The following is a 144,179-nucleotide window of genomic DNA, read 5'->3' as shown; positions in this document are numbered from 1 at the left end:
TGGACGGAGAAGCAAACTGGTAGCAGTAAATTGGGTTCGTCTTTTGGAAGTACAGGTTTGAACACCCCTAGTTAGTAGAATCGGTTAATCGGGGAGGGCTTTATGCAAATTGGGGGGCGGTAGTCCTGTCTCCTGATTGGACGGCCAAGCGCTGGTTGGATGAATGATTAAAAGTTCGGACGGGTATTCCTGAAACCCCATTCCAATCGTCAGCCATCAGCCATATAAGCGAAGCAAGATGCTCAAGGAACCGTAGGTGAGCTGAGCAGTAGTTATAGTAATAGTAGAGTTAGTTTTGTAAGGGTTGTAGGTAAGATAACGTATTTAGGTAAGATTCTGAGAGGTAATTGTTGCCTACCGCTCAGCCACAACACTAGCGTGATATCGCTAGTGCACATGTATTAATTAACCCGCACCTGGGGTAGGGTGGCGCGGTTAGTTATTACAACACTGGCGTAGTCGGCTATTGAGCCATATCGGGCGCGTCTAACTTGTGGTTTCCCCGACGCTCCGTAATATTATTCGTTAGCATCAAACGATTGTGTCAATGTGTGTTACCGTGTGCAGTGACTTTCATTCCAGGGATTTCGTGTTTTGCTTCGTCGTTTCGTGTGTTTCATAAAGCTGGGTAGCCCCGCACAGTTTATTCGTAATTTTCAGGTTGTTCGTGTTAGCGGCCTGGGATTGGCGCGAGTGTTGGGTTTTTTGGATTTCGTATCTACTCTCTACTGTCTTTCTCGTGTCCTGTCTTCTTTTCTCTTTCTTGCGAACTAGTGCCAATCTCTCTGTCGGCGTTTTTGCTTCGCATGAGTTGTGATTCCGTACTCGCAAGCTTTTTCAACGGAGGTCCAAGACCGTGATTGCGGCCTGTGTGCGTATTGTCACAGCGCTGTATGCACTTCAGTGCGGAGCGGACTGGCTCCTCTTGATTTAAGTTTCGGTACCGGTACCGGATATTGTAGTGTGTTGCATAAGCGGTGATCCGTAGTGCCACGGGAATAATTGATAGGGGAACGGAGTGAGATTAAGTGATAGGGCAAAAGTAGTGGTGAGTGATTAGCGTGTGAATAGAGAGTGTGTGCTTGTGTCTAACGTGTGGATATTAAACTGGTGTTTTACAATCAAGTGTCTTGTGTTTTCTTTCTGCGAGTGAGTGTTACGGTCGATTGCGTGTGTGACTGGGGGTTTGATGGATAGTGATTCGGAAGCAGAGGAATTTCAGATAGAAATTGTGGGAAGGCTTCTGTACGTGATCGAGATTTATAAGGCTGATCTAAATGCAACTCAGCAGTTAATCAATCTGTTACTGGATTTTTTATATCAGGACCAATAAGGGTCGGTATTGTGTGTGTATAATTGAAATTGAGTTTGTGTGTGCGAGTGATTGTGTTGATTGCCCCCCTACCGTCAAGAAGGAGAGAACAGGGAGATGGTGGTCCCAAGCTCGTTGGTGACAGAGGTGCTGCGACTCAATCATGATATCCCAGCGGCTGTTCACGCGGGTATTGATCGCACATTGGCGAAAATCAAATTTCGGTATTTCTGGTACCATCGAGGGAGGGACATCCGCCAGTACGTATGGCAGTGTCCTGCGTGCAATCGGAACAAGCGACCATCGCGAGACACCCGCTGCCCGATGACAAACTTCCATGCAGGGGTGCCAATGGAAAGAGTCCATTTGGACTTCCTAGGTCCCTTGCAGAAGACAAAGTCGGGCAATGAGCATGTGTTGATGATGGTTGATCAGTTTTCCAAGTGGGTGGAGTGTGTCCCATTGCCCTCCCAGACGGCAGAGGTCACGGCCCGTGCGGCGGTGAATGAATTCTTCTGCAGGTTCGGCTACCCCTTGGAAGTGTTCACGGACCAAAGAAGAAATTTTGTGAGCAGACTTTTCACCTGTGCGATGCTTCGTGGGCAAGACCCGGAATCGCTGGGATGAGCACCTGCCCCAAATTGCCGGAGCAATTAGGTCAACCGTGAACCGGAGTACCGGGTTCACCCCAAACATGCTCATGCAGGGGCGGGATGTAACCCTCCCGGCTGACTTGGTGTACCCGATCCCCCGCCAGCGGAAGACAGGGTCCCTCGAGGACTATTGCTCTGAGCTGCAGCGCCGGATTGGGGAAGTCCATGAGGTGGCAAAGTCAACACTTTGGTCGACCCAACGGGTGATGAAACGGGACCATGATTTGCGGGTCTTGTTTCGGGAATACCTAGTGGGAGACCGGGTTTACGTGTTGGACACCGCCACAGTCAAGGGCCAGTGTCTCAAGCTAAGTCCCTCGTGGAAAGGACCAGGTGTGATCACCGAGAGGTTGACACCCTAGCTTTACCGCGTGAAAGTGGGGAACAAAATGTTTGTGACCAACCATGACCGATTGAAGGAGTGCTGGGATAGGGACATCCCCAAGGGGAGCAAGAGCAGTGCTGAGGTCCTCACAGACACAGTATTTTGCTTTTGCCGCAGGCCTTATACTGGTGCGTTCACGGTCATGTGTGATGGGTGCCAAGAGTGGTACCACGGGCGTTGCGTCAATGTGTCACCGGAAGAAGGTGCGCACATTGACAAGTATTTCTGCCTGGTATGCCGAGCCCTCAAGAGCAACTAGAGAAACAGATTGATTGTCAATCCAGAGATGGACACAAGAATAATGGGTGATATAATGGATGATGATAGGAATATATATAATTGATTGGAGGCATGAGTGCTTCAAATTGAAGAGTGATTGGGAGGGGGATGAACTCTCCCCAGGGAAAATTAGTAAGGGGGATGTGATAAAGTGATGAGGTGATAATGAATCTTGTGTTTTGATCTCTCGGTTTCAGAATGGCTAGCGGATCAGGACGTTGGCCCAGTAGGGGTAGGGGGAGGACGCTAGGGATATTGGTGAGCTGTCCTTACTAGAGTGCCTCTGGGTCTGGCATCACCGGGGGGAGTTACTAGACCCGGTTTTGCTGGTGCAGGGACAAGGTGTGCCCAATTTCCATCATCAGGTGGGAGTGGATATGCTCATCAGGGCCCAGTACCAGCTGGCAGCGGGTCGCGGCGAATGGTGGTGGGTGCAAGTGTTGCAGCTGGCATGTCGGCCGGTGCGGAGCGATGATTGGATCTTGGGGAATATTCCCCACCGGATCCCTTCACGTAACGTTGCTGGCGGGCGTGTGGCAGCAGAAGCTCCGGCCATGACGCCTCAAGAGGCCCAGGCAGCCCTCCGCCCTCGTTTTGCGACGCCCCCTAGGGTGGCCCCAGGAACCGAGAGGGCGGGAAATTACCACTCACGGACGAAGGGTCAGGCGCGCAAGAAGGGGCGCAAGGCAGGCTCAACCCCGAGAGGGCGACAGCCTCCTGCAGCCTCAGCCCCTGACCCTGTTCATCCGAGGAGCACAGGGGGAAGATCCCATCCCCAGGCGGCCGAGCCATCTGTGCCACCGAGAGAGACTTCACCAGGGCAGAAGGATCGGACACTATGTCCTGTCCCAGGGTGTGGAAAAGAGGTCACGCAAAGGCGCAGGCATCTGCATAGACACCTTCCGGATTGTTTCTGCACCTTGGTATGTGGAAGTTGGAATGCCGATATTCTGCATCCGTTGCGACTAAATGCCCTTCGGTACCTGGCGGGGTGTGTTGGAAGCGGAGGCTTGGAGGCCCTCCTGGAGATGGTGGTGAGGGAGTGGGCAGGGCCCGCGGTGTTGGCCCCCGAGGGAGGGGCCGCCGAGATGAGGGAAACAGCCCGCCGCCATGGGTGGGAGGTTCCAGAGAGGTTTATGTTAAGACCTCCTAATTCTCGTGCAGCACTGATGCACTGGAGGGTGTTGTTGTTCCTGGCCACATGGGTAACCCCCCTTCAATGGGGTGAGTTCCGTCGGCTAGGGCAACACCCTGGGGAGCCACGTGGCCCCGTGGACCCCACTCCAGCTTAGGGTCAGTTGGCCCAGCATAGCGCTGTGGCCGCGGCCCTTGGGGAACCCGCCGTGGGCGACCCGGTGGCGGAGTATGAGGGGATGCCCCCATTGGTAGAGTGTATTGGTAGTGTGTTGTGTACGCGGTTGTTCATGAAGACAGTCGGAAATATGTTTACTGCTAGCCAGACCTAGGTTAGTTCACCTCGTAATGCTTATGAAAGAATAATTTTCCAGCCCTATTTTCATATCCCCCAATTATAAGATACTGAAATGAAAAGTTGCAATTTGAGAAAAATAATCGCCGGAAGTGTCGCAAAATACTTGACTTGCGCAATCTCATGATGCACCATACGTTAGTACAATCTGTAATATGAGCGGGCCGCGCTATTATGCGAGCCCGGAGTCTTCGGCGTACAGTAGCGGTGACTTGCGACTCAATTGCGTATTTGGGCCAGCAGCAGAAACCGCGGTGATGCCTAACGTATTTGCGCAATGTTTTGTTGTTGTTTTTTTTTCTCTCGCTCTTTTCTTGAACGTTGATACGATATTTATGACTTATGCAGTAGATCGAGATTCCTTCTCTGGAATTGATTTCAGACTTTCCTTAAAAAAAGAAAAACAAAAGAAAAAAACCCAATTGACCATTTAGAGGGGGGTGGCAGATGTCTTTATATTTTTTTAAAGATTTTAATTAGTCTATAGTGCACATTAGCATGAAGTGAAAGTGTTCCAGAATATTTGGGGGGGGGAATGAAATCCAGTTAAGAGCTCAACACTGGGTGACTTTATAATTTATTTCTTTATTATTCTTTTAGATTTTTTTTTTTGGTATTTTTGTATTTTTTGTCATTACATTGCAATATAACTTTTTCTTTCTTGAGTATTTTATTTCTCATGATAAATATATACAAAAAGCATAGGCAATAACAAAGCTTCATCAAATAATGACATAATAATAAAATGAGAATATGTACATGTATATCATTAACAAGATTATGAACAAAGTAACAAGTACAAGCTTTCAAAAGAACATGAGAGAAGAGGAATTAATAAGAAGCAAGGCTTGTAAGGTATTAGTTCCTCGTCGGTTTAAATACAACTTGTATATATAACTAAATTTAGCATAAATTGTGTACACATATGATTTATGATATCAATATTTTTTTTCTTTCCAAACAGATGGTACTCCTGTGCTAAGTTCCAAGAAGGGTGATCAAGATTCCCCATCTGTTCCCATTTCAGGGGTCAATAAAGATTCTTCCCTGCCAATTCCGAACAAATGATCATCAAGACTCTCCCTCAGTGGACAGCTTGCACGCTTGCAGTGATGAAAAGAATGTAAGCCACCAGCATGGACCACATGTAGAAGAAACTGTGCCAAGCTCAAGTGGTTGTAGTGATAAAGGGAACAAGGGCCGCCAACATGTAGCTCATGTAGAAGAGAATGTTATGCTTAGCACAATAGAACACTTCAGTTTTGAGAAGCAGAAGATTCACAGCTTTTATCACTGTAAAAAGTGTTCATCAATAAGCCAAGAGGAAGTGAACAGTCAGCGTTCTTTGAAATATAAGTTCAACCACAACTGGATATCAGACAAAGTAACATTTTGCTCTGAAACTGGCATTTATTGGCTTGTCTACAGTGAACAAGAACATGGAATGTACTGTGTATTATGCAGGAAACACAATTCCCAGAATGACAGAAACAAAGCAAAATCTTCAATAAAGATGCTGCAACTAGATTTCGCAGGGAAGCACTGCAGGACCATGCTGCCAGCAAGCAACACCGATCGGCTGTAACGTCTGAGTTGATTAGCAGGGTGTCCGTCTTTCACCATGAATATGTGGAACAGAAAGAGAATGTGGATACTGTACTTTTCAATGTATTTTCTTCCTGCTATTTTTTAGCTAAGGAAGAGATTGCCAACCGGAAGATAATTCCACTGATAAGCTTTCTTCAGGTAGTAGGACTGAATATGAAATCGTTCCACCACACTTCACAAAGATCGGTACGTGAATTGTTCATATGTCTAGGTGAGACAATTAAGGAGATGGTAGTAACCAGAGTTGCAGAGGCTGGAATGTATGGTGTTTTGGTTGATGATGCGACAGACATTGCTGCTATTGAACAGATGGTCACTTTTGTGAGCTATGTGAATCAGGAGACTGCATCAACACAAGTAGACTTCTTCTCTGTAACAAATGTCCTTGAAGATCCCGATAGTGAAGGTGCAAATGCTAAAGTCCTCTTCACAAAGCTAATGAAAGAGCTTGATAAATGTGACTTAGATGTGGCTGATTTCATGGGATTAGTCACGGATGGTGCCGCAGTTATGACTGGAGCAACTGGCGGATTGGCAGCACTAATCAAAAAGGAAAACAAGGAAATTATATCTGTACACTGCATTTGCCACAGACTATCACTGACTTGTACCAGATCCACTGATGAAACAAACTATCTGCCAGTTGTTGAGACAATCCTGCGCCAACTGTGGAAATTCTTCGAGAATTCACCGAAGAGAACAGCGCAGTTCATGAAGACCCAACTGGAGTATAAAGCTGCCGTTACACCGACTCTGAATGGTGAAGCCAAGAAACTTGTTGTGCGCAAAATCCGCAAGGCATGCAGAACAAGATGGTTATCGCTAGATCATTCAGTGCAGGGTGTTTTCCATGACTTTGCTCCTTTGCTGCTTTCTCAGTCATTTCGCTGAGAAGGATGCAGTAGCAACTGGACTCCTGAAGAAGATGAAAACAGCCAAATTCCTTGAGGCAATTCCCATCTTGAAGGAAGTTCTACCAATTCTATCAACATTGAGCAAGATCTTTCAGTATGGGACTGTGAACTATGCAAGATTAGGGCCTGAATTGTCAGCAGCGAAAGCTGCTTTGAGAGAGGTCCTTGATTCAGGACATGTGCTAGCAGACATGAGAAAGGACTTAGCAGAAGATGGTCGGCTGTCGACATGTGAACTTCACCCAACCAAACACCAGTACAATGAGGTTTCATCGATGCTCCAGAAGTATGTTTCTGCACTTGAAGAGAACCTCGACCACCGGTTTAAAGAAGCATTACCGGTCCTACAGAGCTTCTCCATCTTTGACCCCATGTCTTGCACTGAGGATTTGAGTTATAGTAGAGCTGAGATCAAAATCCTTGGAAAGCACTTCTTCCCAGATTGTACAGATTCTAGAAGAAAACTTGATGCCGAGTGGTGCAATTTCAAGTACGAGATGCTGCAATGGCAGAACAGAACTGAATTGAGAACAGCCAAGTCACCCATCGAATGGGTACTTGGTAGAATAATGAAAATGAAACAAACATACGTACATGTGTACCACAAACTGTTCTACATAGCGCAAGTATGTGCCACATTACCAGTATCAAATGCTTGGCCAGAGCGTGGTGTGAGTGCAATGAAAAGAATCAAGACACGGCTCAGGAGTCGACTTGGTAATGACATGCTCGAGGCCTTGATGCATATCAGCATAAATGGATCTGCCACTGATTCTCCTGAAGCTGCAGACATCAAGAAGGCAGTGAGAAGATGGAAGACCCAGGGCCCGAAAAGAAGAAGACTTCCTAATCCCAAGAAAAGATGTGCTTCCCCAACTCCTCTCATGGTCACTGTTGATGCCCAGGTACTCGGACATTTGTTTTGGATTATAATTCATTATTTAAGGCACTTCATTCTCATTTCTGAAATGATCTATTTTCAAGAAATTTACTTCAAAATTTCATTTGCAAGGAATCAATGTTCAGGGTCATAATTTATTTATGCAGTGTCATCCAAATTAATTTTGTACATTATAAGGCTGATATTCTAAATTTACTTTCAAATATCAAAATGTAAGAAGTCTTGAGTAGGAGAGTTAACATTTAATTACCTTTCATTAGTTTCCCTGGTCAAAATACTGAACAGAAAATACACATTTGAGAGAATAAGGCATTAAATTGTCTTTATTTTATTTTTGAATATACAAACTCCAGGTACAAACAGATGATCCAAATGACAGCATGGCTGATGACTGTGAAGCACTCGTAGTCGAAACCCAGGCAGACATTCACTTAGGAGAGGCAGAAAGTATCCAAGGAGGAAATTCCAGAGATCAGCTTGATATAGCTGAACAAGGTAACTCCACAGTCAGGGCACTTGATTTGCCAGGGAGTGATTCTTGTGGATCTGATTACGATTCAGATTCTGATGACTGCAATTTCTAGTCTGAATTATCTGTCAAATACACTCCACTCACAGTAAGATGGTAGCTTTACTTCATTGTGAAATTGCATTGATCATGTGTATCATGCACAATTATGGAATTGCCTTTTCCTGATGTTAATTCAGAAGACGAGAGCAAAAGAAATTTATTGAAGAGATATAGCAAAATGGAAAGCTTGTTAAACCATATCAGGGATTTAATGTTATTGTGTAATTGTCAGCTTAAAGAAAGCAACAAGTAGTGACAGAATGATGAAGTGTTAAGTTCAGAAATTTTATATTCCTGTAACAGATTCTTAATAATAATTTTTAAAAACTCAACATCACATGTCACACTGCATATGACAAATAAGAGGTTTACCACACACACTTCATCAGGAACTCCAGTGAAAGAAAACACTCTGTAAAAGCCATCTCAAGTTACTGAACTCTCATGATTTCATCATAATTCATTTAATTTATTGTGATTCTCAACTCATTCAAATTTTACTGTTTTGACATGTACATGTAAGATTACTGTTATGGACACATCCAAGTTACTGGATTTGTGAACTTATCAGACTTATAGTTGTTACTCTGACAAGTGAAGTATAAAAACAATAACAAATGCAAGAAACCAGAGTGAATGTAGTGCATGTACTTATAATTTGCATAAGATGGCAGCTCATTTTTAATTAGATGTCAAAGTCATTATCATTCCACCCTTGATGACTTTAACATAAAATAAAATGGGCTATCTATCTGTATATCATATTTTAACTCATTTTATTAATGATAAACAATCACAGTCAGCTTATAAACCTAAATGTAATTGTATAACCTGTATCTTTCCAAAGCTTACTAACCAAAAATATGAACATTTACCCCCCTAAAAAAATGAAATAAAATAAAAGGCTCAGAATATGCAGTCATTTAGTAAAATTTGCACTGCTAGAATCATTTCCAGCCCACCGAAAAACACAAAAACCCTGTAGCTTCAGGAGGGCTTAGCCCCCCTGAACCCCCTACAAGGGGCGCTGCCCCCTCACCCCGCTGGGGGCCTCACGGCCCCCAGACCCCCGCTGACTTTGGTGCTGCCTATTCCAGTTAATTATCCTGCTGTTCTTGGACTTAGGGACAACCCTGGCATTTCCTCAAGCTTAAGGGTCTGCGTCCGACCTTGGCGAGGAGGGTAGGCCGCCCTCCCAAGGTGCCTGTGAGTGTGGTCAGAGGGGTTCTAAATTACGGTGACCCCAACCACTACTCCAGCATAGTGTTCCCGGAGGACGCCCGGTGGAAGGTAGTAGTGGGCATTCATCCCAAGCACGCTGGCAGGACCTCCGACCGGCACATCTTTGAGCTGGAACAATTGCTTAAAGACGCCAGAGTCACGGGAGTCAGTGAGCTGGGGCTGGACTACTCCGTCCCCAATTCATGGAACGGATCCTGAGGATCGGGACCATCGCGAAAGTGCATGTCCTGCATGTGAGCGGCAGTCGGGGTGATCCCGAGGGGGACGCTGCTCATCAGCAGTGATCATGCAGAAGCATTGTCCACCGGATACCCGGATCCACTTGCATTGCTGCACCAGCTCCACGACTCAGGCACAAAGGTGGATGGCGGCATTTCCAGAATGTCACTTTGGGTACACCATGGCGATTGCCCGAATGGCATTCCCGTCCCAGCAGGCACTGCGGGATCTTCCCCTCTACCGGTTGCTGCTGGAGACAGATGCCCCTCACCTGAAGCCACTCTCGGCGACTCGATGTAATTCGCCACGTTATCTCGGCGAGGTAGCAAAGGCGGTTGCCGAGATCCGAGGGGAGTCAGTGGAGCGGATCTGCAACGCTGCCACAGAGAATGCCCGATGGCTCTACCAAATGTGAGCATTCTCTGGGACTGGCCTTTCTTGCTGTCCTTTCTGCCTTGCCCTTTGGTTTCCTTCTACATTTCTGTCCCTACATTTCCTTTCGCCGACCCACCTAGGGAGTCGCATTGTTAGTTGTTGTTTGTTAAGTCCCAGTGTTTTGGGCATTGTTTGAGGTGCCCCGATGGTTTTTGTTGAGTTAAAGTTTGGGTGGTCCTCAGGAGTTAATTAGGTAGAAAGTTGTATTGTGTTCATATGAGTACTCTTAAGGAGTACATGTGAGAATTATTACGTGGGGATTTAGGATTTTTGGGCTAAAGGTTTGGATAATTTGTGGGGAATTAATTAATAGTTGTTAGTGGTACATTGGCAGGGAAATTCCCCCTGAGCACGCGGAGTAGTCCAATTCGGGCTACCCGATCCTTCGGGAACCCCTGCAGGCTCCGGTGTACCAGGGATTGGGGTGTTCTTACAAGTTGAGAACCGTGGGCTGTCTCTATTGGACTAAGTTCTCTACCGGAACCGACGAGCGCCCTGGGATCTCTTGGGAGAATTCCAAAGGGACCGCGAGTTCCACCAGAGAACCCACGTTAAAGACGAGACCCCCGAGCTTCTCCTCTTTTATGGGACGGGGGGAGTGTAGCAGTAAATTGGGTTCATCTTTTGGAAGTAGGGTTGAACACCCCTAATTGGGGGGCTGTAGTCCTGTCTCCTGATTGGACAGCCAAGCGCTGGTTGGATGAATGATTACAAGTTCGGACAGGTATTCCTGAAACTCCATTCCAATCGTCAGCCATCAGCCATATAAGCGAAGCAAGATCCTCAAGGAACCGTAGGTGAGCTGAGCAGTAGTTATAGTAATAGTAGAGTTAGTTTTGAAAGGGTAAGTTGTAGGTAAGATAACGTATTTAGGTAAGATTCTGAGAGGTAGTTGTTGCCTACCGCTCAGCCACAACACTAGCGTGATATCGCTAGTGCACATGTATTAATTAACCCGCACCTGGGGTAGGGTGGCGCGGTCAGTGATTACAACGTGAATCAGTGGCAGACTTCGTGGTCTGTCTTAAAAGTCTGGCGTCTACCTGACCCGTTCATTTGGACCTTTCTTGTCAGAGGCATTACAGGACCGTTTTGTGTCGGGACTACATCCAAAAATGTCCCGCATTCAGAGACAACTCCTCTCCATATGTGAATTAACATTCGATGATGCCAGGGCAAAAAGCATCGCTGAGGAGATGGCTGGAGTAGCCAACAAACAGCACAAGGGAGGAGTGTCGTGCCAAAACAACCCCGGAATAAAGAAGTAGCAATACCACACTGGGAAATCGGCACCGGGAAAAACGTTCCAAAACAACAATTAAGTGCAAGTGCTGTGGAGATCATCTCAAGGAGGATTGCAAATCAAAGGACGCTACGTGCGTTTTTGTAAGAAAAGGGTCATATTAAACCAGTATCTAGATTGATGAAAATCTAACCAGCATTATGTAGACTCTGACAATGAAGACTCTCAGACTGTAGTGTCTAGTGTCAAGAATACCACAATGTACAATGTAGTAGGTGAGTACTATTTTGCTACATCGATGACATTTTGACCGCGACGGATACGCACAAGCAACACATGCAAATACTAACCAATTTGTGCCCATCTAAAACGTGTAGAACGGTACAATGTTTGCTTGAACTGCGAAATGTCATTTTCTAAAGCCGTTGATCAAATACCGCGGACATCTACTCACTGCCGATCGCTATCAAGCAACTTCAAGATAAAGTACAAGTAGAAGCAAAATAAAATGCACCGCGACCTGAAAATATATCTCAGTTGAAGTCATTTCTGGGCATGGTAAAACTACTACGGAAAATTTGTGCCTAACCTGCGCTCAAAGTGGAATCCACTCTATGCATCACTGTGCACATGCCGTCGAGTGGTAATGGTGTGCCAAATGTGAAGGGCATTCCATTAAAAAAAAAACCAAAGCATGCTTGCCAGCTAGGGACCAAGTTTTGATATATTATGATCCCTCTAAACCACTCATACTGGGTGTTGATGCTAGCCCCTATGGGTTAGGCGCAGTTCTGAGCCACAAACTAGATGATGGCACCGAAAAGCCAAAAAGCCAAAAGCCGTTTTAATGTATCCCGAACATTGTCTGCGGCTGAGAAAACTATGCGCAAATAGACAAAGAAGAATTGTGTTTGGTGTGAAGAAGTTTCGTCAGTACCTGTACGGAAGAGATTTCACACTAATCACAGATCATCAACCGCTAACACACATTTTCAGACCGAAAGTGGGGATTCCTCCCAACTCGATCTGCTCCTCGAATGCAAAGATGGGCACTATTATTGTCAAGCTACTAGTAAAAGATCAAATATCGGTCTTCAGGGTGCAATGCAAATGCTGATTTACTCAGTAGATAACCGTTTTCGTCGGTTACCCCTCACCCGGATGAGTATATATCTGTGTGTTCATCAAATGACAGTGGACCAGCTCCCTCATGTAAAAATTGGAACAGCTTGTCATAATCTTGTCTTGTTTATGACAAGCTGTTGGAGCATTTTTGGTTGGGTAGCAGGTAGAACATGACATCACAAATACGATCTTTTAATTGTAGGGGCTTACAAGATGGCTTCAAGAGGGGAAACAAATCTTTAATCATTTTTCTAAAGAAAATACTGATAATTTTTTTTATAAGAGACACACTCCGGTTAGGGAGGTGAGAAATATTTGTCATCTCAGTGGAGGGACCAGTCATGGTTTTGTAGTCATGCATCCAACAGCAGGGGAACAGGTAAAGTCATACCCCTCCGTGGAAAGTGTGGTCATTGGCATAGTACTGCATGGCCAAAAAATTTGACTACACCTTCAAAGTCTCCTATTGGGCCAGATGCATAAACGCTAGCAATTGCTTGTGCTAGCCTTTTACTCGAATCCATATGCATTAAAAAAAGCAATTGCTTGCGAGCAGAAGCTTTTGCTAGCAAACACAAGCAATTGCTTGCTGCCCGCAAGCAATTGCTTAGAGAACAAGGATTTACTTAAAAACGTATGCATATAACATACCTTTTGCTAGTTCTTGCTAGCAATTGCTTAAGATTTTCCAAGCTCTGTAAAATGAGCTTGAGCTTTTGCTTAACTGGGACTTTCCCTTTTAGGTATCATTTTCATATTCATTTAATAAAGACCACACTTGTGAAGGAGTGGTGTAAATCTACAATAAATTACTTCTAAGATGTGTGAGAAACTTTTACATTTCAACAACGGGAATGTCCAGTGGTTAGCACGCAAAATGTGATGAGAAACAGGTAGGATGTCTGACTTCGGCCGTGAGCAAGGAGAGCTCTCTCCACGTGCGATCTGGCAGATCCGCGCTACTCTAAGCAGTGATGGGATTCAGCCAGTAATAATGTGTGTGTGTATAGATGTGTGTGTGTGTTGGTCTGTGTGTGCATTTATAAGTGTCATTTCATAGCTCTGATGCTATGTCAGGAAATGTTTCTGCACACACAAGCCCTTTCAAATACGTGCTGCCACACTCGCCTTTGTTCTTATGTTCGCACAGGTGTGATGTCCCTTTTGTTGAAAACGCAAGCAATTGCTTGTGTGGGACAAGCAAACGGTATAAGCATAAGCAAATGGTTATTCATATGGATTTAAGCAATTGCTTCAGCTAGAGCTTTTGCTAGACGAGCTTGTGCTTTTGCTTGAAGCAATTGCTTACAAGCAATTGCTTGTTTTATGCATTCGGCCCATTATTACTCATTATGCATCATAGTCTCTTTCAAGACTTCCGAAATAAAATAGAAAATTTAAATGAGAACTTACCTGATGTTTGAAATCTAAATTGTAAGGCGAAGGAAGAGACTACAGTCCCTCCTCTCTAACCTTTCTTCATAATCTCAGGTAGTTCTCAATAGCAGTAGGATGACTGTATGATTTGGTAGTCACATTTTTCAGAGCTACTAATATTGCTGGGCGCCTATGCAGGCTCTCCTATTATTACTCATTATGCAGCATAGTCTCTTCCTTCACATTCCTCATAAAATACAATTTAAATTTCAAACAGATAAGTTTTCATTTGAATTTTCTAAAAAACTACATGTGGCCGATGTTCCTGAAGAGCTAAGAACACTGGCTGTTCTTGAAGCATGTCTTTTAGCAAAGAGATATCCTTTTATGAAAATTCTGGCACTTCCTAGAGGCATGCAGCCAGGAATCAAAGGAGGTGTTGTCAATGTTCCTGTTAGTGTAGAAAAAGTTTGTGAGAGTCCACCACGCACACCACAGCAGGTAGGAATTGTTCCACTAAAGCTGAAGAGGAAAGTATCCAATGAAAACTATGTTGCTTTCCAAAACATCCGCCCAGAAGGGATCAGAACAGGACTGAGAGTTCTGAAGCGCATCAAGAAGATGTGCACTTCACAACCTGTAAATGATAAGTTTGAAGATGACTGTCGCAGTGAAGACCCAGTGTATGAGAACATCTACTGGGTCCCAAACAGCTGAAGGGGAAATATCACATCAAGAACTTAATTCAATAGGAAAACAAACCCAAGAGTACGACAGCAATCAATCTTGCACAGAAAGTCCTGTGAATGATAACAAGCATGACGATACAGAGGAATGAACACAGGAGGCCTCAGACCAAATTGAGTGTCTGAGAGGAGTGAAACTTGATACATGTATCCAATCAACAGATCCAGCTCTAGTATCTGACAGCATTTACAGCATCACTCCATGTGAAGGGAGACGTCCTATCTCAATCATGCTTGATGAACAGTGTGAAGAACAGTCCTTGACATTGAGTACCTGTTCTACGCTCAGTACATTACCGAACATAAACAGGTAATGGACTGTTGCTCTTCGTAAAGTGAAGCCTACAACAGCATCAGGAAAACGTGTAACTGCAAGCATGCTAACAGATCCTCAGAAACTAAAATCCATCATCTTCCGAGACAAGGCATACAATATCTTGCAAACAGTTAGAGGCTCACCATCATACTGGCAGAGTGTGATGTACAAGTTGCTGGCAGCTGTGAAGCAACTAGGCCTCTTCACATGGTTTCTGACCCTGTCTGCCGCAGATTTAAGGTGGGAAGACACCTTACAAGTTATCGAACTACAGCAAGGCAAAAAAAAATGACTGAAGAACAAATATCAAGGATGACATGGAATGAAAAGTATACCCTCCTGGCATCAAATCCAGTGACTGCTGCTTGACACTTTGATCATAGATTGCAATGCCTGTTCAGAGATGTCATCTTATCTGAAGCTCAGCCTCTGGGAAAACTACATGTAGCGGATTGAATTCCAACAACGTGGCAGTCCACACGCCCACTATGTTCTCTGGGTTGATAATGCACCAAGTCACAATGATCCAGAGGAAGAGTTATGTACGTTTCCTGATGAGCATGTCACAAGTTCACTTCCAGATGAGGATGATGATGAGCAAATGCACAGCCTGGTTTCCACTCTGCAGAGACACACACATTCAGCTTCATGTAGAAAGGCAGGACAGACTTGTAGGTTTCACTATCCACGGCCAATTGCCCCCAATACTGTTGTGGCTGACACACCCTCTACAGACGATGCACAGAAGAAAAGGCAAATAGAATCAGCAAAACAAATCATGCAAAAGGAGAGAGACGCTCTTGATCAGTGTGAGCATGAAAGCACAATAGACAGTGTACTACATAAGGCTGGCATAACTTTGACTACAATGAGGCTCTATGGATGAATGGAAAGGAGAAATCCATAGTTTATCGATGAACACCAAAAGAAATCAACATCACCACATACAATCCGATGATCCTAAGAGCATGGCGAGCAAATATGGATCTCCAGTTTGTTTGTAATCCTTACGCCTGCATACACGACATAGTGTCTTATGTAAGGAAGGATGAGCGGGAAATACGTTTAGCATTGAAGGAGGTCAGCAAAAGAATGCACGTCGACATAAAGCAGCTGATGAAAGCAGTAGGATGCTATTTCCTTAATGCACATGAAGTGCCCAAGAAGTAGTGTCTTGTGTACTTGGGCTTCCTCTGCACAGATCTACACTGCAGACTGTATTCATTCCCACTGATTTGCCACAACACAGAGTTCTCTTCCTCAAACCTAAAGAAGTGCTTTAGTCTCTCGACATGGACAGTGCACATGTCCACAGCCAAACTCTGCCTGGCAGATACGCAAACAGACCACTCCATCTGAAGAATATGTCCCTCGCAGAATTTGCCAAGTGGTACGTTAATGACCACAGAGTGAAGGAAGATGACAATGGTACAGATTATTATCCACATCTCCTTGAAAACCTGACAGAGAATGATAGACCGAGTCTTATCAAACTGCTATTACGGAAAGGGTAAAATGAAGATGAGGAAGAAGCCATGTGTGATTAGATACCACAGGTACAATGAGGCTAAAGATGTAGAGAGAGCTGTCACCACATGCAGATGCTCTATCATCCTTGGAGAAATCAAAAGTTGACTTCAAGAATGGATACAACTCCTATGTAAGTCACTACCATGAAGCATGTGATGCTATGACTACGAGAAGGGAAGAGCTTGTATCACTTAGAGGTCATTGAACATGCCATTGTTGGACCATGAAAGGGTTGGACCCCAAGTACATGCATGGGATCTACTTGATACAGAGGCACAAATGGAGGATGCACAAGCCGATGCAGAGGGAGCAGTTCCACATCCTGATCATGTCATCTTGCAACCTATAGCTGACCACAGCCAAACCACAGATGGTGACACATCTTACCACAATCAAACAGACATGGCAGTAAGAACAGAGCACAGACTTCATATCCAACCATCTCATGAGTACAATGCTCAAGTGCGAACACTGAATACTGATCAGTGAAAGGTGTTTGAGCACATTCTCAACTGGTGCCAAAAACTGGTGAAGAGTCAATAAGCAGAATGCAAGCAAGACCCAATCCAAATCTTCATAACAGGAGGTGCTGGTACAGTGAAATCACACCTTATCTCTACAATCTACCAAATGGCAATAAGAACTTTGCAGAAGGAAGGTGATAACCCAGGTGACACAACCATTCTCCTTACTGCACCTACAGGAACAGCTGCCTCCAACATCAATGCCAGTACATTGCATGCTACATTTCTGCTCCCCCTTGGTCAGTGTCACTCCTACAAAAAGCTGAGTGATGAGAAGATGAACACACTACACAGCAGAATGAGAAACTTACCAATCTTCATCACTGAAGAAATCCCCATGGTTGGTTCCAATCTACTCTTCATCTTGGACCAAAGGTTGCGTGAAATCAAAGGTGTAGACACATTATTCGGAGGGGTAATGGTCTTGGCATTCGGTGACCTCAACCAACTAGCCCCTGTTGGGCAGAAGTTTGTCTTTGAAGAAGTAACAGACATCATAGCAAGATTTTCTGGTTCACTTCGGGAAGACAACTTCAAAATGGTAGAGTTAAAAGAAATAATGCGTCAGAAGAATGACAAGATCTTTGCAGAGCTGCTCAATAGAATTCGCACAGGTGATCACACAGACAGCGATGTCCAACTTGTGCAAGACTGTGTAAGAAGCACAAACGATGTCAACTACCCTAGAAACAGCTTGCATGTCTTTGCTACAAATGAAAAAGTGAACAACTACAATGAAATTAAACTTAACTTCAGGGCAATTTGAGAAAGTGTGTTGCAATTGACAAGAAGCCTTCAAAACTAAAGGAGTATACTCCTAAATCTGACTTTTGCTACACTGGTGGCTAGCCTGAAGTGATCAGTCTAAAAGTAGGTGCACAAGTGATGCTGACAAGAAATCTCAATGTTTCTCATGGATTAGTTAATGGTGCAATTGAAACAGTAGTGGACTTCATCGAGTCCAGAGTGCCCACAAGTCTTCCAAAAGCTGTACTTGTACACTTTGACAATGCATCAGTTGCTGAAGAGACGAGAAGAAATACTCCGTATGACCTATGTAAGCATCCGAGTGCAGTTCCAATCACAGCTTTTGAGCCAAAGTTTTCTGTTTTGGAGCGAAGAACGGGAATGGAAATAGTGCAGCAGCAGCAGTTCCCCCTTAAACTATGCTGGGCAACCACAATTCATAAAGTGCAAGAACTTACTGTGAATGATATTGTAGTGTCACTGGAAGGAAGATTTGGAGACAGCCAATGCTAAGCGTATGTCGCACTAAGTTGTGTGCCAAGCATAACTGGATTGCACTTGTTGAACATGAATGCAGGCAAGATAAAAGCAAGTGCCAGAGTGAAATCAGAGATGTCACAAATGGAAAAGGACATGCTCTTGGAAACACAATATGATGGCATTCTGCTTCATATCAGCGACAGCTCAACTCATCTCTTTGCAATTCACAACATTTGCTCAATCACAGCACACCAGAGAGACTTGCTCTTCCACTTGTAAAGAGATGCAGTGCAGTATGTTTGACAGAAACATGGCTTTCTTCTAGACACAAGTCAAGCAAAGCTATATCCCTGAGTTTCATCTAGAAAGAATTGACAGACTTGGAGGCACTGCTAAGAGGGGCACTGGAGGAGGATTATGCATGTATGTCAGAGCTTCACTCCCTTTCAAATGTGCCAATCTTTGCTTGGAACCTGCAGACATCGAAGTTCAGACCATCATCCTTCAAATCTCAGGAAATCAGCAACTCTGCTTAGTGAATGTGTACAGAAATCCATGCCATCACAAGAATGACTTCACTGATAACGATCATGCTTCGGGCATTAGTCCTCCACCTGCTGGGAAGGAAAATGTATTTGCCTGCGTTACGCAGTATAGCTGGCAAATATTGTTTAGACGGCATAAGTGTGAACACTTCATTGTTTTCAGGCATACATGACGGAATGCATTGTATCCGTCATGCGAGTGGAGGGAAATTTGAATATGAAAGGAGATAGATGCCTGTTTAGGGAGCGGTGAGAAGAAGAGGTATTCTAGCCTTGCACTCCATTGCTAGCACATTCAAATTTTGAGGCCTCTCACAATTTACCTGCGGTTTCTCAATATCATATGGATGCAGCCAGGATAGCCGACATGATTGACTCTAAAGTCAATCAGAGCCAAAACCGTCTTTTATCAGACCTCGATAATTTAATTTCAAACAGACTAAGCAATTTTCGGCAATCTTTGAACGAATCTCAGAAAGCTCTCAGTGATGCGCAAGTAGCCAAAATTGAAGAAATGCACACGGACAACTATAAATTTCAACGCAAGGGCAACGAGGAGCAATACAAAGTCAACATCAAAGTTCAGAGGAAGTTGAGGGAAGCAGAACAGATTCTGAAAGAAGAAATATTACATCTGTCGCCAACGCGAAAGCAAAAATCATGGAAGGTATTGACATTATAGACAAACGGCAAAAGCTAATCAAAATGGCCGATAGTTCACCCTTGGGGTGGAAGATGGTAGCAGAGTACGAGAAGAACTCTTTAGCCGACAATTCTGACGATGAAAAGCGGATGTTAAAAGCAGAGGCTAGAGCCGAGAGGAAAGTGAAAAAAGTAAAAAAGCAGTGGGAACCAAGGCAATTCCAACCATACGCCACGAACCGATCATCATGGAGGCCGATTCAGACTACATAGCGCCAAAGACCCAAGAATTTCACGCTTCAACCAGCCGCGGAGGAGTAGACGAACGCAAGACACCGGGGCTTTGTTTCGCCTGCGGTAAACCCGGTCACTGGAAGGCTGACTGTCAAGCAAGAGGCAACAGATCTGACCAGATAAGTGGATCAGATTTTATTCACGGAGATAAAGAGAATGATACAGAGTCTAAGTTAGAATCGATAGAAAGGGATCAATTTGATAGCACATTGGTCAAGTGATTTGAAGTCACGGCCCAAAAATAGTGGCAATAAGATTAATGTGTCCCCTGTTGGGAGATTGAGACAAAATGTGAATAAGTGGGCCGATTTCAGGGCCAGCAGGGAAATCTTGGATATTATTGAGAATGGCTACAAATTGCCTTTGCACACATTGCCCGATAGTAAAGAGCTTCGTAATAATAGATCCGCCTTAAATCATGGCATGTTTGTGGAAGAGGAGATTGGAAGGTTATTGGAGAAGGGTTGTGTGACAGAAGTTATTCTAAAATCAAGGCCCACTGTCGTGAATCCTTTGACAGTTTCTGAGAATAAGGACAAATGTAGGCTTGTCTTGGACTGCAGACACATTAATCCACATTTGTTCAAGCAAAAGTTTAAATATGAAGATACATCAGTGGCGAAGGATGTGTTTGAAGAAGGGGATCATGTGCTCACATTTGATCTTAAATCTGCATACCATCATGTAGAGATTTTTGAACCACAGAGACAGTATTTAGGATTTTCGTGGTGTTTTGAAGGTCAAACAAGGTATTTCGTGTTTAATGTGTTACCATTTGGAATTTCCACAGCGGGTTATATTTTTACAAAAATAACACGGGTTGCAGTTACCTACTGGAGAGCAAAAGGGAAAAAGATTGTCATGTGTCTAGACGACGGGATTGCGGGATGTAGTGATAAGACAGAGGCGATAAATATGAGCGGGTCAATTAAATCAGAATTGAACGAATTGGGTTTCCTTTTAGCGGATGAAAAGTGCGAGTGGGTACCTAGCAGTAACGCAACCTGGCCAGGATTGGATTGGAATCTTAGATTGGGAGTACATATGTAGTTCATGTAACGGACCGCAGGATACAAAAATTGAAAAAGTCAGTCGAAAGTATTTTGACCAAAGTGAACAGAGGTAACAGGCTTGTTTTGGTACGCGAACTAGCAAGTGTCGCTGGGCAAATCATTTCCACTCAACCAGCAGTCGGGTTGGTAGTTCAGTTGAAAACGAGATAAATATTTAAGTGCATTAATAGCAGGGCTTCGTGGAATGCCCCAGTGTTAGTTTCTGATGAGGCGGTATCAGAGTTTATGTTTTGGTATAAGAACATATAGAACGGGTGAATGGCATCCCTATGACATTCGTGAAACCATGTAATGCTATTTTGTTTACAGATGCGTCGGCCACTGGGTACGGCGCCTATGTATGTGAGGATTCCAATCTGGAATTGGTTGGTTTCTGGAAAGAACAAGAAAAAGAGTATAGCTCTTCGTGGAGAGAAATTGAAGCTCTGGGCAGAGCACTAAAACCGTTTGGTTCGTGCCTGGAAGGGCAGAGTATCCGTTGGTTTACGGATAATAGAAATGTCACGAGAATTGTCCAGAAAGGAAGTAGAAGTCTGCAATTACAGAGCATTGCCCTTGAAATTCATGAAACTTGTGAAAAGTTTGGTTTAACCATAATTCCGGTTTGGATTCCTAGAGAACAGAATACACGAGCTGATAACCTCAGTAAAATTGTAGACAGTGATGATTGGTATATAAGTCCAAATGTATTTGGTTACCTGGATCGCAGATGGGGGCCACATACAGTAGACAGATTTGCATGTGATTATAACTCACAGTGTAGAAGGATTAATTCCAGATGGGGATGTCCAAATTCAGAAGGGGTAGACGCATTTAAACAGGCCTGGAGTGACGATATTAATTGGTGGGTGAACCGGAGCAAGAAATCCTCTCCCAGCTAATACAGCATTGCTCTTCACAACGCCTTCGTCGAATGGCCCTGCATGAACCTGATAAATCTTTGAGTGACATTATCACCATGGGTCGCTTGCTTGAACAGTCTGAGGCTCAGGCAAAGGAAATGGAAAGGCCCAAACAGACTTCCGCTGTGCTCGCTGTGAAAACACCCGCGTATCGCAAGCCCTACAGGGGCCAAGGACCGTCAGCTGGCCATACCAGACGGAAATCTTCACAGACTTGTGGCCACTGCGGAGGTCACTATCCACATGAGGGCACATGCCCTGCAGCAGGCAAACTATTGCTGCAACTATTGCTCGAAACTCAATCACTTTGAAAAAGTTTGTCAATCTAATTATGTTAATCTATTCCATCACAGGCACTGCCATCCAATGGATCAAGTCATATCTTCAAGATCGCAGACAGAGGGTGATAATCAATGGGACCTGGTCACGTCCTAGTCCTATCAGCTGCGGAGTTCCGCAAGGATCCGTTGCCGGCCCCCTTCTTTTTCTCCTCTATACAGGTCCACTCACCAGAATCATCAATTGTCATCATGGATTCAACTACGCTATGTATGCTGACGACACTCAAATTTACATAACTATGTCACCTGGCGATAGGATTGCTGCTGTTAATTCACTGAGAGAATGTCTCAACGACATCAAAACCTGGTCCACTGCCAACAGACTCCGTCTGAACGAAGACAAGTCTGAACTCATCCATTTCTCTTCACAGTTTAGGAGCACAGTTCCTCTACCAGATCTAACTACTCGGGATGGGATTATTAAGGTCTCTGACTGTGTTAGAGACCTTGGCTTTACTTTGGACAAACACTTAACTCTTAAACACCATATCACAAACATTTGTAAGTCTGCATCATGGGGTATTTTCAAAATAGGGAAGATCAGGCGTCTGCTTGATCAATCATCAGCTGAGCGGCTCGTCCATGCCTTCGTCTCCTCCTATCTGGACTACTGCAACTCCCTCCTTGCCGGCCTCCCTCTTTCTCACATATCCCCTCTCCCACGTATCCAAAATTCAGCCGCTAGATTAGTCTCCCTTAGTAGGAGACATGACCATATATCTCCTGTTCTCCGCTCACTCCATTGGCTTCCAGTACATTCCCGTATTACTTTCAAGATCCTACTTCTGACGTACAAAATCACACGTAATCTTGCACCCATATATCTTCAAAACCTAGTCTCTCTCCGCTCCTCCTCTTCTGCCAGACCCCTCCGTTCATCTTCCTCTCTCCAATTACTTCATGGCCCACGTACAAAAACCCGTTATGGTGACCGAGCCTTCTCTTCCATTGCTCCCACTCTTTGGAATAAACTTCCTCTTTATATACAGAATGCCTCATCTGTCGAATCATTTAAAATTCTTCTTAAAACTCACCTGTTTAATCAGCTGTAATATTTTTTTTTTTTTTCTGGAGGCGCACACAGTTATCAATTATTGTACCATTGTATCACATGTATTTTTCTTTTCTTTTCTTTCTTCTTCTTTTGTTACTGTTAACGTTAATTTTGTTAATGTTATTGTGTTTTCTAGTCTATTTGTATGAGTAGCAAAGTGCGCTTAGAAACGTCAGTATGAAGCGACATATAAATGCAATTATTATTATTATTATTATTAAGGCTCGCGCAATGAAAGGAGCTAAAGCAGCTGTGGTAAAGGAAATGACCCATGACGATGATGCACCTCCTTCTGGTACCATCTCCAGTGTACTGCTGATTGCTATGCATGTTATTCTGGCTGCACTGTACAGCTAGCTACCACTTGTATAACAACATTGTATAAGTACCACACCGTTCATGGGGAACCCTGTGTATACAGAGACGAATAAATAAATGGCTGTAGAACAGAGATCAATGAATCTTAGATATCTTTGAGTCTACGTCGTTTATGAGAATACATCACTGAGGAATTAATATACTGTCAGTTCTATGGATACACGGTATCTACTTGAATGTAAAGCTGATGTACAGTGTAGTTACTAGCAAATCAAAGTACAAGAACATAATCATAACATCGTTCTTGTCTATTGCATGGTGTGCCAGCAAGGAAATTAGTGTGAAGAATGGATTGTAAAACATTACAGAATTATGCAACAAGCTGTTGACCCATAAGTTCATGTATAACTTCATTGTGCTATGGAAATATATATTTGTAGTTTGAAGCTGTCACCATTGGTATGATTCAGAGTGTGTGTATGAAGTGTACGCTTACGCTGCACATGTCCTGTATCAAGTGGACATGACTTTACAGCATATCAAATTACTTTTGAGGAAAGGATGAGACTACACATGTAAATTATCAAAGATACATGAAGCAGCATGCTGATCTTACACATATGTCCCAACAGTCTTTTTTTTTTCTTTTTTTCTTTTTAAAGAATCTCAATGTGAATGTGTCTACAATATGCTGGCTCATTTTATAATATAATTACTATTTGCTTGACCAAAGAGACCCCCAGAAAAAGTGGAAAGTCTGTAACCAAAAGTTCTTATCAACCTCAGGGATAAGTGATAGGCAAGTGAGAACAGTGTTTTCTAAGAAGATGCCCTGTGGAGTCACTGGAGGCCAAGAACGAGGAAGGAGAAAATCAGTAGCAAGAGATGCTCAGCTCTGAGCAATCATTACAAGACACATTAATTGCTTCCCTCAGACTGAAAGTCACTACCGCAGAGCTAAGAGCCATTGTAAGTACCTATCATCAGAACTGAACATTGCAACAATGGACAGGATGTATCTTGAAGAACACGCTAGAGAAGACACAGCTTCTGAATCTTTGTAGCGGAATGTTTTTTGGTGAAATGAAATTGAAATTTCACCATCCCAAGAAGGATTGCTGCAGTCTCTGCGAAACCTATCATCGTGGAACACAAGAAGAAACACAAGTCATACAACAGGACTTCACAAAGCATGTTGCAGAGAAAGAAAAAGTAAGGAAAACTCAAGGAAGCAGTAAAGCAGAGAGCTTTGACTGATCCTTCTTTTGTCTCTGTAGTCTTTGACTTACAAGTGATCTACCTGCCTTGGAGCAACCGTTCAGAAATCTTCTACAAACGCCGTTTCAGCAATTACAACTTCACCATCTATGAACTAGCGAGAAGGATGTGTGGCGTTTCTTTTAAGACGAAGGAATGTCAGATTTTTCAGATGGTTATATAGCACAGTGAGGAAATGTGCTTTGAGCTGAAGGGTATTTTTCTTTAAAATAGATCTTTGACTAAAGAGATAGTGAATACTGATGTGAGCACCTAAAAACTGGGAGAGAACAGGCAATCCCCCCCCCCCCCCCAATCTTATTGGTAATTTCCCCCTTGAGTTGTCCAAGACAACTTGGTAATCCCTCCTAGAAGTAGACTGACCCCAAGACAGCTGCCACCTACCAAAGTGACCGCTACATCACTTTGCCCCAGCTATTGAACCTTGCCACAGCAACCTTCTAATGGCCTTCACTCCAAAGGTTGATTGTTCCTGACTGGCACATCTTCTGGCCTCTTTTGTTGGAGTTGATTTTACAAAATAAAACGGGCCTTACACCCAACAGAGCTGTGAAACCTAAATAAACACTTTTTCAGGCTATCCTTGATTTGCATACCATTAGGACATTTGGCAGTATGGACAGGGTACAGCTTTTCAATTGCAACTGACAATTCTGTTGGCTTGGCTCAGGAATGAATTCTTGTTGAATAAGACACACAAGAGGGTGGGAACATGGCAACCTTGGAGAATTTGCAGGAGAAACTGGAGAGACTGACAGCAGAGCTTTGAAGCAGGAAGGTGTGCTTTCAACCCACAAGGAGTAAAAAAAAATCAGGCCATTTAACTCTTTATGTGCCACGTTTGCACGTCCGACTCAGTCGACGGCGTGCCAACTTCGCATATTCTGCTCAACAAACAAAGTCGCCGGAACCGATCGATAAATCGCTAATCCCCGGTACAATGAAAGCGTTTCTCGCACCTTTGTTCCTCTCACTTACGGCTTGCAGTCTATGTGGTGGTTAACTATCAAGCAGTGTTACTAACTAGATTTGCGTTTACATTCTAAGTTTCTGTCATGGTTTTATGTGCAAAATTCATGCCTTTACAGTAATGTAGCAACTGGTCATTTAAAAGAAATATTGAAAACGGATTTGTCATACAATGTATATCGAAGCAAAGTTTGGCATTCCTATAACACTTTGCTCATTATCATGTACAGCTTAATAGAAATTTGAAGAAGTTACACAAATTGGAAACACAGAATTCTTTCTCAAAGCATGACTACCTTCGTGTCTCAGAATAACGTGGCACACAGGGGGTTTCCACCATGGCACATAAAGAGTTAACGACTCAGACAGGACATCACTGATGGGACTTTGTTGAAGGCATATGTGCCGGTATAAAGCTGGGGAGACTTTAGAAGGAGGATACCATTCGCTACATCAATGCCTATCTAGAAGGGGTATAGCAAGGCAGGAGGTGGGACTTAGACCAAGCAAGGACAACAAAGATGCAGAGGCGAATCTTGATGTCCCAGAGGATGCATTTGGGAATCGGCTTTTGAGCGGCCAACTGCTTGGACAAATTTATGGCAGGCCCAGAGGAGCAACGAGTCCATCGCACAGTATGCCTGTACCCTTCTTCACCTTAGTGCCGATGTGGAAGAGAAAGAGGGTGCTCCTAGTGTACATAGAGCCACCAAGGAGCAATTTCAGGAAGAACTGTGTGACCCTGCCTTGAGGACGGCAGCTCAAGCATCTACTGAAAGAGAAACCCAGCTTGACATTTCACTAGGTCAGGAAATGGGCGGTGGAAAGTGAAGGACGGAGACCGAAGGTTAACCGAAAGGAAAAAACAGATATCCATATTGATATTCCGTGTTTTTACTGGCTGATCAGACGTTTCCTGTTTTGTTTGGAAGTTTGTTCCACAATAGTAAGCAAAAGGCACAAAGAACTTTTTTTCAAAGAATGACTGATGGACATACATGTATGGTTAACCCAGATAACCATACAGATATTTTCTGTGTTCACTTGGTATTCAAACATCCCCTACAAAGACATTTGTCAGATTTTGCATCAGCACAAAATTTTCATACAGTTTCCAGTGTAGATGTGTTTGTGAAGCATTTCCAGAAATTAAGTGTAGAAGAAAAAAAAAAAATTAAATTCTGGAAATCATGACAGGATCCCACACTGACTCTGGATATGAATCTGGTGTAGAAATTTCACCATTCATACTAAAACATACATCATAGTGATACCATTGCAATCCTCAATGAGCTTTTGCAGCAAGAAGCACAAGAGAAAGCTGATATACTACAAAAAAAGGAGTCCGTGAAATATCGGAGAGAATTAAAATAGGCAGAAGAACTTAAGGAAACTTAAAAGCAAATACAGTCTCTTTAAACACCAAATTTGGTGCAATTTGCTGCTTTAGCTAAAGAGCAGAACAAAACTTGTCAGCTACAAAAAGTGAAGTGAGTGATTTTCACTGCACTGTCACTGAGCTGAGGAGAATCAAGTAGCACAAGATGGAACAATTCTGCCTTTGCTGCCTTGACGTTCAGCTTGAAAGAGCCACATGCCCCGACACCTTTTGTCTGAACAAGTGTCTCGTTGGCAACCCCTTTCCACAAAGCTCGCATCATGAATATGGTCTGTCGGTCCACATCGCCTACTTTGTAGTTGGCTGCGATGTACTTCTTAATGGCCTGAAGAGATGATCCATTCCGCTCCTTCAGAGCACTGATAGTAGCATTGACCATCACCCGAGTCGGTAGATGCTCGGGCACTTTCATCTTGGTTGTCTCCTTTGCTGATTCCGCCATCACGATAACAATTGATGCGATACGTCAGTGAGTCAGAGTGTAGTAGAACAAAACTAATGACTCGCAACCTCTGCACTGTCTTTTTATCAGCTCATTGCATACCCCCGAGGAATCACCGGACATCTCGAGCATACTGAGATAGAGAAGAAACTTGACACCCAGAAAGTTGAACTTAAACAAAAACTCATTGAGTTGGAGAAGAAAAATGATATCATTTATAGTCATCTAGATAAAAGAATGGGAAACAAAGAGATATGATTATATGAAAATGGTACCAGTGACATTACAGTAGTGAGCTATGAACTTTTTCCAATTACACATCTGATTTTTCATATACTGATTAAGCTTTATAACCCAAAAGTGGCTCACAAAATGTGTTATGGCAATGTACATGTATGTACCTACAAGTAGTATTTAAAACACAGGGGTTTAAAATCACCAAAATGTCTTCTTTTTTTTAGCCATTTATGGTACTATATGTGTTTTATACTAGCTAATATTGGAATTATGGTACATGTACTGTATCTTATATCTTATAACTTATAACTTATAACTAATCCCTACTTTGGCAACAAATTGCTTTTTAAAGGACAAGTCCACCTTCATATACATAAGGATTGAGAGAATGCAGCAATAATAGTAGAACACATCAGTGAAAGTTTGAGGAAAATTGGACAATCCTTTCAAAAGTTACGAATATTGTAAGTATCTGCGCAGTCACTGCTGGAAGAGAAGACTACTACAGTGTATGATGTCACATGCGTACAACTAAATAAGGAAAATAAAAAGAGAATTTCACAAAACTTTACTTTTTGAATAAAGTGCACAGTTCTTCGACTTGCTACTGATGTATGTTAAGGGTAATATTATTCCCCATGCCTTCTGAAAGAGAGAAGTTGAGTGTTCCTTTGTTATGCGAGAAAAATGGAAATATGTTGAATTCTCTTTATTCTTTCTTTAAATCGTTGTACTCATGTGACATCACAAGCTATAGTAGTCTTTTTATCCAGCCGTGACTGAGCAGAAACTTCAAAAATTCATAACTTTTTAACGGATTGTCCGATTTTGCTCAAACTCTCACTGATGTGTTCTACTAATATTGCTGCATTCACTCAACCCACATGTCTATGAAGGTGAACTTGTCCTTTAAGGATTATATTTTGACTGAAACTGGCAATTTTTCTTTTATACTTTTGTTCTGATTTCATGTAAGTTTATTGAATTCAACCAGTTCTAGCTAGGTTTTATCCAACCTAAGATATATAATGACATCCAAAGTTGTCAATTTCATGATCATGATTATTTCTGCTATAAAATGTTCCCAGTGCTTGATGGCCTACAGTAAATATTGGCCACATGTACATACATCTTGCCACTTAGAGAAAAATAGATAAAATCTAAATTGCTCCCCCCCCCCCCCCCCCCCCCTAAAATCATAGCAGTGAAAACATGATTATGTTGAATAATGGCTGGTCACTGTGCCATGGTTGTGGGATTTTGATTTTCAGTGCAGCTAGTTACCAAGAACATTTTGCAATGATGTTGAGTTAGATTTGCTTGAAGCAAAATATAACTTCAAGAATCTTGAAATAGCTCCAATTTATGCAAATTGGATTGACTATGCAGAAAGAAAAATGCATTTCATAAATAATTAAACCAGTGAGAAAGACTTACAAGAAAAATCAATCAGACAATCTGGTATCATGTGACAAACTGTAAACGCTTTCCTCACCGTACAAACAACTTCTAATTTTATATACCTGTACAGTCCCTTATACATAACTTGCTCATTGTGGGAACTCATGGCTATCTGAATGGAAACAGTTGCATAGTGCACAGAATACACAACAACAACAACAACAACAAAAACATATTTCCAGATGACAACAGAAGGCAGGCAGCCGAGTGTATTGCAACAGACAACAATCAGATGCATGCGACAGAATTAGTAAAAGACGGCAGTAACAATACAAAATATTCCAGCTGTTTTCAGGTCTTTGACACAATGTATGACTGGACCTAAAGAAATAATTGTTTTACGATGTTCTCTACTACCTGCTTCTCTGATATTATGTAGAAATAAAGCTTGATGTAACTTTCTTTCACTGTTATTTTGATATCAAGTTAAGGTACCCAGTTTCCATGGGCTACAAGTACAAATTACAAATACAGTGTACAACTATATACATATTTTTTATCTTCACGTTTAAAGCTAAAATGTAGATCTCAGAAGGGCTTAATATTCATCTTCCATCATTTGGAAGTTGCTTGCAATATATAGAAAGGCTACACCCACAAACTTGTTTTGCTGATGCAATTGGCCAGGCAAATCAGCTGTTTTGGAGTATGGTGAGATCAATAGAGTGAAAATAATCAAAGGTTTTAACTGGATTTTATTCCTGAAGCTCCATTCCCCCATTCAGAAGTGGGTACAGCTGTAGGTAGAGCTTTACTAGAAGTATTAATGACGGAAACATGTCTTAGCAGTACTATTGAACAGCATACAACTGACAAGACAAGCATGTGATTCACTCTTGCGCCATGGACACTGCAAAGGACCGATATATTGTCCTCAATTATAAAATATCACATAGTAACCAAAATCTGTTACCTTTCCCATATGTAGGATCTACATAAAAATAATACCACAAGAATACCCTCTTGATCTGGTATGTTGTCTATCAATTTGGATTTTCAGGGCGTTGAATTGGGAGCCCTACATTGTCATTCCCATAGGTGCCTAGTTGGGCCACCACAACCTCAAAAAGGAACATCTCATGTTTCTCATCTCTAAAAAAAAAAAAAACATATCTAAATGAAATACCAAATAGCTGTTCTAGTTCTCAATCTGGAGAATATTTTTGATTACATGCCATTTGGTTCTTTGAGCCCCACCCCTGGGACCCTTCAAGGGGACCATCTGACCAATATGAGCAATTCTCTTTCTCTTTTGCCAAGTCTAATGGAAAGCTGTTACGCATTTTAAGGGAGATAAATACAGCGTATATCAGCTAAATCGTTAATTAAGGATGGGCCCCAGCTTAACTAATTAAAACCCCCAGGTGCCCAATGGGGCTGCCACAGCCACTGAAATGAACACCCTGCATTTACATGATTGCTCTTATTCAGGATCTGGAGATTTCTGAAAATTATTAAGATTTGAATTTTTTTGCACATGGAAACCACCAACACCACAGAAGATCTTTGTACGTATACCCGCAATAGTCAAAGATTCCTGCCATGTTCAGAAAGAGGCTGATGAAAATGTAAAAAGTTTGCAAATGATGCACAACAGATGATTTACAGCACATGAAAAAAGCAATGGCCAACAGCTCACTCAAGCCTCGAACCCTCGCCTCAAATCAGCGATAAAACAGTGTGCAGCTTTAGTGAATGTGTGCATCTACTGGAGCAAATCCACTCTCTTTTAGGAATTCTGGTTTCTCACAGACAATGCTTGATTCATCTGTGTAACTTCCGCGTTGAAAAGCTCAGATACACAAACGTAAGTGTACGCCTACCAGCCAAGTTCATGTAAATCAGCATACAATCCCCTGCAGATTTCAAGCATGCTACCATTGTACACTGACTGTTGCTCATGTACTCAAAATGTTGTTTACTCTGGATTGTTACATCAGTACATGTGAACTAGCAGTCGTCAAGAGGTGTTATCCATTGCAGCACCTCTGCAGATACTATTTGTCATGATTAGAAAGTTCACAGCATGCTAAATTGTGGAAATGTGGTACTTTCACGAAGAGCACACTGTTACTACATTTCTTCAGCAATAAATGTAACTGGCAAAATGCTTGTTTAAGAATGCAAAATACTCAAATTTAAGGTTTAAGTGTAATCTAGTGGTAGAAGGTGTTGTCTATCTTGTGACAAAATTTTAGACCAAAATTTGATATGATTTCAGAGAAAAAGTGGCTTCACCAGTTTGCAATTGGCATTTAATTGTGTGTAACACGAAACTTCTGAATAAAAATGCATTTTTCTGGAAAGTAACTTTTGCACTCTCTATGGTGGACTTGGCCTGTTCGATTTATCGCCGACAATTACGATCTCCTAATATATCAGTGTAGCACTTTCACATGATAAGGATCCTACATGTACCGTCTGTGATCTCACAGCGCATCTATCTCCGCTTCAAAATACATCTTGAATGGAATGGAAAGCATACTTTCTTCACTCAGCTTTTACCAGAGGTCACATCACAGGTCAAAGCTTTGAAGAGCAATCAGTCCTCTGACTACTCCAAAGAGTCATATATCCTCAAGTTTTGTAGTGGAATGCAAAAGCTCTGGTAACCGTCAGCCTCTGACTGCAATGTAGGGCTCAAGCCTTGTATGGGCATCTGTGACGAGTATTCTCCTGCCACATCCTTGCCCTTGTTTGGTTCTTTCCATTGCGAGGCACCTTCACATGTTGGACCACCAAGCAAGCAGGCCTAACCCAGGTTCACTGATAGATCCCTACAAAGAAACATAAAGATAATGCATTCCATATACACAATCAGGCCACGTTCAACAACCTTAACTGAATAATACATCACAATTGTTTCTTTTGTTTTTCCATAAAGGTGATTGTGGACAGCTCAATTGATTGATACACTGTGCAATACTGGGTGCATCCCAGCCATTCCAACCATTAGGAAGATTAGAAAGTGAATCCGATAGTTTTTGCATTATTCATATCTTTTTTTCTTTTTCTTTTTTTTTTTTGGGGGGGGGGGGTTGAGTGTGGGGTTTCTTTCTGTTTGTTCCCTACTAGGGCTTTATCCTTTTATGAGATGAATGACATTATAATCTATATGTATATGGGATTTCTTTTAAAGGAAAAAAATACAGACTTGGATGTCTTACAATATGTTCACCTGAGCACCAATCTTTGCCTTCATGGAATTCCACCTGAGCAAACGATTTCAAAACTCTTGGAGATTCAGGGATTGCTGCTGGCCCCTTGGGTATTAAAGGACAAGTCCACCTTCATATACATAAGGATTGAGAGAGTGCAGCAATATTAGTAGAACACATCAGTGAAAGTTTGAGGAAAATTGGACAATCCGTTCAAAAGTTACAAATATTTTAAGTGTCTGCGCAGTCACTGCTGGAAGAGAAGACTACTAAAGTGTATGATGTCACATGCGTACAACTATATAAGGAAAATAAAAAGAGAATTTCACAAAACTTTACTTTTTGAATAAAGGGCACATGTTTTTGACTAGCTACTGATGTATGTTAAGGGTAATATTATTCCCCATGCCTTCTGAAAGAGAGAAGTCGAGTGTTCTTTTGTTACGCGAGAAAAATGGAAATATGTTGAATTTTCTTTATTCTTTCTTTAAATCGTTGTACTCATGTGACATCACAAGCTATAGTAGTCTTTTCATCCAGCCGTGACTGAGCAGAAACTTCAAAAATTCATAACTTTTGAACGGATCGTCCGACTTTGCTCAAACTCTCACTGATGTGTTCTACTAATATTGCTGCATTCTCTCAACCCACATGTCTACGAAGGTGAACTTGTCCTTTAAACACTGCCCAAAGTCTAAACAAACTATAATTTCATTCCCATTGATGTTTCCTACCATGTGTGGTCATAGTTAATCCACTTGTTTCAAGAAGAAGACAAATACGGCAAAAAAAAAATGAAAATTTGCAAAATACGGGATGTTTGGGCCTATCTCAGGAGACTCGTGCAGCACCATCACCATTTGCACAAGAAATGATCCCCTTCTCCCGTCAGTGATTCCTTTCAAGTTAATTGGTCGAAATCCAGCCAACAGTTTTCAAGAAGAAACTGAAAATGTTCATGTACGACATGAAAAATGCACTTGACGGTAAACGATCACAACTTTAGCTCACCTGGGCTGAATTGCTCAAACGTACTGGATTTGTCCTCCTCATAGTGTCAAAAGTGAATGTATTCCTGACCAGTTTAATAAGATTTGCATGTATCATTATTTGAGGTGACAGCTTACAGGATGAGCTACTCCAACTTTTGAACACAGTCCCACTTCTTGAGCAGATTTGAACTTCTTTCACACTGCCATGACTGCACGTACTATGGCAGCAGGCAGGAAATAACCAATCAGCTGTGAACATCTACTTGGTCGCTATGGGAACTGCAAAACATTCTCACAGAGAAGGATTCAAGACCAGTGAACCTACACTGTTCACTGATTCATCGTTCAACCCCCATTCTCTCATAGACTTCAGACAATAACTTTCAAAAACAACAAATCCTCACCTCAGTCAATCAATTACGTAACATAGCGGTGACTTTGACAATGACCCTCCTCAAAAAACAAAACAAAACAAAAACAAAACAAAACTCCAAAGCAACAACAGAGGATTCATTCACATGACATACTAACCACAAGGCTGTATGGGGATTTTTTGGTGTCACTCTCCTCCACAACACCCCCCTCCAGCCCATCGTCGGGTCCAACGGGCGTGGTGTCGGTGAAGACCTCCTGGACGACACGGAAGCGAATCTGCTCGTTGACGTCCACGAACATGTCATGGGTTCCCTCCTCAGACTCATACTGCCAGACCCACAACTGCTCGGTGTCATCACTGAAATGATCCTTGTTAAGGAAACAACTTTGAGACAAGCATCTTGATGTGCAGCAATTACGATTAAAATGATAAATGCAGCAACCCTTCTGAGAGTCACATTTCTAATAGCAATAAAGATACAAAACAATGCATAAAATAATTATCTATGGGGTTATGGATAACGATTAAAACAAGAATAATTCCCATGATTATCATAAAATCAATATTTTTATTACTGTTATATTTGATATTATTGTCCTTCCTACAATTATAGTCATCATAATGATAAAATATGCATCATTCATAAAACCCTCATACCTCAAGTGAACAAATGAGTCTAACGTAATGCTCCAGTGAATTATTGGTAAATGTAACCTTTAAATTTGCACATGTAGGATGACATACAGGACTAACGTAAACAAATCTGGCTAATTATGAGATTTAAAGAATACTGATAAGAATGAAAAAAGAAATCAGTAGTTTTTACCAAACATCAGAAAATGATTACTCTGTCTCTGGCCGTTTTAGACCTCACAATGTCTGGGCACTTGTTCTAGATGTGGACAACTTTCAGGCCCTGCCTCTTGGTCCCCATATGGCTGTCTGTGCCATTTCATGAATTTTGTACATCCACCTCCCTGATAATGACTCCTGGACATTTTGGTCAAAATCTGATTTAAGTTACAAAGTCATATAAACTTTCTGTTCATTACTATTAGGACTAAGTTCCACATTTTGTTTTTTCTACCATGCTCCTCTTCTGAGTTTTTTCATTAATATCTATTTTAATACATCTTTAAAACATGGAGGGCACACAAAGTACAACAGATCCTTGTGGTATAACAACACTTCATAATAAAAAGAATACATACAAACATCTAGATCTTTACATATACATAAATTTACAAAGTTTTAATCAAACAAATTAATAGATTAAAAGATACTGATAAGTACACAAATGTACAAAACTAACGATATCAGCAACTAAGAGAGAAAACATAGAGGTACTGTACATGTGTATTATGCATGAAGGATACAACTTGCAAGGTTGCTGCAAGGCTTCCGGTGGAATCACAATATCATCAAAGAAGCCCAAGGACACTGCATGGAAAGAAAAAAAAAGACATGTATAACCACGGCAACCTTTTAAAAACATTACAGGTATATGTCAATACTTTCTTTTATTTGGATAAGGGTATGTAGATAGCCACTGCGCAAGTGCTTTTCTTATAAAACATTCATATACCATACTTACGGTACATGTAATCATGACCACTGATAGTTTTATAGCGCCTTTTCCACTGGATACAAATTCAGATTCGAAACTTCACTTCCATCACTTTATTTCTTTCAATGTCTTACACTAATTATGGACAAATTTATTGGCTTGACTTTAGTATCTATTGTATGACACATTATGCCCCGGTGAGGGTTAAGCTGCATCTACAGCAAATCCGGAACGGGTCAAGGAACGGGGTTTTTGCTATGGTGCGCCAAAAGGAACCACGTCAGGTTCTGTTTAAAGAAGACTCAGTAATTCGGTACAAAATCACCGAAAATGTTATTCTTTTGTCAAAATCAAGAGCAACAAAATAAACAGTAGAAGATTAATTTTGTAACAAAATTATAATGGGGAAATGATATTGTAACAGAACCAGACATGGTTCCTTTTGACGTACCTAGCGAAAACCCGGTCTGTTGCCCATATCGTACTTGATGTTTTAAGCAGGCCTTTACAGATGATACAAATGTACACAAGCACAGACTATAGGATTCTAGACATGAATGATAAACATAACGCCACTTTTTCCAGCAGAGCAGCATGGATACATCACTCTTCACTCGAGACTCAGAAATCTCTGAAATGAAATGAATTTTTGTGACTTAAAGTCCACATCTTCTTAATTTCGGAGACTGGATTCTCTACTTGAAACTTATCCCAATAGCAGCATCCCTTTGTTTGCTGTATCTTAAAAAATAAAAGAAAACTAGATATATCGCTACGGCAACTGATATGCCTCCGCCATAATGCATGGTTCTCCTAATAGGTCTATAGTACAATGTCTTGACAATGTGTGATGACAGTTTCACACAATTGGCAAAATATTAAAATGACAGGTTTGACACAAATGTGCTGAATGTTCACTTTCCTAGGTTCAATTGGATGAATGATTAAAATGTCAGAGTGCTGGTATTTGGGGAACTGATGATTTTTACTTGACTTTTGACCCTTTTATAAGTTTTTGCATTGAGTAATTTTCAAGGTATTGAGAAAAAGTATAATTTCAGTATCAAATGGGAAAACAGCATTATCTAAACCTGGCCTTTGACCTTTGACCTCACAGTTCCAAAGAGAATCACTGTTAGGTTGAACATGCATAAACATGTAAATTTCATGATGATACCTTGAGTTACTTTTGAGATATGGAGGAAAAAGTGCAATTCAGCACTTTCACTTGACCTTTGACCTTTTGAAGTTTGACCTTTTGGCAAGACACTTCCCACAGAATATATATTGGGTAATACATGTATACATGTACATCAAGTTAAAAAAAAAAAAAAAAAACCTTCAGGCATTGCATAAATATAAGGAAAGTAGTGATATTTTGAGGAGTTGACCTTGACCTTTGACCCCCTGACCTGAACCATGACCCCAACTTCCCTAGATAATCACTGTTTATTGGAACAAGCATATATACTAAGTTCCATGAAGATACCTTGAACCATTTGCAAGATATGGAGAAAAACATGAATTTTCAACCTTTTTTTACACAAAATAACCTGTGACCTTTGACCCCGTGACCCTTAAATCCAAACAAAGTATTATCCCCCCAGGATATACCCTCATACCAAGTTTGATGTAAAACCACCACACGGTTCTTGAGATATCGACAAAAACAAAACAGGACGGACGGACGGACGGACGACCCGAAAACATAATGCCTCCGGCCACTTCATTGGCGGAGGCATAAAAATTATATTCTGGAGTGTCTCCCTTTTACTATCTCTCTTTTGTTGAAGGTATATGCGGACTTTTTTTCTTCACTTACCATGGACTCCATCACGACTGCAGCTCCTAATCCGGCCCACGAGGATCTCATCCATGAATGGGCGGAAGACAACGAATCTGAAGTGGACCTTGGTGTGAGAGGCCCCATCTCCTGGGAAGATGTGCGAGTCGTCCAGCTTGATGATGTCATGGAGTGCAATACACAAGCCAACATTTGGCACCACCTTCAACGAAAGATAAAACATTTCATGTCTGGGATGTGCATGTTGAAGCCAATGGCAACAGGACATACAATGTATCAAAACTTGAAATTGTAAAGCAGAGCTGTCTTATTCTGCAGCGCTGATAGCACAAGTCATGCATCTTTCGACATCATAAATATGTCAAGTATGTCTTTAATTCAGATTTCAAGAGATTTCAATGTAATCAACACCTTATTTCTACTGATTATATATTCCAAAGTTTAGGAGTTGTCTAGACTCTGTGTTTGAAGGTTGTGTTTACTCCTCTGCTGGGATCTGCAATGGCAATGTAACATTTCGGCTCCACTGATTACAATACAAGCTGTTGCAGCAACTCATCTGTATAGCTGTGAATTACAATCAGAAGTAGGAAAATGTGGTTAATAATAAAATAGCATACAAGTACTCTTCTATAAATTTGCTGCCTTTAAATCCTCACTTCTTTTAATCAATTTTCTTTGTAAATCTTATTTCTTTATTTTATCTTTGACAAGAGCTATTTTACTTGAGGAAACTTCCCAGGGCTGTCAACATGGACAGATACAATGAATGGATGAGTAACTTTCAATACAGGAATTTTGCTAAGACAAAACAGAGAGCTTAAGCCCCAGACAAAAAAAAAAGGGGGGGCGGGGTTAAGGGCCCTTGACTTTTCCAGAAGGTACACAATTTTGAAAGCAAACAGATGGGACACAGATTTCAGCTCTCTGTAATACAACAAGTAAGACATTAAACTTTAAGTAACCTTGTTTGCCAGCTTTTTATTGAGCTCTTCGGTTATTGCATCCATTGGTTTGACATTAAACAGCCATGGTTCAATGCGAACTGTGTCAACCATTTCTGCCAGAACAAACATTGTGTGTGGTCTTGGGATGTCCTGCTATGTATCACCAATAACACTGCAGCTGGGTCCTCTTCAAGTGACCTGCAGAGGAAGAATACATTTATATTTTTCCATTTAACTGTCTTTTTAACCTAAATTAATTTAACTATTATATATAACAACAAAAGGTACAAAAAATGCAAAGCATACACTCAGTTAATAAATCATACTGTTAACAATTTGGAAGAAATAGTTTAATACAAAAAGTTTAATACAAAATGCACGATCTAATGAATAAAGAATGCATACTTTGTAATGGTGACAAAAAGTATACTACCAATATATATGCAGGGATATTATCGGCATAAAAGATCTATTTTCAAACACAGTTCACAGCATGAATTTAAGATAAAAGCAATACATTTTGATATCCTGCGAAATGTCTGCATCTATTGTAATGGATTTTTTCCTCTCAAGTCATTGTGAAAGTCTCAAGTCAATATTCTGAAAATGAGGTTTTCTCCTTGTTTTTGTTGATACTGTGTAAAACCGTGAATTAGCACACTTGTGAATCATATCCCCAGGCTATTTGAAAGCACTTATGTTTTTTTCTCTTTGGTATGATGCTGTCAAGAAAAGCCGAGTTTACTTCACATTCGGGAGAGGTGTGCAAGGAACAGATTGTGCTTAGATGCAAAGTGTCCTTCTACGTATTAACCTGTCGAATATGAGCTGATTTTTCTATAACATGCATTTCCCATTGACACCTGCCGGAGTATACTCGGGACTAGTCTTCAACGGGTCAAAGGAAATGGGTCCGTGTGTTAGGGTACGGGAATTAATTGTTTGGTTTGTCTCTACTGGCCTGATCAGGTGAACAAGTTGGTTGTCTGGTTCACCTTCTAATTTGCATGAGGTGGTGGTTGGGCACTACTACATAGTTTATCAATCCAGAATGATAACACAGGTTTCTCAGGAGTGGAGGTTTTTTTTTTTTTTTTTTTTTTTTTTTTTGTTGTTGTTGTTGTTTTGCTTTGTTTCTTTTTTTCAGTGTGTGTGTGTGACAAGGCAGGTGGCAGTAGTGCATTAGAATGGTTCAACCTCAGATGAGGTCCTCCTAGTATGGGGGCCAAGACACAACTGGCATACTGTAAAATAAGACAGACTATAAAATGGTGCTGAAAGAGGACTTCCTAAAATTATGGATAAAGAGCACTTTTAATTGGGTCTGGACAGAGGAAAGGAATGCATCTTGCTCCTTCCCAGGAGATGTCAATGCACTTCCTCCATGACAATGGGGAGGCAAACTCAACACCAAACACACAGGTACTTGGCCAACTGCGCTGCATGTTAGGACAGATGTGCATGTACCATTGTAATATGTACAACTGAGTGTAGGTGAGACAGGTTTTGCAGTTTGATGAAATTAAACAGAGGGTGTTGGATTTTTCTATGTGAAAGCTGATACGTGTTCTCAATTTTACTCCTAGCCTTACATAGAACACTGATGATAACCTGTTTAAACTAATGACTAATGAGTGATGGACACATCAATGGCTAACTCATTGAGCTAGTCCACAATCCACAACTGAGTGGTATGAATTAGATATGGAACGTAGGCCTACGTATAGTTTAAAAGTAGGCCCTAAGCCATTCATTTGGATTTGCTTGTAAAATAGGACACTTTTAGAGGCACTTAAATTTGTGCTTCTTTTTTCATCATACATAGGCCTAGCTAGATACCACTCCATCTCTGCTGTTGACTCAGGGCGATCCCAGAGTAGATCTACAATGGTGTAAAGGAGCGCTCCGGGGTTAATCAAAATGCCATCTATGCAATTTCAAGCGCACTAACCTGCTATCGTTAAATAGTATTAAGAATACATGACATGCAAGTACTAAACTTTAGTCTTTAGATTCCTACAGTATTACTAGACCTAGTAATAGTTGTATGACAAAGCTTTGTGGGACCGGACGCGTACATGGAGTCACTTTGAAGGGGATATCCAACGATTTAGCAGGTTAATTCTCACGCCGTTTTCAGATAACAAGTTTGTATGTTGTCTAGCCTAGTACTACTACTAGTATACTATGATACGATTACAAGGAGTCTAGTCTAGATGAGTAGATCTATATCAAGTCTTTAAGGTAAAGGGTGCATATTCTATGTAAAATAGGTAAGTTTTCATGCGCGAACTTAAGTGTCCGGAAACCCCCCCCCCCCCCCCATCATATTAGATTTAAATTTAGCTGTTTTTTAGTGTTGATTTGAGGAGAATTTTAGGAAGCTACGATATGTTGAATGTACTATTCATTGTACGCACTAGCTAGGTGGATAAAGGTAAGGCAGGTAAAGCATAACTATACACAGCCCAGTCGCTGTCGTCGGGCTAGGTAAAGCAAAGAATAACCCCTACATAGCACATGATCATGATTAATTCTCAGCGCACTTTTTTTTTTTTTTTTTTTTTTTTTTTTTTTTTTTTTTTTTTTTTTTTTTTTTTTTTTTTTTAACTCGATGACTTACACGAAGATTCACGTATGGGACTGGGTTACGAAGCTCCGGACCCGGAGGTCGGGTCTCATCGATTTTGGTTCGAAGCTCCGAAATACGATTCAAAGAACTTACTGAATGTCAGACAAATAAAAGGAACAGGGGAATACGGTGGGAAATAAGAGCACAGTCCAGTTTACACTTGCAACTTCCCCACGATTTTGTTTCCAGATCTAACGTCACTGTGCACCATTCGGATCCGCGACCACCATCACAGCATTTGCTGTACACACCAAACGTACGATACACCAACCAGTCTTCCACCTCTCCCTGCACCGACAAAATTATAGAGGCCATACATCCACAACGTAACGCACGTGTACGTGTGGGGATGAGGAGGATCGCAGCAGGCGGGGAGGAGGATCATGGCTCGCCAATCTGCCCAATAATTCCAATAAACTGATTTTATCGCCGATGGGTCTTATCCAAAAATAGTTTTCACTTGGGCTAAATTGTCATATTGACACTTGTATGTCATGCTATATATCATATGAAAGCTGAGAATCTGCAGTTTTCAGAAAAGTACAGGTCTAATATATTTGACATCAAACTTTTCAGTAAAATGCTAGTAAAACGGGAAAAGTGTTCTCTTTGCCTGACGGGACGGAATTTATTTTTCAAGTAATTTGCACAAAAACTACAAAAGTAGGGGAAATATCAAGTTTTAACATGGATTACCTTCCTAGGAATAATCCATATCTGGCATTCATTTTTCTCAGTATATAGTAAGATTTGGGGTCAAAAGTGTTTAAACCTTTTTTTTGGGGGGGGGGGGGTGGGGAACATGTTTTTCAGTACTTTGACACGAAATAATTTTCTATGGTAGACTCGAGTTTGGTGACTCACATGCCATAATGTAACAATGAATGAATGTCGCTCTGTATGCATGACACTTAAAAGAAATAATTTTCTATTCTTGAGAAAATTATGTTTCAATATAAATTCCGTCCTGTCGCGCGACGGGACGGATTTTTTATACCATAATGGTTTAGAAAAAGAGTGTTCCTAACTTGAACCAGAACAAAAAGACTATTTGGCACACTTATGAAAAGAATGACTGTTGTAAGTGTTCAAGAGGTATATGGATTCGTCTTCCCTTCAGTTCTTACATTTGTGTCTCTATATTTCCCACCCCTCCCCCCAGTCTGAGTGACTATTTGGTCTGACCAATTGAAGTTAGAGGGATGGTATAGTTTTGGTTGAGATGGGGCTTCAGGTTTTTATCCTTTTTGTTTTGAAAATGAGAAACCTCCTATGAAATATGAAAGAGTAAGTAATTCTGAGATGATTTCAAAGTTTATTTGATGAAAATCAGTTTTGAAATTGCCGAGATATCCGAAACAAATCAAATCAAAGCAATCCTAATGAAAGGTGGGACCCATCTCTTATTTTGATCGCTTCGTTTTACTTTGGTTTTGATATATTATCAGCCATATCAAAACCAATTTTCATAAAATAAACTGAATTCCTCTTAGACTCATAACACTTATGCTCTGTAACATTTCATTCGAGGTTTCTTAGTACCTCACAAAAAGTTAAAAGCTCAATCCTCATTTCAACCAATATACTTTACCATCATACTTTAGATTCGGTTTTCTGCCGATTTGTAGTTTGCATTTATTTTACATAGTCTTTCACTGTTTGGAGTAATGTAATAAGATCTGCACTTGCTTTCTCTTTCCTATTTGTCCTTGATGTAATTTACCAACTTATTGTAAGCAAAGCAATTTCTATTCAGACTTTAAACACTGTAATTGTTAATTACAAATATACAGTCTACTCAGGTAGACAAATACTGCATTACATAGCGGTCTCTTTTTCATGTGTTCTAACTGTATTCTTTTTTTCTATTGAAATTGGTATTTATCACAATGCAGATTCTTATACCATGTCTGAGAAATAGGGAAGAAAAAGTACCGTCAAAAAAAAATAATAAGAAAAGGGGGCAATAAAGCATTCTCGGAAAATTGTTTACATTTCAATATTGAAACATTAATTTTGAACATTCCCATATCGTAATGCACTTGGGGAATTGAAAATTCTAAATTCTTCATTTAAAAAAAGAGTGGTATTTTTTTCTTATGCCCTTCTTGCATACAAATTTAAAAGCACATATCTAAAAAAGAAATGTTTGTATTACTGCAACTCAATAACGAGGTGAAGTTTTGCAGCTGAAAAACTACAGCATGGATTTAAAAAAACTGTGATCCTAATATATGGTGTTCAAATTTTGGGTGAAAATTGAACAAAAAAAAGGTCCTCAATTTCCCAGATTATCACAAAAATACTTCCACGTATAAGCATTTTGCCACTATACTGTGTGGCGTTGTTGCAGCTGAAAATTTGTATAGACTTTATGGTACCGTTTATTCAAATCTTTCAGGCAGAATTCAAACCTTGGGCTAATGACATGCAATTTATGAGTGAGTCTCATTTTTACTCATAAAATCAATGTTCCTGGACAAATAATCAAGGATTACTATACCAAAAGTGCAATGATTCTTTTGTGATATTTTTTTTTAAAGTAAAATAGTGATAATTGTTGGTGAAATTTTTCATCATTGCTTGGTATTTTAAATCTTGGTATGCTAACCCTACATTAAAATGTTATAAAACTGTGTTTGCCAAAGATTTTACCACACTTTAATGAAAATTAGTCAATTGTTTAAAATTTCCCATTCGTTTTGTACGTCACTGTACATAGTGCATATCGTTTCGGCTTTTTTTTTTTTTTTGATAAAATTGCTTAAAAAATAAAATCTATATCAAGTCTATAATATGTTACCTCTTTTATTAAAGTAATATAGGGAATAGTAGCAAGCAAATATCACATGGTATGGTAAGTCTGCAATTGCTCATCAAATTTGATGCAATTTAATTTTGGATCTGCTTTACAAAAAACTTATTTTTTCATTCCGTCCCATCGCACCAACAGAATTTGTTGTTGCCGTGGAAACAAACAAATGGCTGCCTTTTTTGTAGTGCACTTTCATGCTTCCATGTAAGCTTAATACATTATGTAAGGGTATGTGGCTGCTTTCATGTTAACAATAATTTCTTCTTGTGAGAAAAAAAAAAATCCATCCCGTCGCGGTCCCTTGATTTTTGGATCAGACCCTTTATCAGTCGATAAACTCAGTTTTTTCGGGAGCAACTTTGCATATTGAATAAAAACTAAGTTTGTCACGATATACGTATAAATTGAGTTTATAGTTAAACTGAGTTTATCGATAAACTGAGTTTTCGCTCGATAAACAGAGTTTCTTGTTAATTCTTAAAGTTTGATAAACAGAATAATGGATTATTAGTTAAACTAATTTCGCTCGACAAGCAGAGTTTATCGAAAAACTAAGACTTGCGACTACAGAAGTATAAAATACCATGACCAGCTAGTAGTCGCGACGGTAAACATATACGTGAAAGATCCAGAAGATCTGGATGAGTCGTGGCAACGCAAAGCTCAAAGCGCCAACTACTGACAAGGTTTGAATATAGGCTTAACCCTGGTGGATAAACTAAGTTTTTCGAGACAAACTGTGTTTATCCATGGACCTAATTACATTGTAGGTCCATGGTTTATATAATCGAGTGAAAACCCTAGTTTATCCCCGAAAAAAGTCAGTTTATCGATCGATAAACCAAGTTGTTGTGTTTTTTTTTTTTTAGAGAAACACTGTTTATTGAGAGAAAATAGAAAGTTTTTCATTGCAGTTGATAAACTGCGTTTTCCTTTTGATAAACGATTAACTGTATACTTCGTAAGTTTATCGGCGATAAATTAAAGGGGGTGGCTAGTAACTGATCAGTGGGAATGGTGGAGGATGATTGTTCCAATTCTTGTGGGATTCATTTAAAAGTTCATTATATATCTATTGTTGTGTGAAAATTATTTGCTTCAGAACGGTCTCGATATTCAAGTAATGTGCAGTTTAATGCCCCGTCATTGTACAGGCATGCTAACCTGTCCATTACTTGAATATGAGACCATTCTGAAGCAAATTCTTTTTCACACAACAATGGATATAAATGTACTCTTAAATGAATCCCATAAGAATTGGAACCATCATCCCCCAGCATTCCCATTGATTCCCACTGAACTAGCCATCCCCATGGAATTGTTGGGCAAATAGCGTGCCATATGGGGAAGGGCAGGGAAGGGTAAGAGTGTCCAAAGAGGTTCTTAAAGGGAATGGATAGTAGGCTAGCTAGTAAGTGATCAGTGGGAATCAATGGAATGCTGGGGGATGATTGTTCCAATTCTTGTGGGATTCATCTATTGTTATGTGAAATTGCTTCAGAATGGTCTCATATTCATGTAATGTGCAGTTTAATGTTTCCAGGCTAGCATGTCTGTACAGTGACGGGGCATTAAACTGCTCATTACTTGAATATGAGACCGTTCTAATGCAAATAATTTTCACACAACAACACCATTATAATGTGCTCTTAAATGAATCCCACAAGAATTGGAACAATCATCATCCCCCAGCATTCCCACTGATTCCCACTCAGTTACTGCCATCCTCTTTGGTTGTGTCATTGGAATGGGAGGGGGTATGAACTGAAATGGTCTCCCACAGCCTCATTTCTCTCAGATACCTTCGACAACAAAGGCAGGGGCGATCCAGGGAAGGGGGGTGCGACTAATATTTCTGGTGTCACTTCCGAGTTTCATTTCATTGTTTTCTTTTTATTTCTTTTGTTTTTAACGAAGGGGCAAATAGAGGTACGTGGGTGAGGCCTATACATTTTCAATTTCCTTGTATGTAGATTTGATTGGGGTTCGCGTCAGGGCCCGGTTACTTTGTTATTGGTGTTAGTAGTGGTGGTGGTGATGATGGTGACGGTTTCAGGGGGATTGCCGCAACCTAATCAATGATTTGCACTTCTCCTTTTTATACAGTCGCATATCAAATTTTGGGGTTTTTTATTTTAATAAGAAAATCACAAAATTACTGTTTTGTTTTGCTTTGTTTGTTTGGCCATTTTTGCAATTTAAATGAATATTATACTAGTATATTGGTGGAGATGAGGATTGAGTTCTTAGGATGCTAAGAAATTTACTTATAATAAATAATTATCACAGAGTACACTATTCTAGGAGGAATTCAGAGTTTATTATTTGAATATTATTATTTTGAAATGGCTATACTCTGTCCAAAAACAAAGTAAAACAAAGCAATTCTATTAAAAGGGGGTCCACCTTTTTAGTGTGATCGCTCAATTTATTTTGGATATCTCAGACATTTCACAACAGATTTTCATCAAATAAACTTTAAGTTCCTCCTGGAACTACAAGTTTTATCATTATTTCATAAGAGGTTTCTAAATCATTCATAAAAAGAATATTAGAAACTGAAGCCAAGTCTCAACCAGTTGTCATCACTTTAAACAAGCAGTCAATGTTCTACATAAGAATTATCTCGTACAGTTACATCAATACTCTTTTCTCATTTTTCATTCAACATTTTTTGAATATTCGATCAATCCAAAGAGTGCATCAGATCGCTGAATATCGATGAAAAAATGCAAAAGCTCCTTTGTATGTTTCCCCAATATTAAATATAATTTTTGCCTCCTCTCCCGCCCCCCCCCCCCCCCCACAAAAAAAAAAGGGAGAAAAATCCGTATGCATGGCCCGGTGATATATCAACAAATAAAATATATTACACAAAGAATCCCTTCGTGTGTGTGTGTGTGTGTGTGTGTGTGTGTGTGTGTGTGAGAAAAGCGCACATTCCTTCTACTCAGATAATGTGATTACTGTAAGAGACGAGTCATGTTGTGCTCTTTATAAAACCTTGTACAGGCCTACGATGAAAATGGTTGTTGATGAACCGGGAAGTGGACGAGCAGGGAGGTGGGAAGAGACCGAGATATCTCTCTGGTCCACCTCCCTTCATGAACTATCATTTATGTACAGCACTGAAAATTCAAACAATCCCAAGAAAACCAAATACTTCCCGAGGGAGGAAGTTGAAATAGCATTGACCCTCGACTGAACCTCGAGCATTCCCCCCCCCCCCCCCGCAACCCCATCCACGTTTAGCATAAAGAAAGATATGGGGAGAGGGGCGGTATAGATGGAGGAGAGAGAGATCGGGGTGGGAGAGAGATATGAGAGATGTAGAGATCCGAGAGAGGGAGGAGTGGTATGGGATGGCCATGGGTGGGAGTCGGAGGTAGGGTGGGGATATCACCCCAGCCTTTTTCTATAATGATTTGTTATAAAGTAGGTAATTGATTAGTAAACGTGTACTTCAAGGTTATCAGACGGCAGGCAGTCGTTCATGGTAGTCAATAGTGTGATGTCTGTCAATCAGCCATCATTCAGTGAGTCATCTATAAAATCAATCCGTCAGTTTTTATGATTCAGGCAGTCATTCAGCCCGTCAGCCAGTCATCCCAAGGAGGTTCTCTCGTACCCCCTTGGTCATCCCCTCAGTCCATGGTAGTATACAGGTCCATATTCAGCAGGGAAGTGGATGTGAAGTACCTTCCTGATTTCAGTCATTCAGCGGTATGTTTACTAACTCATAGCTGAGGCGGAAATGTACTAGTACACAAGCCACGTGTGATGTGCCGTAAGTAGATCATCTGATGGACTTTGATACCATAGGGATCCACACGCAGAGCTGTAGTGCAATCAAAGACAATCGTCGAGTGCAGTACACTCTGACAAGCTCATCACATCACACACCCTGTCTGTTTTTACAACTGTATCCTGGAGAATGTCCGCAGAAAAGAAGAAAACTCCACATTATGCTGCCCTGATCTTGGCTAGGGGTGGTAGCAAGGGCATCAAGTTAAAGAACATCAAGACGCTGGCTGGTCAACCTCTCATCGCTTGGGGATTGAGGGCTGCTATTGATTCAGAAGGTATGCAGCGCCAGCGAGTGCATGGTATCGGTTGTTTGGCTCCTATATCAGCCGACAGCTGCAGCGATCGCGTGTGCATTCGGCTCATAGGCAGGCATTGCCACGCCTCTGCGAGCCTCCTTGGCCCGATGAAGCCGCTACCACCACACAGTGTGCTGCCTATTAATACTAATACATCATAATCCTATTTACTAGTATTGGTAATCATAGCGCGATCATGGACGTGGAGCCACTGGCTCGGAATGGTGCGATGAATTTAGATGTGGGATGCACTGAAGAAAACGATGCTTATGCAATGCGAAAGTCATACTGGAGGTCGTACTTGTTCTCGTTTTCTGCAGGCTAAAAAATGCTGCACGAACTGGTCACTGTCTTCTAATGCAATTATATTTTCATTTGCATCAACTTACATTTAGTACCTGCCATAATATCTGTATGTCTTTAATATGTAGTAATTACGTTGTTGTTGTGTTTTTCTCTCTTTCTGCACATGACTGCAAAGACATGATAGGAATATATAGACAGAGTTTTTATATAGATCTATTAATGAGATAATAGCAAAAACTTGAGGCCTTCATGGTTGCTGAAATAAATAACATGAGAAATTGGAGCATATTCTGAAGCAAAATTAAAGAAGAACACTGCAAGATGAGGTTCAGGGACAGTGTGCCTGGGTGTGAAAGAAGCAGTAGGCCTACATCATTATTTGAACAATTCAAAGAGTAAGGCACAGGGATGAATTTCTGATGATGGTATTATTGGTAATGATTTTGTTAACATGGTAATTATAAAATTGTGTTATTTAATGAGACATGCAATATTGCTGTCTTATATCTCTTTTTGCATGGTATGTCACTTCCTCATATCTTTGATAAAATATTATGTTAGTTTTTGTTTTTGGTGTTTTTTTTTTTGTTTGTTGTTTTTTGGTGTGTTTTTTTTTGGGGGGGGGGGGTTGATAGCTTATCAAGTATCAGTATCAAATACATTGAATGCTGTTATTACACGGAAATTGCTTGAGATCAGTAGCCTATTGATGAAAAACGTCTGATTTGGGATAAAGTCCTGAAAAAAACATAAAATAAAAATCCTTGCATTGTTTTTGTTATGCTAATGAGATTAATCAGGAAATAAATATAATGATTTTCAATCTGACAATGTAGGGTATCAAACCAGTTCCTGAGTGTGAGTGCCACCACTCTATAATTTTATGAAAATTGGCATCTGCTTAAACAAAAAAGCCAACAAAACATCTGAAGTATGAATAATTTCAGAGAAAACTGTATATAATATACATCTATAAGATATGTGTGTATGTATTTTTACTTATGTAAATAGTGAGGGAAAAAAAGACACTTGCAATACATGCCCTAACTGTGTAGGCTGTACTATCCATCAGTAAAGGGGAAATCCAGACCAAGTATAAGTTAGTCTGATAGAAAAAAAAAGTAAAATCTTACGAATTCAATGGTAAAAATTTGACTTAATTCAGATGAAAAATAGGAAGTTATGACATTTAAAGTTTTGCTGATTTCTGCAAAACAGTTCTTGTATCAGTGGATATTAATATGCAAATGAGTGAGCTAACCATGTCGTAACGGTATGTAACTTCAAAATTTTCCATTGATCTTGTACAAAAAAAAAAATGACAAAAATTTGATGTTTCTGTCTTTGAAGTCTGAAACGTGTTGCTATTCCTGGTTGAATAACTAGTGATCAGTTAGATATACCAGGATTTAAGCCTTAGGCATGATTGCATTTGAATGAAAAACTGGAAATTGCTAAATTTTTTGTACAAAATATGTGGCAAGTTGTGAAGGGATGACATGCTCACTTTTCCATGTGCATATTCATATTGACTGTTCAAGAACTGTTTCCTGAAAAATCAGAAAAATATCAAAATGTCATAACTTCCTTATTTTTCAACCGTTTTTGATCAAAATTTGACTGTTGAACTCACAATATTTTACTTTTTCTTATTAGATTATATTTTATTTAGACTTGATTTCCCCTTTAAAACCACAAGATGAGGTCCATACAGTCACATACTGTAAAAGTGGAAATTTTTGTGCATTTCGCGCAACCAGATGCTAGCGCAAAAATAAAAGCATGCAAATATTTTCACATGCCACATGTTCCAGTAGTTCATGTCCTGATTCCATGGAATTAAAAACACACGAAATCCATCCTACCTGGCCGAGCGTGAAAAATTACTCGCGGAAAAATATCCACTTTTACAGTAGGCTCTGGTAATGTGACACATTCTACAGGATACAACTACTATGTGTGAAAATGTATACTATATAAAATATTTGGGACATAAAGATCAAGAAAAGGTCAAGAGTCCAAGTCGATCTTTTAATTTTTCTGGATTTATCTGTCAAAAAGCACAAACAAACAAAAAAAAATCCTTTTAGCTCAGTGAAAATTAGCTAGTTGGTATAATACTACAGTGGCCAAGCTTTTAATTCAGTCATCCTCCATCAAGGGAACAGACTTATACCCTTGTACATTATGCATGAGGTGATTACAGATCAAACATATTCAATTGTTATGGGTGCAAGGCAGGGGGTGGGGGTGGGGATATTCTCAATGTATCCACATTCCTTATCTTTCTAGAATATTTACTCATCAAATATGCAGTTCATTATTTACCATGGTGTGATTATTTCTGCAATGGAAATCCATAGTATATTGACTGCCAAATAGAGCCCCAAAGAAATAGATTGAAAAACTTGTGAATGGATTTTGTGTTTGCTTTTGCTTTTTTTGGGGGGGGTGGTAGGAGGGAGTAAAAACACTCCAAATTTTCTGCTTCTTTTAGTATAAGGGCACAATAATTCAAAGTGGTTACTTTCATAATTTTAAATCATTTTAGGCTGAAAGTTCTAGAATCATATATATCGAACATTTTGAATGTTGTGTCCATAAGTTGTTTCCAATATCCAACATTTATCTTGCAAATTTTTAAAGTGAATTGCCTCCAATATACTTTTGAGAGTTCTGTATTCATATAAATCCATCATAATGACAGACACTTTTATTAATCCGTGCCATCAAAATTAGTACTAGTAGTATAGTACCCAACATTTTTTTTTTTAAATCAATCAATTCATATACCGAAACAGATTAAGTCATATACCATACATTTTTACCCTCATTCACTTTACCCAGTCTCATGTTGTCCTATATATTGCTGTCACACACATTTTTTTTTTTTGCTCTTTGTAGTCTCTTTACACCACATATGAAAATGTTTCCAACAGCATGCTGTACTTACTTCATAGAATTAAATAATACAAATGTTTATTCCTATTACTTCATCACAGATGTTTTCTTTGCTATTCAGGCAGTCATGTGTGATACAATGAAGATAGGGGAAATAGGGAATTCCTTGTGTATTGTAGATTATGTCAATAATCTATAATGTTCATGTTTAGCATCCATAAGGAGGAGAGCAAGGCTAATTGCCAGTTTAGTGAATGAAGTGCAATGCAGATTCACAGAGAGAGAGAGAGGCTTGACACAGAGACATTCAGAGAGATATCATTCAATCTGTTGTCCTTCCATTCGGAAAAAAAAAATGCCATCTGTAGCAATGCTTTTTATTTTGAATAAAACAGTAACATTTCCTATGAGTCATATTGAAAATGTTATTTGTGTTCATAGTGGTTAAATTTGAATAAAATACTTGTGAAAGTGCTGAAACCTTCACCCTGGCATCATCTGTTCCATTATACTGCAGATTTATTGAAGCTTTGAAATAACATTTATTATGAGAACTACTGTGTAATGATAGTTTATGCTCTTACTGCATTTGTAGCAACATCAATTTGAACTATGTTTTTTTTTTACAAAGTAATAGCCTGTGAACACATTAGATATTCTTCTCCTTGTCATTTTTGTTGTTCTTTTTTCGTTGATACAGTTGATTTCCTCATGCTATTGTCATTATTTTTATCATTGTTATTATTATTATCAATGTTATTAAAGTAGTATTATGATTATCATTTTTTTCATTGTCAATATTGTTATTGTTGTCATCATCAAAATTATCATAAATCTAGGAACATCTACTATTAAAGGAGCCATGTTTAACCAAGTGATTGGTTGATCTAACATACTCATTTTGCTGCTGACTATGTTCTATAGTAGATAGGCCTATATTATGTGATATATTGGAGTTGCAAGAGTAGCTGTTATTACTGTGTATTGTACAGGAATGAAATGTTGTTATTCCTGACTTACATCATTGTCAATAATTAGCATGCATAAGCCCCCACTAGTGCCTCACTATAATACAAAAGCTCCAGCCAAGTTTAAGGGGTTTGTGTCTTTAGCTCACAAGGTCTAAAGATCTGAGCTCTAGTCACATAAAATACTGATATCCCTGGAAGCTTGAATTGATTGATAGCCAGCTAGTGGGAACGGGCAGCTGTTCTGAGCCTTCAGGGGGCTCAACTTCATGCAATTTTGTCCCCGAAGTTACTCTGAAAATTAAAGGTATCGGACAGAAAATGACACAGGATGTTGATATTGAAACTGACCCAAAAATAGATTTAAAAAAAATAACATTGAAATACACTAGAATTGCTATGATGAAAATAACACTTAAATTGACCCAGAAATGACTATGATTGATACTGATTAATGGTAATGAGAGTGTAATGAAATAGCACTGAACTCTACACATTATGTAATTAAAACTGACAATAAAATTATATTGAAACCAAACATGCAAAAACTTCAATAAATTCAGAGCAAGCTGCCTGCTGTTCTTGAAAGAAATACACACAGAACTAATTAGTTATGCATAATGCGAAAAATGAGTCTGTGGAATATAAATTACACAGCTTATTTTTGTCTGTACATTTCCCTCTAGGCATGAATGGGACCAAAATTGTGAAATCAGTTACCTATTCAGTTAAGACAACTGTCATCTACAGAAACATTCAAATCCAAACTTAAAACATATATCTGTTCCTCTCACACTGACAACTATAATATTATTGCAATCTATAATGTTCGGAACAATTCTATTCTGTATTTGATATGTGTTTGTTTATTATTTGCATTTTCTTCTCTGTTGTCAAGTTTGAACATGAACTGAGCACAAAAAGGTGGACCTGTGTGCTATACAAATAGCAACTGGTGTTGTTGTTGTTATTATTATTATTATTATTATTATTATCATCATTATTATTGTTATTATCATCATCATTATTGTTATTATTATTATTATTATTATTATCATTATTGTTATTATCATCATCATCATCATTATTGTTATTATTATCGTTATTATTATTATTATCATTATTTTCATTATTATTATTATTATTATTCTCATTATCATTATTATTATTATCATTATTATTATTATTATTATCCGAAATATGTTTGATATTTGTATACTGATGAATATTGATAAATTCCCTCACCTCTTGATTTGCCCCCACAGGATTTTACAGGATTTAACCTTTGTCATCTTCCCCACAGTCCCTCAATATCAGGCTTATGACCTTTATGATTGTATAGTATACCATTTGTGACCCTTTGTAAAATATGGTCAAGTTCTGAAGGAAGAGATTACTAGTTTCAATATCGAGTAATTACTCATCAAACCCACCAACAAAAACAATGACCAAGCAAATAGATACAGGACTGCGGGGGGGGGGGGGGGGGGGGGGGGGGGGAACCAGGTTTTAAATTTGAAGGTCTATATTCGAGTATTCTTAGTCATCCTGTCATATGAGGGACTTTTGGGACAAAAGTGGGCTTTGAAACTCCATGGCAACTGCTGTGAAGGATTATCGGATGAACATAGTGCCTGTTGCCCTCATTATTCTCTTCCGGATAATGGCTAAGTATCAAAGTTATGTACTAGTACCACTGACTGTTGGTTGAGTTTCTGTATATGGTGTTACATCATATGCCCTACATGGAAACACTCCTTGTGTATGTGGGAAAAAAATAAGAAGAATAATAAAACAAATGGAAACACATTTTCATAACAGAAAATGCAAATGGGGCTTCAAAATCCGATTTTAGAAAATGCTACTTTTACTGAAGTGCTATGTTCCCAATTCGTGACAAAGGTTACTCTTTGAGGATCTGATACACCCAAACACAAAATGAGCCACATTGACCCAAACTCAAGTATACAGAAGTGCTTGGGGAAAAAAAATCAATTTGCGCTACTTTTTGGGCATACGGATGTTGTGAAGTAGAGTTACATTTGATTGCAAGGAAACCAATGTTCTGAGGCCAAAGTTGTCGTGCTTGACAATTCCTGGTACCACGAAGTGACAGAGGTTGATGCTGAAATCCTTCCTCCTACTCACTTCCCCAGGCTGATAGTCTATGCACGTGCCAATCCGTCCCACAACCGGTATTCAAAATAAAACCTCCTCAATACTCTGTGGGATCAGATAAACTGGTATCATCCATGTATCTGCCAACCACATGCCAGTAAATTTGCTTGAGCATAGATATCTTTTTACTCATTTTTTTTTTTTTTTTTTTTTTTGGGGGGGGGAGGATTTTCTCATGTTATTGTTATTTATCTTAGAGTTCTACTGTATACGCCAAATATTTCGTGAGGTTTTTATTTTCGCGAATTTCACGAGTCAGGTGCTATTCGCGATGACTGATCCTGATGTGAATGTGACATACGCGTGTGCACTTCTCCGTTCAGTACAAGGTTCCACGGTCGCGAATTTAACAACTCGCGAAATTGTAGGGAATTCCTGATTCGCGAAAATTTAGACTCGCGAAATATATGGCGTATACAGTATGTGATACAGTGTAGTTTTGTTGGTGGGCCTACAGCTTTATATTCACACAGCTAGTTTATTTCATACCTGCAAATGCTTGCAGCACAGCCACATGATAATTAAGCTTAGCTCGTATTGCACTGATACCTACCTATCTTGCAGTTGGGCCAATTATGTAACCTCAGCTGGAGTGCAAAAGCCATTATTTGTGTCAATTTCCTCGTGTAGGAAAATCCTTCCCGTCTTACATAACAAATGCTCACAAATGGCTGCTGTTTGCAGCCATTTGATAACATGTTTTCATGGGACAACAATTCAAGGAACATTGCTCTGCATGGACCATTGAATGTAAAATGAATGGTATCCAGTTATAAAATACAACAAATCATAATAAAGGCCACAGAAAGGTCACATAAACCTACCAAAAGAAAAAGATATGGTCTTTGGGTATTACTATATGCTATGCAATGTTATTTAGTGTCTGTGTTTGTCTGTGTGTGTGTGGACAGGGTGTTGGGATTGGGTTAACCGCATTCATAAATGGAAAAGTATTGCAAAGTTTGCGTATCATTGCTTTATCATTTCTAAAGAGACATCATTGAAGATGAATGCCAGAACCTTGTCATTTGAAGAACATTTTGATTTCTATTTTTCTTTTCTTATAGTAATCATGAGAATGGTTATTTCATCCCCTGGTAGATTATGTAATTTGATTGTTAAGTGTGACCAGTACATACATGTGTTGAAATTTTATCTATGATACCATTAATTTATGTAGTACAATGTATTTCTGAACATAAAACATTCATAGATGTACTCATTAATGTTTTGTAAGAAGAGTGTTTCATTCTGTCTTTCAGCCCAGCCAATGGCAGTAAATACATGCTTCAAATGAAAATCATTTACCTTATCTCTAAAATCTTGCAGTCATAGCAAAGTCCATACAACAAACTCAGAGCATAGAAATTGAATAAGGTAATTAAATCCAGTTTGCTTGGGTTTTTGTTTTTCATTGAGAGATTTATATTTTAAGGACTAAATATTGCAGATTATATGACTTACAATTTTGTAATTTGTATATATTTACTTAGATACTAAATAAGCATTTTATTTTTACTGCATTCATTTTTCCTTCATGCGATACAAAATTTCATTGATATAATAATACATCTTTATTGTCATGTGTAGCTCTGTGATGAACAATAGAGCAAGTCAGTAAAATGTGTATGATATGTTTGGAATAGTTTGGAGAGAAACATAAGTAAATTATGCAGAACAGAATTGTCCACAACTTTTGTTGAAATTTTGATATGTCGCCAGGTCTGTATTAAACTGTGGCCATCTGCTCCAAGTTGTAAATAATAATTCTGAATGATATGATGCAAAAATGAATAATGCTTGTAGAGAGCAAATAAAATGGTCTGGGTACAAACTGAGCAGGGTGTAATGTTTGCACAGTTGGGTCATATTTTCTATTTACTGAACCATTTCTTATGCAAATATCATTGTCAATTGAACAAACTGAGAGGTTAGATTGTTTGAAGGTGAAGTACTAGTATGTCAGGATGTTTTTTCCTTGCCTGTTATTCTACCTATGTATATTCTACCTATATATGAATACTGTAAAAGTGGATATTTTCGTGTGACTAACTTTTCACGCTCAGCGGGGTAAGAAGAGTTTCGCATGTTTTTTTACTCTGCAGAATCAAGACATCAGCAACAGGAACATATGGCAAGCAAAAATATTTGTGTGCTTTTATTTTTGCGCTAGTTTCTGGTTGCGCGAATTGCGCGAAAACTTCAACACCGCGAAAATGTCCACTTTTACTGTACATCACTATCATTTTGTTCATTAGAATTCTGTGCTGCATTCGAAATACCTGTTTTGTTTTTTGTTTTGGGTTTTTTTTTCTCTCAATTACAGAGTTCACCAATGTCTGGGTGTCAACAGATCATGACGAGATTGCCAAGATAGCCAAGGAGTGGGGAGCAAAGATTCATCGTAGGAGTCCGCACTCGTCGCGTGACGAAGCGTCATCCATCGAGGCCGTGCACGAGTTCCTGAATGAAAACCAAGGCTAGTAGTAGATTTGATATGTGCAGTAGATTTTACCCTTGTAGATAATACAATGTATTTCATTTCTCTTTTATGTCGTGCTGCTTGGATGTCCTTTATATTGAGGCACCAACTGTGCAGTGTTACAAACATTATTTGCTGCAGACAGATCTGTTTGAGTTTGATCATTGAAGAGAATACAATTGTCTGTTCTAATGAGGCTACAAAAGTACATTTACTTGATAGATGCAGTAGGATTTTACACACACAAAAAAAAGTTTTGTCATATTAAAGATCACATGTCTTCTGTTGTGCGTGTTGGAGTATTGTTTGAAAATCTGTTGTCAAGTAGCAATATTTTGGTCCCTATCATTTTGTATTTATAGACAACAATGGTACACACACAGAAAACTATAGCAAGAAGAGCTAGTACCGGTATCTATTATGCATTGACACACCATGAAACTGCAAGGCAGGGTATGACAGGCTGTAGGATGTCATGTATGTGTAGTCAGTATAATGCTGTAGAGTATTCAATTGTTCTGTGTCGTCACCATGGAATATGGTGGCATTGCAGTGTTTGTACACTTCTGCAGAAATTCACTGTGAGACGCTTGAGAGCACCAGTATTAAAAGAGCGTGATGTAGGGCAAGGGTGTGGCAAATTTATCATTGGTCATAGGGAACAGAAAACAGGGCCGAGGTGCAGTAAAGGTAAAAATACAAAACTCCATGTAAAAGAGGTGGGAGGGTGCATTTAAATCTTTCAATGCATATTTTCTACTTCATTTCAGCTTTTAAGTACCACAATATAATGCCATTATGATAATGCACACATATACTGTATCACACTCTACAGTACACTTAATAGTACAGGGCATTTTTATTCTTATAGGCCTAGATCTACATGTATACCACACATTGGATCCCCTAAGTGAGTTAGTTATGTAATCCATCCAAGTCTTAAAGATATTTTACTTCAGAAATTATCATCTTGTCCTCATTACATTAGAAATTCTGAACTTTACTGCGTATCCTGTATTTGGGGAGGATGAGATGAAAATGGTTAAAAACATAATAATTTTGCTTAGATTATGGAATAACAAGAATTGGCCCATTCTAGATAGAAAGAGAAATATAGACAGGGTCTTCTAAAATGTGTTGTGAAAAACAAAAACAAAGCAAAACAAAACAAACCAAAACAATACTTAGCCCTTAAAGGGACTGTACAGTACTGTTTGAACATTCCTAAGTGAGATAATGAGAAACTTCTTATGAAATATGAAAGAGCATGTAATTTTAAGAAAGATTCAATGTTTATTTGATGAAAATTGGTTTTCAAATGGCTGAGATATCCAAGAAAAGTGAAAATAAAAAAAGGCCACAGGCCCAGCCTTTTATTAGGATCTCTTTGTTTCACCTCGTTTTTGGATATCTCGGCCATTTCCAAACCGAACTGTACTGATACACACCCTTTAAGGAGTAGTTCGGATGATTAGGGAATATGCAAAGATATGAAAGAAAAAAAAAAGTTCAGGATGTGGTTATGTATGCAAATTTCAATTATGAACATCTTTTGTATACAACAATTTAGTTAAAATGTAGTATACTGGCATTATAGTACATCATTGTAAATTTTCCCTTGTGTGTGCAGGGAGGTGGGAAGAGACCAACCTCCCAAATATCTTTGCTTTTGTGTTTGTGACTCACATCATGAATTTGGGGCTATGTGTTTATTATACATAATATTTTAGTTAGTAAGTACTATTATTCAACTTGTTTGATGTCTGTCTATGTTTAACCCGTTGAGGACGGACTGATTTTGCTACAACACACATTTCCCATAGACACCTGCCTGAGTATCCTCGGGACTTGTCCTCAGCAGGTTAAGAGCACACCAGGGGTGTATCCAGGATTTTTTCTGGGGGGGGGTCGTAATCACAATTTTTGGACCTTTTGCGAGGGAGCGGACCGACCGAGGGGGGGGGGGGGGAGGGTGTGGGAGGGGGGTGTCCCCCCTCCCACGATAGGGAGTTTTTGAATTTTATATCTTAAAATGGGGCCATTTTGGTGCATACAAAAGTGACTTTTTCGGCATACTTAGAAAAGAACCGATTTATGTTAAAACTGGTGATAAAACCTGAGTTGGTCCAGGGGTGTAGCCAGGATTTTTTCTTGGGGGTCGTAATCACAATTTTTGAACCTTTACCTTTGCGAGGGAGCGGAGCGACCAAGCGGGGGAGGGTGTGGGAGGGGGGTGTGCCCCCTCCCACGGTGGGGAGTTTTGAATTTTATATCTTAAAATGGGGCCATTTGGTGCATACAAAAGTGACTTTTTCGGCATACTTAGAAAAACTCATTTATGTTAAAACTGGTGATAAAACCTGAGTTGGTCACTTACAAGTTTGTCAATCGGTAAGTTGAAAACTGCATTTAAAAAAAAGTTGCTGACTAGCTACACCTTCCTATTAAATCCTAGAGTATATAGTAAAAAGTTTTGCGGACCATTTAATACAAGTATTCCAGAGTTGACGATACTCCCAGAGCTAGTCAATCCTGCCTAACTTTGCCTCCAAACGTAGTAAGAAAGTAGAATATGCACTTCAATCTCAATCCAAAAGGACAGGAGTTGAAAACATGAGTATGAATTATAACATTCTCCTTTCAGGACAATATAGGTTAGGCCATAATTCAAACGGCCGCGGTTATCATAGGGTAAGGCGCAAGTAATAAGGCCGACTGTAAGTGTGTAGTCTAGGCAACTAGTTCGATGAGTTGCTGATGGGAGACAGGAAAATCAAACATGGCAGCACGGCTTAAGCCTAAGAAATAAGTTATGGCAGATTAAAACTAAGTTACGAAATTTACGACGTTTTTGACAATTTGCTAGAACACCACCTGGTCACTTTTTTCCCCTGTTGTATACAGGGTAAGAAGCCCTCGAAAAACATAAATGTCTGTCACAAAAAGTGGACCTTTTGAAAATTTGGGGGGGTCGTACGACCCTCCCGACCCCCCCTTGCATACACCCATGCACACTTCCTGCATGGTCAATAGGAGAGTGATTTTGCACTGCTATTTTTAAGAACCAGGATTCTGTCATTGATTGAGGAAATGTGCAAGGGTTGATTAAATGTTTGAGCAGCTGTGCAGTTTGTTTGACGCATGATGCTGATGTTAAGAACCAAAAGGTTTTACCAATGATGCTGTATTTACATTGATATTGACATAAATTGCCAATAGGTCTGTAATCTCAGCTGTAAGTCCTTGAGAGTCAAGTATTCAGGACTCATATTTGACTTTTCAGGGTAAAATTAAAAGTGAGTTCTAATTACAGACGTGAATTTTATCCAATAGGCCTCAACTTGTAGCCTGTGGGATATGGTAGTCCATCACAGATTTGCTAGTACATCACACATTGTAAAGCCAGACATTTTTTGCATGCCGTAAACATGACCTCTCCTTGACAAATCTTATATAGAGCCAACATTAGCGTAAAAAGGATGTGAAAGTATTTGTTTATACATTGCACTGAATGTCAGAGGCAATTTGTGAAAGTTTCCTGCCACTAAATGGGCAGTCAGGCAGACTTTGCAAACTTTTTATGTGACTGTCTGTGGTTTTACAGAAACTGGTTTTTAGCCAATGAGTTAAGTAGCACAATGTTGATTGTCAGTGTTGCACAAAAGTAGTGCTCTGGCACCGGTCACAAGGATAGCTAGTGAATCAATACACGAAAATCTCTTTCGATTTTTATGTCACATAATTATATTGAGAGAACCATCTCAACATTTTGTTCCAAGTGGTTACTGATATGCATTCTTGGTTCCTTTCAGCTTTGTTTGCAGCCCAATGCACAATTACAGTGATGTGATCAGAGTCATTTGTGACAACAATTAAAAGGTTAACTTCAAAGCAAGCTTGTTGGACCATATGGTTTATCTTACCATTTCAAAATTTAGTGCTGTAGGCACCATTATGGGCATTGTAGTTTCCACTGAAGAATAATTATATTACATTAATGAAAGGGACTATATCAACCCTCTTGGTGTCCAACCTCAAAATACTTTTACCAACAATTTGCAGATTTTGTTCGATGAACCAATAGGATTTCCAAAATAACACTAAAATCATTTGTGTGTGTTCTCATTTTCTGATTTAGATGTTGATGTAGTAGCCCTTGTCCAGTGCACATCACCATGCCTACACCCGTTCCACCTGCAGAGGGCGAGTCACATGATAAAGAATCTCGGCTACGACTCAGTCTTCTCTGTCACCCGCAGGCATCTCTTCCGATGGAAAGAAGTAGACGTGGGTAAGAAGTCTTTGTCAGTTAACCCTTTCTGTGTCAGGGACTTTGGACAGTGTGTACAGAGCATGGGAATTGTTTTGTGCCATTTGGCACTCAAAGCACAGAAAGACTTAAAGGTGCATAGTCCCGGTTGTGTAGAGGGTGCTGTTGATGATACTGCCGATCACCGCTTGCTTTGGTACGAAGATTGCCGAAGTTGAGCTATCATCAAGAGTAAAGTGCGTAGGTGTTGCTAAGTAACGTTGCCTTCGTTGTCTTCTCTGCTTATCGCGCTGCGCATCGCGCAGTCTGTAGTAGTAATGCCAGGGTGCGTGCATATGTGCTTCTTATTATGACATCACAAAAGAAGTTTGCTAAAGCTGTCATCCCCCTCAGCCGAACCATGAGCCGAACTGTGATCGGACCACTGACTACAGTGAATCGGACTTCTTCGGACTCGGGGAAGTGGACCACAGCATAAGCGCCAAAGAGGAGTCGATAGCGTAGGTTATAGGAAACTTGTGCCGTCCGCCCGCATATGCATTTGACTAAACACCGGGGACCATGCACCTTTAATTAAACCACTGAGGACAGTTTGATTTTGCTACAACACGCACCTGCCCGAGTATACTCGGGACTGGTCCTCAATGGGTTAAACACCTGATTCTCAGTTGCTGGGGACAGGTTGACTACCTGGTATTTTGCTAAAATGTGGGTCAGCATTGTGCAAAAGGAGTGCTGTCTCAATTGCCACAGCAATGACTACTGAATCAGGGAAAAAACAGACTGTTGTGCTAACCTAGCATCTTCTGAGAGAATCATTCAGATATCTTTATATAGAAATGTTGAGATTTTCCATATGCTAAAGGGCATCACTCTTGTTTGCTACAGAGCAGTAAACATCAATGGGAGCATATAGTGTTAACCCCATAATGTCTTGATTCCCCATAACATAAAAGCTAATTTGTGCGGAGAAGCTTGCAGATCACCATGGCATAGCAACTTGATCACTGTTTTCAGTTACAGTACAATTATTTTTTTTTCTTCTTTCTCCCTCTTGTATTCAGTTATAGGTGGAGGGTAGGCCTATAGTGTGATCTTTTAAAAGGGTGCTCTCAGTATTACAACATGTCATTATGGTGTCAGAGACATATAATGCAAACGGTGACACGACATTTGCTCCTGTGACAATTGCTCCGGTCTTATTTTCTCTAAGGACTTCGGGTTAGGGTTAGGGTTGTGATAGGGTTTTAGGTTTAGTTTGATGTGAGAATTAGGATTACGGTTAGGGTTATGTTTATGGGTTGAATTTACGGTTGGCTTAGCATGCAGATATATCATGGGAGTAATTGTCGCAGGAACAAATGTCATGGAACCAATGCAAACAGCACCTTCCGTTTTTGCTTTCCTGTTGTTTGCTTTTCCAACATGTCCCATTCCTACCTGCTGTCCCTTATGCTGGTATTGACTGTGACTGGAATTCCTGACAATACACAAGGGAAACTAAATTAAAAAATAAAAAATAAAAAAATCCTTACACTATGATTGGCAAAATAATCCCTAATTGCCTTGAATATCGTGATGCTTAAAGGTCATACACTTGAGCCTCATAGGTCAAACTGTGTTTTTGTCATTTTATCATTTGTTGCTGTTGCAAAGGGGATATGAGGACCAAGGAAGAGGTTTGGCAATGTGACAAAGTTTTAAAGAGACACCATGCAGATCTTGTTTCCATAGTGATGGTGGCTGTTGTCCAATGTATCTAAATATGGATGCTGTATGTTTGGTACGTGCAAATATCATAACAAAGATATAGTCATGTACAGAAGGCTGTGTGTATTAAAGACAAAACAAATGAGTACCAAGTTTCAAGCTTAGGGTAGCTTTTCCATCTCTTAATGGCCAGTGACAAAATATTTTATCGTGAAAGTGTATTAAAGGGAAGAGAATTATAAATTCTCAAAATGAAACGATAAAGTGACTATGATGAAGAAGAATCATAACATCGTCACTGTGAAATTGATAGGAATTCCCCTAAGAATAATTGATCAGTCCTCTGGATTGGAAGCAGAAAGTGCTTACTCCTCAGTAAATTAATTGATGGCAGAGTGTATTGTAAACTGAAAGTATTTACATAGGGAATTCAGTTTCCATGATTTGCATTTTTTTTCCTCTAGTTGTCTAGCTTTCAATGTCAACCATGACCACAGAAGGTCACCATGTGGGTAAATGAGGTCATTCACTGATGAAAAACACACCAGTCTATGCCTATAATGAAATAGTACTTATTAGTAGGCTCTACTTTTAGGATGAGATGATTTTGTTGTAGCATGCACTTCCCATAGATACCTCAATGAGTATACTAGGTACTAGTCTTCAACGGGTTTAAGGGCAAGACTAGTTTCAAGTTTGTTAGTGGCAGATTTTGGCAGTTAAATAGGCTGAGGGCAGGGGCAGCTGTCACATGTTCATCTTTCGTTTAAACACACTTTGGCAAGCACTATCATTGGGGTGATGGAATGATTATATGTGCAAATGCATTACAATACCACCAGAAAGTTGTGAGGCAAAGATTTTGAGTTAAGGATAGGCCTAGATTGTGAAAGAGGAGACTCTAAGCTTTAAAGTGATATATAACTCGATACAAATTGACTTCCCTAACCTATCTAAATGATGGAAATAATGGGAAAAAAGCACACACTTTTAGAAAGTGTGTACTGAGAAACGAGGCTTTGAAGTTTAGGGTCTGCTCAAGTGCTTAAAGTCACTAATACCCCTTTTTTAGGCGTTAGCACGCTTCATGTGTGGACCTTAAGCAAGCTAACTCTCAGTATAAAAGGTTGAAAAATTAGTCCAAGCTAAAGTTAGTCCGCTTAGGGGGGATCAGGTCAGCTTCAGGTCCGAGCTAACTTCAGTATAAAAGGTATGCGAGATTAGCTTGGGCAAAGTTCACTGACCTGTGACTGGAAATCATGTATGATGCTTCCGGCTTGCCAATATGTATCATGTTTTCTGTAGTGTTGCCACCGGCGCACTGTGTATTACGCATCGCATGCACTGATGTATTAATAGCATTTTATGCTGCTGTCACTGTTCACTTTGGTAAAACTCTCAGTGAACTTTATGAACTAGCAAATGAAAAAAAAAAAGACCGATGCAGTGCGTACACACTTAAAAATGTACAAATATGTATTATATGCCGATGATTGTTTGAATTTCGCGAGTAACTTATAACAACGAAACTGAATTGACAGTACCGGTACTACTGAAGGACAGTAGGGTGATGGGGGGGGGGGGGGGGGGCGATCGATCTGGTCTCACACGTAGCCTTAGGCGGTCGAGATTAGCAGTATAAAACGACTTAGCCCGAGCTAAAGTTAGCTCGCTTCAGAAGCGAGATAAAAGTTGCGGGCAGTATAAAAGGGATGTAAGCTATGCTCTGTGCAATGAATGACACATTAAAAAAAAACCAACAACAACAGAACAAGACAAAAATAGAATATAAAATCAATAGCAACCGGAATGAAGGGATAATTCGATTTATGTTGAAATGTTGCACTCTAACAATAACAGCAAATTTTAGACTACTACTAATTTTCTAAAGAAGATAGATATCCATTTCTTGTAGCTCCTGCCCTTTGCTGGATAATACTATTGAATAATGACATTCACCTCTCTTTTATCTTTTCTTTTTTCTTCATTGGTAATGTTTTTGATATTGACCAAACATTTAGCTGTGATATATCAACCTTGTTCAGAGGCTAAAATGATAAATAAATAAATAAAATGCAAAAAGCATTATCAGCCTTTTACCTTGACAGTGTAAATAGCTCGTAGATATCATGATTAAAGAGCATCCACCTCCTTAATAGGAAAATGATGAGTCCCGCAGATAAAAATCACCTAAAGGACTTTGGGTTGTGTGCTTGGGTTACTGAACGTCGGTAGATAATTCCTGAAGTGTAGTTTATCTTTGCTTCAAGACTGCTGGAACAGATACATTGCCCATTAATCACAACAGTAGGCTATGTGTCTCAATGTGATTGTTAGGAAAGAAGGGCTAACAATTTGTTTAATATTTTTCAGCGTCAGTGAGTAGTTGTTAGCTTTTGACTAACAAAGTCGTAATAAAGCCATATTCGTGTTATTTTTGCACTATGCGTGACTTATTAGTGAGCCAAAAATATGTAAATTTGTTGTCCTATATTGTTGAAACTGACACAATGTTAGACTGGATGATATATTTATAGTTGCGGAGCTATATGAAATATGTTATGTGAACCTCTGTCAACCAATCCATTTGTCACAGGTTTTTAGCATAGCGTGCACATTGCTAATTTGCCAGGGACAGAAAGCCCATTAACATTTACAGGCACATGGAGGCTTGCCAAGGTCACATGTTCTGGCATACTTGTAATATCACCACACCAAGGCATGCCAAGTGTATGATCATGTACTTGCAGTCAGCAAAAAGTCATAACCCAGATTGTTTGTTTGGGTAGGTACACACTCATGTAATCAGTGCGTGCAAGGCATGTCAAGTTTATATCAGATTCTGGCAATACCCCCATCATGATCATTGCCTTGGCTGTTTTTATTGAGAGGGTACTCACTTGCAGCCAGCACACCTAGACCCTGTTTAACAGTGCAGAGCTGGGCCGAGCTGCAGTCGAGCCCGGCCTCAATTGCGGTACTCGGCCCTACAATTTTGTATGTTTACAGTGCCTTTTAAGTGCCTTTTTGTACCTTTTTACTGGGCTTTTAATTCAAACCTTTCAATATTTTGTCATAGTGGCGCTCTGCTTGTAAACAGACAGTTATTTGGAGGGCACCGGTCGCTATTTGGTTTAGTCTGGTTTCCAGACCCTTTGCCAACTGTACTCCCCGGCGATGAAGTCGCCGCCTCTGCTGAAGGCAAAGGCCTTTGCAGGACAAAACCACCTGAAACTATACTAGTTTTCGACATTGAGGGCGTGAATATCCTGAATAGCGAAATAGTACAGGAAGAGGGTCTGGAAGCCAGACTAAATTTGGTACCACATTTGGCCCAGGTTGCGTTTACAGCGTTAGAAAAGGCCAGGCTCGGCTGAGGCCGAGACTACCTCCAGAGCTTGGCCAAATGCCGATTTTGGTACTGCATTTGGACTTTTGCGCGTTTACAGTAAAATGAAGGCCGTGCGGCCTTTTCACTCACTGTAAACGGGGTCTAAGGCATGCCATGTGTATTATATTCTGATGATCAGCATAGACATAGCCTATAGCTATTTGGGTGCTGTGTTCTATTGAATGTATGAAGGATTTGTTTGATGAGGTACAGTAGTTCCCCCAATATCCCAGTTCTGCTTGTTTGCCTGTTTCTTATGATTTTTTTTTTTCTGGAGTCAGCCACACCTATTTGTTTTCAATTCTTCTCCCTACATAAGAATCCACAATTGCAATAGCTAGACTTTGTACAGGAGATATGCCTGATTTCCATATAGAAATGGATGAATGTGCTAATAGGGGTTTTCACATCAGCCCGATAAAAATCCAAGCTCAAAATATTTCCACGATTGCGAACTAGTAAGCGCACTATTTCATTTCTTATTCACATCAGCCCGAAATGACTTAGCCCGAATTTTTTTGAGCTAATTCGACAGCTGATGAGTATGTGCAGTTTGCCTCGATCAATCGGGTCACACACACTAGGCATAATGGGATGCATCGCGCTAATTTCTCGAGTCGTTTTCACATTATCATATAGCGCGCTACTATCCCGCTATTTCAGAAATTTTCCGAGTTGGACTCAAGAAATTTTCTCGATCAGAGCGATACAATTAGCGTGTTAATTTGTGTTCACATTATCAAATAGCGCGCCATTTCGCTATCGGGAAAAGTTCCCAAGTCAGAAAATAGCGTGCTATTTCGAAACATCGGGCTGATGTGAAAACGCCTCATGTGACATTCTGGTAATGAAGGACTGCTGTAGGCCTATGTGCTGCATGATTAATAGTGAAACCTGTCATTCTTGAAAAGTGAAAGGTCGTGTTGAAATAGATGGTGAATCCAAGAAAAAAAGTGAAGTGCAATTGTTAAAAATATGATTTGTCCTCTTACTTGGGGGTCTCTGTCCATATTCAAAGCCTAACAATTCATAAGTATACACAAGTTGTCAGCATCATTAAACTGTAGAAATGCTAATCAAAGATAAGTAACAATTTGTCATTTTGATTGTCAACATTTTTTCATGTATTTATTTCTTACACTCAGAGCTGAAGCAGAATGAATTGAGGCAAAATTGAATCCAGACTTTATGTATTGTCATAAAACAGTTTGTACCTAACTGCTTTTAATAATAATCATATCATTTCTTCAGATGAATCAACAACATCCGATAATCTGAATCCAGCAAAGCGCCCTCGCAGGCAAGACTGGTCAGGCGAGCTCTATGAGAATGGGTCATTCTACTTCACCAGGAGGGATATTCTACTGAAGGGCCTCTTTCAGGGTGGAAAGTATGACTTCCAGATGGTTTAGATTAAGCAGTATAAAATTTATGCATGGTGTATACCATATGTCCCCCAAAAAAAGATTACAACGGGACCCTTCGCAATGATAATTTTAAAAATAGTGAATCAATCAAAATACAATTTCAGGGTATGAAACTATAATGCATTACCCATCTCTCGCAGAAAATACCATCCGATTTGCTTCAGTGGTCAAAGAGAAATGAGGATATTTGTAGAGCATGTTAGGAATTCCTTTCCCTCCAAGTTCCATCCTTTGTGTTCACGCATTAATATGCACATCTTACCAAGAGCATTCAATTGCTAAATTTGGAAGAATCACATTCATGACATGCTTCACAATGATTCACATTTCTCTGTGACTACTCAACCAAATTGAATGGGGTTTTCTGCTAAATGTAGGTAAGATGTTATATTTTTAGACACTCAGACAGCCTTATCATATTGGAAGTTATCAATGCAAAAATCTTATTGTAATTTTTTTTGGGGGGGACATATTGTATTAGAGCTCTTTATTAAAGCTCTTGTCACAGAAGAAATGACATTATGATGCCCAATAAAAAAGTATGCGTGAAGAGAATGACTACGCTGTTGAACCATTTATATGTCCCAGTGCTCAAATTAATTTGCACTTTAGTAGTCCATAATCCAAACTTGATCTAGTTGTAGATTAGGGTATGGCAATGAATGCGCCTCAGTCCACTATGAAGGCCATGGTCGCATGATAGGGATTAGGGGATTAGATTATCTCTATTTATTTAACAGTTATCTTCCACACATCTGTGCTTATGATGATTATAATGACAAAGAAACCCATGTAAGGGTTTATGAAAGTACTGCAATTGAATGATCTTTGAATGTAATGAAATTTAATGGTCTTTATGATAGAGATTTACAATGTGTACATTTAAACATGAGGTCTAATCTAGGTTAAGATATATCATGGCTTCTTCAGTGTTAAACTCCGATTTTTGTGAGGGCCCAGGCTTTATTACACTGTAGTTTGCAGGACCATTTTCAGGTGAAATTTACCGCGGAAACCCTCATCCTGTCATAATTAGATTAGCCCCTTCAGATTTCAGTGAGTGCTTTTTATGGGCGAAAGAATTATTAAGACCGGCTAGTGTCATTGAATATCCGCTAAAAATCAAACTTGAAATTTACAAACAGAAAAGAAAAAATGCCAATTTGAAACAGACACAGGAATGGAAATCTTCAACAGTGTCTTGCTTATCTAGAATAATTATCTATTTCTAGATAATTGAGAGGTCTTTGAAATTCTGCAAGTAAAACAAACTTTTGTGTATATTAAACAAAGATAAATATTTTGACAGTAATTAATGGAAATCTTTTAAAATACAGGCTACCATATTTCAAGTACATATATGTAGTTTCATATTTTATGGTGTACACATTATATAGCTAGTCCATCTCTTCATTCTAATTATATTCTCTATGTATATAGTATGGATGTAATTGATATAAATGTACATTCTGTATTTCATTCTGTATTGTAATACTAATACCTATGATATATCTTCGGCGGTCATCCAGACCGCCGTTTGTACAATTTTTGCATAAGAATATTATTTTGATATAATTACATTTGAAGTTAACCAATTTTTCAATCATGATTGCTGCACTTTTATGTCTGTCATTTTCTGTCATATTTTTGTAATGTGTCAGGCTTTATTCTTGCTTTAAATGTGTGATGTTTTCATTGAATTTTATTGTTCGGAAATATGCAAGAAATCGCAAGAGAGCTACCTGTATGTTGTTGTTTTTTTCAGTTTGCAAAGACTGTTCTCCCCAATATGACAGTTTTGTTGACCGTGCGCACAGTTCTTGCAGTCACCGAAACCATCGTATATCACTAATATTACGCGCAAAGTCAATGCACCTGATATACGATGGTTTGTGACCACGCGCACTGTCTTTGCAGTCATCTGAACCATCCTATGTATAGGAAAGACAGCATAACGCTGTTTTTAAACATGAGTGCCCATGGGGGAAAGTAATTATTAGAACAAAATGAAATGCCAATTAGACTCAAATACAGATGTAAGTGATAATTAAACAAAAATTACACCGACTTAAAAGCTGAGAGTTTCACAATATGTATAACAGAGTGCCCACTATGGAAATGACTGAAAATCTCACAATCGAAAGATTTGACCGAAAATCGGTATACAGGCCTATAGATGATGGTTTTGATGACCGCTGATGATATGTCTCTAAGTATGACTGTGATATGACCAGGTAGTCTCAAAGATTTGTTTCGTATGTTTAAATTGGATTGAAAGGACCAAGTCTATAATCACTATCTTTCCTCGTCTGTGTCAGGATTGGATATTGTGAAATGCAGCCTGAGTACAGTGTGGACATCGATACAGACATCGACTGGCCAATAGCCGAGCAGCGTGTCATCAGGTTTGGCTACTTTGGCAAGACCAAACCGCAGGGGGTCAAGCTTGTGGTCTTTGCCGCTGATGGAGTGCTGATGGACAATCAGATTAACTTTATTGCTGAGGGTGAGTTCAGGAGGAGGAGGGAAGAATTTTGTTTTGTGGAAATGAGGTGAAGCATCAAAAAGACCTATGTGGTTGATCACCAAAAACAAAAATCTCAAAATTACAGATGAGCTATTCTCTCATGGAAATATTTTCAGATTCTCCAGACCCCATTTTGCCTAACTTCTTGAAACTTACAACAGCAATATAGAAAAAGCCAGCCACTATAGGTGTTTATTTATTTTTTATTCATTTATTTATTTATTTTTTATTCATTTATCTATTTATTCATTTATTTATTCATTCATTCATTCATTCATTCATTTATTCTGTGTTCTTTAGTCTCTTCAGTACATTGAAATACAGTTTACAATTTAAAACAAATTTTGAACATTGCAATGTAGCAGTTCATAACAAAACAATACATACAATACAATACAAAAGATGAATAAGTTAAAACAATGCTCAAAGTATAACATTGAATATGATAATAGATACAAATAAATAGAGAAAGATGAGATGCAGTAAAGTGAGCAATGGTAGGCATTGATACACAATAGGTTGACTAAAAATTAAAATGTTAGCCACCTCAGAGAAAATGATAGATAAATTTATATATGAACAAATGAATGAATATATAAGTGAATAGATAGATTAATACATAGGTAAATACATAAATATATTTAAGTATGTAGATGAAAAAAAGCAAATGAATAGGATGATAGGTGAAGTGAATGAATAAGTGAATTTAATTCAATTCAGTTCATTCAGTTGAATTCAGTTGTATGTATAAATTTTATTTTCTTCTTCCACATAACATACTAGGGGGAAAAAAATTACAAATGATGTTAATGAGTACATACAAGTCGACTGTACCTTGAAAATTAGATGTAATTATGAATTAAAAGCATGTCCCCTCATACATATTCACAAATCAGCCTTGTCACATGTTACATTAGCCATGCTCTCAGGAAAGAAAGAAAAATGAGAAGTCCACTGAAAAGCAGAGCTTGTACTTTGAGGACAACTTATACAATCGAGTAAAAAAAAAGTCATTGTGAGAGACATAACGGGACAGACGAGACAGAAAGAATAAACAAACATTAAGAAAAACACAAATACAAAATCACAGAAACATAACATGACTGTACAATACTTACCAGCTGCTTTTAAGGGATCAGAACAGGGATAATCAAGAAACTTGCTTGAATAGCTGTGAAATTGTGATGATAAAATAGCCAAATAGAATAAATACCCAAAGTAGACTGAGCTGATAAAATATATTGGTACTTATAGCAATGAGCTTTGATAGGTTTGAACAAAATTTCCATGTGTAGGAAATTTCACTACTAATGTTCATGGGACTGCAATCAGGCTGTGTCTGTGAGAATATTATTATAATGATTTACCAGAGCTGAGATTATTGTACAGTTATGTATTAAGATGCAATACTGGTAGTTCCTATAGTTTCTGTATTATTTCCCTATGACTACGAAATATTCAAGGAAAAAAAAAATATCCATGGCTGTAATTATTTACTGTAGTGCCAAGCGTGCAGGCATTTGCAAATCACATTTTTTTTTTTTCAGTACTGTAAAAGCGGATATTTTCGCGTGACTAATTTTTCGCGCTTGGCCTGGTCGGAAGAGTTTCGCGTGTTTTTAATTCCGCGGAATCAAGACATCACGCACAGGCACATATGGCAAGCAAAAATATTCGCATGCTTTTATTTTCGCGCTTGTTTCTGGTTGCGCGAAATGCGCGAAAATTTGAACACCGCGAAAATTTCCACTTTTACAGTAATTGAAATGAGCATGTGGCCGATAATCACAAGACCCAGAATAAGGCAGTGATTCTTAAGGAATAACCAAATTGCACAAGTCCAGTTGCCAGCTCAAGCAAGAGTACATGGTGAAACTGAAATGAAGCTATTTCTTTCCAAATGAGGTGATTTGAGATAAGCACCAAAGTAAAAGTGTAGATCCTCTGTTTGAATCCAGTGGGCCATTCTCCGATAAAGCGTGCAAAACTGCGATTTTCGTGTCGCCAGCATGTGTATACAGTCTAAATCGATATTTTGTCCCTCAGAAATCTTTTTTTTTTGCTTAAACTCATCTGAGAGGTGGGACCTGTAAAATAAATACCAATAAAGCTATTGGGACGTCCGGGATAATATTAGAAATACGATCCGAAGTTTGATGTAACCCTAAAAACCCCATGTCGCCAGGACAGGAAGTGTTCGTATAACAAGTTGTTACTTGTTAACATATCATTAAGATCAAATCTTTTGTACCTCATTACATTGCCCCTCGAGTGCCTGAATGAAAAATAATATTACATAACAATATGATGTTTTGATATTTTTCTAAGCGGTAATTCACATCATGTCGCCAAATCGCAGTCAGATACGTTACCCTTTTTTCAGACTCTTGAGAGAAGATCAAAGAAATGCCCCATGGCAGTGTAATTTCATGTGTTAAACAAAGTCAACCTAACGCATACATGGAACCATGATTTATTCATTGAATCTCTTGTTACAAAATAAATATACTGATCCGAAGCCGTGGAAGCCTCATGTTACAATAAGCTGACATCAGATACGTTACTTCAACTTTGATTCATTTAGAAAAAAGTATGCTGTAAATAAAAACGAAACTCAGATACTTTTGAATACTTAAGGCAATGATTAATCACACAACAGAAATTTTTTGAGAAAATGAATATTTTAGTAAATAATAGTATGAGAACGGTAACGGCACGTCAGATACGTTACCATCAAAAGTGTCAGATACGTTACCAATAAAATAAAAGGTTATCCACGCCGCGCTTTTGCACGCGGATTTAGCTGGTTTACAACGGGCTCTCTTATTATGACTTGCTAAAAGAATAGTTCTAAGAGGAATTAGGAGTTTATTTGAAGAAAATCGGTTTTGAAGTGGCCAATATGTCCAATATAAATTAAAAGAATAAGTTTCAAACAAAATGTGGTGGCTCATCTCCTTTTATTTGGACATCTTTCTTGTACTTTATTTTGGACATCTCAGTCACTTCGGGGCCCTTTTTCATTTTCTTCATAGAGTAATATGCTGTAAATTATTTCGTGTAAGTGGATTTCGATTATCTTGCAAAAGGTTAAAACCTATACTCATCTAAACCAGAAATTATACTATCACTTATTGTGGCATTTACAAAAAGTGCCGTCAGACATGTTACAAATTCATTTTCTTTCTGCTTTGTTGTGTTTGTATGTGTACCTGTGTGCGTGTTATGTTCCACAATAACATAGAAAGACTTTAGAGGCTGAGTTTTGGTACCCACCTTTTTTTTTCAACTTCACAGCAAACGCAACTACATGAACGGTCTACCTTTCATTATTACCTTTCATTATAATGTTGCATCTTATTTACATAAAATAGGGTTAGTATTATGGTTAAAGTCAAGATCACTCCCTTCGTTGCAGGTTTATGTTCTGAAAATATAGATAGGGTTTGATGTCTAACAATTTCTAACGTTTTGCATCAGGTTTTTGAATCATATGTTTGAGTGATCGGGGTTTGATGTAAATTGGTAGTTTATTATGTCAATAAACATAAATACTTTGTCAGATACGTTACCATCGCTTATTGGTTCTTCAGACCTAATTTATTACAGACAGGAACAAAGGAATTTGAATTTATATTTATCACTTGCTTTGAAGTGATAAATATTCCAATTTCATTCTTACCGTCTTCCGTGTATCATAATAACAAAATTTTGGAACTATATCAGAAAAGAAGCATTGTGGAATGGTGCCTGCTTGACTCTCGTATTTCACGTACATCTCAAAGTTTTATTGAAGAATGATCTAATCTTCTATCAATGACGAGAACATTTTTTACGTTTAGAAGTGTGGTGTTTTAACAAAAATAATCATATTGTGATGTTCTTACAAGTTAAAATGAATATATTGGCATGATTGGTGTTGGGTTTAAAATTGTATACTAACGGAACGTCTGATGCGTCAGATACGTTACCACACACCGTTCTTCTTTCGATCCGAAATGTATTTAATCTGACGGAGATGTTACCTGGCATTTGCTGTTTATGAGAGGTATAATACTTGTTCATTAAGTTGCATACATAATCAATGAGATTATTGTTGTAATTCAAATGCAGGTAAAAAGTTAGATTGGGGCAACATATTTCAAGCCGAAATATGTACATGTTCCTGATTTTTATTTAGCCTTCATTTTATAAATTACGATCATTCTTACTACAGATTAGATCAAAGCTGACTCCAAAATGTTTCCATGATGCTTGTAGATGTTTAAGCTTGTAGTTTTACATTATCATTGCCATTTTAGAGCAAGAAATAAGCAGACAATCAACAGTTTTGTAAGATGCTACCTCTGGTAACGTATCTGATATTTGGTTTTAATATGCAAAAAAAGGACTCTACATTTGGAAATTTTTCTAGGAAAAGTATGGGCTCTCAAAAATCACCCATTGATTGTTTTGTATTCCTAAGGGATTGAAGTTTCTGAAACGATGAAAAATAAATGAAATCTCTGATGTTGATTTTTTGTCATTTCTACAACGGTAATTGCACGCTTTATCGAAGAATGTCCCCAGTACTTGCTGGTTGATAAAGTTAACTTTAATATGGTTGCTGACGGCAGAATATAAATGACACAAGCTGCACATGGAGGAATTGTCTACTATTGGGAAGATGGTGACCAAAAAGAAAAGCTGAAAAAAATTGAGACTATCCAAACCCTGTGCTTGTTCGTTCCATAGATTTGTAACCAGGAATAAAAGGAAGGCTTACCCTTACTGTGAACAAACTTCACACTATCTTCTAGTGAATGTAAATTCATAATGAGAAAATTTTCATTTTTAAATGGACCAGAGAAGTAGGTAGTGAAATTGATTAGAAACACTTAAACATCTAATGTTCAACTCTCAAGTCTCATAGACCACAAAAATTGCTAAGAAAGCTCGCAGCAGCCTTAATAAAATTCATTTTTAAATGTCATTGTACTGGCTTTCATTTTGTGCAGTGAGACAATCAATTTTTTTTGATCATATGAAGAGTTTTATCGCAAAATGAGTTAATTCTATTCTTGTTAAGTTGAGATATTTGTGATTAAAGCTGCTAAAAGAGAAAGGAAATAAGAGAGTACAGGATATTTTTAATCATAACTTCTAGAATATTCCTTGTAATGTCATAAGTGAAGTATTACTAGAAAGGTTTAATTTTGCTCTATCTGATGATGGACTTACTTTGAAATGTTTAAAAATGGCGCTTAGCTCATTTTGCAATAAAAACTCTTCATATATCATTGAATGTAATTCAGCTTCCCATAAACACTGTTTTTCCATGACGCGTTCTGATAGGTGAAGAGTTCCGGTCGTTCAACCTCAGCGACTCCATTGGCATCAACATGCTGAAGGACAGGGGAGTCGAGGTCAGAATAATGACAGGTATGAGAGTGCCCTCTACAGTTGAATTCTTGTCACCAAGTTTTACCAAAGATAAGGCCTACTGCAAAGTTAATGATAGAATTACCAGAACAAAAAGGGACGCAATTATCCATTTTCCGCTGCAGTTATACAGTTATTGTCACTTTTTGTTTTAAGCAACAAATTATCTATGCAGCTAGAAGTTCAGTTTTTGTTTCTAGGGGATTTATGAATATTTGATTTTTCTTTCTTTCTGTCTTTCTTTTTTTTTTTCTTTTGTTGAATTGATGTGACATGACATATCTCCTGTTTTGGTGTATATAGAAATAAATCTTAAAAATGCACTTAGGACGTGAAATAATGTGTTGTGTCAGATGGTGCATGCTTTGTCATGTACTCATAGAGGCTAACTATACTGCTAAATCTAAATGTGCCATGAAACATCTGTAAAATAAAACTTTAGGTGTGCTTTTCGTGTTGTTGGTTGTGCATTAAATCTTAGTATAATATAATTATTCAAAATCGTGCACTGGTGATAGAAACAGAAATGATATGCACATACCCACAGTGGTCTGTATCATGGCTCTATAATGCTATTAGATGCAATACTTATTATTTCAACATGTGTTGTTACTCATTCTTCAATGTATCATTTCCTTTGAATCCAAGCATATTTAGTTTGATGGGGGAAAAATTAATCACACTTTAAAGGCATAATTTACCATTTGCAGATGAAATAAAAACCCAGCATTAGTGCTTTAAAATAGTTCTAAAATGTGTGTTAGGGATAGAAACGACCACTGTAAAAATTTGAATTGGTAAAATTAATCGATGTTAAGCACTGTTAAATATACAAAATGTGAACAATAGTTTAATAAAAATGTCTCCAGGCAAAACCGTCTACAGCTATGGTTTATTATGAAAAATACAGATATCTCGTTATATTTATGCTTTATTGCAAAAATTTTATATGATAGGATGTTTTGTGGTACAACAGACCTACACATATGCATTGAATGTCAAATCTCGAAGTTTTTTAAAATCACTGTTCCCAAAGGTAAACAGGGCCTTTAAAAGGGAAAAAAAATAGTACAAAGCTTTAAAAAGTTGCAATGTTTTCATTTGAGAAGGTTTTGGGTTCATGGCAATGAGTCATTGTCATTGTTGCTAATTTTTGAGGATGAATCATTGGTGTTACTGCATTCAAATTTTATCCAATCATGCTTAATCCTTAGATTCTTACTCCTTTGAATTGATAATCATCATATGACAATGCAAGCCGTATAGTACAGTGATTGGTCGTGGTCACTCTTGGGCAAATTGATTTTAAAAATCTTATGTAATTCAATGTTTACAAGCTAATTTTCAAATTGAATTAAAATGCTTGATTGCTTAATTAATTTGTGCTGTGAATTTCCAATTGAATTTAAAAGTTTGATTGATTTTATGATTGTTTAACATTTGCTGTAAACATTTTAAAAGATTTCATTAAAAAAATTTAATATTGACTTGTGTTTTTTTATTTCTAATGTATCTCTCATAGCATAGGAGAGGTACAATTAATATGCAAGAATTTTACAAAGTCGAGAGATTGGTCCATGCTTCATGGACTACAATAATATAAACATATTCTCTTAGGCTTCTGGAAGTGTATAATCATCTGTATTTCTCGAAGATGTATGGTGAGCCCCCAAACGGCTCAAATTTGTGCAGTACTTAATTTGTATATCTTGTCCCTTTTTTTTTACCCACCTTAATCTCTGGTTTCTTACTATTTTGCTTGTTTGTTTGTTTTAAATTACTGTTGCAGAGGAGCAGAGTGTGTGTCATACGAAGCTTGCCACACGCCTGGGCGTGACCATAGCGGTGGAGCCAAACAGCAAGCTTAACTTGCTGAACACATGGAGGAAGGATTTGGGTCTGGACTGGAGCCAAGTGGCCTACATGGGTAAAAGGAAAATGTTTTTTATTAAAAATTGCCATCAATCACAGCCATGTACGCTTGGGGGGGGGGGGGGGGGGGTCTCCAAGCCAGGAAAAGCCTGCAAAAAGGGGGACAGGCCAATTAATTTCATTATTTTTTTTCTTCTTTCAGTGAAGCTTGAACATAAGAGAAGAAGATACCTTTAACATACTTCACCTTGGTAAAGACCATTGTCAATATTGGATAAAGATATTTAGCAAAGATTCAAAAGAGCTGTTGTAATGAAAATATCTGTACTGGTTCTTGCTAAATTCATGAATTTTGAGTAAATATTGTATGTGTTCTTTCCAAGTGGGAGGGGTGCACCACTCTATGATGACACTGTGCTCGGCTAATGTCACATACAAACACACAAAGGATTTTTGTATTCAGCACATGGGCGTTTTATTTATACCAATTACCAAGGAAATTTGTTTCATTTCTCGCATCAACTCATTAGGGCGTGACATTCCCGACATGGAATGTATGAAGGTGGTTGGGATAGGTGGTGCCCCGGCCGACGCCCAGCATTTCATCATTACCACATCCAAGTTTGTCGCCAAGGAGGCAGGAGGGCGTGGAGCTGCCAGGGAGTTCTGCGACCACCTGCTGGTGGTCATTGACAAGGCTCAGTCGGCCATGGAAATCAGGACGTAGCTTGTACTGTTTGTGGTGTCTTCTGTTGACGCAGGCCTCTGCAATTATTCTTTATTAACTCTTTATGTGCCACGGTGGAAACCCCTGTGTGCCACGTTATTCTGAGACAGGAAGGTAGTCATGCTCTGAGAAAGAATTTTGTTTTTTCCAATCTGTATAACTTCTAGAAGTTTCTGTTAAGCTGGACATAATAGTGAGCAAAGTTAAAGAGGAATGCCAAACTTTGCTTCCATATACAATGTTTAACAATTCTATTTTCAATTTTTCTTTTGAATGACCAGTTGCTACATTACTGTAAAGGCATGACTTTTGCACATAAAACCATGACAAAAACTTAGAATGTAAGAGCAAATCTAGTTGGGAACATCGCTTGATAGTCAATCACCACATAGAATGCAAGCCATATATGAGAGGAACAAAAGCACGAAAAGCGCTTTCATTGTGCCGCGGGATTAGCAGTGATTAGGGATTTATCGATCGGTTTTGGCGGCTTTGTTGGTTGAGCAGAATATGCGAAGTTGGGACGCTGTCGACTGAGTCGGACGTGCGAACGTGGCACATAAAGAGTTAAGTGCAGGTCTCTTTTCCCTCAATCTCTTAAAATTTGTCGGCAATGTTCTCACAACATTAGGAAGCTGCCAAATAGTATGTGCCACAGAATTATCTGAATAACTCATGCTCTGCAAGTCAGAGTTTGCCATCAACTCAGTTTACCCGTTGAGGATGAGTCCTGAGTACAAATTCGGACAGGTGTTTATTGGAAATGCGTGTTATAGCAAAATCAGTCCGTCCTCAACGGGTGAAGAGATCATTGTAGCATAGATATTCTTTTTACCTGTGATCTGTGAATTTTTGAAAGTAACTTTACAAATATGATATTTTAAAGATTTTAGAGGGCTACGAGGGCTACATGCCCCTGCTCTGTGTGTGTATAGGTGTGTGTTTAATGTGACATGGCTGTCACCAAAATGTGAGATTCCTTTCATTTTGCAGGGAAATTTAAAGTTCGATGTTAAATACTGATGTGTAGTTACTATAGATTAAAAGACTTTCCAAAGAAGATATTGTGGTGTGTTTTCAAGGTTTAGGGGGCTATGTGTGTGCCTTATTCTGATCTAGAGATTATGAACCATGTTGATTGAAGTGCTAGAAAGTTATTTATTCTCCAAACAACTCTACAGCTGTAATGATGTAAAAGCTAGATTTTTAGCAATTAATATTATGGCTGGAAATGAATGACTTTTGAGCATTTTCTGTCAATGAATAGTACTTTCAAGTTTATGTATAATTATATGTAGATTACATAGTTCATCCTGTCAATAATTTCACCCTCCAGGGGTTGTAGTTAACACCTCATAAGTTATACAAAAATGCAGTAGGTTCAAGTCGAAGGATTTTTTAAAAGTCCATTTTTAATCGACTTAAGAGATATGGACTATGAGTATGTGCATAAATTATCAATTTTCCTGTATGGGGTCCAATTCTTAGTCCTGGAATATATACACGTGTATCTTTTTTTCTTCATACCGAAGATGGTGTGTCACTAAACGGACCAAAGTACAGGAAATTAGTCTGTTGTACTCACTTCCCATGTGTATTCACTTATTTATTTGCAAGTGTTGCCCTACTACATTATACTTGCAGACTAGTTTGGGGAGAAATTATGGGAGTTGGATGACAAGTAAATTACATCTTGTCTGAAGGTAACAAACTAAAATTAAAAGCTCATAATTATGCAGAATTAGCATAGGTATCCCATTATGGCACGGACAATCAAATATTAAAGTGAAATGCTCCTTGTCTAAATGCACAGTTCAAAGTTGTAGGATATTTGAAAACTGAAACAAACATGCTACATGTATGTACTATGAAAATTGTTGTGAGATACTGTATACATATGTGACTTGCTTCATTCTTATATGTAGTCATTAACCCTCAAAGCAGTGTATAAGACGTCATAATATGGAGTTTGGGGGAGTACAATATCCATTACGTGAATGCATCCCTGCAAATGAATGAAATACATTTGAGCATGACATGCCTACCTCTCAAAGAATAGGATCATTTTGGTTTTGGTATGTTTGTGTATGCTTGATTGCCCACCAATTATTTTGCAAGGGTCTCGGCAAGATGCTTTGCATTTTTCAAGTTTGGCATTTGCAAGTTTGGCAAGTTGCTGTTAACTAGCATGTGCATCATTTGCTAAAAAATCAGAACATTCTATGATGTTTTCATTGCAACTGATTGACAAATTGCCCTACGTCGATGTAAATAAGCACTGAATTGATCAGTGGTTTAGGCGATGAAAGAATTTAATAAAATTGAATAATAATTTGCAGTACTCACTGCATGCTATAAGGATTAGAAACAACACTTGCTGTCGGATGGAAGCTCAGTGGTCTAGTGGAGGTGACGCCTGTCTGGAGATCAGGAGGTCGTAGGTCTGAATCCTGCTCGAGTATGTACGCCATTGATTTCTTTTATCATATTAGCTACTCCTAAAACACTGATCAATTCAGTGCTTATTTACGTCAATATACATTGTAAGGCAATTTGTCAATCACTTGCAATGAAAATATCTCGACGGAAGAATTTCATGAACTTGAACTCTGTGATGTGTGTGAAACTTTGAGAAACAGTAGACCCATGATGATGTATATGATATATATGTACATACTGGGTTTGACATTAGCAAGTGACCTTGTGGACTGGGACCACAATATTGTCCCACCACCAAATTTATTCAAGATTGTCTTTTCTTTTCTTTCTTTTTCTCTCTCTTTTTTTTTTTTGACCCAATCAGGCAATAAAGATTCTAAATGAATTGTTATATGCTTACTCTTATTTTGAGCCAATACATTTACTTTTCACATCACTAAATTTTGAAATTTAAAGATATATAAGAGACCCAAATAGACCACCATAAAAAAGCCTTGATAATGTATATACATATATCTTTTTTAACTTGGGACTGAGGTAACATTTTACAGCAAACGATCTTTCATGTCAGTCTTTCCTGTTTTTACTTCTGTATAAAGTGTGTTATTCTAAGTGCATACCAACATGTCAAAATCTGTGCAGTAGCAATTTTATGTATCTTTTGTCTTTAAGCTCTAAATCAGCATGGAAGTAATAATAATATTGACAATATTATTTTCTGTATAAGGTAGAAAAATTAGGCTATAGACCCTGATCAACTTTACATGAACAAGTTTATACAATGTATTGCTTGTTTGTCAATGGCAGCTCACAGATAATGTTAGTCACCATATGAAAGAAATAGTTTGCAAACATTGACAGGTTGTATCAGGGAAATGAGCAGAATCGGACAGCAGCGAGTTTTGATCATCTAGTCATCAGTATACAAGATGGACAATGCCTTTCAAGGACCCCTTTGAAAATCAGCCCTAACTTTGGCTGAAAGAGTAATCCTTCCAATGAGTGGAGAATGAATAAATAAAAGATAAACAAAATAAAAAAGTCATCAGAGTGATTGGCAGCTAGGACTTGATGCTTTGGAGTGTGGTTAGCTATTTCTTGTCAGATGTGTCTTATGTAAGATTTTTTTTTTTTCAGTGAGAGCAATTCCTTTATAAGCACCATGATACCGAGATAGATTGTGTACTTTTTTTTCCACACATCTTCTGAAAGAATGTAACACATTCCTTCATCTCAATAAAAGAGACCATCCTCATGGCCTATTTTTTTCTGTCAAATGAGCTGCACTACATTCACAATTATGATTATTCAAAGTTAAGAAAGAAATGTAAAAAAAAAAAAAATAGGACAGGTTTATTAGGACACAACATAAAATGGATGTGATGACTTTCTTAAAGACTGTCATGAATTCTGACTTTGCTTTAATTCTCCTGTTTGTGTGTTTGTTTTTGTTTTTGTGTGTTTTTGTGTATTTACATCAGTGCAGTTAATGAAAAGAGAAGGCTTTGGCTGTGAGATCTAGACAGTGGAAGGAAAGTGGAGGCCTTGGGGGCATTTCATAAAGCGTTTTGTTCAACAAAGTCAGACAAATTTACTTTCAGCCAATCAGATGCAAGGATTTCCGTAGCTTATAACACTTTGTCAGAAAAACATCTGACCAAAATGCTTAAGTATGAAATGCCCCTCTGAGGTGTTGTCAGTCTCCGTAGGATGTCTGATGTATTGTCTCCTTTCCTTGCTAATCGCTGGTGCATGTATACAACTGAGGTACTGCGCAAGCATGCATTGCATGCTGGGATATTAGATTAAATTTGTGACGTCAGGGCTGTGATCGTGTACTAAAAGCATATGCGAAATGCACTGAAGTAGGTTAGCAATAATACCATGTGTGTAGAGCAGTAGGTTACAGCTGTACTTATAGGTGCTTTTCATTTTAAATACGCTTGGATAGAATTCAGGGTATGAAAACACATTCAGGCATGCCTGTATCGATTTTACAATTCGTTTTGTTTAAATTTTAGAAATGATAATAGCTTGTGCTATAAGTAGAATACACTTTTTGTTCTGTTGTTGTTTTTTGCATGCATAAGAACCTTCCGTACACTTTCATTATTTTCTTTTCATATTGGCATTGTAGAAACCAACAAGGATCTTATTTTACTGTCATGTTGCGCATTTGATAAATTATTGATATTATGTGGTGGGTTTCTTGCGACGTCCCTTCTTTTGGGATGAAATATACCTTGCAGCATTGTTGATGATGCGGTATATAGTAAAGCTGTTTTCAGATGCCACAAAGTCATGGAATATAGAATGATAATAACCTATTTCAATTGTCACAGAATAGGCACCCCAAGATGACCCACGAATATTCCAATATATTTGAAGAGCTTTTGTGTCTTCATGTGGAAGCATTATTTCCTCATACAATGCTTATTGTTCTCACCCATTTCCATAAAATGAATAAGGCATGCTACATCAGTGTACAGACTCTTGGTATTCTATAATGTATACTGCCAAAATGTATGTACAATGTATGTATATTTACGTATGTATCCGTGTGTATACATGCATACATACACCAGTGTACATAATTATAATTATATAATGTACATCTGTTTGATAACAGAAGGCAAAATAGCCATCTGTTGAAAACCTCCTTTTACTCCTCAGACATGCAGATTTAGATCGCCCAATATGAATAAATGCACATCAGTGCAACACTCACCATTTTAATACAGTATTGGATATGACTGGCTGTCACAGATGTACACTGTACTTTTTTTTTTGGGGGGGGGGAGTTGGAATGCTCTTTGAGCAATTATTGCGATTACATCTCAAACTATGATATAACTGTAAGAACTTTGGGGAGTTATATCATAAAATTCATATTTTTGAGGGAAAATATTGTTATGCCATGATTTTTCTTTTCTGATCTAGGCTACATTATCAAAGTAAAATATATTTATTAGAATATGAGAGCATATGAATACGTCTATAAAATATATACCGACGTTTCTTTTCTGCTACATAGATGTCAAGCTTGTAGTATATCTGATGCATACTAAAATTACGACGTGGCTTTAAGAGAGGAAGAGAGGTAGCATGGTAAGAATGATATGGACGGTGTGGTGCATGTCAATACTTGAATTCATTTAGTGTGAATATGATTTTGTGGTATGGGCAGTGACACAGAGGAAGAAAGGGGAAAAATTGTGGTCAAAGAAAGAGACAGAGGATTGATGATTCCAGTGGATATTTGATGACGACTGAATCTTCTTTTTTTTTTAAAGACAGTATGAATAGCTGTACGAAAGAGCACATGTGTATATATGTATGTATAGATAGATAGATATAGATAGAAAGATAGATAAAGATAGCTAGATAGAGAGATATATATAGAGAGATAGAGATAGATAAATAGATTGATAGATATAGATAGAAAGATAGATAAAGATAGCTATAGATAGAGAGATACAGATAGATACAGATAGATATGTAGATAGATATAGATAGAAAGATAGATAAAGATAGCTAGATAGAGAGATACAGATAGATACAGATAGATATGCAGATAGATATAGATAGAAAGATAGATAAAGATAGCTAGATAGAGATATATAGATAGATAGAGAGAGATAGATGTAGATAGATGAATAAATAGATAGGTAGATATAGATAGATATTAAGATATAGATAGATAGATCTCGGGGTTCAACACTAACTCTTTTCTCTGGTGGCCACTAAACTATAATATTTTGAATTTAATATTGGTGGCCCTTTAAAGAAATGTGATGACCCCAAACTATAAAAAAACATAACGATTCATGTTGAATCTTAGTGCCCGATCGGGCCACCAAAAGCCTTCATGGAAATTTGGTAGCCCGACATAAAGTCTTCCACGGGCTCTATACTGTCTTATAGTATTGATATGTATGTATATATATATATATATATATATATATATGTATATATATATATATATATATATATATATATATATATATGTATATATATGTATATGTATATATATATGTATATATATGTGTATGTATATATATATATATATATATATATATATATATATATATATATATATGTATGATGATGATGATGAAACAGCATTTGTATAGCGCCATTTATCTGTAGAAACATTCAAAGGCGCCCAGCTCCCAAAAAGTGTCACACATCATTCACAAAGTTGCTGGAAAAGATAAATCTTCAGTTATATATATAAATATAGAGATAGACAGAGAGAAAGAAAGAGAGAGGAAGGGGGAGGATGTATAAGTATATATTTATATGTCTACATTTACTTGTACATACACAGCATGTAGGGCCTAATTATCTTATTCTTTATCATGCATTTTTTTATTGTCTTATTTCTCGGTTGTATTTGTATGCATGCGTATGACCTTTATATTTATCCTTATCAAAGTATACACATTCGATTCTTTCCCTCAATTTCAAGGTCCTATGCATAATGATACCACTAAGCTTAAATACGCATATATTATACAGTAATTACTTGTGTGTAATACTTGCATGCTAAGGGAAGGCGTAGAGGATGATGCCGTGTAATTATCACGCTGCTTGTACGCGCATTGTCCAGATGGTGTTTAGTCAAAATATCGAAATATTTTCATAATGCGACTCCACAAGCACCTGAAAAAAGCCTAAAACCCGTGTTTGTTTTTTTTTATTTATCCTTATCCGCTTATTTCTTGCATCTTATAAGCAAGATTTAACTATAGCAGTCAAACAGACGGCAGTGGGACTCGACGATCTATTCTATATCATCTGCCAAGCAATATGACATGCACAATGTAACACATTAGAAGTCTGCTATCCTGCCAGTATTGAAATGCTAAACATGCATGACGAGAAGGAACTGTGTGTTTCTCCCCCTCCCTCCCTCTCTCTCCCTCTCTCTCTCTCCATCTCTCCCTCTCTCTCCCTCTCTCTCTCTCCATCTCTCCCTCTCTCCCTCATAGGCAAGTTCAATTCATACGTACAAAAACGAACTAGCTGTCGCTCGGTAAGTGTTTTTAGATCCAACCGACTTTTCAAGTGAAGTATTCCTAGGCAACAGAAAGCATGGAAACGCCATATCGACAACAAAACAAAACACATCTATACACACACAAAAGCAAAGTTAAATTGATCGATATAGATCTTGTGATTGTAAACTTTCAGCTTTGATAGAAGCTATTATGTACTACGACGTGAATCCGCAAGGATTTTTTTACTTTGTTTAACATCTACACTCCGGCTGCGCTTAAGCTCATTTGCTTTATGACCAAAAGCAACACCAGTAACAAAAAGCAATTTCTCATATCTTTGATGGTCAACAATGTGGAACAAGCAATTTCAGCTACAAATGATTGAAGATTTAGAATTTGTTTATCCTCGATATAGTTTCCCCTATCTTTGTAAAGGTATATTATAGAAGTCATACACAACTATGATAGTCATTATTTTGTTTTATTAATAGTCCTGAGACTCGACTTGAAATAGTGAAACAATACAGTGGTATAGGCCCTGCTTCTTATTTAGCAATACGAGGGTAAACCCCACTCTGAAAGACTTGGTATATCATAGGCACACTCACTAGTAACGAAATGTTAAAAACACAACAAATCAATCTATCAAAACTTTCGGTACACAATTACACTAATACACAATTAACAAAACAAGATAAAAAAATCAGCGCTAGTAAATCACAGCCAATTAAAGAGGAATTACTTCAGTCCTTTTATAAGTTGGTCTGATAAGAAAGACTAATACCTATAACAGTGAAAACATCAAGATCGGATAAAAACTAGGGAAGTTATGAAATTGTGAAGTTTCGCCAATTTCTGCAGATATAGTTCTGGTACAGTTGATATGAATATGCAAATGAGGGAGCTGATGATGTCATCACCTTACAGTTTTCCATTGATCATGTAAAAAAAATGACGAAAATTCAATGTTTCCTATATCAAAAGTGTAAAACTCTATGTTATTCCTTGTTGAAAAAAAAAAAGATAATGATAAAGAACTATGAGTTCGATGGTTAAAACATCTACATTTTTTGACTGAATAAACATCGCATTGTTTCTTTCACAGGTAGATATCAGATAGGTAGTGAAGGCGACCTCAGAATAATAAAAGAGGACAATAAAAACTCTTATACCCTGCAGAAAGAATACTATCCCGAAAAGTAAACAATCCCGAGATACACATGTCTAAAAGGGAACAACAAACATTCACGAAAACATCAAAAATATGTTTTACGTGTATTTTGAAATTGAAGCTAATCTCTTCCAAGCTTCTATAATGATGTGAGTGTTTCAGCTTCCAGACATCTCTCTTCAAATCTTGTCACGAGAGTACAGCAACATGTTCCGTTAAAATCTATTTCGAATATCTTCAGTGACCGTGCATGAGTCACATTTGCTCTCTTAGATTCAAAGTCGAGTTTTCGGAGAAAGTTGTAGGGTATAATTCATTATGAAGTCGTGTTATCCAGTAATACAAATTGTGATGTGTCGGTTATAATGTCAGCAGTCCATAAAATACTGCAGTTTTCTGTGTTCATACTTCTATTCTGATATCAAGCTTTCTCTTCTCTGAAATTCTGCTGGACTTGAAGATATGCTGCTGCATGAGAGTGGTAGGAATATTTGGGAGTGGGAGAAAGATGCGATTTGATGGATTAAGTTTAATGAAGACGAAATAATATTTGGTGTTAAATTATATGATATGCAATTAACTTTTAAGTGATTTGAATTCTTTATTAGAGCCGCTTCACAGTGAAGGTATCCTTTTAATGCGAGATGCGATGTTTAAATGGCATTTTCCTAATTGGCCTTAAGGGCTTTAACAATAAAAGAAAAATTGAAGCTGAGTAGCGAATACAACCATTTCAAATTTGATCATTTTGAGCCTCATCCTATATTTATATATATTCCATGTAACAAGCTAATTAATACTTTGGCGCCCTAATTTTCTCTGTTCCTCTGTTGAACAGTACTAGTAATCTAGCGTCCACAAAACTATCACTAAGTGACTAATGAGCTGCATGACAATCCAATCTAAAAACAAAACAGGAACAAAAAACAGACAAAATGGTACATTTAGGTTTTGAGTTGCAACGGTTTGGGTTTTTGTTGTTGATGATGTTGTTGATCCCTTCTTTTTATTTGATGGTGGTAGTCTGAAGACTGAATAAAGCGGTTGACACACACTTAATAAATACAACAAATTTGCAAGAGTTACCCATTCTAGCTAAATATTAAAACACAAAGTGACCAAATAAAACGAACCAAGATATCAAATCACCACTAAGGAAACAAATAAAACCTCAAAAGCCTCCAAGTTGGAATGCCAGCTTACTTCTACCCTTGCTTACTTTACAATCTAGTGAATCTAGACAATATGTTAGAGGTACTAGTAGTCTTCGATTGGTGTTCCTCGTTGCTCTTGATGAAGATGAGGAAGTCCCGTTCACTCTAGATCTTCCTCAAGAATAGTTTCGTCATCCGCCAAGTCTCGTCGAGTGCGCCTCCCGAGAATCCTCTTCTTCAAGAGCTGGGGTTGGATTCCGCTGGGTTCGGCAACCTTAGCCTGAGTATTCTCTTTCAAGATGATGGTTCCCCGCGGGATGTTCCCGCGTGCTACGATACTCTTCCCCATCTGAATACAAAAGCAATCAAAACAAATAAAACGAAAAATGAGAAGCGCCAATTTGTCACTGAGTATACACATGTCACTTCATAAACGGGCAACCCTCCCCACCCCTCCCCAGTCTCGTTTTTGTTTTTTTGTGTTTTTTGTGTTTTTTTTGGTCACACCAAGTAGGCGGAAGATGGTTGCTTTCCCACAAACTATATCACGATGATTATTTCTCTGCGCACTGGCTACATTAATTGAATCACGGAGATACAACATTGAATGGAGGTGGACGTTGGTTACTATAAAAACTGAATTGAAAAAAAAAAACTGAACTATGTCAACTGCTTGCTTCTACGAAGCTCTCACCTTCTTCAACAAGGCTGATTCGCTGTCTCGCATTTTCTTAGTCCGTGTGCCTAACGCCGTCTCCACTTCGCGAATGGCTTTTACCAAAGCCGTGAGCTCAGCAGGATCTTCATCAAATGAAAGAAATCAAGAGAGAAAAGGAAAGATAATTCGCTTTGTAGAGCATAATAGAATTCTACTTGTACGCCTATAATGTATTTTTGTGACCTCAGCATCATCATGATTGGCTTCGAATTTCATCTTCTTCTTTTTTGTTTACATTTCTTTTGATCCATGTCATCCCGAGAGGGATTGGAATTCAGATTTATCGTATAATTAGTCAAGCAGAAAATAATCTAATTGCAGAAAAGTCATCTTCGAATCAATGTATGTATGTATGTATCCTCAGTGATGGGTATAAAAAATGAAATAGATATAGCATGATGGAACAAATTAGCAGAGAGGTGGCTTAACAAAGTAAGTGGCTTTGAATAAGTAATCACATCCTTCAGCATCTGTTATGCCCCTGTAGCACCCCCCCCCCCCTTGCTTTTTGATATAGTGGTAATTTTCAGGGATATGATTCTGTATACAAAGTGAATTGATATGAGACTTGCATGACAGACGTGTTTTTTATTGATAAAGGAATCTTGTATTGTAAATCTGTGTGTGTGTGTGTGTGTGTGTGTGTGTGTGTGTGTGCGTGAATTTGTGCTTGTTTGGTCTATGATAGGATTAACAAAAATTGACATGGTTGCTTTTTTAGTCTACCTATATCGAGATTCCCTTATTTGCATGTTCTATTGTATTTTCATATTTCCCTGTTGTAAACTAAACAAATGACATGTTATTCACTTTAATCTCTTTTTTTATTATTCTGTTGTGCGAAACTAAACATTGCGCACAGAAAAGGAACTATTCTTGTTAATTGTGTCCAAATCATCTATATACTCTGCTACTTCGTACACCGATACGAGTTTGGATCTCTGTCCTTGAGTTATTGAATGACCCTGAATTTAAAAAAAAAAAACACACATTGAAAAAAGAGGGTGCAGGAACACTGTGTGCGCGTTTGTGTGCGTGGGAGTTTATTTTGCTTCTTTATAGCGAATTTATAGGGTGGCTTACAGACGAGACTTTGAGGAATGGTCAATTTCGATACATTATGATTATAACATAATGATTTTAATGAAATCGCATCAAAGATTACGCAAAAGGTGTGTGTGTGTGTGTGGGGAGAGAGAGAGAGAGAGAGAGAAAGTCGTGATTGGTGTTACCTAGAGACGCCGCGTGGTCACTCCCTTTCCATGACTTATTCAGAGTTATATGACGTTCAACCACTTTCGCGCCCAGAGCAACGGCGGCAGTGGTGATGGCGACTCCCCCTTCGTGCCCGGAGTAACCAATGGGAACGTCGGGAAACCTCTCTTTGTACTCCTGAGAGATAGTGAGAGGGATCGGATCGAAATAATGAAAGATATTTTGCAGGGAAATTTCAGACGATTTTCATAATTTCACATCATGTAGAAGATAAATCGATAGTGCCATTTATAGATTTGTAGAATTTATTGTGGTCCTTCAAGCAGATAAATCAATACTCTGAAAAACCCAAAACAAATTATCCTGAACAAGGATGATGACATAGGAAGATCATATTCCAATAACGTAGCAATGTAATTCCATTACAATACCACTTGCTTCACAACTTCACCTATGTAGAATTTATGCATGCCCTCTTCTTTTGTTCTGCTTCCATGAGCACCCAATCCTGCGAAGCTATGCTAAAGATGCTACGTCATCATCCTTGTTCTATGTAATTAGTTATGAATTTTGAAAGCATTCTTATTGCTTTTGTCAATTACCATGATTTGTGCAAATCTGAACCCAGTATAACCATTATTCATAGATGTTCAGATGCAAAAATCTCACTCTGGAGTTGTCCTTTAAATGATTACCGGAGATTTTCATGATTATGTCTGATGAGCGGATGTGACATAAAAGGTTATGAGTATAAATTTTTTTTAAAAAACATAAAATGAAAATGACATGATTGCAAAGCACGCTGGGAATTTGTTATAAAAAAGGAAGAAGAAGAAGAAGCAAACAACCTAACAAACAAAAACACAGAAAGATGTGAGTACGTTGGTCTACTCAGGGCCTTCAAACTGCAGAATATTCATTTTGTATTTGTTATATTTTGATGAAAGATAAAGAATAGAAAGTTAACAACACAATACATGTACATAATTGTCCTCTAAACGGTCGTGGCCACATCTGAATGACATTTTCTCCATCATCCCTAGATGTAGGATGAACAACCTGCCACGGTCAGAGAAATAACACATACATAATTATGATGACTAATATATATATATATATATATATATATATATATATATATATATATCATATATATATATATATATATATATATTATATATATATATATATATATATATATATATATATATATATATATAACACGAAGGGAGAGATAGAGAGAGAAATACCCCAAATATCTCAACGTACTTGTATTACTAGTAGGTGAACATCTTTGGCATCCAGTGGGTAAGTGCTTGTGCACTGTAGAAGAACAAATTTATCGTGGTGTGCCTTCACAGTCTCATAAATCTAATGCAAAGGAAAAACAGAAATTAAATGATTTGTATGATATTGCCTCTCAAGAGGTATTATCCAAAAACTGTTCTGTTTATTGGATGATTTATTTTTCGATACTCTATAGTTTTTGTTTGTTTTTCATTTTCCATTTGAGAAGATGGCTGGATAGCCCATATTCAGCTATGCTAGGCTGGTCTTCCATGGGGTCCAGTTGGATGTGAGGGGGGACCACTTTGCGATGACTGAATGAAGAGGGATCTTTTACGTGCATGAAATGTGACTCAACCGACTCGCTCACAGACGGGAGCTTCATTTCATGTCCTATCCGAGGGACAGAGTGTTTTGCCTCTTGCTAGAGGGGATGGTATGATTACGCACAACATTGTTCAGTCAAGACTCGGGTCGCTTGAGCCAACTCACCGCCCTAAATCATTGCTGCATGTTCAAACAATAGACGTTTAAATTGACTTTAGCAATGTTTATTCCGATGGAGTGGTTTTTGACGTTGTCTGTATCTTTTCCTCATGTAGTTCAAAGTGCAATTATCAAAGTGCCATCATAACATTCTAAATGTATATCAGTGTACATCAACAACATTATAAAGGCTATCTTAGACCCTGAACTCTTGACGAAAGATAAAATTATATGCTTCAAGTGTTATTTGACGGTTTGCTCGGTGTACACCTCCGAACTAAGAAGATGCAACTGCTGAGCAGATTAGCAGCACTGGATTAATCAAATGATTATGTTTTATGTTTTTCCCCTATATTCAAAATACTATAGATGACAAAGGTCCCACATATTGTGCATTATGCAAATCTTTGTGATATTGCAGGAGTTTTTTAACATGACACAGCAGTCTTTTTATCTTTTTTTTTATTTCTATTTTTTTCGTAGTTTTGTAAAAACCACTTTGTGTCATGGCTGGATTTATCATTCTTGAAGGGATTAACAGATTTTTCGCCATCTTTACTATAAGCGTATAAACTTCGAACATTTCTATTCACTGAGTCTATGTACATGTGCATTTCAGGTGAATTTCCCATGACACAAATTGTTTTTCCCTTGTCTACATCAGAATACAGATTCGATACGCATTATTCACTTATTTGTCTCCGCAGCAATTAAGTATTCATTTCATTTTCATTTCATTTCATCATGATTATTTTATTTCCAACGAAAATGTAATTGCAATAAAACATTTGAATACACATACACCCATGACACATGGCAACTGTGTTTTCTGTGTCACAATCTAGTTTTTTTTTTCTTATTTGTGCTTTGTCTCTGTGTTACAATTCATCTTATCTTTGTTAAGCTGAATCAAATGTGTTTTGTGTTTACCCATGTACACATTGTCTGATATGCCGAATAAATAATGATAATAATGTTAATAATAATAATAATAATAGTAATGATAATAACAATACTCTAACGATAGTAATAACAATAATGATAAGACTAATGATTAAAAATAATGATAATGATGATGATAATAATCATTATAATAATAATAATAATAATAATAATAATAATAATGATAATAATAATCATAATAGCAATGATAAAATTTTGATAATGACAATGATATTAGCAATAACGCCTCAATATAAGTACAATAGAACCAGACTTGAATGGGGGGGGGGATTGGACCCTATACTGACCTGCTTTACAGTCTCCATATCCTGCATTCCAGTGGAAATAACCAGAGGTCGGTTCATCTTGGCCGCCCTCTCAATGTACTGAAAATTGTTTGCGTCCGCCGAAGGGATTTTCAGGAAAGGCACGTCAATGGAATCCAAAAATTCCAAGGCACTCTGAAGCAAACAAGGACAGTTGCAACTTCAAATGACAGAAATACCTTGAAATCCAGCATAATCCGTCCACCAATTTTATGTATTTTGGGCATGGATAGGAGTTGAAGGGTTGTACTATATTAGCTGTTCATGTGTACACAGTATGTGTTGAATCTTGCAGGTTCTCATGTGCCGAGAGTATCAGTAATGATAGATGATGATGAGGATGATGATGATGATAATGATGATGATGATAATAATAATAATAATAATAATAATAATAATAATAATAATAATAATAATAATGATAATGATAATAGTAATAATAATAATAATAATAATAATGATAATAATATATGGTCTTATAATTCCAGGGGAGCCTCTTCAGTGTTGCCACTGCTCTACCAGAGGGCCCTGCCATTATTATTAGCCTAGCTTTGCCAGGTACCCATATACACATGGGCCGAGAGGGACATGGTGGGCAAAACATCGTGTCTAAGGACGTCAGCACTGGGCGGGATTCGAACTCGGGTCAGTCGATCGGGAGTCGAGAATCTTATCCACTATGCCACAGCGCCCCACAAAACTTATGCTGCCATGACTTAAAACATAGGTACTGCGCATTATAAATGCACTTTATTATTTTGTATAATAGAGCATCGGATATGAAAAGGAAAACTCAGAATTTAAAATGAAAGGCTTTAAAATGAAAGGGGATAAGACCTATGAAAACATCACGTCACGTTACTTTAGTATATCATCAAGGAGGTTGAAGAGATGGAGTAACAACAGAGTTATTCCCTTTGATTTATGTTCGAAGCCGCCGCTCAAAAATATTTGAAGCATGTGCCAAACAGGATCTGCCGCGCAGATACGAAGACAATTGACTAGTGTCTCATTGCATAATCACCAGCCACTTTCAAAGGAAGACATGTCTTTGTGATGGTAATTACTTTTCGCTATCCCTTCTTATAATAGGTAGGTGGTGCAGACACGAGGATGCGCGAACAGAAATTGAGGAAAAATGCTGAAATGAAGATGAAAATTACTCGACTGGGCATACGCGGGCACTAATCTGATATATCTATCAATAAAGAATTATACTTGAAGATTATTACATGTTAGTTTCATTTGGGGAAATTAAGTGGAAAAGTGATAAAACCAGCTTTCCAGGATGTTACAGTTTTAAACATTTTCACATAATACAGCTCTGATTTACACTATATTTGTGCGCAAATTTCTGAACGGAATTGACTTTTGTTTTACATACTTTGTTATTAAGTGAAATTTCATTTCATTTAACAATTTAATAAATAAGCAAAATATGGCCAACATTATGATAACGTTCAAAATGAATCTTCAGATTGCTCAGCAAGACGGCGGCTTGGAACATCGATCATCAAAGGCACAAGTGCACCTGTGGAATTCTTTTGTACATCAATAGAAATTTGACAACTGTTTGAACAATTACAGCCAGTTGGAACTCCATGTATAAAACCTTGATATCACAGAGTAAACGATCGTAGAATTTTGGGTCTTGTTCTTAGAGCATAGGGGAAGTAACAGGCAAAGATTTATGCTGTCATTCCTAACTAAGACACACGTAGGAAAGGAAGCTGGTTTGCGGAAAGGATTTAGTTCAGGTTATATACCTCGTCGAAGGCGGACGATGTAAAGAAGATGCCGATCTCTTTTGCGTAGGCCTGTAATTCGCGGAACTCTGCCTCTGAAAACTCGAGAAAAGCCTTGTGCTCTCCGTACGTGGGCCCCCATGCGTTGCGGGAGTTATACGGGCGCTCACGGGCGGCGCGGTTGAAGCGTACAGCCAAGTTGCTCTTCTGGAATTTGGCACAGTCGGCACCAGCATCCTTCGTAGATAACGCCACGGAAAGAGACCGACAAACAAACAGACAGACAGGGCAGGCTTACTACGAGATTGTTCAATACAGTAATTGAAGGAGGAAATCTCTTGATTTCGAAGACAATGTCATCAAATCGCTAAGGATTTAGTCTCTTTAGATTTGTTGACGGACGGAATGACATCACGGCGGCACGCTTCGTCTTTCCAGAGTTTCGTATATCTATTGTCCATTCATTAGAACAGAGAAACTGTCAAACGGCTATTTGATTTTGGTGTAAGTTTTCCCGTTCATTTTCAAACTTCTTTTTTTTATATTCAGTTTAATAGATTTCTAGTTCAATTTCATGCCGAGAAATCTGGAAATGCCAATCCTATTTTCAAATTCGCCTTTTGTTGATCATTTTCGAACAAAGTCTATTCAACTTATTGTGTCATTTTGTCACACATTCTCGTCATTTACATTTCAAATTCGTCTGTTACACTCGCTGCACACACTCCAGCTAAAGGATTTCGTCTTTTAGCGATAATTTTCTTCAAATTTTCCTTCAAATTCGTCTCATTTCTTTTCTGTTGTGATTTCTTGGTTATTTAATTTTTCCTGCAACATTTCACTTTTTGCAAATATTTACGAGTAACATGCACACACGTGTACCATACCCACACACAAAACACACACACACACACACACACAGAGAGAGAGAGAGACATACAAACACACCCGAATCATAGTATATACACACCGAGATAAACATAAATGTTCTGTCACACAAACCATTCGCAAACGCCACACTGATCCACGATTTCCATTCATATAACAATGATTTTTAAGACAATTTTACATTGTGTAGACCTATTGGCCCGAATTCACGAAGGTGGTACAAATGAAACCATGGACAAAAACCTTGGAGCGCCAAGTGTTGCATTAAATATTTCGTTACGAAATAAGTCATTTCGTCGATGAAATGATTATTTTGTAACGAAATGACAACATTTTGTAACTAAATGAACATTTCGTCCACGAAATGATAATTTCGTTAACGAAACGGTCATTTTGTCAACAAAATGACCAATTTCTTAAGAAAATATTCCGGGTAACAACTGGCGCTCCATGGTTTTTGTCCATGGTTTAAACCATGGTTTCATTTGTACCACCTTCGTGAATTCGGGCCATTGAGTCTAAGCCCGTTTTAATGCAAGAATATATATATATATATATATATATATATATATATATATATATATATATATGTATATACATACTTAACATATATATACATATATACATATACATATACATATACATATACATGGCATATACATATACATAAGATGCAATAACGTGAAGTCATTAAATAAAAGAGCTCAAGGCCAAAAGATTGTCTTACTGTGTTTCATGTTCTCTTACCACCGTTTTTCATTCAATCTCCTGTCGCCCAAGGCATCGTGCCAAATACTTCTGAGCATGATTTTCCCACCTATGCCATCTGACTAATTTGTTTTGAAAAATTCATGAAATTGTGCGAACAAAGACGAATTTGATTTTTACATTCTCCAGTCGATGGACGGCGAGGATGAATCAATGACAACTGACGATTTTGATTTTGAATGGGATGTCTTTGAAAATGGTTGACGAAAAACGAACTAAAAATGACAATTGACTGAATTAGGAATTGAACTCTGTGTGCTTCTCGGGACGAATTTGATTTTTTTTTTAATCTTTGAAAGTGGTTTTAAAAGTCCGAAAATGGATTGGGAAACCTATAGTAGATCTTCGTAAGTTAAATTCCGCTGATTCTCAGGTCTTTATTTATTCACTTTTTTAAAAATCACGCAATTACCTACTGTACTCAAACATAAAGTTTGCTCTATTCATTGAGTAGGAATAGGAATACATTCCCTATACTTGATTCACGCTCAAAAAACAAATAAGATTTTGTAGGCGTATACCCAAATCTTTTGGATGTATAACATTCATGCCCAGATATTCCGGCAACAGACATTTCACATTCAAAGGTGAAAAACAGTCGAAAGAAAGTTTTGAAACAATTTCGTGAATATAATGAATAGAAATGTTTGACCATCACCCTTGCCATCACGCGTCAACATGATCTGGTAAAGGCTTACTACTGCGCACGCTCTGAAATTGTGGTTGAACGCGCCAGCCATGCCTTTTGTATCAAGCAACATCTTCATCTTTAGTGACATCAGGTTATATTAGGTTATATCCCTCACCTAAAACGTTTCTAGTACTTCTATTATAGACTCATCTGCATCTCCCCATTTCTTTATCAATTCTTATACATACACGTAGACAGTAGTTTGTTGTTTTTTTTTGTATGGATGTTATCGCGGTGCGACCAAGGAGTCTACACAAATCATATTTTTTGCTCATTCAAGTATTTGTATCCTCAGGCAGATGTATTTTTGTCTTTAAAAAATAGATGCTTGTGGGAGCACCAACATTTCAGAAAGAATAGGCTTTGTCTCTTTAGAATTCAAAACTTCTTTGTAATAAAAAAGCAAGGCCATTTGTGACTCGTGGGTGTCCGTTTAGTGGGATTACCCTGAGGATCAATATTCATGCTTTTATAGTCATAAGCAGGGAGGTGAGACGACTTTTTCTCACCTCAATGGTCAAGGCGACTCCCGCTACGATAAATCTTTGCCACACTCGAGAGAGCGTGTAAAATGTTAGCACTGTATTAAAATCGAACTTGCAATCTCGTTTTATTTTGCTTCAAAAAATTGCTGTCGGTTATTATTGTTCCTTGCGTTGGCCTGGTGAGTAAACAGAGGATGAAGAGACGCAAAGATGACATGTTTCTGCTATGTCTGTTTTTCGAAAAAAAAAGTTTTATATGATTACATGAATACATATTATACCAGAAAGAGAGAGAGGGGTAGAAGACAGACAGAGATGAAGGGGAAGAGGGAGAGGAAGCAATACGACGGGAGATCCTGTAAAGAAAACAGTACCTTGGCAACTTTGATCAGCTCCTTAGCGATGTTGATATCCCCTTGATGGTTCTGACCGATCTCGGCAATGACGAAGACTGGATGATTTTGCCCGACCATTCTGCCCGGCGCTAATTCGAATTCCACCTGCTTATTTACACCGTTTTCTCCGCTCATGTTGACCGTATATTGACAGGAGGTATACACACAAAAATGGCTCTGACAAGAGTCAGAGACAAAGACCATCACCATAAGTCATTTGCGAGGAAAATAAAATAAAACAAAACAAACAAAAAGAACATGTCACTCCTCAGTGTGACGATTTAATTGTCACGTGTGCAGTTTGTTATGGGTCAAGTGCTAGTACATTGTCAACTACCACATTATCTTCATTATGCATAATTCTTTATTAACCACTGTAAATAACAGCAGTAAAACGAATTAAACTGACGCCTTTTTTTGCCAATATGTCTATATCAGTTTGGCAAAATGGATACACCTGCACGGTTTATAGGACCTGCACTGTTACATCGTATCTATACCCAACGTTTTCTTACGTACTATTCGTCACATTTAGTGCTCTGTTTTTCAATTTATCTCTTAAAAAATAAAAAGAGATAAATAAAAAATTCATGAAATAGAAATCTTAATGAATGCTTATTTCGTATCCATGCATCTCTCATAAGATGAACGAACGAAATCATAGTAATCCGATCCGTCGCTCACATACAGACTCACGGGACTCGAGCACGCACAAGTCACATCCCATTTAAAATGAAATCTTAAAGCGATGAAAACTGTCAATGAAATATAAAATCTGACCGTAAGGTTTCTCCTTCATGCTCAAAAATTCACCATGTGCCATATTGGTAATATGATAATGATAAGAATATGTAATTTCTTATGTAGCGCTATATCTAGTAACAAGCTACTAAGAGCACTTGCTCCCCTCTCCAGAATGTTTTGAAAAAAAACTAGAAAATATACAAAAGGTACAAAAAATTAAATGATACAATACAGTACAATGCGATACCATGCAAGGTAATACATTACAATGACAATGTCTAAAAAGAACTAAGGAAACGACTCATGATTGAGCACAAAGATTTGCCTTGACATGTCCTGAATCACGGAGAAAACCTTCATGTGAGGGTCAAATTGTCAGACCATTTGGGGCTTGGGCCAGGCTACATTAAAGCTTAGGCAGAGAGGTATATTTGGTCTCACCTCCCTGATTTAGGATAGTAAGCCAACGTGTAATGTAAGGGTATGAAAATACGTTGTACTTACTTTGAAGCATAAGGCACAGAGGTCTTCGAAAACGCCAAAGGCCGAACAAACCAAAATTCCTGAACAACACACCTCGCCGGTCCTACTTCTGCCTGTTGATACTCAATATCCATCCGCGAAAGGTTGCAAAAACGCATGCAGGTGTAAACAATTTCGTTCATAGTGAAATACTTCAACAAAAAACAACTACAATGCAGAACCACCCGCGTACGTCTTGTGTGTGAGAGGGAAGGCCATTTTTGATTGGTGGACAGGTCTTTCCATAGAGAAGTGGGCGTTTCTCCTCATTCACCGTCATACCCCGTTCAGACCAAGAGTACGCGTTTTCTATCAATCGCAATCTCGTAGATTTAAAAAGGGCGAATAGATATTGGCGTTAAAGTTTACCAGTAACCTTTCAGACCGGATAGCAATTAATGGAACACAATTGAAATCACTATTCAAAAGTGCAGTGAACTTGGGTAGGGCAGTTGGCGCCACCGAGCAGCTCACACATCAAATGGAGCTGCATTTTCGTAATAATTTGGGTGAATAATTCATGATTTTTCCACATACTATTATGATAGATATCATGTATCTTCATATACAAATATGTATATATATATATGTTTATATATATGGAGAGAGAGAGACCTAGATATAATAAGCCCTATGTGTGTTTGATTGTTCCAATGTATAATTATTGTTTTACGCTTCATATACCTTGCAAAAAAGCAGGAATATGATCAAATCAAATCAAACTTACTCCAAACTGCTTTCCTCCCCAAACAATATCAAATCTTCATTACTAGGGGGCCTATATAATATATGCGATTGTCAAAAGATGTAGGAGGATAAAATATTGATATCTCTTTTACATTGCGAAATACATACATATATATACGTTTATATAATTATATGTATGTAATATATATATATATATATATATATATATATATATATATATATATACTATATACAAATATAGCAATAAAATACGGATGAACCTGCTGTCAACCGAGTGAACTTGTTCCAATACTTCTTATATATATATATATATATATATATATATATATATATACATATTACATGCAATGAAAGGTTCCGGTTGAAATGTTTGAATCCAGAATAGCAGGAAGAGCACCAGAAGAATAGCGCGAGTTCCCATGAAAATGTTACCATGAAAAAAAAAGGCTTTGTTGAACCTATTCAACGAAGACTCTAGCATGAATACAAGTATACACGAATGCTCGAGGGCAGAGGAGTACTTGCCCAGGTTTTCCTCCATCCCCCCCCCCCCCCCCCCCCCCAATTGGGAATTTTACACTTCTTCCACTCGGATGACTTGCTAAGACCACTGGTATAGTGTGTCAAGCTTCTTTTTTCTCCATCCTTTTATATGCTGATCCATGGTATGTTTTATTGAATCATATCACAAAGATAATCAAATTATTTACTAATTATTTGCAATGATTGGAAAAACAAATGAATAGAACAAAAAAAGGAAGAAAAGGGGTGACAAGAAATTGAAAATAACCTCCAATATCGAATAAGCAATTAATGCACGTGTACCATGGAACCGAAATACATAAATAAACTTTAACAACTACGTATATTATCATAAAAAGGGGATTCTTCGAACAGACATCGTACTGACATCCCTAAACTAAGAATTAAAGGAAAACAAAACCTCAATCCATCAAGGGTCAATAAAATCAGGACACATTCCACGTACTGAAGCTGTTTGTTTTCATTTATCAACACCAGAATAAATACTATACAAACACTACAATTTATGCCAATAAAAAAAAAACTCATCGCAGCCTCTGATGAGAGCGATGCAAAAGAAAAAAAAAAAGAAAATTAAAACAGGTGTAATCATGTAGGCCGTTACAATGGAAAGTTTATGAATGTAATTTTCTGGAAAATATTCCAGCTGCGCATGGACAACGAAAGGTAATATCGGTTGATGTAATGACAAGTCCGCATGACAAGGTTCAAAAACACCACATGCTTCGCTGGGAGAACTAAACAAATTTCACTATGTATGCAAAAAGGATAATCGGTGCTATAATTCTGAGAAAAATCTCGATCGTGGAACCCTACATAACACACTATAACATGGGGTTAGATAGTGGTCTGTTCGGCGAACACCTCGGCCATAACATTATTACAGTTTCTTTATTTCAAAGCTCTCATTTTGTGTAACCTTATCTAAACAAACCATTTTTTTAACGAAACCTGTAGATGCTCCCTGGGCCTAGGAAGGACCCGATTGGTTATGGCAGACGTTATTAGTAAAAATCCATCCAAAAATCAAAAAAAAATCACGAAGTTGACTAAAGGAATTAAAAAAAAAAAAATCACACGGTGTTGGCACTCACTGACTTGTTTATAGCGAAATGCTTTTGAAAAAGATGATGCTACAGCACCTTGTGAAACACACTGTAGCCTTCATGGATTTCATGCAGTTTGCATATTAGAGAGGGAAGAGGGGAGTTGATGCAGTATTTACATACTTAATGCGAGAACAGAATTGCACCCATATGTTACCTTTTTTTAGGTTTCTCGAGTGCCTTCAAAATTATAGTTTTAAGCTTCTGCCAGAAAAAACTAGTTATATTTGAAGCGATCTCCTCCGATTTTCATATGGATTTAGGAATTGCACAAAGCTATAATGGGAGACTTTTACCTCAGCTTGCGAAGTTTGAACATCGAATATAAATGATGTCTTGAGGATGTCTCGAGTTATGAGATTCCTTCGGCCCGCATTCTTTCCGGTTTATCATATAACAGCTAGAGGACGTTCTTTCTGTCACATTACGATTGTTACTTGTCTGATTGCATATTGATACACATTTTTTCATGTTCAGAAAGCTGGTTTATGGAGGCAACTTCATGTGAAACAGCATCACGCCTAGCAAAGCACGACATGACGTGTTCAGTGCTTCGCTGAATGCCAGCCATATACAGCGTTGCTTCAGCGAGATCGGTATATCACTGTCTGGCGCAGCCCGGGCAGAGTGGAGCGGCAGCCTGTTTATGATATAGCACTCCCTTCCTCGCTGGCGTGACGGGTTTTGCGGGAAGCCGTATAAATATATAGCGCCGTTGCACGTCAATAATGAAATTAAGTTCAGTCAACGAAATTCGCCGTTTTAATACAGGATTCATTGTGATGAAGGGTAGGAAACGTTTCTATATGAACAATGGAAAGTATGATATCTATCTTTCTGAGTGCAAAATCTCAACGTGAAACATCCAATTTTGAGTGACAAATATGTAGGATGGTGGCCACATACCGAGAAAACGAACGCTTTGGGTCCGTCTCCAGCAAACGCATGGATTAGTCAGTCATCACATCTGTTTTTCAAACAGTTTAAAGGGATGCTATAATTTTGGTTGAGATAGGGGATTTTAATTTTGACATTTAGTGACATGATTAGAAAACAATATGAAATATCAAATAGCATTTATTTGATTAAAATCGGTTTCGAATAGTCTGAGATGTACAAAAAAAAATTAAAACAAAGTGTGCCCAATATAAGGTGGGTCCCAATTTTTATTGGGCACCAATCTGATTTTGGGTATCTCAGTCATTTTCAAACCCGATTTACATCAAATGACCTTTGAATTTCTCTTGGAATTTTAAGCTCTTTGATATTTTCATATGAGAGGTCTCTCATTACATCACAAAAAAGTAGGAAATCTGACACACCATCTCAACCATAACTATACCATCCCTTCAAGTTATATTGCATACTTGGAAAAATGCCCAGGCGTTAAACAAATCACTTGGGTTTTTTTAAATCAATATAAACTACTATGATACTACACATTAATTGCTACAAGCCATATCAAGTGATGTATGGGGTAGTGCATCGTCGTGCTTCAAAATTGCTCAATTATCTCATATCTTTGAAATGAAAAATACCAAGATCCAAAGTTCTGGAAAATGAATGCTCGAATTCACCAAGATGACGTTTATTTGATACAGATTAAATTACTGTGCATGCCAAGGTCCCTTGATGGATTAGCTACTAATGAAAGTGTCTACAATTTCAGCAGTGAGATTAGAAACAATAGTACTGTTCAGTTTACTCGTGGTACTGGCCCTCACTCCTTCATGAACATTATGCAGTAAAATCATCGTTTTGCATTTGCTTTATTTCATATGCATATTTGATATTACGTTTATATTCTAGGAGTCATATTTATTACGTATGGTAGTATTCCTTTCTCATGGTTGCAATCTTCCCTTGACTTATTGGTGGTTTTGATTTTGTCCCTGTCAATATCTAGGCAGCAATCTCTTAATCATATTGCAACAAATGCATTTCAGCAATATTAATAACACAGACTCTCATGAACAATCTTGTCCGAAAACACTTGTAAATGCTGATCGTTTCGTTTTCCATTTTCGTTTCCATATATTTTCTTTGTCTACTTGAACAAATATAACTAAAAATTGAAATAACTGATATAAAATAAATGAACAACAACATCATAGCACAAAAAATAAGGTACTTCAGTCTCTAATTTCATAATGTTCAATAAATTAATGTATACATTGTGTTGTACATACATGATTTCAACAAGACGAATTGATTATAACATTAAAAGCTTAATCTGAATTTCTATCTCTTGCACTTTAAAATAGTTACTGCTTCTTAATGATGATTTCTTTGTTACCTGCTGTACATTTAACATCAATATTTTGTTTGTAAATTGATAGATTTTTGGATGATTTTAATTACATATTCATGTTTTGAGTGATCCACGTCTTGTACAACCCCTGCTTTTCAGTGACCGCTGTTTTTCATACTTACCCAGGATACTTGCCCTCCTGTCAACCTTGCAAATAGGCCCTTTGCATTGTTGTTCGTGGCTATTCTACTTAATTGTTCATATCTCTTAATAATAAACTGAACGATCCACAAAGCACTATGAACGCATGTATTTCTTACAAATTGATAAAATAATATGATTTGTGTAACGTATGCTCTGCATTTTGTTTTGGCATACTCGTGAAGTAGACCCCTCCATTGCCACCACTGCCTGTCTGTGCTAATGGCGGCTTTCCTGTCGTACTCGTGAATTCAGCCCACTGTCAGCTGCGGTACATTAAGCACAGCGGTGGGGCTCTCTTCCATTTAGTATGTTACTCGTGAACGAGGCCCCACCGAACAGCGCAACGCGTGATTGATACAGCGGCAGGTCCGATTTCAACGGAAGAGCAATTTTCATCTTTCCTTTGTTCATTTTTTTCTTTTTCCTGTCTTTTTTTTCTCCCTTTGATTTTCGGAAGGACTTCCTAAAATGTCCCTCGACTGATTTAACCATAAATACAACCTTAACCTAAACCTAACCCTAAACCTGAACTGGTGGGGCCGATTTCACAATTTTGCCTTTGTTTCGTTCATTTTGTTGGATTATAATTGCATCAAAATTGAGTACGAGGAACATAGAACGGGATTATACCTGAAAAAAAATAGAGAGGAGAGAGACAAGGAATAACATTGTTTGAGGGTCCTGAGCGTTGTTTTTTTATATGCAAAGGGTAATGTTACCTGGGAATTCAGTTTTTGAGCATACGATGAAGTCGGCAACAACAGTTTTGATGCAATGAATTAGTGAGTGGAATAAATCGAAAGAGGCATTTCGTTTAACATAGTGTCATGCATACAATTGCTGAAAATGTGAATGGGTTTGGGACTGTGGGTTGGGGCGAGTTGAGAGGCCAAACAGTATACATTCGAAACACTCGTCACTGCCCTGCATCTGCTCAGTCTTAATAAGCCAATTCGTAGTTCCACTTTTCGCATGAGTAGAAAAAGGGTAAACAGTCTTGTTGGCTTTAAAATTCGCTGAGAAAAGCAGCTGTAATGTGGTGACTACTCGTGTTATTCTTGCAAATGGGGCTTGCCAAAACGTCCGCCTGACAACAGCAAGAAACCTAGTATTTGACAATATTAATAGTAATATCTTGTTATCGGATTCATATGTAAAACTATTAAATGGATGCCTCCCCAAGTATTAGATTATTGATTAATCAATTAATTCACGCACCTGTTTCTGTAAAAAGTTTCACATCAACATTTGAGGCATGCTTTCCTGCTTTATTTCATCATCACCGACGACAGCCAACCAGAATAAAAACAAGACGGCGCTTTGAGAAATCAAAAAACTACATGGGCAGAAAATATTAACTCTTTTAAGTCAAGAAATGCGAAATGCGAAATGCGAAATGCGAAATGCATTAACTCTGAAAGAGAAAGCAAATATTTTAGCACGTTGATAGTGATTTTGTAATCTAATTTTTCCCATTTTTTTCTCACATTGCCTCAGGGTAAACATGGACAGTAACGGTAGACAACATGTACGCCTTTCCATTCTAAACCAACGTTAAACGCGTGTCCAAAAGTGTCCACTTCAGTATTTACCTATTTTATAATAGTCCATGTTTGTAGTAGGCCCTACCTGTAGGTTCATGTTTGTACAAATGTGCACATGAGCTAATTACGAGCTGACTGGGTCTAGCAGTGTCCATAATAATAATAATAATAATAATAATAGTTATCTGTAACAATTACTTTTTGGAATGATTTGGATAAATATAGAAGTTAAGGATAGTAACACTGATTGTAATGATTTGGTAATCCATGTAGATGAAGATAGTTCAACTGATATTAATAATGATTTTACTTAAACGAAATAAAGAGTATAAAAGTACCTCAACTCAATGTGAGGAACCCAGTCAATAAAGTTGCTGGTTTGCAAACTTGCCTTAGTAATTACTCTTATGACTTGTTAGGCCTCTCAGAAATGTGGTTGACAGAAGAAAATCCTGATAGTTTGTTTTCTATAAAAAGGATTTATGTTTGAGAGGAGAAATAACAGACGCACCAGTGGAGGAAGAGTGGGATGCTTTATATCAGAAAATTCTTCTAGTATGTGGGAAGATTGATCTCGAATCTGACGAATTAGTAATAATGTGGGTGGAATTTCAAAGCACAAAAAGTAGTTCATTATTCATTGACATATTGTATAGGAAACCAAATATCATTCTGCTTGTTTAGATAATTTACAAAATAGTCTTGAGAAATTACATACAGTTACAAACAATGTTATTTTGCTCGGTGATTCTATTGCAATATGATGACTGACAATAATCTTTCTAGAAAACTTCAAACCCTCTGTACAACAGTGCCAATGACACAAATTATATCTCAATCCACAAGAATAATTATAGTCAGTCTCTGACTTGATTTGTATTTTTGAACAACTTAATGAGAAAATCAATAAATCAGGAGTCCAAACTGCTGATTTTAGTTTCTGTGATTATAGGTAAATATCAATCCCAAATAGTCATATTTCATCCTTTCAAACACTTTGACAGTGAAAAATGTGAAGAGGATGCGAGTGAAGTACACTGGAGTGAATTTTGCTCCTGTGGTTTTGATATTGAATATCTGTGGTAGTGCTTTAAAAGCACCCTGATGAACATTATCCCATAATAACTGTACGTCAAAAACAGAGAGGGGTACCTTGAATAAATGATGATTATTTAACCTTAGGACGCCAAAGAGATTAGTCTCGCAAGCAATTTGGAAAACAAAATTACTATTGTTGGAATAAATTCCCGTATTTTTGTGATAGGGCTAATAATTTAAAAAAAAAGATAATAAAAAAGAAGCATTTATCAGGATAAATTTCAGAATTGTGGAAATGATATCAAGAAGAAAGGGAATTTTTTTTTTAATTGTTAAAGAAAAATAATAGGAATCATGATATTACGCTCACAATTGAAAATGACCAAATACCTGTAACAAAGAAATACAATGTAGCTCATGCTAAGTAGGCTTAAGGTTGTAATCTCCCTCTGGTAATACCACGGAAGATTTATTAAACAGTTTGCAAACTTGACCTATTTCTGGATATGAATTTAATTTTTTTGCAATAAAGACTGAATATGTGGTAAAAGAATTGTTATGTATTGACGTACCAATTTCTTTGTTACTTGCCTTGTCCAAAATATTGGAGAGAGCATTTCAATCCCATGATCAACTTTATGCATATTCAAATGTTAATAAACTCCTGGCGAATTGTTGATCAGGGTTTAGACCATCTTATTCTACTACTTCATCTTTAACTGAAATTGCAGATTATTTATGCTATAAAATGGACCAAAAACATGTCATTGGAGGTAATTTCTTAGATCTATACGCAAAGACTTTGATGTTATTCCACACAATTTTATTCTTGCAAAGCTCAAGTACGATGGTATTAACCCTAAAAAGGCCGGGGGGGTTGAATCAACCCCCCCCCCCCTCGACATTTTTCGCGACTTCTCCGCCGCGCGAAATTTTTTGACCGCGCCGTTCGCTGACTTTTTACTTTCAAGTCTCGCGCATCTTTTGACACCATTTTCGCGAAAATCGTGCATACCGTTACGACGCTGCATAACGTTTTATACATGCCTGTTAGATCGAAAATGGCTCAAAAACGTGATTTTGTGTATAAAGTCTATGCAAATGGAGTTTTCTCTTCATATTCATAAAGATCTGATTATTTTCACTTTTATAGGCTGAAACTAATTAATTTTAGCATAATTATGCCTGATATAGGTTCTGTCATAAATTTTGCGGAAAAAATGATAAAACAAAAGGTAAAAAACAAGGAAATACATAAGAAATTCAGAAAACAATAAAATACATAAGAAATTGATTTTGATACCAATATTTTTTTCAAGTACATTGTTAGGAATGCTACAAAGAATGTTTTCACCAAAAATTAGGATTCTAGGAGCTTTAATTTCTGATTTAGAGCAAAATGTATGATTTTATGCATATATTAGCATAATTAATTATTTTGACGAAAATTTCCATTTCTTTTTGTATAGCTTGGTAGATTACGCCACAGGTAATGCGCGTGCCAAATTTCATGGCGATTGCGCGATCGACGGCCGAGATCTCGGGGGGGGGGGGGGTTGAATCAACCCCTCCCCGGCCACAGAACACCCAAAAAAGCCCGGCCTGGTTAGGGTTAAAGGGAAAGAATACGATTGAATGGAATCCTATTTGAGTGACCAGAGACCATTTGTTACAGAAAAATAATTGCTCCGGTGATTTTTTGAAGATCAAACAAGGCGTTCCGCAATGGTCGACATCAGAAAAGCTGATATTTTGGTTTTTTTAATCAATGTTATGTGTAATGTAAATTTGCATTTTGATTCTAAAATGTCTCTTTATGCTGATGATACAGCCATTTGTAATCATTGTAAGATAATTAGCAGTCACAGAAAAACTTGCAAGATGACTTTGTTGCAATATGCAAGTGGTTACATTTGAATAATATGCATCTACACCCACAAAAGACGAAAGTCACGGCTTTTGGTAATAAGAAAAAAATTAGGGAATGATGTTTTGTTAATAAAATTTAGAAACCTACCTATAGAAAATGTAGAGAAGATCAAAATATTCGGGTGTTATGCTCGACTCACTATGTAAACATGTTTCCATTATTGTGTGTAAAATTTCTCAGGCAATATGTTGTATATGGAGGAGTAAACATTTGCTGTCGTTCAATTTAATGAAGAATCTGTATTTTACAATGATTTTACCACATATTGATTATTGTAGCATAATGATTATAATAATAATAATATGTAACACAAGGTTCGCTCTTTTGGCACAATGCAAATGAATACAATGTACAATTCAAAGGTTATGTTTATACGTGTGGATGTTCCTCCATTTAATCTTAGATTACTATTAGCCGGAGCGAACAATATCTTTACACATATTTCACATCGGGTTCAATGAGAAAGGCATCAATATATCCTCCAAATATCCTCCAAATGCTATCATCAGAGAACAATTAACGGCGTTGTTTCGTGGGGAAATATCTGCTACTTGGGATTTACAGCAGAGCGTCTTTCACCAAACATTAAACAAAATCAGGGGGGTGTCACATCCAAAGAAGATCCAAATTTCGCGTTAATGTCCCTGATGTCACGGGTGTAGACTATCGAGGAGATGAATCAATGGAGAAAACCCTGAAAGGAGGTGCATATACAATATATATAAATGCACTATATAAAAGGTCTAATACATACAGCGTGTTTGTGATAAATTTGCTAAACTTCTTAACCAAGTAATTGTTACGTGCACTCATCAATCAAATAAGTTTATACTGACTATACAACAATATTATTTTGTCAGCTCAAAGCAATCAAATGCCCATGATATACATTCATATTTAACTGCTATATTTATGTACAAACACATTCGAAATTTATTACCATTTTTCCATAATGCCCTAGTTACTAATGATCATATTCACTCATACCCTACCCGTCGTTCCCATGATTTTCATTTAAGTAATCCAAAGCTTTTACTTGCTCAAAAGTCGGTCCGGATACATGGAACACTCTTCCTGAAGAGTTGAAACAGTGTGCCTCCTTGTTTTCATTCAAAGCAAACTTAAAGAAGCATATTTTATCACAGTATACTTCAAATACGAATTAAGCCCGAATAATTTATATGACTTATGTTGGTCTCCCGATAGTAGCAACATCGTAAGTCATTCCCTCTTCCAGCAAACCAATTTTATCATTCCAAATCCCAGCCTATCTGCCCCTGTGCACTCTCAAGCACTCGCACGCACATTCACCACCTTCACACATCAGAGTTTATTTTCCCCTGCTATCCTCGCAGCAGAATTTGTATTGTTTACCAATTTACCTACCTACCTTTTCCTCGGGCCGGCCATCTTTTCAAGCAATGCTTACAATGGCGGCCCTCTGCATTATCATTTCCTAAATATAATATTGTTATTGTAATCCCAGCTGCATAGACATGCATACTGTAATATCATTAATTTCCTTTTATATCATTGTTTATGCAAGTCAAACGACTCTGTTTCAAATATACTTTGTATATTTCCCATGTTCACGATTATTCAGTTTATGTACAATGTATATTGATTTGCAGAAAATAAAGTATCTATCAAACAAAATAAACCATAAGGACTGAATATTGAAATAGAGCTCATCTGTATGAAACATAAGGGTTGAACTACATGTATTATCCAAGCCGAACCTAATAACATGGGAAATTGCATAAACACTTTCATGCATTAAATCAAATATCATCACTCTGAAATCATTATTGTTACGGGTGTTATGGGATATATTCTCTTTTTCCACTTATATAACCACATTGATCTGATTACCCATTCAATCATGAAATACTTTATCATATTAAGAAGTTGAAGTATGTCATTTTGACTTCTATCGCTTGTCACCCTTGTCATCCCAACATATAATCACATTTCTCCTTATAAAACATTAATAAAACAGAGTAGATCTTAGCTATAACTGTACAGAATGTTTGCTTCAATTGTCACTCACTCTCAAATCTATTCTTTCATATATATCACAACATACCTACTACATGTATATCAAACACTTCAAGCTACACACTACAGTGTATGGAAATCCAACATTTGTTCTCCTACTTTACCGTTTCTACACAAGATTAATGCAACAGAACAATTAAGATGAAATGATAGTACTTGGATAGTTACTCTCAGCGGGGAATGATTGATTACAAGCAGATGGTGTAACATACGAGTCAACCCATCAAGCCTGCACTGTATTTCACTACCCAGCACACTACAGCCACAGTTCTTATCAGCTCTGTCCTAAACTCGGGATGAAACCAAAGCCAAGCCCTAAAACAATCAAGTCCTTTCTCTCCTCGAAGACTGGCTCTCTCCCTCTCTCCCCCTCTCTCTCTCTCTCTCTCTCTCTCTCTCTCTCTCTCTCTCTCATGCCCTAGCATGCAATCACCCCATACATCACTGTACATTAGCCTGTACTATTCAGACCCTAAAAGTTTGGATTAATCTTCATCATTAAAGCACATAATTTTCATACAGTATGGTGTAGAAAGTCTAACAAAATATAACACATATTAAGCAAATGAGTGCATACCACAGGTATTGCTCGAAACTACACTATAAACCTCACACATTGTCTCATACACATATATACATGTATATAGGGCTTGCGAACTGACAGCCTTGCTTGAGTCAATTGATGAAATGTTCCATCAGTTGAACATCCTAACTTTCCTTTACAGAAAAATAAGTTGTCAGTCTATTGTACCTTCACTTGTTAACTGAAATTTCAGTAACCGCCCTAAAGGTTTATAACATATAAACTGGCATAATATTGCTCTCACCTTGAAAGGAGCCAGCACCACGCCTTACTACATCCACTCTCTCCAACGTCCAAGGGCGCAAGAGGACGTAGCACTATGGGAACTCTATCTTAAAATTTGACAGTACCGATGTTGGTAGAGGAAAAGACGAATACGAGATGAGGAGAGACTTACGTACATTTGGGGTCTGCATCCCCGTGTAAAAGGAGAGGGGGGAGAAGAAAGATAAGGACGGAAGTAGGGACTGGAGGACAATGCACGAGAAGGCACGTGTATCTAGGAGGAAGGGGTTGTTTAGTTTAGTTTATTAACTCAATCACCCTCCTGGGGTATGTGAGTAAAAATAAATACATGTAAGATACAAACTGGCAAGAATAACAATCTACATGACAGACTAAACATGCAATGAAGATATACATGTACATGGAATAGTGAATATACGAATACATCAGACTACAATGTATTTACTTTCTATAACAGGCACTGTGCCTGCAATACATGTAAGTTGAATAATCATCACCCTCTAACAGGGTTGATGTATAAGTGCTCATAATCACACACAAGAAAATCTTTTCAAAGATTATCAAAATAATCTACAATTACCTTACAATAGTTTACTAATTTCAACATCACTGTTGTGTATGTATACACTGAGGTTGAAGACTCCAAACTCTGTGGTCTTCATCATCAAAGACTTTGTAACCCGGGGTTACAAAAAAATGTCTATGATAATAATAATGGCCTTCATATAACGCATCAATTGTTAAGTATCTCAATGCGCTTTACAGACTATTATTACTCCGGTAACTGGATACATTATTTCCAACCAGCACTGACAGTGCTCACTCTCCACTCCCTGGGGAGCATTCCAGCCAGTCGCAGCCATTTTAAGGCGCGCACATGCTGATCAACAAACATAAGCTTTCTCATCCTCGCGGGTAGCGTATTTTTTATTTACACGCAAGCCTGTGGCTTTTGGCAATCAAATTCAATAAAACCGCTTGTAAAACGTCTATGCTTACTCCGCTCGGGTTGTGTGCACAGATATTCTGTGGTTGTGTGTTGCGAAGAGTTCTGTGAGTATTTCTGTGGTCTCGCGACGATTCGATTCGTACACGTTCATCAGTGAGTGTGTGCACGGGCTGTGAAAGTTTTGCTCGCCGTGGTAGACCCTCATCCAATAATTACTAGTAGTACGTATAAATACGTATAAAAACGGGTGTGAGTGCGAAAAACAAGACAATACAAAACAACACAAAAAATCTGACAAGAAGGAGGAGGGGGGGAGAGAATCATAAGGAAAGAGATAAAAAAGCAATGAATATTCTGTGATATGTCATCAATCATGCACAACAGGAATCAATATTATTGCGGGTTCCATGGAAGACCACAACTTTATTGGTGTATGATGGGGGGGGGGGGACCATGATGGGGATGTGTAGGCCCCTAATGGGCTACCTGCAGTGACCAAAGATTATATAGTTAACGCTTATATATATATATATATATATATATATATATATATAATATATATATATAAATAGAGCAGATAAGCCGAAAAATTGTGCAAAATTTGACTAAAGCATGAAACTTTCACCAGTGTTAGTACATGTTATAAGATTCATTTTAAGATCGGGAGGTAAGTCTGAATTGACCTCTGATGACCTCCAAAGGTCAATGACCTCAAAATTTGATAAAAATTTATATTTTGCGTCATTAATTAATGTTAAATATGGTAATGATGTACTAAAGACTCATTTTTCTTACAGTGGAATTGTCTTCATGTTCCATAGAACCTTGACAGGTTTACCTTTGACCTCTGATGATCTGCAGAGGTCAATGACCTCAAAATATCAGAATATTGATATTTTGTCATTGATTAATGATAAACACGGCAATGATGTACTAAAACCTTTTTTTTTTAAACAGTGGAATTGCCTCAATGTTCCGCAGATCCTTGACAGGTTTTTAGCTTTGACCTCTAATGACCTCCAGAGGTCAATGACCTCAAATTATCAGAATTTTGATATTTGGTGCAATTGGTTGATGATAAACATGATAACGATGTCCTAAACATTCATTTGTGTTACAACTGAATCGTTTCTTATTCCTCAGATCAAGGGAAATTATTTACACGTCTCTGCCTTTGACCGCTGAGGATTGTGACAGGTCAATGACCTCAAAATATCAAAATACAAGGCTGTATTGATATTTGATGTATATTCAATGGTTAACTGTATACCTGGTGTGCAATTATGCATTATGCTATTAGCATTTATGCTACAAGAAGTGTCTTCTCATCCCACAGAACATTGGCCATTACGGTACCCTATGTATATCCAACTTTGACCTCCAAGGACAATGTGAGGTCAGACTTTTAGAATATCAAAATTTGTGTAGGATTGCAAATATTGATGTTTGGCTTCATTGGTTTAATCCTGAATGTTTAATCATGTACAAATCACGCCTTGACGTTATAATCAAAGTATATGTATGCATATTCCACAAAGCATTGGTTCATAGTAACAGGTCTCAGGAATGTGAGCGGTCAATTACTTCAGAAATGAAGCTTACGTGCCTTCATCAGTGATGGCAGTGACCTCAAATATAATATTTATGTTTGGGTTAGTTATGCAGACTAGCTTGCATGAAATTATGTGCAACATTATCCAATTTGCACTGGACAAAATTTGTACACTTAAACATGGAAGGTGGGGAGAGGAGTACCATATTTTGGGTTGATGCTTAATAGTTTGTGAACAGGCATATGGCAAACTAAGTCCCTTGAACTGGATGAAAGGGTGACAGATGCTAACTAGAAAACAACAGGCCCACCTCATCAGGTGTACGTCACAAGCCAAACAACCCGAGTCGTACAGCACATAGTTACGCAGCCCACGAGTCATACATCCCGTGACCTAAACACTAGATGAACAAGGTCAATGAGCTCGACATCAAATATAGTAGGCCCACAAGCTGTGCGGTCCGCGAACTCGACACTCGACGAAAACAAGGCCCACGAGATTAATATATGTATTACATCAGAAAGCTTAATCTATTCAGTGTAGGTCTTGTGGACCTCCCCCTCCCCCCATGTGTCGGACCCTTATGGGCCTGGTTTGCCTATACTATAAGCAGGGCTCGACACTAACGGTGGCCCGGTGGCCCGGGGCCACCAAAAACGCACATCGGGCCACCAAAATTTCAGAAATGAAGACTTTGGTGGCCTGATCGCGCCACCAAAAAATGTCGGATGTTTGCCTTTGGGCCACCAAAAATAAAAGTTAGTGTATATATGAACCAAATGGTTTCTTTCGAACATGTGTTGTGTTGAAAAGTTCTTGGTAAGTAGTATAGCTCGTCTAGATAGTAATAATTCGACCTTGATTTTTCCGAGAAAATGGGAAAAAATGAGAGTAATAAATATAAAAATAGTATCGCTATGTATTTTGTTGAAAATCAGGTCACGTACTTTGGAGAGGTCAGAGAGCTTATAGTAATAATGTAGCCTTGAAAATAGGGAGGAGCGGGCAAATCAGACAGTGAGAAAAAGAAAATTATGAATGTATCGATAAATTTATAGTATTGATGCTGAGTTGATAAAAATTTGTTTTGACGGGATAAAGCCCGTAGAGCTGCTGGAGGAACGAGAGCAATGTGAGGAAGAAATGTGCGGGTACGAAGTGTACACTGATGAGCGCCGGACATATCAGACAGTGACCGACGGTCAGAGCAGACAGCCAGTGAAACAGTATATCATGAATGGACGAAGTCTAAGCGAGTGAAACAGTATCGTCTGCTGGAGGAACGAGAGCAATGTGATGAAGAAATGTGCGGGTACGAAGTGTGCACTGATGAGCGCCGGACATATCAGACAGTGACCGACGGTCAGAGCAGACAGCCAGTGAAACAGTATATCATATGACTGGACGAAGTCTAAGCGAGTGAAACAGTATCGTCTACTGTAAAATGTGAGGGTAAGAGGTGTACTCTGATGACCGACGGGCATATGAGACAGTGACTGAATATAGAATATGACTGTCACGATAAATACGTAGTATTGAGACAGAGTTGATAAACATTTGTTTTTGTGGGAGTATATAGGTATTGTGGACGTGCTCGCACTGACACGTTAAGAGTGACACGAGAGAACATGAATCGATATCTGAATGACATTTATTTCAATCCAGAACACGAAGCCAGTTTTGGCGGGGTAGAAAAATTGTACAAGTTCGTGCGAGAAGATGGTCGATATCGCTTAAGTAGGAAACAAATACGAGAATGGTTAGAGGGTATTGACACCTACACGTTGCACAAACCGGCCAGACGTCGGTTTAGTAGAAGCAGAGTCATTGTTGGCGGTATGGATGATCAGTGGCAAATGGATTTGGTAGATATGTCTGCGCTCTCCCGTTACAATTCGGGGTATAGGTATCTCCTTACATGTATAGACATTTTGTCTAAATTTGCCTGGGTAGTGCCCATCAAAGACAAACGTGGCAAAAGCTTGGTCAGTGCTCTGAAAATTATCTTCAAAACGCAGAGGTCTCCGCTAAAGATTCAAACGGACAAAGGCACTGAATTTACCAACAGAATATTTCAAGCCTTCTTGAAAGAGAAAGACATTGAGTTTTTTACAACTGAAAACGAAACCAAGGCTAGTGTCGTCGAACGTTTTAACAGAACGTTGAAAGAAAAGATGTGGAAATATTTTACTCACTCCAACACGTTGAAGTATACCCGCATACTCCCGAAACTCCTCCGAGCCTACAATAATGCCCAGCACCGTTCGATCAAAACAAAACCCGTGCTCGTCACCAAGAAAAATGAAGGTATCATCTGGCAGCGATTGTATGGTGATCAATCATGGGCATTACGTAAACGAAACAGACCTCGCTACGAAAAAGGTGAAAGAGTACGCATCAGTAAGATGAAACGAACTTTTGAAAAGGGGTACCTCCCCAACTGGACAGAGGAAGTGTACACAGTGTCTGGTCGTAAACATCGTGATTTACCCGTCTATCATTTAACCGATGATAATAACGAACAATTGAAAGGTACATTTTACGAACCTGAATTGCAGAGGGTGCGTAAGGACAAGACGGACATGTATAGGGTGGAAAAGATACTGAGACGGCGAAAGCGAGGGGGTAAAACCGAATATTTCGTGAAATTTCTAGGCTATCCAGACACGTTTAATGCTTGGGTAGATAACATCGATAAAACCTATCGCAATTGAGGGAGGGCATCATTTTGACGAAAGAATCAGTATGGAAGGTGAGGAACAATTTTACGTGACTCTACCCAGTAATAGTTCGTTCGATTATTTTCCGGATAATACAGTCACCAGTTTTAAGACTAAATTGGCCGCGCCGCTCATATTTCACGCGCAGTGGGAGGTGGCATTGGTGGAAATAATTTATCCCTATTCTTGGTATAACGTGAATATTACGAACAACACATTTCAATTTCTACTGTCCGAAGAGGTGGTCAGCCATTGCGTTATACCTGAAGGACATTACAAAGATATAGGTAGTATATGCGAGGCACTGACAGCTGCTCTACCTGAACGATTTCGTAACAACTTCACTGTACAACGCGATTCGAGCTCGGGCAAAGTTATTTTTGATTTCGATCAAGTCAGCGCCATACAGTTAAGCGAGGGATTAGGTTACCTGTTGGGATTTCCCCGCGGCATCATTCACGGTCACGCACAGGCGCCTTTTTCTCCGAACGTGAATGGGGGGATCAATACACTTTATCTGTATACGGACGTGATTTGCAATCAGCCCGTGGGTGACATCAGTGCCCCTCTCCTGAGAATTGTTCCCGTTCCCCACAGAAGGGCCGGTGAGATCGTCACGTTTACTTACCAAACCCCTCACTATCTGCCCGTAAAATCAAAATACATAGACACTATACAAGTTGATATAAGAAGTGACTTTGGGGAAAAAGTGCCATTTCAGTCCGGAAAGTTGGTAATTAAACTCCATTTTAGAGCTTGTCGTTATCTACATTAACGGTGTAATGCCGCGCCATCGAGAACAAGTGTGGTCTCATCCCCAGTATGGGAGTGGATCTCTGCCCTATTTTCGAGGGGCGAGAGTGCAACGGGGATATGGGCTGGAAAGTATGCTTAAAGGTATCTGGAAATCGGCCGTACCACTCCTGAAAGCTGGTACAAAGTACTTGGGGAAAAGAGCGTTGCAAACAGGTGTTAATGTAGCTCAAGATGTCATGGCGGGAAAAAGTTTGAAAACTGCTTCGGCCGCACAAGCGAAAAAAATTAAACGTCGATTGGTCGAGAGTATGGACGCACCTCCTGTGAAAAGAAAGACGAAGAAGAAGAATGACAAGAAAGTGAATAAAAAGACCAGACGTAAGAAGAAGGCATTCATTTACACTGGCTCTCGACCGGTGAAAAGAAGCAACGATATTTTTGATCGGTCCTGATCACTCTATTACTATTTTTAACCGAAGACAGAGAGTGAAAGCTAAAGTTGAGGGCATAATGGAAAAGCTACACAAGTTATCGTGCGACTGTTCTAAATCGGAAATTGACCTGTTCAGCATCCCCCCGACTCAGACGACTATAGAGCAAGGAAAATGGGTCGAGTTCTTCCCCGTGACGAGCATAGCCGATGCCACGCCCATACAATTTCATCTGCAAAGTTCGCCGGAAGAGTATACCGATCTTTCTCAAACGCTGCTACATCTCAAGGCGAAAGTTGTTAATGCGGATGGTACCGCCCTCACCGATGAATCTTCTGTAGCACCAGTCAATCTTTTTCTACATTCGCTCTTCAGCGAGGTAGATGTGATGTTCAACGATACACTCGTCACCCCTTCCACGAACACCTATCCTTATAGAGCTATGTTCGAAAATCTTCTCACCTACGGTCGTGATGCAAAATTGTCGCAGCTAACTTCGTCCTTGTTTTACAAAGACACGGCGGGATATATGGAAATCAATGACCCTCTGGCCTCGAGTAATACCAACGAAGGGCTGAATAAACGCCACGAGTTTACCAAATTGTCTAAAACGGTAGACATGGTAGGAAGGCTACACGTGGATGCATCGTTCCAAGATCGGTTGATTATGGGAGGGGTGGACATTAAATTCAAACTTCATCGCAGCAAGAACGCATTTAGTCTCATGTCGTCTACCCCTGAAGCAAGCTACAAAGTCAAAATCACCGAAGCCAGTCTCTTGGTGAGACGCGTGAAATTGAGCCCGACCACATCGCTACTGCACGCTAAAACATTGGAAACGGAAACGGCCAAGTATCCTATCAGACGAGTCGTGACAACCTCTTTTTCAATTCCCAAAGGACAGTTGTCTTTTACCCGAGAGAGCCTGGTAATAGGACAGATTCCCAAGCGAATGGTGATTGGTTGTGTCAGTAACACGGCTTACAATGGATCTTACGCCAGAAATCCCTTCAATTTTCATCATTATGACCTGAATTACATAGCGTTGTATGCTAATTCAGAACAAGTACCGTGGAAACCGCTCCGTCCTCAGTTTACTGGATCTTCCCCCAATTACATCTTGGCCTATCAGACTCTGTTTTCTGGTACCAATAGTATGTTTCACGACAAGGGAAATCATATCACTAGAGACGACTACGGAAAGGGATACGCCCTCTACGCCTTTGATTTGACCCCAGATCTGTCGACCGACGATTACTTTCAACCCAAGACTTCCGGATCAGTTCGACTGGAATTGACTTTTGCTTCTCCCCTGTCCGAAACTGTGAATGTCGTCGTTTATTCCGAATTTGAATCTATCTTAGAAGTTGATCGTAATCGTAATGTCACTCTCGACTATGGTAATTAGATATCTGTCGAGATGAACACGCGTGAACTCTTGGGAGTTGTTCAGAAAGAACCCAAACTAAACGGGACTTTTGTTGGTGTTTTTCCCGCCGATAAATTACCAGTTTTAGCCACGAGAAGAAGAAGGAATGGAAGAAAAAGAAGAAGAGAGGCTGAGAAAAAAACCGTGTCATTGATTGCGAATGTAGATGGTCACAGAGAAATAGGTTCTCATTGGATTGCTATTTACATCGACAGTAGAGGGCGTGGTGAATTTTTTGATTCATATGGTAGACACCCTACTTTATGTTCGCCCTACTTTACCAAGTTTTTGAATGCCAATGCCGATGTGTGGACGTACAATAGAAAATCGCTACAATCCAGCTGGTCTACAGTGTGCGGGCAGTACTGTCTTTATTATCTTATACGTAGAGCCAGAGGTGATTCGATGAGTAGCATTTTGTCTGAATTTAATTCTCGCACACGGGGGCAGAATGATCAGAGAGTGTACCATTACATCAACAATTATTTACACTCTCCGCCACCACTAGTAGATGCGAATTTTCTGTACAATCAAATAGCAAAGTCGTGGATGTTGAAATAGATGCTATGCTATGAAAGATATGCTGGTTCTAACGTGGTACGTCAAAGCATGCCGTAGTAATTAGATGTCTGACTGTACTGTTACATAATAACCTAACGAAGCGTGTTGTCTTTGGTACCCTCATAAGTACCGCGAAGCTGTTCATATATGTTCGTAGTTTGTACGTATAAGATATAGCTCTTTCTCTCTCTCTCTCTCTCTCTCTCTCCCTCTCTCTCTCTCTCTCTCTCCCTGTGTCGTCTTGTACACTGTAATGATTATGTCGTGACGTGACTTGATCCTATTTAACTGACCGCGATATAGTAACTTGCATTTTGTTAGCAATGTCACACGCGTGTAGAATAATGTCATTGTCTGATATGATGGTATCAGTAAGAAGTATATTCGTAGAATATAAATCGTACTGTCTTGTCAAGAAAATAAAATCTCAAATACACACACACACACACACACACACACACGCGTAGGTATATTACGCTATGTATCTTCTGATTATATTGCTAAGATTTTTATGTACATAGGTGCCATAAAGTCAGGCGTAGATATTGTATGCTCAAAATGTATGATGTATAGCTCTGTCTCTGTGATAGTTGATATTATTAAGAATTACGGCGTGAATGTTATAACCTGAAGACTATTTGTATAGTTATTTTTTATCTTATAGAGTTTATGGTGTTGCATGTTAACAATAATATATATATATATATATATATATATATAGTAAATGTAAATTTTTGCACGCTATAATGTATTAACCTAACCACATCAGCACACACACACACACACACACACATACACGCACACATACACAACTTCACATAAGCTACACGTTTATAATGTATTAGTCTTACAGTATTAATCAACACACACTAACACACACACACACACACACACGCAAACATGCAAAACCTCGGTTGTGGGAATTATTGCAGCTTAGTCTATAAGATTATAGAATGTGTAGCATAGACTCGGACAAGAGTGATACAGTTGCAAAGTTTTATACGCTGTACATGGTAGATTTATTGTCTGTACATGTTTGACTATAATACACGATTGTGGTCTCAATAAATAAATAAAGCGTTTACAATTCATATTCATTTGTCTTCATCTTGCTTGAATTCACGTGTACACGTCTTACGTAGAGGTTCGTTATGTATTGTAACATTCAGTGAATGCATAAAATATGATTATGATAATCATTACCAACGTCATTTCACAATACCATCGGGTAGGCTGAAAAAAAAATCAGTCGTCTTCACATAAAACTTGACGATCGTACACAAGTGTCATAAAAGTCAATAGGTACCGTTGTACTCTCGTTAAATCGTTTCGATGCATGTAAGGCATCAATTGTAATCTATCCTATAACAAAACATTACACCAAACAATACACGGCGAAGGAGCATAAAAACGTTGCGATACATGTATGGTATCAATATGTGTGACCTATCATGGGCATTCGTTTCCTCTTATTCTACCGAGACGCGGTAGGGTTAAGACGAGAAAGATAATATAAAAATGATATAACACAATACACATTCAACAATTGTCTTGATGTATCAACGTATTCAGTAACATTAGCTTAGACATTTATCGTCAAGAAAATACTATACTATTCATTATCATAAACACATTTCTCTCAAATCTCAATGCATTAGGTCACAATAATTCAGAGACTTTCCCACTTGAAAGGTAGAGTTCTCTTCTTTTTTTTCTTTGCACGTGTAGTCATCATCATCATTGAGCTTGCGCTCTTAGACCCTTTCTTAGTAACCCTCTTGTCTACAGACGTAGGTATGAACCCTTTAATTTTCATGTCTTGCATTGCGTTGCGTCGTGCCGTATTGACAATAAGTGATTCGGGCGTATTGCTATTGATCAGAATTTTAAGAAATTCTTTCCAACCCGCTGGTTCGTGCGTATTGCGTACCCTCATGACATCGTATATTAGATCTACTACATTTGAGCCTGGTACAATGGAATCACCAACGATCAACTCTCTATTTTTATTCAGCCAGTCGGTGCTGTCTTTCTTTTGCAGTAAATGATCTAATAACAAACTCCCTCGATGTTTTACCGAGGGGGGTAAAATCTTTAACACATCCTCCTTCAAGGTAGCGTATTGATGGTCAGACAATTCGTCGGACTGTGCTTTTGTAGATGTCGGATCATGGGTATCTGCGTGTCGCTCTCCTAAGAGCACTTCGATCGGCTTCTTCCGACTGTTTTGCTTTTGCAATTGCAAGTATCTATACAAGATGTCATTGTATCTTTGCAATTTTTCTCTATCCGATAAGGTGTGATTTTCTAGCACATCACGAATAGACTCGTCCAATATAGACAGAGCTTTACCCGTGGGTGTTTCACGCTGTGGAGATACTTTTTGCAAAGAACTAGCAAAATCGTGAGGCACCAATATCATTTTCTTGGTGTTTTGCATACTACTACTACTATTAGCCATGACAAGTACCAATAAGTTTAACAAAGAGAATCGATTCTGACAATCATACACTCGTTCGACACCTTAAACTTAATCTATTAGTATCACTTTGATTAGAAAATACATCATTTTAATAACATTGACAAAATAGGTCCCAGCAGAGATGTGAGAAAACCTCCTCTCTGGACTAACATTGATTTTCGAGCTTTATAATCATTGCGTTTGTTACCTACGAAGCGCAGCTCTTTCTTGTGCCGCGATAATGCCTTCTTCTGGCTCTTAGTTAATTGAACGTTACCTTTTAAGCAGTTTGCGCAACATTCGGATAGACATAAAATGAGATCTTTGTTGGCGTATTCTAAAAGAGCCTTTCTCTGTTTAGAATTACATTTATTCAAGACTTGCAGCTCCGGCAAGTGGTTCTTTAATCTACGAGACATATTGAAAGAGTGACGCAAAAATGCTACAAACGTCTATTTTATGGCTACCTGCCAGTCACAATCAACCACCACGTATTATCGTGATGCACAAAAGAGAGTAATTCTCTGATCTTACGTTTTACAAACGTACACAACGGTCAAATCGGGAGGAAATATCTTACTACGTAATCTATACTCTTCCTGCGTTTCGGGCTTTAGATCAATCAACAAATATCCATAAGGATAACGAGTGGCATCTTGGTACGCTTCTTGCAAGTATTTGCCACGCCCCGGGTATAGTTGTTTACCTAGATGAGCAATTTGCAATTTATCTCTGGGGTTCTTAAACACAATCAGATAATGACTGTTTAAACTGATGGTTCTGAGTTCTTTGGCCTGGTGAAAAAGATTTTGTACTATGAATATGACGGAGAGGTTGCGATGATGAGAACCGCGAGTGAACAAATTGGTGATTCGCGCGTCATTACCGCATTCCGACATTAAATCATCTATGATAATAAGATTACAAAATGTAGGATCTATCAGCTCGTCCAGATTGCCCGGTATGCCTTCTATTAACTGTACAAAAGGCATTTCTCGCATCATCTCTTCGTAAGCTTTTTGATAAACCCCGTAACACCATATTATCTTTTCTGGAGGCGGATCGATCATCTCGCGGTGAGAGTTTAGAATTTTCCGGACAAATACTGTCTTACCACTCCCCGTGGGACCTGCCACTATGCAGGTAAATGGATGAATGAATTTTAACGACATGACGATGACAGTGTTTTTCCCCTCTTCTTTCGAGAAATTGCGTCTGAACTAACGCGGTTTAGTGTCATCGCAGTCTATTTTATACTCTGATGAGATGGACATTATTTAGTGTTGCGTCTTAATAGCTAAACCAGGATGTTGGATGCGTTGAAAAAGAATGAACGTAAAGGCTTAAAGAGTTCAGTATCTGGAATTACACCATTTTGGAGGAGTTTTAAGATTTTTTCTTCCGAATGATAAGTTAAACTAAAGGTGACTACAAAAAGAAGGGTTAGGAAAGCAGATAGAAAAACTGATTTCCAAGGCATATTTCGCTTAACTGTCAAAATGTCACGTTCCGTGAGTTCTACCGGATACTCCACTTCCCCTATTACCTCCTCCTCCCCCTCGTTCACCCGTGCGCGAGAATCAGACACGTTCATCATTCTTGAGAGGCATACGCCGAAATGGCCTTTCTTGTTGTTAAGAGGTATGATTTATATTATTATTCGTGGGGAACCCATCCGTATGGCACGGTAAACAGGTTATCTTGAATGACTCTCTTGTCGTAAACAATGCGGTAGTCTTTGCTGAGTGGTTTAGACAAAATGCGCTGTCTTTTGATATCTCTCGTGATGTGATGATTATCGGTGACCGTTACTTTGTAAGTTTCTTTGGTATTCAATGTTTTCACCATGCGATTCAAGACATTGTAATTCAGGGCTTGGGAATTTTTGTAATTTAGAGTGATCCCTCTGATTTTGCACACAGTACTACCATCGTTCAATTGATAAGCGTAAGATTTTGGCCCCCCTGCCACAAAAGTCACAATATAACGACCATCCAATTCATCAGTAAGATCACCGAGGTAATCTCCCAAGGGAGGCGACCATTCGTCGGGAATATGTCCTCTTTCGACATAAATGATGCTATCCGTGTCATAATAAAGCACCCTATCTCCTAGACGATCTAAGATATGAAACAACTTAAGCCTGGCCTGAGCGGTAGTGAAGGCAGCTATGACCACGTTAGATTGTTTAGATAGTTCCTCAAATTCCTCCGCCACTTGCCATCTTATTTCTACCAATTCGTCAGAAACGAAGTTTAAATCTAATATTTGCTTGTCATCCGCTGTGAGAAACTCGTATAATACTGCAGGATCCTGAGTTATCTCTATTTTGGTCAAGTTATTTCTCATACCCCACCTACCCCAAAATGAACATAATTGTAATTTCGCCAGCGCGCGCATGCCTTCATTTCTCTTGATGTTTTCTTTATCTAACGCTATACCTTCGTGACGAAGATAATCCGCGATATATTTATCTCGATCGGCTTCTGACTTACACCAATCTGGCCACCCCGAGGACTCCTGTTTAATTTTCAAAAATTGATCTACGTAATACCGGAATAAACCAGTTTTTGATTCGTCGCGTGGCTTCCCAACCCAGACCTCTCTTTCTTCTTCTTCTACCTCCTCCTCCTCCTCTTCCGCGCATTTCTGATATTGCGTTCTACGGGGGAAATGCCAGACAGATTCGATCGAGCTAACTTCATAACCCTTTCTTATGGCTTCATTCAGTTCGATAGAAACCCAAGTACCGTGTAACATCCTCTCTTCGTCAGAATGTTGGCAGGTTTGCTGATTGTAATCTCCAGCGCACGTTCTACACAATGGAAACATTAATTTACCATTGATCTTACTAGGTAGAACAGGATGAAAGAGGTCAGTTGGAGGTAGTATTTTACATCGGATAAGACCAAAATAGTTGGAAACAGGTTTGAAATTGCTCGTAATTACCTCGGGATGTCCTAAGGGGTATACACCATACTTATTCACCCATGGATATAGAGAGGTGAAGTCCACATACTTGATTTTTTCGTGTTCGTTGCAATCGTACAAAAGACAAGTAGCATTGGTTCTACCTCCCGTGAAAGCCTCTCTTGGGTCAAGTGGTACATAGTCATCGATACCGGGCAGTGTTTTGATGTGGGGCGGTACCTGATTTTCGTCTTTCATTCTCTGCCAATCGCATTCCCACATAGTGACCACTTGATACTCCTTCATAATTTGTACAATGTACGCTTCTCTAGCCAGAGTGTCTAGAAATAATTCACCCATAATCCTATCTTCATAATCTGGACTAGGCGTATCAAATTGGTAACACTTGGGACATCCATGATATTTGCACCCGTAGAATTCATAGATAGTTTTGTTGCTTTCGCAAAAACCATCTACCCTGTATCTACCCACCGTTACCTCCCCTTCATTCCTCGCATGACGTATGTACGCATTCTCTTTCTCACTCATGTAAGTTAGCCATTCTATTGAGACTTTAGAGTGCTTGTAACGGAGATTATAGCCTTTAGGGGGAAGAACAGCAATGGTATTCTCGTTGAGAAAATTTCTCCTGTACACATAGTGGCAGGCCGAGGAAATGGTGATGCTTTTCTCAAAGGGGATGACGCCGTTGGTAGCTTGAAAAAATAGGTCCTGAAAGCGCATACAACATTTGCGCAGGATGTCGACATCGCTGACGCAATATGCGTGTAATTGTTCTGCCATGATAAATTCCTTGTTCTTGGATTTCTCGCTCTCGTACCATTTCAAAAATTCTTGCCTTTTGGCGCAAGACATACTATCGGGACCATAATATTTGACATCGGGTAGGGGACCCGTGTACGTCTGGTTTTTGGTCGTGTTAAAAAAGTGAGGAAAGTATCCCTTTTGCAGTTCTTCAATACCGAAAGTTTTGGGCATGTTCGCCAGAGGCATTGGTAAGAAATTGAGGGAGTCGATGATCTTGATGTCATTTAAGGAGATATCAATGCTCATGATCTTTGCACCGTTCAAAATCATCTTGGGAATGATGCAATTGCGATAGAGATAATCAAGAACAAACATCCCATCATACCCTTTCATATTGTGGGCCACTGCTATGACGTTGGAATGCTCGTCTATCAACCATTTACAAAAATCATCGCCAGTCGTGGGTCCTTTGAAAATGAATTGTCTCTTTTCTCCACAATGCGTACAAGGAGTGTGGATAGCTTGGTCACGACATTCAAAACAGGTAATTTGGGCCACGCAGTAATTGGGCACGTGTATCCCACTCTCTTGAGTGCACTCGAAATCAAAAAATATATAACTTTTTTGTTTATTTTTCTCGAGGGGTTCGGGTGAGACATAACACTGATGATTGAACGGAAAAAAGCCCTGACAGTGTTTGCAAAATTTCTTGCTACAGTCATGCTCGCGCTTGTGTTTTTTTAAGAGTTCCACGCTGACATTTCTGTCACACGTCACACACCTGTACATGGTCTCGCACACTTTATTTTCGACATGATTTTTCAAACAAGTAGCGTTCTTAAATCTACGATTACATTTGTGACATTCTACATATTCGTCCGCTCGGCTAACTGCGGGACAAGTCGAACCGTAACACAATTTGCAAATGCGTTGGCAAGAGTGTTCGCGCCTGTGATCGTAACCTTTCATACACTTCTCGCAATAGTAGCTTTTGTTCAAAAAGGCTTTCATGGAGGTGATCAAATCATAGTGATCATCTGTCTGCAGAAGATAAATCGTATGATCTCTATCTTCGGGACCAATATAGGTGATGTAGTTACAGGCTCTTCTGGAAACAACCACTACTCTGTAATTGGTCATCATGGGAGTCTGTTCGAAACATTTGATTTCCGGAATACCACACAACTGTTCGATGGGTATACCAGCAGCTTCGTGCAGCTGTCTAGCCATTTGTCTTTGTAATCTAGTACCTCTTTGAATAGATTGCTTTTGGGGATGATTTTCAATTTTGGCTATCATGGTCACGATCGCTCTTGCACAACACATTCTATCATTGTCAGTATTATTATTAATGCGCAACACACATCGCATGGTTTTCAGTAATTCATCGTAATCCGAACATTTTCTCCTATCCCTCTTACCACCTACTGGCATTTCCATATGTATCACGTTGAAAGCTACCGTTTCGTCCAAGGTTATTTCTTCGTGGGACTGTAAGGTTGCCTCTAACTTTTGCATGAACACATCGTGACTTAGTTGATCTTTTCTCACAAAAGGAAGACTTATGGGTTTGTCTAACTTAGGAGTATTAAAAACGAGTCGAATCATGTCGTGATCACTGGCATCTCTTATCATATCATCTACTATACGTTGAAATAAACTACTGGCACGCGGCAAGGTGGTGTTGGTGCCGCCTTGCTGGGCAGGAGCAGCAGAGATGTCAGGTAGTGGTGGTTCGGTGGAAAGCGGTGGAAAATGTGTTTGGCTGTTCCGGGGGCCGGCTTCGGTCGCTAGGGGTGATGTGAGTTGTGATGGTGATGGTGGTGGTGGTGTTGGTGGCAGACGTTGGTCTATATGTGAAGGTAAAAAAGAAGGAAAAAACAAAGATAAAAAAAGAAAATAGAGAATGACTGGCAAAACACAAAGACACAGACACAAACACGCAAGAAACCATACATTTCTTGTAGGGATGAATGAACGTATGACACTTACCCTGGTACTGTTCATATTCCATTAACAATGCATTCAAATCGTCAAGCGAATTGCATATTGTCAGTCTCTCGTTAAATGTATTGGAATCCATGCTGCTAGAATGATAATGATGATACGTCAGACCACGGACTGTCAATTTATATTCGAGTGAACATGCAAGGTACAAAAATAGTACACGGATCTAGGAAAAAAAAAACACAGGTAAGGGTATACTCACGTGGTGTGTGATGAAGAAGAAGAGTTACCAAATGTAATCTTCTTCATCGGGTGTTTGAACTGCCATTAGCAGCTCTAAGGGGATGATGATATCACCATCCCCATTTCTTTCCAAGCCTTCTAGTGCCGGGATCCGTACAGTAGACGGCATTGAAAAAGCCATAGTGCCCGCTGGGATATGGCCTGGCTTCTTCTCCTTCTTCTTCTTCTTCTCTTTTTTTTTGGGGGGGGGGTGCGTTTTTCCCCCCCTTCTGAGGTGAAGGTGGTGGTGGGGGCGGTGGGGGTGGTGGTGTTGGAGCGACAGCTCCAGAGTTCCCTTGTTTGTCCATTTTTTTCGAACGGTTGTACTCCAGTTCTCGCAAGTTATATTTATACTGGTCAGAGCAAGGGGCGTTATGTACAGTGATTATGGTACTAGCTTCTTACATCATATTGCGTAAACTTTTTTTTTTTATAGGGCTGTGTTTTAAAAAAGGAAAAGGAACGTCCACCGATCATCTTACTATAGTACACTTATTTTTAAAACTTGTTTGTTCAATCTGAGATGTATGAGATCTGTATTTCGGCGAAGAAGCAAAGGACGATGTCCATGGGCTATTGTACTTTATAATTTTTTTGAGGGCAGTGTTTTTCAAGAAAAACATAGAGACATCCACCGGTCACCTTACTGAAGTACCCTTATTTTTAAAACTTGTTTGTTCACTCTGAGACGATTGAATTTCGTATTTCGAAGAAGCAAAGGACGATGTCCATGGGCTATCGTACTTTATAATTTTTTTTTGAGGGCTGTGTTTTTCAAGAAAGACAAAGAGACATCCGCCGGTCACCTTACTGTAATACCCTTATTTTTAAAACTTGTTTGTGCACTCTGAGACGTTTGAACTTTGTATTTTCGAAGGAGCAAAGGACGATGTCCCTGGGCTATCGTACTTTATAATTTTTCAGGGTTGCGTGTATGTGTGTGTGTGTGTGTGTGTGTGAGTGTGTGTGTGTGTGTGTAATAGGATGGCATGTCCACAAGATCCCTTTTGGATAATTAATTAAACAAATCACACTGAACACTCGTACATGCAAGTAATATATATATATATATATATATATATATATATATATATATAATATACAGTGTAATTTCTAACGAACCACGAAAACTCATCTCTGTTCCTCCCCTCCTATCTCTCTCTCTCTCTCTCTCTCTCTATCAATCATTATTTGTGTGTGTGTGTGTGTGTGTGTGTGTGTGTGTAATAGGTTCTCACACAAGATCCCGTTTGGATAATTAGTTGAACGTATCACACCGAACACTCGTACAGGCAAACAATACATATATATATATATATATATGTGCAATTTTTAACGAAAGACAAAATATCATTCTCTACTTCCCCTCCTCTCTCTCTTTCTTTCAACCTTTCATGTGACGAGAAAATACCAACAGTATGACACATCGAGACTGTAGTTCTTCTTCTTCACATTCGATCCCAATTGGATTGCTCGGCTTCAATTTTTAATGCGTTATTGACAGATTAGATAGTCAATTGAATTATTATTATTATTATTGTTATGATTATTATTATAATCATTATTATTTAATGCATAGTGCATCGCTATAATGTAACATTATCACACACACACCCATGCCATAAAGTGACTAGCAGTGTAACTTTATGTATTGCGATAGTTCTTCCACCACCTCTGGTGTACGCAAGTAAAAGTGATAAAACTCCACAGCCTCGCACAGGACTATCAAACGTTCATCCTCCCACAAATTGTCCATGTCGTACACGGCGTCCAAGTTCTCTATGAACTCCGACTCCGTCAGTTGCGATATTGCTGAATCCATGTATGTGTCTATCTTCGCTTCCCAGTCTAACCACAGACACTCGTGGTGTTTCTGACTAGGATGATTCGTTTGACAACCGTAGCATTTCTCCAGTACAAGTTCGTTGATCTTTTTCATGATCACTTTGGTGGCTGTGATGAACGGTCCGGCATAGGTCGTACGGGTGATGCAGTGGATATCATTGGGAATATCAATCAGGTTTGATCTCTCCCTCCTTTTCTCGCCGTCCTGACCTGCTCCCATCTCCTTCTCGTCCTTTCCGCTCGTCTCACTGGCCCTCTTCGATGTCACCATCTCCCGAATCTCATCTACCGACACGTGTTTGGCAGCGGGCAATGGTTTTATGCTTCTCATTTCCTTGTGGTGGGTAAGTTCAGCTTTGACCTATCGAAAAAATTATTATTATTATTATTATTATTATTAGCAGTAGAAGTAGTGATAGTGGATATTCATTCTATAGGGGGTGGGTAAAAAAAATAGAAGCGCGAGTTCTGTTAGACCATTAATGATAATAATCGGGACCTTGCCAAGAAGTGCTGCGAGAATATGAATGGGAGTTGCTGTTCTCCCTCTTCCTTTTCTGCTGTTGTTGTAGTTGTTGCTTTTTGGCCTCTTTTTGCAACTGGTTAATCGCACGCGAAATTGGAAACATCGCATCACGCATCTTTTCCCACTGCTCCACAGTAAGGTTTATACCCCTCAAAGCCGCGCACATCTTGCCAAGATGATTTTGATAATAATCGCGAATGTTCACGTAGACAGTGCCTTGATAAATTTTCACTACAACAAAGCGTTTTGAACCCAAGTGAAAGGGAATGGCTCCTTCCTCGAAAGTAAATGGTGACGTCACTGACTTTCCAGCATATCCACTCGTGGAGGAATTCTACAAAAAAAAATAACAATGAAACGAATAGAAATAACTAAAACGTAGGATCATTTGAAACGTAGACTCATAATAATGCAGTATGTCCCTACGGCACTGTAATTAAGTGATAGACGTGATAAACTATACTTAATTTGTATTTTAATTTTGTGACAATCAACTTTTCTAAAATCATCTGTGTTAAACATATCCATCGAAAAAACGATAATGTACTCACCATTGATGCCGAACTGTCACCGTCCTCATTTCGTCCCTTGGAAACACCAGCAACATCCCCCTCATCATTCACATAGGCACTGGCATCAGAATAACTGTAAGAGGCCATTTTCTCAGTTAACTCAAAGTGCTACACGTTCAAGACAAAGATCGCAATACTGATTTTACCTGTAGAATGATCGATGTTGTTCATGTTCACTCTTTATAAATGTATCAGAGCTCATCACAATCGGCTTATTTTGCATTGTTTTCCTCTATTTTTAACAGCTTCGAGGTTATATTTTTACCATAAGTTTTCTGACCTCAGCAGTGCACTTTTCGCTCACTCTTGCATATTAGCCCTCTTCTATCAGACAACTCCTTCCTCTTCGAGGACATATTTTTACTATCGGTTTTCTGACCTCATCAGAGTATTTTTCGCTCACTCTTGCATATTAGCCCTCTTCTATCAAACATCTCCTTCCTCTCCTATTGTACAACTACGTCCTCTTCAATGTCATATTTTTACTCTAAGTTTTCTGACCTTATCAGTATAATTTAAAATGGGGAAAATTTACATCCAAATCTTAGATCTGCCTGCAAGGTTTGGAAAAAAAAACATATACAATTGAGGTGACATCTTTTTTTTTTAATCAAAAATTTGGTTTAATAGTTGTCTTTTGATGAAACTTAATAAAGGAGCATTGTATAGGTGCATGTACTATTGCTATGAAAGCTTTTATTTAAAAAAATATGTATATATATATATATATATATTCGACAGATGACATTTCATCAGTGTGGCAAAGAGGCTATATCATAAACGCACCAATTTATATATTTACAATATTTTTCATGTCTTAAATTCTTGGCCTATTACTAATGTGGGAAATAAAATGAAAACAAAACATCATTAGAATAACACCTTTTCTAATACAGTGTAATGTCACAAGTTGCACTTAAGTTCATCAGTCACATTATACAATATTGTTTGTGTGCGAGACACAGACATTCTTATCTGTTCTTCAATATTTATAAATCTGTATAAAAATTATTGAATTAACCACTTGAACGCGAATGACCCATTTTTTTTTTCCAGCCTCGTCGAGAAAGTAAAATAGTATAGTATAACCAGGCATCACCCCAAAAAAATCTACATAGCTTTAGAACCTGTTTGGCATCACCCATCACCTTATCAGTCATGTGACATTTTTTGCCCATATTTTCGATCATGTGATCAACTCAATTTGTGCAATGTTCGCAGTACAATTTACATTGCGGGCGTTGCGCAAGCGTGAAATTCGTGCATCTCGGTGTTAGACCAAGGAGGTAGGAGGTACTAGGCAGTACCTCCTTGGTTAGACGAGACTTCTAGGGACCCCACTTCTAGAGAAAAAAGTGAATAAAGAGCCTAGGCTAGGCCAGCGCCTATTGCCGACGGGGAAAATGCCAAGAAAACCATACAACCGACGAGGCTCTTGCATGCTAGACTAGGGACTACTGGGAGAATCCACGGAAGACATTGGTGACTTTGAATATTGACAAGGTAGTTATTTTGAGGACGAAATTGATAATTAGAGTGAGGTTGCAGCAGGTATGTTGGTACACTAATTGGTGGAATTAGCGGTTCGTAAGCACCTCCCAGCCCCGTGCAAGCGGGGAAAATGATAGTCAGTGACAGTGTGACGATGGAGTGTCATGGCAAATTCAAGATATTCAAAATTCGTAGTGATGATACGTGATCTGATACTACATCACATGTTTAGTCACTGCAAATGAGAAGGCACGGCAGAAAATGTTTGTCAGAAGAAACATAGGTCTATATATACTTTTTTTTTGGGGGGGGGGGGAGGAGAGTTCCTTATGTCCCTTCAACTTGCACAAAATAAACAAATTACTATTTCCTTTCACTAACAATCAACGTAACTAGATCTAGACTATTATGCTATTTATTGGAAGACTTAATTCACATAACCTATTTAGTTTAATACCACCAGAAAAAAAAAAAAAAAGAAGAAAAAAATAGTATTAGTAATCTACCTATTCTGGGCAAACTAGTGTGTATGTGAGTGGGGGTAACAAGGAACTCTTTCCATTTTTTTTTTTTAATTTTACCTTCAGTTGTCGGCACATTCCTTCATTTATGATAATCATCTTTTCATTTTTGTTTGGTAGTTACTGCTACTGCTAGTACTAGCATACTGGTACAGTCAGTGGTAATGGTAAACTTTTTTTTATTTTTACGGAAAATGTCACTAAGATGTGAATTTTGATTTTTATTTGTTTAAATTCCTAATCCTACAACTGTTGTTAACTTTCAGTTTTATTTCGATATATTTTTGAAATGTCAAGCATGCAATTTACAATTCAGGGTTTCGAAAGGTTCAACTATACACAGCCCAGTCGCTGTAGGTAGGTATGTATCGCACAGCGTACTTACAGTGTCTGATCAGGCTACGAAAGGTTAAGTATGCACTTTGCATTGTGAGAGTACTAAAAATGCGAAATATTTGATTGCGAATCCCATTCTGAAAAATGTTGGAAATGACAACAGATTAATACCCTTACCATTAACCGCAGTAGCAACCCCAAATACGTAGATGTTACAGCGCCCCGTGCCAGTGTTACCTTACCACCAATATTCAGTGTACCGTTAATCACATAATTCTTTGACAGCTGATATTAAAGAGCCACTTGCAGTTGACATCATGTCTACTCTTATTTGATCTGATGCAGAACTCCAAACCATTCTTAATTTCATTGCAACTGATTGAAAAATTGCCCTACATCGACGTCGATATAGGGCAATTTGACAATCAGTTGCAATGAAGAACTCCTCGACAGAAGAATGTCATGAATTTGAATAATTACACGGTACCCGCTGCACGCTATAAATAAGGATTAGAACCAACACTTGCTGTCGGGCTAAAGTTCGGTGATGTAGTGGAGATGACACCCGTCCTTCGATCAGGAGGTCATAGGTTTGAATCCTACTTGAGTATGTCTGTCCATGATTTTTTTATCAGGGCTACTACTGAAATACTGATCAATGCAGTGCTTGTTCATATCGACGTAGGGTAATTTGTCAATCAGTCGCAATGCAAAACACCTCGACAGAAGAATTTCATTCTGAATCTGGACTAAAGATTCTTTAAGTTCACAATTCCCAGCAATTGTTTGAATATGGAAATCTTACATTTCTGAATGATTTCTATACACACTCATTTGACAGCTGTTCCTTTTTTTCCCTACTTTCAAGCCAGATTATCCCTATCTTTCAACCGTAGAGGTTTGAAGTTCTTTTTTGTGTGTTCAGAATGTTGTACTAATCATGACTAAACCGATGTATTTCTAAATTGCTCTTTTCAGATCACACAGCCGCACTCGCGCAACTGTTGAACAGGTAAACGGGCAGCTCAAGAATAAATTTAGGTGCCTCATCGGTCAAGGCCTGCAAATGAGTCCCATACGGGCTGGGGATGTCATCGTGGCATGTGCTGTTCTGCACAACATCAGCAAGGACTTGCACCAGCCTGATGTTGAATTCCACATGGAAGAAGATCATGACTGGCAACTGCCTCTTGAACATGCACCGTGTGGAGCTGCTGCAAGAGCTCGGCTAATCGAATATCATTTCATGTGACATTCTTTTGTGTGTCCTTGCATGGGTGTCCTTGCAACAAAGAGACACTCTGTGTTATGGCTTGAGTATTCTATCAATCCGTCCATGACCAAGTTTTCAAGCAGTGTAACTTTGGAAACATTACAAGTATCTATGAGATACTATGAAACTTGATAACTTGAGATAATGAATAACAAAGTATCAAAGTTTAGTTGCACATGCTCTGAGAGAAAAGTCAAATGCAAAGGGGTCAAAGTTGTAAAGCTTCAATAATAATTTGTCAATACCTACATAGTGCCAAAATGTATGTTTATTCATTTTTAATGTATGCATTCTTAACCAGATAAAGGTTTTGTAGGAAAAGATGTGGGTATGGGTATGCTGGTCACAGTTCAAAGTTAAAGGGTCACAATTTTGTTTAAATTCACCGTTTCCTCATATACATGTACATATCAAAATTGGCTAAATATAGCTTCATGGAACTTATGCATACACATGCAAGTATGGCCTGACAGTGGCATTTTTTTTTTCTTTTGGATACAATGTTTGGAAGCATGATGTAAGTAGTAAAATTTTTATGTTTTGGTTGAATTAAAGCTGTTATTCTATGCATGCACTTTATGAAATTTGGTATGCATGCATAAAATTGGGTAGGCATTACTGCAAAATATATCAGCTGAAAAGATTTTGGCCATGGGGTCAAAGCTTAACTCTTCATGTGCCGCATTCGCATTCCCAACTCAGTCGACGGCATGCCAAGTTCACATATTCTGGTCAAGCGTACAAACCCGCCCAAACTAATCGGTAAATCGCCAAATGCCACAATGCAGTGAAAGCATTTCTTGCTATTCCATGCCTGCCACATGTAACATACATTTTTTGGAGTGATTGATTATCAAGTGCAGGTGTTTCATACTGGATTTCCGAGTGAATTCCAAGTTTTTGTCATTGTTTTGTGTGCAAAAGTCATGCTCTAAGGCTACTGGTCATTTGACGGGGGAAAAAAATAGATTTTCATACAATCTTCATTTTCATAAATATATCAAGCAAAGCTTGATAATTTTTCTTCAACTTTTCTCATTGCTTGTCCAGGAAACTAAAATCTGTAAGATGTACATGGATTTTCAAAACAGAATATCTTTGACAAAGGCATAACCACGTTGCCATCTCAGAATAATGTAGCACACAAGGGGTTTACACCATGGCACATACAGATTTTGATGTGCTTCCCTCAAATTTTTCTTACATTAAATTGAAACCAAGATCAAGGAAGGTGAACAATAGATTTACATAATGGCAAACATGCCGTTTTAGGTTTTTGTTTTTTGTATTCACTTACGTGAAACTGCCATCTCACATTGTTGAGACATAATCTAGACCTATTTGGAGAGCCATACATTACAGATAATGCATACCAGTTACCTATGTAGCAACATTTATTCTATGCATGTAACCAATAATGAATGAATAAATAAATAGAGGTTGGAATCTGTAATTCCCATTCAAACTCAAACTATACAATCCATTAAAAATTTCAAAGTACTACTTATTCGCAATGATTTTCAACTGATCCAGAATTGCTTTGAGGGTGGTGACCTTTTCCTCCTCGAGTCGCAGGAACCTCTCCTCATAGGTGCTCCTTTCATTTCTTCTCCCTCGACCACCCCTCACTGCAACATTTACAATCTCCTCTTCCTCCTCAGGGAGAGCACCTTAGAAAATTAAATATCATTTAACAAATGATTGAAAATTAGATTTGGCATTATTTTGACAGTGGGCATCATATATTTGCTGCACATTTTGAAATTATTGACGGAAATCTCTTGCAATAAAGCATCGCAGACAGTGATGTATTTAGTATACTGAATTAAAATTCTTGATACGCAGTGTTTGACTTCTCTTGATGTCAAGAGAGGCATTCCAGATGATTTTCATAATTTCACACCATGGAGTACAAAAATGAACAATTCCATGCATAGATTTGTGAAATACATTGTAGTCAACAGTGTATGAGGAGAGAAATCTATGCTCTGAAAAAATAAAATCTTATGAAACTGAGAAGTGGTGATGGCATAGCCTCACACATTTCAGAAATTAGCAATGTAATACCATTGCAATAACATGTACATGTACACTTGTACTTGACAAGTTCACATGTGTAGAATTTATGAATGGTTTATTATTCTGTTCTGCTTCCTTGAGCCCCATCTCATGCATTCTTGTAGTGAGGCTGCAATTATATTATCCTTGTTCATTGTGACATATTATAAATTTAGAAAATATTCTTTTTCCTCCTCCCAATCACAGTAAATTCGTAAACTCTGTGCTCAGTATAACCAATTTGTAATTGTTCATTATGTTCACATCAACAAAAAAAGAAAAAACTGATGTCTCCTTTAAACCAGGATGCTGCAGTAGTAACGGTACTGTATCAAATAAGATCAGGTGCAGCATTCAGCAACTCAGAGATATTGAGTCATTCAGTAAGTACTTTAACGAATGAAACTCATCATTTCGTGAAAGTTCTCAATATTAGTGTTGTTAAGCAATAGGGAGCTATTACTGGTTAACAAAATCAGTTTCATTTCATTGATCGTCTACATACTGATGGTAATTTATCAAATTGTACTCAGTAAATGCTCTAGTATTGGACTGTCACCTCTCACATACTCAGTTTAATAGTAATGAGAACAGAGACTGAATTACTGTTAGCACATAACTCACATTCAGTTTACATCTAGCTGAACATTCCCTTATTTATTTTTAGGCTTTACAGTCAGTGTTATTGACTTAATATTATCACTTTTTTAACATTCTGTTTGCAGTATTACTAATTAGGAAAAAAAAGCATGATACAAAAAATTATGCTTTATGATACCTTGCATTTCATCAGATTCATCAGACTGGATGCTCTCATCAGCGTCAACTTCAACAGATGCTCCCTGCATTGTCATCAGAATGCTTTTTGCTTGAGTATTTTGACTTCCAGCCTGGGTATTTCAGTAAGAAAAGTTAACAACACTCGATGCAAAAATGTGTTCTTTGTGAGAATTGTTTTCTTTTTTCTAATAATAGGTCTACATGACTTATTGTTACAAAAATTCACAAAAATGAAATGAGACATTTTCTGAATGTATTCCAACTGAAAATACTTTGACATGAAAGATATAATTTCTATATAGCTGATATAACACATTCATTTCCATTTCAGAATTTGCTGCCCAATGAAACTTTCAGCCTCTGCATTGAAGGTATTGAGCAATGATATATATTGTAATATCTTGAGGGATGTATCAACTAGCAATCTAATTCAGTCCTGTTAGACTGCAAGTAGATTGCCCTTAATTTTTTCGGTTATGATTCTGCATGCAAGTGTCACATTCTGTTTGAAAGGTTCATTGTGCCTGTATTGTTTTGTTTCAGTTTTCTTTTTTAGTACAACTTAAATTCTTCAGTCAGACTACAATTTCAAATCATGCTTTACAAAACACCATTTATTTTCTTATGTTTTTTTCATATGATAAGTTTGGGGATGAATAAAATCAAAAGAAAAATTATTGACATACAACTGGCAGGTCTGGTTCAAAGCCAGTTTCTGCTTCTTGGCCTGCAAAGCCTTCCACAGCTTGAATACACTGTGCCTCTAGCACGGCCTCATACTTCATATTGACTCTCGGTGCAGGACCACCACCTGAAGTGAAACAAATTTTGAATGAAAAATAGAAGTCAGTTGAGTTGCATATACCAATGGGTTTGACATTGAAGTATAAAATGATGCTACGAGGTAAAGCAATATGTATAATATTCATATTGTTGTGAAAGCATCTAGGCGATCCTTGATTGCATGTGGTTAAATATTGCACTACTAATAAATTGTACTTCTTATTTCCTTTCAAAAGGAGCAGATGAAATCATAGTTGTCTGTTTTAATACTTGGAGATTTTAATAAGCTGCTGTGGTGTGTCATGAGAAAGTAGGGTCTGAGTACTGAAGACTATGACAACCTTAGCTTGTGGCAGTGTTAATGAGCATGCTGTGCACATGTGAGAACGTGTGTGTTTGTGTGTGTTGTGTTTGTGTGTGTGTGTGTGTGTGTGTGTGTTGTGTTTGTGTGCTTTGCCTCCATTGTACATGCCAGTATGTAATAAGTAGAATTATACAAAGGTGCGTGATACACTCACTGTTGGATTTTTTTTTTTTTTTTTTAATGCTATGTTCTAGATTATTAGGCAGCATATGCCATGCATGCAGAGAGCATGTCCACTATGTAGACTAGTACTAGTACTACAGTAAACTGGCTACTGTATGTTGGAAGACCTGCCTGTATAGTATACATCACAAGCAGACTAGACACACATGCTATTTAGGACAATGATGTTACCTGCCAAAAATGGATGTGGATTTTAGGTATTTGGAGAATTGGACACTCAGTACCTTCAGCAGCAGAACATAAAGGTAATTTTGGAGTTACAACAGTTCATAGGTTCTCTGTTTGCTATTTCTTTTACTTTGTTATTTACTGTAACTTTGACCACCTGAACTTCAGAACAGACTGGAGAGTATGACACGTGCTTGGGCAATTACAAGGGCCTAGATCTAGTCCTAACTGTACTGGAAAAGTCTAATGAAGGAGGGATAACCAGCAGTAACATGTACAATGTACTTGTCATAGACAAAGTGTGTTCACTGTTAACCAGTGCAATGTGAAACGAAGGAAAAAGGGACTTACTTCTCTTACTTCATTATTTGTTCATGTTTTGTTAATTTTTGGGAAGCATGACTCTAAGAAGGGGTCTGTACCAGTGCAAGTGTTGTATAACATTGAATGCAGTATGTAAACTCGCCACTAGCGCCCTCTCTACATAACAATTGGTAAAGTTAACCTGAAGTGAAACCATGATTGACTCTAGTACAACTGTATACACCTAACTGTCGCTTTTAGGCGTGGAAAATTGATGATAAGATGTCTTATTCTGTAAAGCAGAGTGTGTTGATTTTATCTTTTGTACTATCTAGGGTCAATAATAACAATGAAATAAACAGCAAACAAAACAATGTGCATGAAAAGAGCATTCATGCTATATACCATTCATAAAATGAGTTGTGAAAAAAATAAATCTGATCAAATTGCAAAGCGCAAATTTTTTGTTCTGTCCTCAAATATCTTTAACTAGGAATAAAAATGAATAAGATAAAAATTTTGTTACAAATTCTCAGTAACGATGAGTAACATAGAAAAAGAAATGCATACCTTCAACAGAATTATCAAGTATATTTAACACCAATATGAGAGTAATTGTATGTATGGCTTTGCATTTTAGTTCAATAAGGAGATGTGGACAATATAAAAATGGATAAAATTGTAGCTTACCAGTCTTTGTTTTTTTCAGATGGTACTTTTTGGCCTTCGAGACCCAGGAATTCCAAGAGCGCCGGAGGTCTTTGTATGTCCGGCCCTTTCGGAGTCCCTGGGCCTCGAGAATGTGTAGGAGTTCCGTCCAGCGGGTCGCCTTTCTTTCCTGGACCTTTCCAAATTTGTATTAAAAAAAAAAGCATGATTAAGTTACAGTGTGTCATTGTGCAGCAGACCATCTCTATAAGTTATACTCAATGCACAAGAATATCTTGAATATGTGAAATATGATTACAGGCATTGCCAAACCAACAGAAGGGTTCACATTTCAATTTAACATTATTGATTTAAATTAGACATCTAGATGAAATAGTTCAAAGTACTTTCATTATTCTTTATATTGTAGGAACATAATTGTAGTGTGTAATTCTAAAGTTTGTCTTACAAATTTTGTTTTTAACTAGGGCCTACACATGTGAAATACATTTTGTATTCAACAGTAATGAATTAGGGATCCTATGATCTCTAGAGATGCTTAATTCCCATAGAAATTCCCTTTACATTGCTTTACTTTCCTAATATATAAAAAAGTGAAGCTGCTATGTTGAAATTTAGCCATGCGATGTAGTCGTGAAATGAAATCTTTTACAAGAGTGTGTAATATTTTTTCTCCAATGTGGTTCACATGGAATTTCACACTATACCTTGCAGCACATTCATTGCACTAAACACAGTTTTCTGAGATGAAAACTTTTTGCATAGACCACAACTTCCAAGACTCTTTTCTCAGCATCACTCTTCAGAGTGACTCCTTTTTTTAAAGTCTGTTTAATTGTGTTAGTTTAGTTGTAAGAGTCCATTTAATTGATAATGAAACGTTGTTTTGTTGAGCATAATTTCAAATACTCATAATCTGCACAAGACTACCTAATTATCAATGTAGTTTGTGTTGAAGGACTGATTACATTAGAGATAAAGTTGAAACTATGCATTCATGGTAAAAATGTGCAGGCCCTATTTTTGCAAATCATTCAGCTTTTGAAGGCAAACATTTAGACATACCATACATACAGTTCTCATATGCATAACTTATCACAGAAAATCTACCTATAAATGAACGATGGCCCTAAATTATGAACAAATAAACTAAAGATTTTTTTTTTTATTTTTTATTTTTTTGGGGTACAATTAGGGGGTCAAAGAAGAGCATGTGGACTTCATTTTGACATCACAGTGATGTCACGATCTTTTTTTTCCCTTGCTTATCATGTGGTTTGATGCATTTTTTTTTAATTCTACATTTCGTATATTGGTAAAAAGTTGCTTTAATTTGTTGCCTTGAAACAAAGAATTTCTGTAAAAGTGTCATATAAGATCTGTCAAAGCTAAAAATATGTTTGTAGACATTAATCACAAATAAGCTCGATGAGTGAGTTCATTTGTGATACAAAAGTCACCGGAGGAAAACATTGGTAGTCAAGTTTCACCAAATTGCTTTTCTATGCCAATATCCATGTACCATTTATTTCACATGTATAGGTTAATCTTGCTTCACATGATGGGCCATGACTGAAAAAAAAAAATGTCAACATACTCTTTGGCTGCAGTGCCCTGCTTTGCCAAAGATATCTTGTCGATGCTGTTTTATGTAGGCACTCATTGTCAGTATATGTTGTTCTGTGAAGTTCATGTTGCGTTCCTGTTCGGCATCATTATTGTCCTCCATCTTGAGGAAAGAACAGGAATAAAAACATCATTAGAAATAAGGGAAAATGTGTCAAATTTCAGACATCGAAACCAACAGAAATAGGTCGATCTACAGTGTATTATCGATAAACACAATCCAGCAATAGAAAGCAATAGCTTTTAGACAACAAAGATCTACAAATCATCAGTATGTGTATAGGCACGACCACTAGCTAACATAAATAGGCCTATAACTTAATTGAAACAACTGACATAGTGGCCTAGAATTTATCAAATGTTACATACAATGAAACAACGTCATGATACAGTACTAGTAGACAGCTTTAGTAGTTTGTATACATTCATTCAGTAGGCAATTCATTGTACAGTCGGCCTATTCCCCTTAGTGAACAAGATCGTAAAGTACTACTGTATTATTTGAAACCCTACGTGACGGTAGCGCAGCAATGCATGTATATGTGATGTGCATACTCCATACGATCGATGCAGTACGGGCGTAGGCCTACAGATACTGAGATAGAATTTCACTGTGGCTAAAATGCTGTGTACAGGGCCTACATTATTCATTGAATTTCTTGTCAAACCACTCATGCATGCATGCCAAATGCCGATCAAATTACCCGTAGCTATAGCTAGCTGTAACATTATTAATGTAGTATCGGTACGCTCGAAAATCAGACGCAGTTAGCGAGCTGTGTACCGGTCTTCATTACCTGCATGTAAACAATACACACGGGCATCCACACACACACACACACACACACACACACACAAATACGCTTATCTAACTAGCTCTCCGGCCGCCGATCGGCTGAAGGGAGAGTTATCGACCATAGAACGTAATTAGCTCGATCGTTCCAGCCAACACCACTGATTTTTCTCAAATTGTAAAAATGAAAATAACTTTAATTTGATTAAAACGTTGAATTATTTTGATTGTTATTATCACGGGACTCGACTGGTCCTTACTGATACGAAGTAAGTGAAAGAAAGCAGGAAATTAAGATATTGGAATACTTACCATGCTTGAGTTCAGTTTTCTGATTGAGTTGTGTCTTTAACGATCGACAAATGCTGCGTATGCAGTCGAGTCAACTGTGGTATGCGCAACTGCGCGTATGCGGTATCATCAAAGCAGACGACATCAAAAGAATTTTAAGAATTCACTGCGGCGAAAGTGCGCCTAATATTCTGGGGATTTCCCTGGAATTAGGCTCGTCCAAGATTATTCATTTGTCTTGCTAGGATGTCAAGTTGACATCGTATTTTTTCCTAGGATGTCAAGTTGACATCCTAGTTTCAGAGCTTTGTGAAACGAAATTTTGCTATGATAGCAAGTTGACATTCCAGCAGGAGAAGTTGACATCCCAGCAAGTCTTGCTGGGATGTCAACTTCGGTAGTTTTGTGAAACGGGGCCCTGATCCGCCCTGATGAGTCTCTCAACAGTCTTTATAATACTCTGCAGGGGCAGGGGGCAGGGTGGGGGAGAGACTAGGGCTTCAGCCCCCTTCCCCACACACACACCTATCGATATGAAGAGTTTGTTCGCAAAAACCGATAAGTCCATATTTGCCAAATGGATATACAGTTCTGTATTTGCGATAAAAGGTCAAGAAAAATAAATAGAATAATAAGAAAATTGTTGCTTCTTTTGACCATAACTTTAAAAATTTACCTTTATATTTAGTGACAAATATATCATTTAAGAGGTATTATTTTGTACTTTATGACAGAGACCGTACTTCAAAATCCTCAGAAACGGATTTATCGGTTTTTGCGAACAAACTCTTCATATACTTCTAGCTCTTCCAAAAAAAAAAAACAACAACAGATATATATATATATATATATATATATAAACAATTGTATATATATATATATATATATATATATATATATAACGAAGAATAATCCGGTAATGCAATATTTCGCCAATATAGAGTTTATTGAGCAACTCAAATTTTCGGTGGCTTCCATCCACCTTCTTCAGGAGTCTCGACGCGGAGTCTCGACGCGGACATTCCGCGTCGAGACTCCTGAAGAAGGTGGATGGAAGCCACCGAATATTTGAGTTGCTCAATAAACTCTATATTGGCGAAATATTGCATTACCGGTTTATTCTTCGTTAAATTGGAGCCAATACGTGAATTCGCAACATGTTTGGATATATATATATATATATATATATATATCGACACAACATGCGCTGAGGTGGTTCAGAAATTATTTTGAAGATAGAAAACAATATACGTCTGTGAATGGTTATGTATCTACTAAATCCGATTTGAAATGTGGTGTACCCCAGGGCTCACTTCTAGGCCCTTTATCATTTTCTATTTTTGTTAATGATATGCCATACAATGTAAACCATTGCGAGCTATCTTTGTACGCAGACGATACCTGCTTGTTTACTGCATCGAAAGAGCCAACTGATATTACCAGGAAATTGAATATTGATTTGCTTAGGTTATCCAGCTGGTTTAAACAAAATAAACTCATCGTGAATGCGAAGAAATGTGAAGTAATGTTTCTCGGTACACATCAGCGATTGAACAAGTACCAAGCAGTACTTAACAGTTATAGTGTCATATTTATATAGATGATAATGAAATAAAGAGAAATGAATGTTGTAAATAGGTGTTATCATTGATCAGAATTCATGTTGGGAAACAACATGCTGATTATGTGAAGAAAAAAGTGTTAAAGTTATACTTATTTCGTAGAATAAGAGTCATTGTATATTCAATTCAATTCAATTCAACTTTATTTCCACATAATCATTAAAAGGATACAAAGGATACATAAAATGTGATATAATAAACATCAATTGGAATATACAAAGTAAAAGAACAATACACATAAGATACCATATTCACCAAAAGGTGTTTCAACAAACACAAAGTGAATTACAAAGAAAGGAAATAACAACGTAATGGATGATTTGTGGAGGGATCATGAGAAGTTTTTATGGAGTTTCCATAAAACTTATAAGTAAGATCCCCAATGAGTACAGA

At 38.3% G+C, this 144,179-nt stretch overlaps 3 protein-coding genes and 1 pseudogene across 4 annotated transcripts; 2 read left to right on the top strand and 2 right to left on the bottom strand.

The window, feature by feature from the left end:
• Positions 1–18,984: 18,984 nt before the first annotated feature.
• On the top strand, positions 18,985–21,531 carry LOC139718511 (uncharacterized; annotated as a pseudogene).
• A 9,349-nt stretch (positions 21,532–30,880) lies between these two features.
• LOC139718475 (DNA-directed RNA polymerase III subunit RPC8-like) lies at positions 30,881–40,754 on the bottom strand. 2 transcript variants are annotated; one of them, XM_071629949.1, is made up of 6 exons: positions 40,621–40,754; positions 37,914–38,093; positions 36,967–37,150; positions 34,954–35,017; positions 33,733–33,934; positions 30,881–31,828 (listed from the first exon to the last, which is right to left on the bottom strand). In XM_071629949.1, the coding sequence occupies exons 2-6, from the start codon at positions 38,022–38,024 to the stop codon at positions 31,775–31,777; spliced, it is 615 nt and encodes a 204-aa protein (XP_071486050.1). In that variant the 5' UTR covers positions 38,025–38,093; positions 40,621–40,754; the 3' UTR covers positions 30,881–31,774. The 2 variants fall into 2 exon arrangements, with proteins under 2 accessions (XP_071486050.1, XP_071486048.1); XM_071629947.1 differs by having other exon boundaries at positions 40,519–40,743.
• A 6,438-nt stretch (positions 40,755–47,192) lies between these two features.
• On the top strand, positions 47,193–77,677 carry LOC139718474 (N-acylneuraminate cytidylyltransferase-like). The gene is made up of 8 exons (XM_071629946.1): positions 47,193–47,424; positions 56,125–56,277; positions 60,419–60,571; positions 66,903–67,041; positions 69,397–69,584; positions 74,940–75,026; positions 76,816–76,953; positions 77,429–77,677. Exons 1-8 carry the CDS (start codon positions 47,277–47,279, stop codon positions 77,623–77,625), a joined length of 1,203 nt encoding a protein of 400 aa, XP_071486047.1. The 5' UTR covers positions 47,193–47,276; the 3' UTR covers positions 77,626–77,677.
• A 9,321-nt stretch (positions 77,678–86,998) lies between these two features.
• On the bottom strand, positions 86,999–130,612 carry LOC139718510 (N-acetylneuraminate-9-phosphate synthase-like). The gene is made up of 9 exons (XM_071629983.1): positions 130,505–130,612; positions 127,018–127,143; positions 97,318–97,515; positions 94,133–94,348; positions 92,349–92,501; positions 90,595–90,696; positions 89,343–89,502; positions 88,087–88,193; positions 86,999–87,741 (listed from the first exon to the last, which is right to left on the bottom strand). The coding sequence occupies exons 1-9, from the start codon at positions 130,610–130,612 to the stop codon at positions 87,553–87,555; spliced, it is 1,359 nt and encodes a 452-aa protein (XP_071486084.1). The 3' UTR covers positions 86,999–87,552.
• Between the last annotated feature and the right edge of the window lie 13,567 nt (positions 130,613–144,179).

Source organism: Diadema antillarum, unplaced genomic scaffold, assembly GCF_040938485.1.
Source record: "Diadema antillarum isolate AM-2024a unplaced genomic scaffold, OU_Dant_1.0 scf00000095, whole genome shotgun sequence".
NCBI classification, from domain to species: Eukaryota; Metazoa; Echinodermata; class Echinoidea; order Diadematoida; family Diadematidae; genus Diadema; species Diadema antillarum.
This window is presented reverse-complemented; position numbering and strand designations above follow the sequence as displayed.

Coding starts and splice junctions, on each gene's coding strand:
- LOC139718510 (XM_071629983.1), bottom strand. CDS start 130,612: ATGGCCTCTTACAGTTATTCTGATGCCAGTGCCTATGTGAATGATGAG. Junction 94,349..97,317: donor AGCTGATCAAAGTTGCCAAG/GTACTGTTTTCT, acceptor TTATCTACGAAG/GATGCTGGTGCCGACTGTGC. Junction 92,502..94,132: donor CATCGTCCGCCTTCGACGAG/GTATATAACCTG, acceptor TGTTTGCTTCAG/AGTGCCTTGGAATTTTTGGA.
- LOC139718474 (XM_071629946.1), top strand. CDS start 47,277: ATGTCCGCAGAAAAGAAGAAAACTCCACATTATGCTGCCCTGATCTTG. Junction 60,572..66,902: donor ATGGAAAGAAGTAGACGTGG/GTAAGAAGTCTT, acceptor TCATTTCTTCAG/ATGAATCAACAACATCCGAT. Junction 67,042..69,396: donor GGCCTCTTTCAGGGTGGAAA/GTATGACTTCCA, acceptor CGTCTGTGTCAG/GATTGGATATTGTGAAATGC.
- LOC139718475 (XM_071629949.1), bottom strand. CDS start 38,024: ATGTTTGTTCTGGCAGAAATGGTTGACACAGTTCGCATTGAACCATGG. Junction 35,018..36,966: donor CAGTCGTGATGGAGTCCATG/GTAAGTGAAGAA, acceptor CTTTCCATGCAG/TGTCCTTGGGCTTCTTTGAT. Junction 33,935..34,953: donor TTGCAGCAACCTTGCAAGTT/GTATCCTTCATG, acceptor GGATCATTTCAG/TGATGACACCGAGCAGTTGT.